General features: G+C 44.3%; 2 protein-coding genes across 23 annotated transcripts; both read right to left on the bottom strand.

Moving 5' to 3' along the window:
- Positions 1-28,006: 28,006 nt before the first annotated feature.
- SCRIB (scribble planar cell polarity protein) lies at positions 28,007-97,450 on the bottom strand. 17 transcript variants are annotated; one of them, XM_020994771.2, is made up of 42 exons: positions 95,495-97,449; positions 93,324-93,441; positions 92,217-92,295; positions 91,928-92,017; positions 91,741-91,797; positions 91,465-91,528; positions 91,266-91,340; positions 90,661-90,805; positions 90,169-90,287; positions 89,447-89,646; positions 89,140-89,306; positions 88,713-88,843; positions 88,276-88,401; positions 81,458-81,670; positions 78,414-78,770; positions 77,084-77,146; positions 72,194-72,283; positions 70,915-70,992; positions 63,944-64,264; positions 63,454-63,534; positions 62,907-63,140; positions 61,315-61,425; positions 60,722-60,898; positions 60,440-60,556; positions 59,915-60,103; positions 58,070-58,180; positions 56,228-56,314; positions 51,220-51,279; positions 42,310-42,360; positions 41,860-41,901; positions 41,518-41,637; positions 40,842-40,955; positions 40,630-40,677; positions 40,360-40,519; positions 40,101-40,233; positions 39,468-39,554; positions 39,095-39,283; positions 36,361-36,524; positions 36,038-36,075; positions 35,410-35,484; positions 29,191-29,242; positions 28,007-29,039 (listed from the first exon to the last, which is right to left on the bottom strand). In XM_020994771.2, the coding sequence occupies exons 1-42, from the start codon at positions 95,651-95,653 to the stop codon at positions 28,894-28,896; spliced, it is 5,238 nt and encodes a 1,745-aa protein (XP_020850430.1). In that variant the 5' UTR covers positions 95,654-97,449; the 3' UTR covers positions 28,007-28,893. The 17 variants fall into 17 exon arrangements, with proteins under 17 accessions (XP_020850430.1, XP_020850431.1, XP_020850438.1 ...); XM_020994772.2 differs by having other exon boundaries at positions 36,382-36,524; XM_020994779.2 differs by lacking the exon at positions 39,095-39,283 and having other exon boundaries at positions 95,495-97,450.
- Positions 97,451-97,830: 380 nt separating this feature from the next.
- Positions 97,831-136,823, bottom strand: PUF60 (poly(U) binding splicing factor 60). 6 transcript variants are annotated; one of them, XM_020994964.2, is made up of 13 exons: positions 136,715-136,823; positions 116,973-117,041; positions 110,183-110,278; positions 109,275-109,364; positions 107,944-107,994; positions 104,053-104,214; positions 103,804-103,896; positions 102,916-103,129; positions 102,600-102,790; positions 102,297-102,432; positions 101,805-102,040; positions 101,247-101,376; positions 97,831-98,108 (listed from the first exon to the last, which is right to left on the bottom strand). In XM_020994964.2, exons 1-13 carry the CDS (start codon positions 136,736-136,738, stop codon positions 98,017-98,019), a joined length of 1,584 nt encoding a protein of 527 aa, XP_020850623.1. In that variant the 5' UTR covers positions 136,739-136,823; the 3' UTR covers positions 97,831-98,016. The 6 variants fall into 6 exon arrangements, with proteins under 6 accessions (XP_020850623.1, XP_020850624.1, XP_020850618.1 ...); XM_020994965.2 differs by lacking the exon at positions 97,831-98,108 and adding an exon at positions 98,120-99,505; XM_020994959.2 differs by lacking the exon at positions 97,831-98,108 and having other exon boundaries at positions 100,920-101,376; positions 136,715-136,822.
- Positions 136,824-141,533: the final 4,710 nt, after the last annotated feature.

The following is a 141,533-nucleotide window of genomic DNA, read 5'->3' as shown; positions in this document are numbered from 1 at the left end:
GTGATGTCAACGGTGCCTTTTCTTGGGTTGTGTCAGGCCGTATTCATCCAACCAACCCAACATGAAATCAATGACAGAGTAGAATCAATTTTACTTTCCCGTAACAAACAGTAAGCATTTATTGCAAAAAAAGTTCTGCTATAATTAGAAACACTTTTACCTGCGGGGGGGGGGGGGGGAACAGTTGAATGGATTGGGTGTGCCAGGAGACAATCTGACTGAGTGCAGTGACCTGAGGGGTGGCAGCGCAGGACTGAACTATGGAGATGGGGAAAGCAAGCTACCTGGAGGAGCCCTGGACCCTAACCTTTGGATGTAAGTACCTTGGGGCAAAGCCCCAGGTGCCCTAATTCTGACTCTGACTCTGCTGAGATGATGCACTGGAGATACAGAGACAAGAACAAAATAGTCTCTGCCTTTGAGGAGTTCACATTCCACAGACAAGTACAAATGAGATAATTTGAGGAAGAAGAAAATACTTGTAGGACTCAGGAAAAGGTTTTGCAGTTTAAAAAGGTGGGGGCACCTTCGCTGAGCTTTGAAGGGAGCCAAGGATTCTGAGAGGTGATATGAAGGATGGATTGGAGAGGGAAACAACTGGAAACGAGCCCCAATTAGGAGACTATAGCAATAGTCCCAGTGAGAGAAGAAAAGGGACTGAGGCAGGATGGTGGCAGGAAGAAAGGAGGGGATATGTGAAGAACGTTGAGGGAGAATACACAAAGTCTTATCAATTAAGCGAATATGGGGGTGGGAAGGTAGACCCCTACTATGCAAAGGAAAGTGAAGACCAGGTAACTAGAAGAATGGCAGTTCATTACCAGCAAGCCATGAGCATTGTACAATGGCTGTGCAATGATGAGCAGGAAGGAGGTGATCAGCTTTTTCCAGTCTTGGACATGGATTCAGAAATTTAATTTCACAAATGAGGCATGGCAAGACAACGGCCCATATGAAAAGGCTTTGATGAACATGTTCCCCTACTGCCCTTCCCCAACCCCCCTCAAAAGACCCCCCCCCCAAATCTAACACTTTCTGAGGCTCCCTTAATAGAAGCATAGTTTTCTTAAGGGAAATAATAGTCCTGCCACAAGTACTCTGCCTTGGTCAGACCACTTCTGGAGTATTAACTTCACTTCTGGCAACTGTTGGAATCGGAATTTTAGAGCTGGAAAGGTCCATAGAGTTCATCAAGTCTCACTCCTTCATTTTACAAATGAATTAAATCCCAGAGGAATTAATTGACTTGCCCAAAGTCACACAGATAGTAAGTGATGGAGGTAGGATTTGAACCCAAGATTTATGACTTCAAAACCAATGATTGTTCCACTGTACATGTCACCTCATTTTCAAGAACATTGACAAGCTCGAGAGAGTGCAACCAGGATGGTGAGAGGTTTAGAGACCTGCCCCTACTAGGATTATTGAAGGAACTGGGCAATGTTTAGCCTGGAGGCTTAAAAGGCAACGTAATATTTGTCTTAAGTATTTGCAGGGTGGTCAGGTAGAGAGATTAGATTTGTACTGCTTAGGCCGCAGAGAGCAAAACTAGGAATAATGAAAGTTTCAGTCAAATTTAGGCTTTATATGAGGAACAACTTTTTTTTTATAACCCTATTTATTTATTTAGTGAGGCAATTGGGGTTAAGTGACTTGCCCTGAGTCACACAGCTAGTGAGTGTTATGTGTCTGAGGCCAGATTTGAACTCAGGTCCTCCTGATTTCAGGGCCAGTGCTCTATCCACTGCACCACCTAGCTGCCCTAAGGAACAACTTTCTAACAAAGCTATCTAAAGTAGAATGGGATGCCTGGGCTAGTCATGAGTTCTCTCCTAGTGGAGGTCTTCACCCAATGACTGGAAAAAGGTGAAACAGTTTATGGAGTCCAGAACTGATGATTTCCTAAGTTTAGGAATCTTAACCTCATTCACTAGGTCATAGAGGTCAACACTGCTTCCTTGGTTAAACCAGCCCTGTTCTTGGGGTCCTCATTTTTAAATCTCTTCCCCCAACATATCTTCCCCATACAGGGTTGCTAGTTGCCACATGACCTCCACCACTCCCACCACCCACATGTACTGCAGAGCTATATCTATATATCTACTGGCTCTGTTTCTCTGCTTTTTACAATTCACTGAGAGCAGCAGGTGATGTGATTAACCAGCTAGTGGGGTTGTAATAGATTATTTGGCCATCAAATAAGCTACTTCTTTCATTAATTTCTCTCAAGACCATGAGTTGCTGTACCTGGCCCCCAATGTTCAACAGCGATTCAGAGATATGACCTGGAATATGCCCCACCCCAATTACCAAAAATGGGGAATCCTTCATCTCTTTGAGCCCCATTCCAATTTTGGAATCATCCCTCATGAGAATTTGAAAATCCACACAGTGGACCATGTAGTTTATTAAAATAGTCAAGTAGCCTAAAAACTTGAAAGCAAGTTGCAGGATGGCCCTTAAGATCTATTCCTCTTTTCCTCTTTCTTTATCCCAGCTAGTAAAGCTGGCAATGGAAGGGGAAGAGGTTATGCAAAAGGGAAGGGATTTGGCAACTTTTAGAACTTGAAATTTCCTGAGCACTCTGATGGAACAGAGAGAGGAAGCACTGACTGGAGTCAATTCTTCAGCTCACTATGGTTGTATTTCATTGTAGGTATGCCCTCCTCATGTCAGTCAGTCTCAACTCCCACTCCATTGTGGTCCATATCAGCCCCTTCTTCCCATCTACCATAGGTTCATAGTTCCCAAGGTCTCTACATAAGTCTTCACTTCAAAGCACTCCAAGAAGGAACTCCGCTACTGCCACCACCCTAGCTGCTACTGGGCATTGGATGGATGTCCCTCCACTTCAGGGTTCGGAAGCAAAATCCAAAATGGAGTTTGAATGGATTTCTGCCCCCAAATCCACAAAACCCATTCCAGGGAGTCTCTTTCAGGACTGGAGAACTCTGGAAGATATATACTGCAACACATTTCCTTGTCTTCCCTACACTACCTTAGCCACTTCCTGGAGGGCTTAGAAATACCTAGTTACACGTGATTTTCTCCTACAGTAAGTAAAGGGAGGTTCCAAGGGAGGTTTTCATTCCACCTAGTCACAGGAGAATAGGTAAGAGGAAGGAAATGATATTCTCCCCAGGGTGAAATTAAACATCCTGTGCTGTGGGAGAAATGGAAGATATATGATACCGTCCCTGCTCTCATAAAGTTTGCAATCTGATGAGGTGGGGGGTGGGGAGTGGGAAGGGCCATACAAAATGTGCTTATGTGATAAGAGAGTTTGCCTCTGCCTTTATAGAAGCTTACCACAAAGCAGCTTTGGTTTGCTTATAGTTCCAACATTAACTCATTGAAGAATACTCTGAGACAACATTCCCAGGGTGCCTTATTCCTGGACATTGTGAGTTGCATCAAAGATAACTATGTGGAGAAAGTATCTGTCACTCTGGTGCAGATGTGGACACTACCCCCAAACTGAAAGCGCTTGCTAGCTGCTGGCCAAAATGGAGATGTCCCTCTCTAGCTGTGCTGGGAGGACAGCAGAATTAATTGGAGAAGATTTACTGTGTGATTCACTTGTTATTACCTTGATGTTTTTAAATGCTTTTGCTTTAAATGCAAGTATCATCTAGCTTGGTCTAGAAGGGATTCATGGGATATAAGATTCAGTGTTGTATATTTGAATAAATGGGGAACCCAAATAGGTTATTGGGAAGCTGTATAAATAAGAACGTAACCACCTTTCTTGAGCCCTGCTTCTCCCCCATACCCACCGTTCATATCCTAGGTAACTAGGTGGCTGGAAAATTCTGGCAAAATTGGTTGCCCACAGAAGTTCATCACGTCAGTTTCATAATGGCGTGCTTGCCCAGGTTCTGGACAACGGATGATTCGCTCATGCTTTCTCAGTCACCAGTGGAGTGAAATAAAGCTGTGTGCTTGCTCCCATGTTTTTTAGCAAGAGATCTTGCCAGACACCTTCAGTGAGGATGAATATGGCATCAAGGTCAGCTGCTGCACTCAGGCATTATATATAATAATATAATATAATGTAATATAATGTAATATAATGTAATATAATGTAATATAATATAATATAATATAATAATACAATATAATATAATATAATATAATATAATATAATATAATATAATATAATATAATATAATATAATATAATATAATATAATATAATATAATATAATATAATATAATATAATATAATATAATATAATATAATATAAATGCATTATTTAACTTGAAAGGGCAAACAAAGACTGAAGTGGAGAGAGTGCTGGTGTATGACTTTCTTCCTTCTTTTTTGAAATTTCTTTGGGCAATTGGGGTTAAGTGACTTGCCCAGGGTCACATAGCTAGTAAGTGTCAAGTGTTTGGTCTGAGGTCGGATTTGAACTCAGGTCCTCCTGACTTCAGGGTCAGTGTTTTATCCACTGTGCTGCCTAGCTGTCCCTATGATTTTCTCCTTAAAGTATGGATCGATTCTCTGCTGCTTGCACTAATTTTGGCCTAACAATTAACACCAAGAAGACACAGGTTCTCCACCAGCCAGTGCCACACTATCCGTGCCTGAAACCATCAGCAAATAGAGAAGTTTTGAATGCTGTGAATAAGTTCACTTACCTTGGTAGTGTATTTTCCAGGGATGTACACATTGATAATGAAGTTGACCACACATTGCCAGGGCTAGCTCAGTAGTTGGGAGGCTCTGAAAGAAAGTGTGGGAGAGAAGTATTAGACTGTCTACCAAATTCAAGGTCTACATAGCTGTTGTGCTGACCTCATTGTTAAATGCCTGTGAAACCTGGACCACACCATACCAGCGCCATGCCAGGAAACTGAATTGCTTCCATTTGAATTCTTAGAAGATTCTGAAGATCACCTGGCAGGATAAAGTACCAGTCACTGAGGTCCTTTGTGGAGCTAAGCTGCCAAGCATTCAAACTCCACTGCCGAGAGCACAACTCCAAAGGGCTGGCCCCCTTGTTGAATGTCAAACATACATTTGCGTAAAAGACAATTTTACAGAGAACTCACACAAGGAAAGTGCTCACATGGTGGTCTGAAGAAGCAACACAAAGACATTCTCAGGGTCTCTCTGAAGAATTTTGGAATCGATTGTGTGACATGGGAGACGCTGGACAGGATCATCCAGCGTGGCATGGCTTCATCAAAGAAGGCTCTGTGCTCTGTGAGCAAAGCAGAATTGCAGTAGCTTTAAAAAAAAAAAAAGAGAGAGATGCACAAATTTAAAGACATCTCCACCTCAAGTAGTCATATGGACTATTTATACTTGACCTGTGGTAGAACATTCCAAGCTCATATTGGTCTGATCAACCGCAGTCAGACACACTGTACCTTGACTCCTATGTAGTGATGTCATTTTGGTCCTCCTTGGAGAACAGGACAGCAACCAACCAACCAGCTAAGCAGCACAGTACAGAGAGCTCTGGGCCTGGAGTCAGGAAGACATCAGACACTTACTAGCTGTGTGACCCTGGGCAAGTCCTCTGATTAACTCCTGATTGCCTCAGTTTCCTCATCTGTAAAATGGGGATAATAATAGCACCTATCTCCCAGGGCTGTTGTAAGAATCAAATGAGATAATAATTGTAAAGCACTTAGCACGGTTCCTGGCACATAGTAAACTCTATATAAATATTAATGGTTATTATTATCCTCATTATTATTGTTAAAGGCACCAAAAGGAAGGGCAATCCAGAGTTGAATTTCCTGGGGCATTGTAACTTAAAGGGAGTTATCTAAATTCCTATTTGAATGGGCTATTTGAAAGAATCACTTACTTTACAAGAAATACACCAGACAACACAAGCAGTGATAGTGTCCCTGCCAATTGTCTAGAAGCCCCTTCCACCCTAGGGGCTGGGGACAATACTTGGTAGTGAAACGTCCTTATCTGCTGTCATTCTACTTCTTCCTCTCCCTGGCAACCCCAAAACCCTGTTCTTTGTCCTTACCATGACTTCCAATCCCTATGCCCTTCAATTCTTTTCCAAGCTATCATCCCATGCTGGCTATACTCCTCTCCTCTCATCTTGACCTTTTGTGAAGCAGTTCAACTCTACACCATTTTCTTCTCTTGCTCCCTAATGATGCTAGAGTAAATGATGAAACCATGCCAACTGCCTCCACTATAAGTTTGTTACATACTCAACTGGATCCTCACTGCAGCAAGGCAATCTTTTTACACTTCTTAATTGACCCACTTTCCCACTTACCACAGTAGTTCTACCAAACCTTTTCATCCTTCCTCAAGCGTCCCATAGCTCCCCTTCCCTTCACTCTCTCAGCTGAAAATTTTGCCTCATATTTCACTGAAAAAATTGAGGCTATTCACCAAAAGCTCCCTCTTCTCCCCTCTCCTCATCTCACACCATCCATCACACAGATGTCTTCTGTCACCATTTCCTTCTTCACTGCTGTCTCACATAATGAAGTGGGCCCTCTTCCCTGCCAAGGTTAACCCCTCTACTTTCCAGTGTGATTCCATTCCATCCTATCTTCTACAACAGATTGTCCCCTTTATCATTCCCACTCTTTTATTTAGCTTCAATCTCTCCTTGTCTAGAGGCTGCTTTCCTACTGCCTATAAAGATGCTATTGGTAAATATAGGTCAGTTTAGACGGGATGAAATGAGGCATCTAGTCAGTCTGTCACCAGGGTTGTGACAGACAATTCACCAATGAGCCATCTTTTCAAAATTTGATTACATTCTAAATATTCAGTCCTTGTAAGCTATACTGTTTCCAAGATATGCTCCAAATTACCCATAGCACCTCTCCTACCTCTGCCTCCCCATTCTGAAAACTCCTCCTCCTCCTCCTTTTTCCTCTTCTTCCTTGTCTTCCTCCTCCTCTTCTCCCTCTGTCTGCATGGGGAGTCACTACTGATTATTGGTATTCTGGATTATATTACCTTGATTATTTAGAGTTTGAAATTTATAGAATGAACTATAAAGTAGAAAATATATTGAACAATTGGGCTATCAAAATGAGAACTCAGTCTCCTCTTTCAACATGAGAATAGACCTGGAAGAAATAAATTTTCTTATGCCACAAACAAGTATAATTCCCAAAGTGAGACTAACAGACTATTCAGGAATATTTCTTTCTGAAAACAGAAATTATGTAAATTAAATTTCTGAAACATAAATTATGTAAATTGTGACTGTAATTTAAATTTTCTTGTTTTTAACAACCAGCCTAAATCTGATTTTATTTTTAAAGTATTTTTCCCAATTATGTGTCAAGACAATTTTTAGCTTCATTTTTATAAGATTTTGAGTTTCAAATTTTTCTCCCTCACTCCCTTCCCTCTTCCTAAAAAGGTAGATAGTTGGATATAGATTATACATGGGCTACCATATAAAACATTTTCACATTAGTCACAGTTGTGAAAGAAGAAATAGATCAAAAGTTAAAAAAAAACATGAAAAAGAATAAAGCAAGCAAAAAAAGGATGCTTCGATCTGCATTCAGAGTCAATCAGCTCTTTATCTGGATGTGAATACCATTTTCCATCATGAGTCCTTTGTATTTGTCTGGGTTCATTGTGTTGCTGAGAAGAGCTAAGTCATTCATATTTGATCTTCACACGATGTTGCTGATACTATGTACAATGTTTTCTTGGTTCTGCTCATTTCCCTTTGCAGCAATTTGTACAAGTTTTTCTGAAATCTGCCTGCTCATCATTTCTTATTGCACGATAGTATTTCATTACATTCATATAGTACGGCTTGTTCAGCCATTCCCCAATTGATAGGCATCCCCTCAACTTCTAATTCTTTGCCACGACAAAAAGAGCTGCTATAAATATTTTTGTGTATGTGGGTCCTTTTCCCATTTTTATGATCTTTTTGGGATACAGACCTAATAGTGGTATTTGATGGATCAAACAAAGGGTATGCACAGTTTTGGGCATAGTTCCAAATTTCTCTCCAGAATGGTTAGATCAGTTCACAATTCCACCAACAATGCATTGGTGTTCCAATTTTCCCATATCCTCTCCAACATTCATCACTTTCCTTTTTTGTCATATTAGCCAATCTGGTGGGTGTAAGGTGGTACCTCAGAGTTGTTTTAATTTACATTTCTCTAATCAAAAGTGATTTAGAGCTCTTCTTTGTATGCCTATAGATAGCTTTGATTTCTTCATCTGAAAACCCTCTGTTCATATCCTTTGACTATTTATCAACTGGGGAACGGCCTAAACCTAATTTTAGATAAAGATAAGTTCAAGTTATATTTAAAGTTGTTCCCTTGAAACAAAGATATGGGAAAATGCAAATGTTAAGATGTAATCCCTTTCATAAGTATCAATGCTTCCCTTCTATCTATAAGTCTTCAAAAGTTGCCCAGAGCACCGAGAGGTTAAATAAAGGGTTTGTAAATGGCTATTAAGTCAGAGGCAGGTCTTTGCTTTGAGGCAGGTTCTCTTTCTGTTATTCCATCATGCCCTTTAGTACTTTTTAGTAACACAGAAAGTGTGCACTCTCGTTTAAAATGTTGCTGCCTGGGGCAGCTAGGTGGCAGTGGATAGAGCACCCACCCTGAAGTCAGGAGGACCTGAGTTCAAATCCGGCCTCAGACACATAACACTTACTAGCTGTGTGACCCTGTGCAAGTCACTTGCCCCCATTGCCTAGCAAAAAAGAAAAAGGAAAAAAAAATTAAATTAAATATTGTTGCTGCTGTTGTTGTACATCCTCTGTTCTCAAAGAGGATCAGTGGCATCGCTGGGTGATGGCTTGACTTAACGGTAAATTGGGTTTAAGTGGGGCAGAGCTGTGCAGCCCATCAGTCTCACTCTCTCCTCCAGAGTCATCGAAGTCCATGGCAAGACAAAAGTCAAGACGACTGGTGATGGCTCAGGATACAGTGGGAGACTTGGCCTTTCAAAATTAAAGTCTTTCTGCAGCCTAACATTTACATAGTGTTTACTATGTGCTGTGTTAAGCACTTATTTGATTAGATCTTGGTTTAGTTCTATTTTAAGATAATTTAGTTCTAATTAGGAGGTGTTGAAATTGGATTTTTGGGAAAACATAACTGACTCTGTTTTGTCCTATATTTGCTATTTTTCTTTTTCCTTCTGTGTGATGCCTTGTTGATGGTATTGAATGTCTCCTTCCTACTTCTCTTCTTCCTAATTGATTTATAATCACCAAAAAAAAAAAAGACTAATAAGACCACAATAGTTCCAGGAACTCATCTATTTCTCTTTATTCTACCTAATAGAACATGTAGTATGGACTTAACAAATTTGATTAACTAACTGACTGGTAAAGAAAAAGGTACTGTTTCCTGTGGTCTAGAGTAAATGGTTATGCTAACAAGGGCAGCATTTCCTTTGTAACAATTTAAACATCTTTTTTTTTGTTTTAATAAGTACCTTCTGCTTACAAGGACCACTTGATCCTAATAAAACTGCTTTGTAAGAAGCTGTAACTCTGGCCTGAGTAGCCCAAGAAGAGAGAATATGTCTGTGTATGTGTGGGTATAGGTGTAGATGTAGATGTAGACATAGGTGTATATATGTGTGTGTATATACCGATACTTACAGTATACATGTAGATATAGATATGTATTGTGAGACCTGCTTGAGCCCTCCATCACCCAAAGGAAGCAACCACAAGATCAAATGAGGCTGTCCTGAGCAGGAGCATTCTCCTGTTTATGACTGTTAAAGAGAAGATGCCTTGAACTGGACGCTGTCTTCATTAATGACATTTCTCTTGTTATCTCGTTTTATAGACATGATCCTGTTATGACATTCCCTTGTTTATGGCCGACAGAAATCAGACACCTTGGAGACACTCTCTTGTTCTATGGGAACTGCAATTTTGGTTAACAAAGGACACAGGTGTCCTGAGCCAGGGGAAGGGGAGGAGGGATGGGTGTGTAATCTGTGCAGCCTAACCCCAAAGTGAGCTCATTTCCAAATGAACTCCCCTGCATGGACACATGCACGTCTGCCACTTTGAGAGAAATAAACATGTGCATACAACCTAATTTTTTTTTGTCTTTCTTAGAATGAACTCTTTAAGGTTAACAGTATATATACATGCATATATGTATATGTGTGTATATGTCTTCCGAGGAATTAAAACACATTCACATCCATCACCTACTGATAGCGTTTATTTTACTCTTGAGTAAATAAATTGTTGTTTACCTGTCTATCCTGTGCTGGCTTCTTTGGGCTAGCAAGGACTCTGAAAATTCTTGAAATAGGGAGACATTTAGTTTCACTTCTATATGTGAAATCATTATATTCCTATATTCTTTAAAGTTTTTAAATTAGTGTTGCTGTTCATCTTTCATTCTTGAAAAGGACCAATGACTTCATGAGGATGATGTCTTGACTCGAATGAGAATTTGATATAAGTGAGCCAGAGCTACATTCCTCTAGAATTTCTTAAGTCCAGGGGCAAGACAAAGGTCAAGATGACTAGAAATGGCCCTGGATGCAGTAGGTGACTTTGGTGTTTCTAAATTAAGGTCTTTCCCAGGTCTCAGTTTGTCTGAGGTCATGCCTGTTCGATGAGTAAAGGCTAGGTAAGAGTTGAGACAAAAGATGGCTGGACTCAATTTGGAACTATTCCCAATGGGCTATAAAACTGTGCATACCCTTTGACCCAGCAATACCACTACTAGGTCTGTATCTCAAAGAGATCATAAAAATGTGGAAAGGACCCACATGTACAAAAATATGTATAGCAGAGCTTTTTGCAGTGGCAAAATATTGGAAATTGAGGAGATGCCCATCAATTGGGGAATGGCTGAACAAGTTGTGGTATATGAATGCAATGGAATACTATTGTGCTGTAAGAAATGATGAGCAGGAGGACTTCAGAAAAAACTAGAAAGACTTATATGAACTGATGCTGAGTGAAATGAGCAGAACCAGGAAAACATTGTACACAGTAACAACCATATTGTGCAATGACTGACTTTGATAGACTTAGCTCTTCTCAGCAGTGCAAGGATCTAAGACAATTCCAAAAGACTCATGATGGAAAATGCTATGCACCTTCAGAGAAAGAACAATGGTGTCTGAATGCAAATTGAAGCATACTATTTTCTCTTTTTTGTTGTTGTTTTTGTTTTTTTCTTTCTCACAGTTTTTCCCTTTTGTTCTGATTCTTCTTTCACAACACTACTAATATGGAAATAAGTTTAATATGATTGTACATGTATAGCCTATATCAGATTGTATGCTGTCAAGGAGAAGAGGGAGAGAAGGGAGGGGTAAAATTTAGAATTCAAAATCTTATAAAAGTGAATGTCAAAAACTAAAAACTAATTAATTTTTTAAAAAAAGATTGCTCAATTTTCCATCACAAAACTATCAGTCTGGGAGGGGAAGACGCTCAGAGTTTCTGGCCAGAACAGAAAACAATTGTTATTTACACTCATTCTAAGCCATCAATATCTAAACACTGAGCCACAGAGGCTTGGGGTGGGGCTATTATTGGCCATTCAATGAAAACCAGAGTGGTTTGGGTTTAAAGGAGTAGTCAGCTCCATTTAAAACACAATTTAAAAAACAGGCTTTTAAAAGGCCTGTCTTTTCAAAGCTATGTTGTACAGGTTTACTTGGTTTATACTCTGAAACAAATCAAGACATCTGTCCACAAAAGAGCAAAGGAGTACATCACTACTACACCATTGTTGCACTCTAGGTGTGCTGAGAACCCCGAAATTCAAGGGCAAAAGGCATGGGTCTGCCTTGAAAGAATTCGAGTACTCGAGCCTTCTTTCAGTCAGAGAAAAGGTTTATTGTATCACCAATGGAAGCAGGTGGGATTTTAAGAACCTGAGAGTTTGGTAGGGACAAGGCTGACTGTTTTATAGGGGAAAAGATTGTGGGAAGATCTAGATGTGATCAAGAGGTGACCAGGAGGTAAAAGAGAAGGGGTACAAATGGTATTAAGGGTGGGAAATAGCCTGGGGTGGGCCAAAGGTAATAGACAATGAAGGACTGGGCTGGGTCTAAGGTAACAGAGAATGAAGGGTTAGGGGGGAGGCCCACAACGAAAGGACAGTTGAAAGAATTATTGACTGGGAAGGGCTGGGCACCTCAGGCAAATCCAGGGACTGGGCCACATAGGAAAATCCAGGGGCTTTTCCTGTTTGGGGTTCAGATCCTAAAGACACAGTCTTTTCTTTTTAGGTAATAACTCAAGGCATTTGGGATTGTTTTGCATTGTAACACAATATATAGTAATACAATGAAAACATCTTTTGTGTCTACTGAGCTTTTAATAGGGTGTTTTAAGTACTTTCAGTTTCTTCTTCTTTTGGTATTACTTGCACTATTCCCCATTCATATTTTAAATACAGTGTCATTCTTAACACCTTGTAAAGCAAACATCAATGGAAATAATTAACAATCACAAAATGAAACAATAACTCCATGAGATTTTTACAGAGAAGTGATAGAGGCTCTTTCAAAACCAGAAATGCATTTCTTATGACTAGCAAAAATAGTTTAATACCTTTAAGATTGCATGGTTTTCATTCTTGAGAAGGAGATAGTTATTGACACAGTCACCCTCCCCTTCTGTTTAATTTTAACCTCTAGAGAGAAACTGGGCTGTAGTCAATCCTCATAGCTACACAGGTAGATTGGGCTTAGCTGGCCACAAACTCCAGCACAGACTCCAGGAGATCCTGGACCTTCTGGTAGCTCACCATTCCAACCTTCTCAAGCTTACAAAGTCATAGCTTCTTATATTTTCACAACAGAACAAACACAGAGGCAAAGAACAGTAACCCAAGTTCACAGGCCTTGTCTTGGCCCTGGGTGGGAAGGATGCAAGGCCCTTCCCTCTACCCAGAGGCTTATAGAATGTTTCTTTCCTCTTACTGAGCCAAACAGGGAAGGAGAATGCACCAGGACAAATTAGTGCCTCTCTAACACATTTCAATTCTTACATTGGTAGCCAATTGGAAGGCTTCTCTCTTCTTCACAAGGTAAGTCAACTAGAAACAATATGTTCTAATACCTTGAAGTAGAGAGTCCCAGCTCTTTCATTCAAGGTCATCAGGTACTTTGGTAAGTAGGCTTACCAAATGAGCATGATCCCAGACCCTCATTGCTAATATAGTGGGGTACTATTGCACTCTAAGAATAAACAAAAGGGGGTAGTCTCAGAGAAACTAAACTGATGCAGAGTGATGTAAGCAGGAGAGAAAAATAACTTATACAATAGCAACAATATTATAATTTTAAAAAAACCTAACACCTTTGAATGACTTAAGAACACTTACTCAAATGCAATGACCAACCATAATTCCAGAGGACTGATGGTGAAACATGCTATCCACTTCCTGACACAGAGGTGATGCATCAAGATGCAGAATAAAAAAATGCATTTTCAGATATGGCCAATGTAGGGATTTGTTTTGCTTGACCTGGTTTTTCTTTTTTTTCTAATGTGGGGAAGCAGCCAACAGTGGGTGGGGAAAGAGGGTCAATGAAGCATCTTTTTAAAAACTGCCCAGACAAGAACAAAAGGAAACCCAGAAAGAGTCACAGACAAGTAGGACAGTTTTGATAATTATATGACAACTTAAAATGTATTGTAAAAGCAAAGCAAGCTGTGCATAATAGTTTCATGTACAATCCTCTTTGTTCTGCTATGCATATGGAAATTCCCATTTTATTTGGTGTTTGTTGAGATCAGAATCTTAAAAACAAACATATAGAATGCTCTTATTTTCCTAATGCCAAAATGTCATTCTTTAGAACATGTACATTCAATTGTCTCTTTGTATTCAGGATAGATTAAGGATCTCCTTTGTAAGAGAATATATATTGTTATGCTTACAAGAATTTTAAAGGAATTTATTCCCAGAGTTGATATTCTCCTGTCCACACAGAAGTCACACAGTTACACATTTTACAGAACAAATTATGAGAGAAATTTGTAAGGCTTTTCAGATGCGACAGCATTCTCATTCTCACATCAGCCGCATCACTGCCACTGCAGGGGTGTTAGAATAGCAAACAGAAATCCTTAAGAATAAGATAGCTAAGATTTGTGCTGAAATCATATCTAAGTGACTTAGGAAAAGTGGTAAGTTTCCTATTTCACTCCTGTACACTGGGGACTCTGTGACCAGAAAGTATGGCCTACTGCCATGTGAGATTCTCATGGCACGTTCTTTGCCACCAGTTGGGTCTCCATTCGCCCCATACCAATCATATCTCCAAATATCAGATGAAAGCACATGGCACTTTGGTCAGGCATTAATAAAATGTGTTGTCTGTTCGCCAACAGGTATAATAATTTCTGCCTGCCCACGTGATACCCTCTGCCACAATCCCCAGGAGTTTGATTCTGCATAAAAGGCTATCAACAAAAAATGTCCTCCTCTCCTCTTGACACAAAACTCATTATAAACATTTATAGTCAAGCAAAACAAATTTCCTTGTTGCCATGTCAAAAAGAAAAAAAAAGCATTAATCTGCACTCTGAATCCATCACCTTTATATCTAGAGGTCAATAGCACATTTCATTGTGAGTCTTCTGCAAATTGTGGTTGGTCCTTGTGTTGATCAAAGTTCCCAAGTCTTTCAAAGTTATTTGCCTTTACGGTATTGTTGTATTAGATAAATTGTTCTCCTGGCTCTGCTCATTTCACTTTGCATCAATTCAAACAAGTCATCCTAGGCTTCTCTGAAACCAACCCTTTCATCACTTTTTTTTTAAAAAAATTTTTGGCAATTGGGGTTAAGTGACTTGCCCAGGGTCACACAGCTAGTAAGTATCAAGTGGTGGTCTGAGGCCAGATTTGAACTCAGGTCCTCCTGACTTCAGGGCTGGTGCTCTACCCACTGTGCCACCTAGCTGCCCCTCCCTTCATCATTTCTTAAAGTGATATACTGAATGCTTCTAGAATTGTTTCAATTCCAACATGAACTTTTTTTGTATGTAGGTGTTCCAGTCTACACTGCATGTATAAAGTCAGATCGATCCTCTCTTCCTGACCTCTTCTTAGATCATGGCTTTCTTCACAAAGTAGTAGGCAGTTAGGTATCACCAGGACCTAAAACTGGACCTCTTGGACCTACAGTCAGGAAGATCTGGATTAAAATCTGGCCTCAGACCCTGAATACCTTTGTGACCCTGGGCAAGTCACTCAACCATTGTCTGCCTCAGTTTCCTCGTCTGTAAGGGCAACACTAGTTTAGAGGGCAGGTCATTTATGTGCAAAACATTATGGAGGAGAATGGAAGATTACAAGCAATTTTACTTCATAAAACAATAAAAAGAAACTGAGAAAAAATAAACATGCAGAGAGATCAGTAGATGTAGTCTTAAGGATGTTTATAGATGAAAATGGGAAGAAGACAACTTAATAGGAATAGGACAAATTTGTCAGCATTTTAATGACAATCTTTTCATAGCAATGATGATTATATTATCATCACATTTTGTTTCAATATCATAGTTCTGGTGCATAATAATAATAACAATGATAGCATTTATATAGTGCTTTAATGTTTGCAAAGCACTTTAAAAATATTAACTCATGGGACAGCTAGGTGGCACAGTAGATAGAGCACCAGCCCTGAAGTCAGGAGGACCTGAGTCCAAATCTGACCTCAGACCAAACAGTTGACACTTACTAGCTGTGTGACCCTGGGCAAGTTACTTAATCCCAATTACCAGATAGAGATAGATAGATAGATAGATAGATAGATAGATAGATAGATAGATATAGATATATAGATATACTCACTTTCTTTTCCCCCAAATCCTGGGAGGTAAATGCTATTATTAAAACCTAGGACCAAGCATGGAAAAATTAAGAAAAAGAACTCCAGCTTCATCACGAAGAAGGCACCTCACTGTTGAAACAATGCCCGAAATTAGAGCTAAGTGATGGAAGACTACCAGATTAGATGATTCTACACATGGAAGGAAGAACTTAGTGCTACCTTAGCTTTTCTGGCACCCTTCAATTCTCAACTAAAGTTCCACCTTTCAAGCAGCCCTTCCTAATTATTCTTAATCTTAGTGCCTTTCTTCTGAGTCTACTCCTAATTTATCCTATCTATAACTTGTTTTTGCATAATTTTGTTTGCTGCTTTCCGGATAAACTGTAAGCTCCTTGAGGGCAGGGACTGTCTTTTGCCTTTCTTTTTATCCTTGTGGCTTAGCCCAATGCTTGGTAGCTACTGTGCTTAATAAATTCTAGTTAACTGACTGACTACTCACTGCATACCACTCAAAGGCCAGGAAAGCATTACATGATAACTATGGACAAATGGGTTAAGAGAAAAATTTCTCATAAGAAACAGGCTTTATTGGCCCAAAATGGTAGGAGATATCACTAAAAAGCGTGAGACTTTTGCCCGATAGAATCAAAGGAGAGTACTACCAACTCTTGCTGCTTATGTGAAGAATGTAAGTACTAACAAACCTTTGGAACTTATCTGAATTGGAAGGAGATAGTAAGACTATGAACTATAACTTAGTGGTAACTGAGCATTTCATCAGGCATGCTCGGGTATACCCAGCTAGGATCTAGAAAACTTCCATGGCTGCTAAAGTATTGTAGGGGTATTTTTCCAGATATGGATTTCCCTGCCATGATCCAATCAGATCAAAGTAGAGACCTTGGGAGTAAGTTACTCAAGGAAATGTTAGACTTGGCAGACACCAAAAAGTCTAGAGCTATCCTTTACTAAATTCCCCAAGAAGACTCACTATCTGAGCTTTTCAATCATACATTTATAAACATATTAGGAACACTGAGGCCAGAACAAAAAAACACAGTGGAGTCAACCTGCAGCATTTCTAATATATGTACAACTCCACCAGGAATGCCGTCACTGGCTCTCCATTCTACTCAAAAATGTTTAGGTGAGAGGCACATATCCCCATTACCTTGTGCTACAATGTTTCAGAAAATAGAGAAGATGAAAATGCTTAAAAGCAGTACATTTCTTGGCTGAGAAGCTGAAAGTAGTCTATCCGTTAGGCACATTTTCAGCTCAGAGGATCTCTGACAAAACAAACGATGGTATGATGCCCAAGTCTAATGTGAAAAACGTTGGCAAGGAAGTTACTGTAAAGATATGGAATGTTTACAATGCCACTCAGCTCTCACTTGCATGTTTTAGGGAAGACTTAGCACCAGACTGAATAACAATCAGGTAATCTAAAGAGAAACTGTAATAAGTGTCTTCATACAGTCCAGGACTGGACAAAAAGAAAGTCAGAAGCTGGAAAGGGGTCCTGCCAGAAAGAGAATAGGGAAACAAGATATAGCAGTTAGAGACACCTTGAGCCTATGGCATTCTGTGTCTATAAACACAACTAGAAGGCTAAGATGAGAGAGCTCTAAGGTGGTCACAGTCAGAAACCTCAGGTTGTGGCCTCATTTGGAGGCCAGGAGCCTTGAAGCCAGCAACTGTGAGTTACGGCGCATTAGCATGGCCTCAAACATGAAACGGGAATCATAGCTGTGACTGTGGCATGTGGGTGAGAACTTGGATAGGGATCAGGAGCCAGCAACACCCAAACCAGAGATGCCCCCGGGGATCTGGAAGTCCACAGTACTCTGCCATGAGGTTGGGGAGGGGTAGAATGAAACTTACCAGCACTTTGAGGGCAGATATAAGGGGAAATAGTAGCCAGCAGCAGGAACCCCCATTAAGATCAGGAACAAACAATGCCTGATTAGCCCACACAAAAGAGCAGAAGCGGCAGACCTTGACCCTGGCACATAGTCCCAGTTCAGGAACTGAAGCTGGAGATATGAGTAAACAAAAGAAAACACCAAACACTATTAAGAAATATCATAAGTGCAGCCAATACACTGTTGGCGGCATTGTGAACTGATCAAACCATTATGGAGAGCAATTTGGAACTATGCCCAAAGGATTACAAAACTGTGCATTCTCTTTGATCCGATAATACCACTACTAGGTCTGCATCCCAAAAAGATTTTTTAAAAATAGGGAAAAGGACCTATTTGTACAAAAATATGAATAACAGCTTTTTGTAGTGGCAAAGAATTGCAGATTGGAGGGATGCCCATCAATTGCGGATGTCTGAATTGGTTGTGGCGTATGATTGTAAAGGAATACTATCGTGCCATAGAAAATGATGAGCAGGCTGATTTCATAAAAACCTGGGAAGACTTACATGAACTGATGCAAAGTGAAGTGAGCAGAACCAGGAAAACATTGTACACATTAACAGCAATGCTGTACAACATTCAACTGAATGACTTAGCTATTCTCAGCAGTACAATGATCCAAGACAATTCCAAAGGACTCATGATGAAAAATGCCATCTATCTCCAGAGAAAGAACTTAGTAAGTCTGAATGCAGGTGAAAGCATACTATTTTTCACTTTCTTTATTTTTTTCATAGTTTTTATTTCTTTGGGTCTGTGTTTTCTTTCACAACATGACTAATACGGTAATATGTTTTGCATGATTGAAAACATAACCTATATCAAATTGCTTACAGTCTCAGGGAGGGGGGAGTTAAGGGAAGAAAGGAGAAAATCTGGAATTTAAAATTTTTTAAAAATGAATGTTTAAAATTGTCTTTATATGTAATTGGGGGAAAACAGAATATTATTTTAAAAAAGAAAAGAAATAATATAGGTTCAAGTATAAGAGTCCAACCCCAAAGAAGAAAATAAAACTCCACAACAATAGCACACAGGGTTTCAGAGAAAAAATGGCTTTGCCAAAGGGACTAAAAGATTACCTGGAAGAAACAAAGCAAGAGATGTAAAATGTGATTATAAGTGAAATCAGAGCTATGAAAGAAAGAATAGGAAGAACAGTGAGCAGCTTATCATAAAAGTGGTAAACCTTACCCAAGAAATAGAGTGTCTGAAAACTACAATGAACCAAACTTAAGTCAATGGCTCCATGAGACAAGAGAAAATATTAGAAAATAATTAAAACATTATGGGAGAGGGGGGAACATAAAAAAATGTAAGATATCTACTTTCAAAGAAAACTGACCTAGAAGATAGGTTAAGGAGCAATAATCTAGGAGTCACTGGATTACTAAAAAACCATTACCAAAATAAATAAAGTCTGTATGCCATATTTCAATGCAGTTTTCATTGGTCTCCTGGGCTTGCTCCCCAATAGGCAGCTGCAGTCTTCTTCCACTGTGAGCCACTGGTTGGTTCTTTAGCTGGAGTGAGTGCCCTTTGTTTAGGACTGGCAGAAGCCTCTTGCCTTTCATTCCCTGAGCTCTGAAGTTGTTTGTCACTTCCAAGCAGGACATGAAAGCAGCCTTGCCTGTCCTAAATACAAATTCTTCCTGGCTCAGAAGTTCGTTCCCTCCAACCACTTAAAGTTGCCTTAGTGATTAGTTTCAGTTTAGTCATTTTCACCTCCCATACTCCTCCATGAATCTTATGTAGATGAGTGGCTGGGGACAAAAGTGTGAATTTAGTCTATGCCCCAAGGCAATTCATTGCTTGGCTGGCCTCTTCATATGCAATTAGGCATTCAAGCCTTCGCTGTTTTGCATCTGAAAGCTTTCTCCTTTACCTTTCAATGTCTTAGTCTTTTAGCTTCCAAAGACTTTCAGCTTTGGCTGAAGTAATGCTATTCTTACCACTATCTCTCCTCTACCTCCAATTTATCACATTTTGAGAGTTGTGTTTACATTAAATTCAAGGAAGAAACTGGATCAAGGAGGGGTTACGAAGGAAGGGAGTATAAGGGAGGGAATAGTCACAGGGGAAACAAAAAAATTCAGGGGGTGAACCATGAAGAAGGGAAGCTGGGGTGGGGAAAGGCTACTAGGTTTATACCCTAAAGAGTTTCGAAAGAGGGAAAAGGCTTGTATACATACTCACACACACAATTTTTTTTAACAGCATTTTTTTGTTGTAGCAAAGAACTGGAAACAACCATTCAAATGGAAAATATCTGAACAAATTGTGGCATATGCATGTAATGAAACATTATTGCATTGTAAGAAATGATGAAACAGAAGGATTCATAGGAACCTAGGAAGATTTATGTGAATTAATGTATAATGAAATCAGCAGAACCAGGAGAACAATTTATATGATAATAACAACACAATAAAGTCAAACAACTTTCAAAGACTTAAGAACTCTGTTCAATGCAAAGAAAAGCCAAGATTTCAGAGGAGATGGAAGACTCACAGAACAGAAACTTTTGGACATGGTCCCCTTGTGGATTTATTTTGCTTGACTATACTTGTTACAAGGGTCAGTTAATAGAAGGTGATTTAGGAGGAAGAAAAGAAATAGTGACGATGGTGATTAAAAAAAAATGAGGTTCATTGTAGCTTTTGAAAAAAATGAACAGAAGAAGCTTCAGAAGAAGATACAGACTAGTATGGCACCTTTGAAACTAACATGTTGAATTTCTTCAAAAAGAAAAGAAAGCTGGGGCAGTTAGGTGGTGCATAGGATAGAGCACCAGCCCTGGAGTCAGGAGTACCCGAATTCAAATTTGGCCTCATAATACTTACTAGTTGTGTGTCTCTGGGCAGGTCACTTAACCCCAATTGCCTCATCAAAAAAAGAAAAGAAAGCTACATGTAATAGAGATAGGGGGTTTCATATGTGATATTTTATTTCTCTCTTTTGTTTGCTCATACTGATGTAATTTAGGGGTTCAGGGGTCCTGAGACCCCAAAATCATAACACGCAGATCCTGCCCAAAAGAATTCAACCCAAGCCTTCTTTCAGCCAAAGACAAGGTTTATCAGAACATCTGTCATATTGGGCAGACTCTTAAGGAGTCTGAACATTAGTAAACTATTGGCTAGATTATAAGAATCTAAGCCTCTTGATAGAGATGAGATGGACCATATATACAGAAAGACTGGGAGGGATCTAGGAATGGCCAAGTAGTCTATGAGGTAATAGAATTCTAGGGAAATGGAGCCTAGATAGGACCAAGAGTGGGAAGTGGCCTGGGGCCATAGGGAGGTAAGACAATGGAGGGCCAGGCTAGATCAAGGATAATAGAATTGGGGGATTGGGTGTAGCCAAAATGAAAGGCTAATTCACAGAATCATGGCCTCAGGGGAATGCCAGAGATTTGGCCATGTGGGAAAGTCGAGGGTTTTTCGTTTCTGGGGGCCCAGATCTCAGCCCTATCAATACCAGTTATTGTTTGCCACATTCAGAATCAACATGGACAACTGCAGAGAATGGTGGTGTTGAGGTTTAGAGGTTGAGGGGTGCTGGGACCCCCAAAATCATGACACACAAGTGTGTGGGACAATGACCCTAACCCAAATTAAACTCAGACTTCTCAACAATCTGGCAAGATGGCTGTCTGCTCCTTTGATACACGGGAGAGACAGAGAGAGAGAGACCTCTTACAGGGCCCGCCTTATAAGAGCAAATCTCCGCCCACCACACAAAGTCTCCACCCACCACTATCCCTTACCCCCTTAACTGGGGGTGGACTTACATTCCAGGCCCAAAATTCAAAGACAAGGAAAGAGGTGGGAAGCCAAGGGCAAATGGCTCAGGTTGGGGGTGGGGCAGGGCTTATTCCTTCTGTTACATGCTTAAAAACAGGGTCTGAGCTGGGGAGGATTTTGAAAATAATAATCAAAAATTATTGACCTTTTGAGGAGGCTTCACCTCTGAGAGTTTATCTCTCACACAAGTCTTGCCTGAATGAATTTGAACCAAGCCTTCTTTCAAATGGCCAGACTCTTAAGAAATCTAAGCATTTGCATGGCTAATACAAATAGGCTAGATCTTAAGAATCTGGAGCGTGCCTTAATGGAGGCCAGATGGGCTTAATATACAGAAAGACTGTGGGAGGGATGTAGGAGTGGCCAAGTAGTCTGGGGTGACTGGAAGAGAGGTCTAAGGAGGATTTGGATGGAAGTGGCCAGTAAACTGGGGTGACCGTGAGGTAACAGAAGGCCAGAGACTTGTACCAGATGGCCAAGGGAGAATGGAGCCTACTGTCGACCTGAAAGTTTGGTTAAAGAAGGCAAACAAGTTAGGTGATATATGATTATATTGTTTATTCCCCTTAAGCTAACGAATCATGTATACATGGGAGCCAGAACATGATTCTGACTCAGAGATTAAGTAGAATGGGAAAGGTTTTTATACAATTTAGAGTGATCAGACTCAGGATATCTGTGTCACTCGAGATATAGTCTCCATATGTTCTTTAATAATAGTATTGAGGGGCAGCTAGGTGGCACAGTGGATAGAGCACTGGCCCTGGATTCAGGGGGACCTGAGTTCAAATCTGGCCTCAGACACATAACACTTACTAGCTGTGTGATTCTGGGCAAGTCACTTAACCCCATTGCCTAGCCAAAAAAAAAGAGAGAGAGAGAGAGAGAGAGAGAGAGAGAGAGAGAGATCTGTTCTAATAAATTGATAATAACTAAAAAAAAATAATAGTATGGAAAAGGAAGTTTCTCAGTTGAATAGGTTGTAAATACAATAAAATAGTAGTAGAATGTCAAAGTGTCCATTGAAATTATAGATTCAGAATATCTGTGTTTCCCGTACATATGTCCATAGGATACCAAGATAAGAAAAGTGTCACCATTCAAAAGAGTGTCTGGTCCCAGATATCCTGTCCTCAGTGATCACAAACAGGAGGAATGCTGTTCAGTTCCATCTTGTCCTGTAGTTGCTGACACAGGAAGGGGTATTTTTAGTTTACTCAGAGAGAAAAGATTAATTCAGGTTTTTGGCCCTTATTATCAATTGATCTTAAATGATTATCACTAGATAGGATTAAGGGTGAGAAGTGGCCAGGGGCCATAGGGAGGTAAGACAATAGAGGGCTAGGTTAGGTTAAGGGTAAGAGAGAATTGGGAGATTGGGGATAGTGATTAGGAAAGACCAGTTGATAGGATTGTAGCCTCAGGCAACCACCAGACATTTGGCCATGTGGGAAAGTCCAGGGCTTTTCCTTTTTGGGGTCCAGATCCCAAAGACATGGTCTTTTCCTTTTAGGGGTTCAGATCCCATCCCTATCAGTGAGGTCCCTCTCAAGACAATTGCTCTTAAGAGTTAGTCAGGATTCCTGATGAGGAGGAAAAAAAAGGATAGGTAATTAGATAAGTAGACTATAAGGAAAAGCAACTACTCATCCTTACAGAAAGGCTGAGCCAGATAAAAGAGGAAAAGAATTGACATATATTATATATCTAGTTCCTGTTAGGTGCCAGGCAATGTGCTAAAGGCTTTACAAATAACAACCACCCTGGGACTTAGGTGCTGTTATTATCCCCATTTAACAATTGAGGAAACTGAGGCAGACAGAGATTAAGTGACTTGCCCAGGGTTACACAGCTAGTAAGTGTCTGAGGTTGGGTTGAATTCAGGTCTTCCTGACTCCAGACCAAGCCTTCTGTCCATTGTGCTGCCTAGCTAATAGCTTTATAGCCTAGTTTAATAGCTAAGAAAGTGATGTTTAAGAGGATGTGTAATTGTAGCAACAACCTTACCTTAGACTGAGGGGACTTCAGTTTAGACAGGGGATGGAGAAGGGCTGAACCCAGAGACAACTTTCCTGACATTAGCTATAGAAGCCCTTAGAACACAAGAACTATTCCTAAAGTTTGGAAGTGCTGATGGCCAGCTTTGGCCCTCAACAAGCTCAGGTTGGGGAATGCAGGCCTACTAATCTGAGGATAATAACAGTCCACACATTCATAGGTTCCCAAACGATACTGTCCCCTGGGGAATGCTGGAACGATTGGAAGGGGTAGTAGTTTCAGGTGCAATTGGGGGTATTGAATAAAAATAAGGAGGCAATGGAAGCACAAGGAAAGAAGATAAGAAAAATTTGAAAAACCATTTGTACATGTTTTATCTGTTGTGTAACATAGTTAAAGTCATAGTGATCACATTATTTTCCAAATAAACACATAAAATGCAAGTTATAACCCATCAGTGGTCATGTCTGCTGACAGGTCTTAACAAGTAAGTGTTGGCAGGCGACCTTGTCAGGCATTGCAGGAAAGCCCAGCATGCATCGGCAGGAATATGTGCATGTAATGACTTCTTTACAATATCATACTATACAGTTACTTGATACAATATTGCATCATCAAAATTTCAATGGAGGAACCCCCCCCACATTTACAATCAATTACTAAATTTAAGATTTTTAAAAAATATTATTTTTTTGAAATGACACAAATTAAAAAAAAAGCATTAAAGGCTTAAAGAAAGTAGATTTCCGGGGGTGGGGTGCTGACTAATTTTTTTTAAGGGGGAAAGTAGGCCAAATAAGTTTGGGAACCTCTGACCCATATCATTAGGCAGCTCAGATATAGATGCTGAAAGGAGAGTGGTTGATTAAGAAGACTGAACCAATTGATCTGCAACCAGTTTAAGTTAGGATGTTGTAGGAGAAACATGCAATTGCATGTTGATATATGTGTTAATTATAACATTTCTGAGTTATGTTTTATTTTCCTGTTTATTTCCTTGTGTTAGTGTCATGCACGTACTATAGCTACACGTATCTGTATATATCTATAGCTATCTATCATATACAGATATATAGATTTATATTGTTTAGCTATTTACATATACACTAAGCTTATGTATGTATTGCTCCTATATAGGCCTATTGATATTGCCATCCTGAGCTGTAAATTTTTCACTGGTTATAATTAATTAATTAAATTAAATTATGGTTAATTATAATTAGTAGAAAAGTACAAAGCTCAAATGTAATAATTAGCACGTTATTAATAACACGATAGCACAATAACAGCAATTGCATGTAAGATATACATTATATGGGTAAGCTAAGTTAATAAGTTAATAAAATCATTTGGTTATATGTGTACTACTTCAGGATGGCTCTTAGACTGGCTAGAAATGAGAGAAAGAGAAAAGAGACTTGATTCTGGATGCAACCTAATATGTTGTTTTAGTAGCTATCCTAATTTCTATGCTATTCTACACTATTTGACATTACCAATAAATTACACGGCCCGTCATACAACTCTAGTTTCATCCAATTAGTTTGGAGATGTGGGATTAAGAGGGGGAAGGCAACCCATGGATGAAAATGGGGCATAAGTCAACAATACAGAGTTTTCATTTTTTGGTAATTTGTATGTATATTCCAGGGCATGCCCACTATACTTGGCCTTGAGCACAGACAGAAAGTCTACAATGCAACAAGTACTATATGCAATGATTGAGTTGTCAGGATCAATTATTATATATTAATATAGTGGAATTTTATGGTAATCACAAAAATTATTTTTAAAACAAATAAAGGTAATATGGAGAAACATATATGAAGTCATCCAAAGTGGGCTTAGCAGAACCAGAACTGGATATACATTTAATACAACAACGTAGGATAAAAAAGCCAAAGAGGATTTCAGGTTGACTTGGGAAGGGAAGACGGAACAAAAACACTTTTTGCTTGTTTGTCAATTCAGTCAATTCCTTTGGTTAAATGCTAAGCATTTTCTATTCTTTTATTGCTTATTTTGCATATTTATTTGTTTTGTTAATGGTTATTACTTTTAGTAAAAGTGTTTTTGGTTTTTAATAAAGAGGCTAGATCTGAACACAGGTGTCCTGAAGAAATCTGTGCTGGAAGTGATCCAATTTTACCAAGGATTAATTTTAAAGATGTCTCAAAAAGGAGATTTTTAAAGACTAGCAAAGTTCACATGTGGTTACTATTACAAAAAAAAAAAAAGGTGACTGACAAGACATCAACCCTGTCAACCCATATACTTTTTTTCTTTCTACAGACTTTAAGAAAATAGTTTATACATGCCTTGAGGTTACACGCTTGATAAAAACATGAGGGAAAAGGCAGGTTCCACAAATGATTTTTATAGCTGATCATATCTTCACAGTTATGTAAACAAGAGGTATACAAATCCTGTTTTTTGTTGTTGACTTTTTAAAAAGCATTTAAGTAGAAAAAAGGGTTTTAAGATTCTCTTCAAACAAGGTATTTCCCATGAATGTTAAAATCATACACAAGATTCTAAACAAATTTAAGATAAACAACAGAAGACAGGCTCACCAAAGATGGTTGCCAGTGTTGAGGATGTCCTGCACAAAATCCACACAGAATTACCTATTTATGTGAGATTCTTCAAATACTATTTGCAGATGACATGGTGGTAATTGCATTAACCCCAAGAACACTGCAGAACCCCCTCAGTGAAATCCATTAATTATTCAAGAGAGATTAATTTAGCCACCCACACTAAAAAGACAAGACGGATGAGAAGTATACATTGTCCAAATGATAATATGCTGTTGACGGACAGACATTCCATGAGTTAGTCCATCAGCAGATAGTTCTTGGCACACAAACACTACGGATAATGTGCTAGGTCATAGCTGAAAGGCACCTTTGAGGAAAGCCAAAATATTACCTAAAAGCCAAATGAATACTGTAGTTATTTGCTAGCCTTATGCATGTCACACATTTATACCACATACCAGGGGATAAGATCATACAATATTAAAACTCTCCAGTGGCTGAGCCCAGTTACTCCTACAGAGATGTGGTTCTATTTCTCTCATCGAATTATCTGACCTGTGGCCATGCCCCCTAAATACTTTTATTATGAAATGTTTTAATAATTGTTATCAATGCCTCAAGGGGAATTGGAAGGAATCATCTCACCAATACCTGTCCCTGCAGACAGGTCACTGAAGTTTCCAAGGTTAAAAGCCATTTCAGTCTTTTCCCAAGGTCTGTTGCTTTATACCCTACTGGACTCCTATTCCTTCCACCTACCAGTAGGACACTAAAGAATCTCACTGCAGTTTCCAGTATCACCTAATGTTGTTCACAGGCTCAAGGTCCAAGAGCAATCGGATCAAGCAAATACCTGACAAGGTGGAACTGCAAATTCATGTTCCATGTGGTATTTCTAGGATGTTTTTCTGAAAGCAGGCAATTCTATTTTAAAACATTCCACATACGACTTTAGGCGACTTCTTTTATAATAAAATGCCCTACACTGCCCAACTTTTTTTGGTACCCCTCAGGATTGGAACTGCAGAGCTAAAAGGAAAAATTTGGCCAAGCAGACTGACATTTTTACTCACCTGTGTACATGATGTTTCTATAAGTAGAATGTGAGCTCCTTGAAGACAAGAATTGCTTTCATTTAGTCTGAATCCTCAGCACTGAGAACAGTGGCTGGCACAGGGTGCTTAGTAAAGGAGGCAGGGAGACCAAGGGCTACCTCGGTACTCTTTACATTTTTGATGCCTTTTGTCTTTACACCTGTCATTTCAAACATTCCCTCTCCCAACAAGCTCCTTCCCCAGTGATGAAAGAAAACAAGCAATACATCCTATACTGACATTATCTGACAATGCATAATCAACCCTCTTTCAGCTGTCCCTCACCACACCATGTATTTTGTTTTCTGTACTCCTGGACCTCCACTGGGTGGAGATTAAAAGTACCAGAAAAAGGCCTTCAGTACGTTGTGTGGATTCTTTGTGAAGTATTTATGAAAGTATATGGTCAAGAAAAACACAAGGAAGACAGGTGCTTTTATTGGCACCTTTGGAAAGAGTAACTATGCTGATGAGAACAAAGATCCAATTATTTTTATCCTATGGTGGTATCATTTTAATAAAATATATGTATCTTGGGGCCACTGATGATGTTGATGCCTACAAAGAGCCAATGGCCACCAGGCCTGGAGGAACCAGTGGGTCAGTTAAACATTACTCATGTACCTGTAGTCCCAAGAGCTGAGGAAAAGTGAGGCTTGGTACTGAAGGCTCAAGATAGCTACCACTTCTTTTACTCTTTGCTCACTCCAGCACCTCCTGGCAAGACTCATCTCTTCCCACTGCTCCAGGTGATTCTCCAGGGAGATTTCTTGACTTACACTAACCCTAACCTAGTTCTGATTGGGAAGACCTGGAGCTCTTCAACACTATATAGTAGCAGGGGACAGAGAAGACAGATGCAATAAAATGTAAAGTAAACTTTATTATCCTTAAACCACAAAATAGATTTCTTTGGTTGTACAAATGTCACTAGTTACAGTCTTGATGCTAGCTTCCCTGGCGTGTGACACGCCCAGTACCAGGTTTTTTTTGGGGGGAGAGGGGAAGTGAGGGGGGGGTGGTAAGGGAAGACACAAGTTAGTTACTGAAGCTGAGCCAGGGGGCTCCCAACAGTTTGAGTTAAAATGCTAAAACCGAGTTAGAAAAAACTCCCAGGGATGCGGGGAATGGGGAGGGGGAGCAATGAACAATGATTTGTGATAAATGCCTGCCCCACCACCACCCCCAATCAAAGGGAAACCAAAATCCTATTAAAATGATCCAGTTTCGTGGGGATAGGAGGTCACCATTGATTCAGCTCAAAGGAATAGCCACAGCTGGGGGGAAAGGTCTGAGGCCGAGGGCTGAACCTGCTCATCCCTACCCCAGGGGGTCAAACATGGAGCCCAGACAAAGCAGCATCCACTGTGACCCTACCATTGGCTGGTTCCCTTACACACCAGATCAGACACTGAGGAAGGGGCCAGCACAGTGTGGCTGGTGTTAGGGTACAGACTTTTGCTCTCTCATTCCCTAGACACAATTTACAAACTTCCCAACATCCATAAGCTCCTTCGGTGGGGATGGGGGAAGAAAATGTGCCCTGGGAGTCTAGGAGAGCATGGGATCTAGACCCTTTTCTTCCCCCCTACTCCAGTTGAGTTTATGGGGCCAAGAGGTCCCCGCCACTCCCCTCAAACCTCTTGGGGTTTTAGGAGGGCGTGGCTTCAGGTTCCTCTCCCCTTTTTGGAGAGCCTAAGAGGACACAGGGTCCAAGGCCCTCCCCCATTCCTTCTCCCCTTTAGGGGGCCTAGGAGGGCACAGGGTCCAGGCCACGTCGTTCATGCCGAAGTTTTCGACGGGTACTGCAGAGAGTTACTTCCTCCAGGGCTGTAGGATTGGGTCCAGGGGGCCCCAGCAACACTTGCTCTACCTCTCCATCCTCTTCCTGGAGGCCTGAGAAGGAAGTGTGGGTCAAGGCAGGTCTGGGCAATCCCATGGCCTTTTGGGATTGGGGTGGTGGTGGCAGGAAGAAGAATCCAATAGCATGAAGGATAAGAGAATCAATTTTTCCCCTTTCCTTCTAACCCCTAATCCCAGGACTCACCAGGACTGAGGCTGTCTTCCAGGTATTTCAGGTCCTCTGGCAAATCTGGAGACTGAAATAAACAGTGATAAGGAAAGGCTGGAGGAGGAGCTAATAACAAGTTATGACTGAATACTTTTCTATCTAGAAAAACTATTGCAGGTAGGCCCTCTTCATAATCAATCCCACACTAAGGTCTTCAGCCCAGCATACCAGACAATTATTTTAATTTCCAGCATCCTCAAAATGCCCCACCTGAACCACTGGTCCTGTTCCATATCCTAATCCTTAAAAGCGGGTAAGGATAGAGAAGAGTAAGGACATGCTAGCTACCATTAGAACCTGTGTTAACTCTTGTCAGCTCTCATTGTAACGCAAAAGGAGGAAGGTGAGAATCAGAGGGGGGATAAGATAAAGTGAGAATCTTCTTGCCATCTGGGAGTGGACTCTGAACCCTAGTCTCAAGGATGAGACTTTGAGGGTAGCACAGGGCTCAGAGAAGAGTTCACATGAACCAATAAACCACCCTCAAAAAAGTGGTGGTCAAAGGTATCCAATGAATAACAGTCTTTGATAAGAGGAAAAGATGAAAGAGGTAATCACAAGGCTGTTCCAAAGTTGAAGGTGATGGGCTTCTTCTCAGAGCTCTTCAAGCAGATGCTGACTATTTCTAGCACTTGGGCTTCGATCAGCTGACAGCTATGATCCCTCAAATTCTATGACTCTGACCTTTGAAGAGATGTAACAAGTTCCTTCCATAGAATGGGCTGCACTTTTTACAGAGCACATTTATAACTTCACAGAAGTTGAAGAGGGATTCACAGATGACATCAAGATCAAAGCCATTTGCTACTGGACTCAGGAAGAAGTGTCATGGTGGTAGATGGCTGTCTGCTGAGAGGTACAGAGGCAGCATGTGAAAATATGGGTAGATTGTTGCTGATGTCTAATGGGTAGCCTTAAAAAAAAAAAGCCCTGATCTTGTAACTTCCCTTCCAATATTCCTTTCTTCAGCACACCTTGAACATTAAGTCTCTTATTACCTTTCCCCCCCAGGTTTAAATTCTCTTCCTCCAACTCCTCTCTCCTGTCCCCCCGCCCTGCCTCCCTTTTCTGCCCCTGCATTAAGAAAGCAAGAAAAAGATACCTACATTGGCTAGGTTAAAACAAAAAAGCTTCAATCTTCATGGAATCCATCCTCTGTGGGCTGTTCTAGTAACTGTGGTTACTGACTGTACTGATGAGAGATCCTAAGTCTTTCAAACTCGTTTGTCTTTACAACACTGTTGTTGCATAAATTGTTTTCCTGGTTCTGCTTACTTCACCTTGCATCAGTTTATATGAGTCTTCCTGGTTTTTTCTTCTGAAAGCATCCCTTTCATCATTTCTTACAGCACAACACCATTTTCATTATTCTGAATGCTTTTAAAAAATTGTATCACTTCCAGTACAAATGTTTTTTGTTTTAGGTATGTGGTCAGGTCCACTGTATGTATGAAGTTAGGTTCTCCCTTGCCAACTTCATCGTATATCCCTGCTACTTCCTCACAAACCAGCAGTGTAGTGGATAGAACTGGACCTCCTGGACTTGGGGTCAGAAAAACCTGAGTTCAAATCCATTCTTAGACACTTATTAGCTTTGTGACTCAAGCAAGTCACTTAAGCTCTCCACCCCATTTATCTGTAATAACAGCACCTAACATTCCAGAATTTTTGTGAAGATAAAAATGAGTCAATATTTGTAAAGCACTTTAAAAACCTTAAAGGGTTACATGCTGGTTATGATTATTATTGTTGTTACAGTACATAAAGCACTATAATGAAACAACATGTGGTTACATGGTCATCATTGCTAAGAACAGATCATAATTAAAATGGGGATAGATGTGCTCCTTTCCTAGTCTGTTGTCCTCTTCCCAGGTTCATCTACAATGCTTTTAGGAGGACCTAGCTTCACTGGCTCTCATGCTGAGCTCTCTGAAAGCTTGTTTTTCCCTTAGGTTCTTTACTCGGTCTTGTCCAGTACTATTACTCGTCACTTTCTATTCTCTGCCATAATGTTTTGCCGACGAGCTGTCCTCTAAACCACCGAGGCCTAAGACTGCCACGTCGGTCAGCCTGGTGTTTGCCGAAATGCTGGGGCTCTTTTTTAGCCTCCTTGTTGCTTTTGCCTGAGTCACACTTCTCTAATAAACTGTGGCATTCAGAGTTCAAATTTACTTTTGTCACTTGGCCCAGTTTTTGGAGTTGACACTTGTTTAAACAAGTAAGGCTGGAGCAATAGTGACCTGAAGACACACACACAGCTGGTTCAGAAATGACTTCCATGTGGTTAATGTTATTTCCTGTCCTTTAAGAGAATCTTGTGTGTGAGACGTAATTTTTGCTGCTTGTTTCCTCCAGTAATTTTTAACTCTTCTTAAAGAAAAGATTCATGATGTACAAGTGAAAACCTTTTGATCAGTTAAATTTTGATCACCTTCATTTCTTTTTTTTCTTTTTTTTTGGTGAGGCAATCAGGGTTAAGTGACCTGCCCACTGTCACACAGCTAGTAAGTGTCAAGTGGTGGTCTGAGACCGGATTTGAATCCTCCTGGTTCCAGGGCCGCAGCTCTATCTGCTGTGCCACCTAGCTGCCCCTCACCTTCATTTCTTGATTTTGAACGGTATTTTCCAGAATTTTTTGCCATCCTCCCCATCCTTTTTTTGGGGGGCTAAGTGACTTGCCCAGGGTCACACAGCTAGTAAGTGTCAAGTGTCTGAGGCCAGATTTGAACTCAGGTCCTCCTGACGCCAGGGCTGGTGCTCTATCCACTGCGCCACCTCGCTGCCCTCCCCTGCCCAAATTTTTGCTAAATGTACCACATCATCAATGTATTGACTACACTGAATACTAAACACATTAATTTGTTTGAAGGCTCTCATCAGGTTCCTCAGAGAACTTCTCTACTTTACCATCAAAACAGCTGTCACAAGCTGGTAACTTGGCTTGTCAGGCTTCTCATGAACAAGCTAGTTGAACAAGTGTTCCACGTTTACTGCTGCCTATCGGTTCACAATGAAAGCAGCTCTGCCAATTCACAGAAGCATCATAGTGGAAAAAGCGCCGGATCTGGAGTCACAGGAGCTAGGTTCAAACTCTAACTGTCACCTCCTGAATGACTGTGGACAAGCCAGTTAACTTCCCTGGGACTCAGGCTCCTCATGCGAGGCTTGCGCTTGATGGACATTAAGGCCCTTCTAGCTCTAAATCTATGACCCCATGAATCCTTTTATTTCTCTTTCTGAGGAGAACCTTTGAGCCACCCTTCCATTCAGCTGCGACTTCTTTGCCTTCTGATTTCAGTTACAGCAAGAATCTGTATACGGGTGTGGTTTAGGTCTTTCACTAATGTAATCTAAACATCTCACACAGAGTCCCAACAGCAGATGTCCCGAGAACTCCGATTCTTGCCAACTTCTTTCCCTACCCTACCATTGGCACACGGTATGAACAGAGATGAGCCAGACTCAGGTTTTCTCTGTATTTACTGGTTTCCTTGGTCATCAAATAGCCACCCTGCTGCAGCTGAGCAGCTCCATACCAGGCTGGTCCATAGACAACAAACTTAAGTCTGTCACCAGAACCATGTTCAAAATCGTCTGGCTCTGGGGCAGCTAAGTGGTGCAGTGGACAGAGCACTGCCCCGAAGTCAGGAGGACCTGAGTTCAAATCCAGCCTCAGACCAAACACTTGATACTTACTAGCCGTGTGACCCTGGGCAAGCCACTTAATCCCAACTGCCTTAAAAAAAATCCTCTGGCTCCTCAGAGGAGCCCATGATATATATATGTATATATATGAATTTTAAAAGATACACAGCAAATAGAACTGAGCATGAATACATGCAGCGAGGTGGCACGGTAGATAGAGTGCCAGGCTTGGAGTCAGGAAGACTCATCTTCCTCAATTTGAATCTGGCCTCAGACACTTACTAGCTGTGTGACCTGGGCAAGTCACTTATTCCTGTTTGCCTCAGTTTCCTCATGAGTTAAAATGAGCTGGAGAAGGAAATGGCAAACCACTAGTATCTTTGAATATAATGTAGACCAGAGAGAAGGCAGGTGCCCAATTCTTTTTTTTTTCCAATTCTTATTTTTGCTGCTTCTTCTCTACTAGGAGAATGAAATTAGTTTCAATGTAAGTGAGGAGACAAGAAAAGCTCACCTGGACACTCTCAAGTTTAAAGTACTAGGTTCTAGTGAATAACTATACCCATTGGTAATGAAAGAACTTACAGGCAGAACTACTGAGTTGCTTTAAATAATTGTTGAAAACTTTTTTAAGAAGAGCGATAAATAGCTATTAAATAGATATTCAAAAAGGGGGAAGCAGATTGATTTTTCAAACTATAAGTGGATGAAACTGACTTCAATTCCTGTCTCACAAGGCAAATGCAATATTATGCAGCCTTAAGAGAAGCAGAATAGAGCAGGGGAATGATAGAAGGGAGGGGGTAATCAGAAGCAAACACTTCTGAGGAGCGACAAGGTCAAAAGAGAGAACAGAACAAACGGGGTGGGATAGGATGAAGGGAAATATAGTTAGTTTTTCACAACATGACTACTATGGAAGTGTGTTGCATGACTACACATGTATAACCAGTATCGAGTTGCCTGCCTTCTCAATGAGGGTGGGTGGGGAGGGAGGAAGGGAGAAAATCTGGAACCCAAAATTTTAAAAACAAATGTTAAAAAATGTTTTCACACGCAACTGGGAAATAAGATATACAGGCAATGGGATGTAGAAATCTATCCTGCCCTATGGGAAAATAGAAGGGGAAGGGAATAAGAGAAGGGGGATGTGTGTGACAAAATGGAGGGCAGATTAGGGAAAGAAGTATTCAGAATGCATGCTGTCTTGGGGTGGGGGGGAGGGGCAAGACGGGGAGAAAATCTGGAACTCAAAATCTTGTGGAAGTGAATGTCGAAAACTAAAATTAAATAAATCAATAATAAGCGAAGCAGAATAACTAGAATGAGGCAGGTGGCAATACCACTGTACCTGTCTATGTCCTAGTTGGATCACATCTGAAGCTACTGTAGGGGCCATGTTTTAGGAAGGATATTGACAAACTGAAACATGGTCAATGGGCAACCATGATGGATACAGGAACTCAAAACTATGTCAAATGATGCTGAAGAAACTGAGTATGTCTTATCTTGAGAAGCCTCGTTTGGGTTGGGGAAAGAAGGAGAAAAGGGAGAAAGACAGCTGTTTTTAGGGATCTACAGAGCTTTTATGTGTCAGAGAGATTAGACTTTTGGGGAGAACCAAGATCATTAGGTAAAAATTATAGGAAGGCAGATATTAGCTCAATATGAGGAAGCAATTCCCCTAACAACTAGACCTATCCCACAGTGAAATGGGTGGCAAGTTCCCTATTGAGAGACTCAAACAAAAACTGGATGACCACTTGTCTGGGGTGTTATAGAGAAGATTCTTGCTCAAGTAAAGGGTGGACCTAGAAGAGGTAACTAGGCACTGGGAATAAAAACATAATGAATTGAAACAATCCCACAAAGGGCTTGTGATGGGTAAGAGTACCTTGGAGAGACAGTGAGAAGACAGATAGGGCTGCCTTTCTTCTAAGAAGTGTGCCCTGAATTCCAGGCTCAAATGGCAGTATAGTGGGCTCAGAGCACAAAAGTCAAGATGTAGAATGTAGTTATTAAAGAACTAGAGGCCTAAAAATCACATTCAGATCCTGACATTCATTCTATGAAGCAATTTTTCTGTGAAAATTTTTGTACCTTTATTACATTTGTTGCCTACCCCCAACCGGGGGGGGGGGGGGAGAGGAGACTTGTTTCCCTATGTTTAAAAATAGTAACCACTCTCAGTTCTCCCCCTTCCCTATCAGGGCTGTGTGCAACCTCAGGGACAGGAAGGAAAGAGACACATAGAATATATTCAGTTCTGCAGTGGCCTAGAAGGAAGCCTGGGTGGTAGACTAGGTAGTGGAAGCTGGGATGGAACAGGTCGGGTAGCCTAGGGCCTATAAGTCTCTCTGACAGCTAATGTGGCAACAGTCCCATGCTTAAGTTATGGGAAGCAGGAACAGAGACACTAGGGCAGAGCAAAGGGATGGGACAACTAAGAGTGTCCTTGGGGAGGAAAAACAAACAGCAGTGCGTGGAAATAGGAGGGACAGACAAAAGCATAGTCAAAGAAGGGATGACAGACAAATCTGCTGGTACCTGGATATCATATACAGGCCTGGAAGAAGGAAGAGCAGCAAATTCCCGGTAGTCAAACTTCTTTTCAGACAAGGACTGGAGGGGACAGCAACAGCGTGAAAGAGAGGGGGGAGGGGGAGAGTTTGGAAGGGGAAAGGAAAGAGAGACAGGTATGAGAAAAAGGCTGCTCAAGGCCAAAATAGTTAGGGCTAGGAAGGTCACTGCTCTTACTACTGAAGGAACTCTGATGACATGGTGAGGGACAGAGTAGGTCAGTGGGTGTACGTGTGGGGGAGGAGGGGTGGATGCAGCTAATGTTTTGGCCCCATTGGAAGTTTTTCCTTGGATATTACCATCCCTCTTGACCACCTCCCTCCACCCCTGGATCCCAATTCAGATTATGTTTCTCAGATCAGGACTTCTGGGGGTGATGTCATGACTTTGGAAACACGGACCTATACAGAAACAGAAAAAGTCATGGGAAAGAGCCAGGGAGGGGGGAAACAGTAGATATAGAAAAAATAAACACAAGAGTGAAAAACATTAGAGGCAGCAATAGAAAGGCAAAAGATAAGGGGAGTGAGGAAGACAGAAAATGATATAAAGGGGGAGGGAAATGTTGAGATACAAGGACAAGACTCATCCTTACCAGCCTGCCAGGGGAGGTGACAATCCTGGGGCTAAGATCTGGGGGAAGATAAGAAGAAAGATTAGTTAGTGCCCCTCAAATGGCTCTCCATTCTCTTTTTTTTTTTAATTTAAAAAAAAATTTTTTTCCCCTCCATTCTCTAGGTGACAGTGATTCATCCTCTCCCTCTTTTCCTCTCCCTGTGCCAAATTATGCCTCCCTCTACACCTAGAAAGACTTATCTTTGACTCCTTACTTGGATTGCCAGTCAGTCCTGTTTTTTTAATGCTGTTGTCAATTCTCTGATCATTCCCAACCCCCAGGCCCAGATAATCCAAACTAACCACCTTCCCCACCCCTACCACCTTCAAGTGGTGTTGGTGAGGGAGTGGGTGCAGGTGAGGGGGCCTCTGTCAGCTGGCCAAGGGGACTCCGTTTTCCCCTTCCTTCTTGAGATTTGGCGATGACCATCTGGGCTCGTAGGGCATCCTGTTCCAGGGACTTCATCCTGGAAAGAAAGAGTCAAGGTGGAGAGGGTAGACAAGAGTTAGGACTGGGCTCTTCCTTAACCCCAGCCCACTCAGGGCCACGGACAAGAAAAGATCCAGAGGTGCTAGGGAGCCATGGCTTCTCCCCGTCCCATAGCCCCCATGGAGTACCCAAACCCTGGCCCAGAACCTAAGGCATGCAGCTGGGAGGCAGAGCCATGCACACCTTGGGGCAGGACTTCCTGGCCCAGCTCGGGGGGTAGGTCTGAGTGGAAGACCCTGCTGGCGGGCCCGGTAGAGTCTACGGGCCAGGTCCTGCTCGTAGTCCCTAAGGCTGTCGTCCAAAGTTGAGGGTCTGGGGGTCATGGGGATAGAGGGACAGAGACAGAAAGCAAGTGAGAGACAGAGAATAGAAAACAATGCAACCAGGCCAGGGCCCTTTGGGTCAGTTAAGGACACAGTAAGGCCAGAGAACTGGAAGGAAGACCAAAATAAAGCAAGGAGAAAACAGAACAGGATGCAGAGGAACCCAATTTCCACGCCCTGCTAATAGTCACAGCCAATCACAGTCACTCATGTTGTCTTATACTGGCTCTGACTCTAGAATCTAGCCCCACATTTAGGAGTCAAAGAAGGTTTCAGCTTTAATAAAAATAAATTTAAAAGGCAGTATGTGACCAAGGACAGGTTCTTAAACCTAAACTGGCAACCAAATAGGGACACAAAATTCTGGAAAGACTTAAAGAGCTATGGACACCTGGGCATGGCACTTTTTGAGGCACACAGAGTGACCAGAAGCCCTTCCCCTCCCAGTGTTACCTCTCTTTCATGTATACTCTCAAGTCACCAACCCTGCCCCCAGGTAAGGAATGTTCTTCCCTGAAGGAACACTGTGTATCTTTTGTCCTGGTAACAGCTCAGAGAAGAGCTAGAGTTTTCCACAAGGGATACATTGGGATATCACAAATGTTCAGAATTATTAATGAGGCTATTAACATAAGGAGGCCCACAGTGTCACAGCTAGACAGTGAACCTCAGGTCAGGAAGGGAAGAAACAAGAGGTAGTGAGGGGGTATCCCAAGTCCCAGAAATGAGAAAGGAAACAGAACTAAACCAAGTTCCTAAACCAAGAGGAATAGCCAAGGATAGAACTATACTTGGACCCAAAACATTGCGGATTTAGAGGACAGAAGATACTGGATTGGCCTTGAATAGCTCAGACCCAACGAGAGACAGAATTGTCACGACACATTAAGTGAAAGTTTACATAGAGGCTGGGAAAGAAGAGAGAGCAAGGGGACAGGGATTCTTTGGGCCAGAGGTGAAATGAACCAGCAAAAAATGGGGATACTGAAAGAAAGGAATGTAGTATCAGAGTGATTTGGTCCTGAAGCTGGGAAGAGTGGCAACTGGGAACCAACAAAAACAGTCAGAAACACTGCTGAGGGCAATGAGGATATAAGATGAACGTTTGGGTAATTGTGCTTTATTGCTGTAACGAGCCATCCTGTCCACATTCTGTACTCTGAAATACCTCAACCATTAGCATAATAGCTGGTGTGCTGAAGACACTGGGCCAGAAGGCACAAGGCTGTAGCTACGGTCCTATACTGAGAAGTGGTCAGAAGCTACATTTCTGAGGTCTGACTCCTAGGGCAGAGGCAGAATTAGATTTAGAGAACCAGAGCCCCAGAAACCCAATAGTGTACTTGGTACCCTACAATAATCTCTCTTAGTCAATCTCATCTTCCAATCTAAGGCTAACTCCTACAATATTACACCACTGACAATCACCCCCAGGCTTCAGTATACTCTTCCAATAGCCATATTCTTCAAGAGTCATGCACATCTCAATCACACTCCAACTCAAATACTTCTAAAAGTCATCACTCGATAACTGCATCCTTCTGCACTCATTTTCTCTACTACACTCTACTCCAGACATCACGAGTCACACATGTATAAGGCATGCCTCCCACCGTTCATTCAAGTATTAAGTGCACTTATGCCTACAGAACCACACTATCATAGCCATCATACCTCTCCTACAGCCCCACACCCAATAATATTCCCCTGAAGTCACTTCATCTCAACCTTTCTTTTGGTCCCTATTTGTGACTGCATTGATATAGGAAAATCCTGATGAGGAAACTGTCTTAACAAAGCAGAATGACAACTATTCTGTAATAAACAGCCATGGGGAAATTACAGTGACTTGCCCAGGGTCACAGAGCCTGTCAGAAGTAGGACTTGAACCCAGGTCTTCCTTATTCTAAAGCCAGCTTTTTATGCACATTACCATGCTCTCAGCTCAAATATTATATATCCAAGTAGTTGAGTGCTGAAACAAGCCATCTCTTACATTCAAAGCACCTATCATTCCTCCTAATCCTAAGCTAAGCCTAAACTAATGTGGTGCTAACCAAAGGAATTCCTTCTGACCTGCTGGCATTCTAACCAGCAGAGTAAGGCTAACCGTGCAGCAAGTCCAGCAGAGACCAGCTTTCTTTTTCCCCTTGGGGTCAAGTTGCCTTGAGGTACCATGGGGGAGGGGTGGGGCTATACAGGAATCTGGAAGGGGGTCAGGCACCTGGCTGCCCGCCAGAGTGCCCTCTTCTCTGCCTCCAGAGCTCGTCGTTCAGCTGGGGACAGCTCCCGTTCAGGCCCACTCAGGAGTTCTGGACTCTGCATGCGCAATCGCTCCTGCTGCCGTCGCTCAGCCTTAGCTGTCCGGACTGGGGCGCCCAATTCCCCGCCCCCCAATGACATGGGGCTCAGCCTGTAGGTGACACAAGGATCTACCTGAAGAATACTCAATGCCAAAAAGGCAGCAAGAAAGTTGATACCATTCCCCAACTCCTAGGCTCTCAGTATGAAACAGATGCCCCAAACCTGGGCCCCAGATCCTTCCTGAGCCCATCTCCTTTCTTCCCTACTCTAGAACCTTTTATAGCCTTGCTTACCTCGCTGGGCAGTTGGGCCGTGGCTCTTGTTGGGAACCTTCTTCCAGTGAGTTCCTCTGGGAATTGGGGGGCTCAGTTTGAGGGAGGCTGGAAGGGTAAAGAGCACAATCTGTTACTACAGCTCAAGTCATCTCTGAGTTCTTTTCTTGTTGCTTGGGATAATGGTGAAGCCTCAAAGCACTAAACCTCTAGCAGAAGTCAATGAGCCACTTCTCGCCCTGGGCTGATCGGCCAGTGGTTGTGATAATCTACGAAGAACCTTTCAACTCCCAAAAGCACATCCCCTAGACATCCTCTCTGGTATACACAGACAAGAGTTAGTCCAACCTGAATTGTGGCCCCTTGTCTTGAACAAGGCATATATAATTCCCTCAAACAAGGACTGCAGAATATAGGTCCCTCACCACACTTCCTCCCAGCCACAAAAAGAGGGCTTTGCCAAATATGTAGAGTCCCGACCAAAGAAGCCTCAGATCAAAATCGTTACCGGTTTGCGAGACAAGTAGCAGGCAATGGTGACATGGGCGGCCTACTCTGGATTTTATGGGTTTAAGTCATCCTGCCAAACCCTAACTACCACGTCAATGTCTACTGGACTGATGTATTCCACAGGTGAAAGCCCTGGGCTCTCACCATCTCTTCTGTTCTCCCAGGGACTCCAGACCCTCCACTTGGGCAGGGGCAGGGGCAGTTGCTACAACTTCCTCTGCCTCCTCTTCTTCCTCTTCCTGAAGAAGTAGGGCCCGTTTCTGCTGTAGCTTCCGTGCTAGGGTGGAGGCAAGGAAGAGAACAACAAAAAGCTTCGGTGGACACTTCTAGACTACCTCCCACTCCAACCAATCTCCAAAATTAGACTTTATCCCAACTCCCTCCCCTCAATTCCTTCTCCTACCTTCCTCTTCCTTCATTTTCTTCAGGTCATCCTCACCAACCAGGGATACCCTCTTTGGTGGACCATCAGCCTGGGGAGGCCTCACCTCCAGCTCAAAGTATTTCTGTCTCTCACGGAAAGACAACTGTTCTGGGCTGGCAGCACTACCAGGAGATACCACCTGGGGAGAGGGGAAGAAGACATCCGATTCCAGCCACTACAGCACCCATTTAAATCTTCATCTCTCACCCACACCTTACATGCTCACCACCTCTCCATCTGCCCCCTCACCTCTGGGGAAACTTGGAGCCACTCTGGGCCTGGCCACTTGTGCAGCTCCTATTGGGAAAACCAGGTGGAGGGGAGGTGGGGAGTCAGTGGGAGGGGGTGCCCAATGAAAACTGGAAATAATTGGCTACTTCGGTGGGATTAGGAAGCTTTAAAGAGAGGGCAGAGGTAAAACTAGACTTAGTTCTGGAAGTTCCCCAAGGGTCAGGCCATACCTGAGCCTCTGTCAGAGGGTGGGGGAGGGGCACAGCTGCGAAAGTCCTGTAGGCCTGCTTAACATTGACAGGGAATTCACTGGGGGAGGGTGGGGATGGAGGACAGGTACGAGGCTGTGGAGGACAGGAGGACAGAGGAATAGGCAGAGTTGAACAGGGGTAAGGAAAAAGAAGAAAGAGGAAGAAGGTAATAAAAAGGAATACAGGAGTAGGAGAAGAAAGAGAAGGCAGAGGAAGAAAAAGACAGGATGAATAATAGGGCCATGAAAAACTGTTTCCTGAGCCCAAATCCATAGTCTGATTGAAGATTTTCTACAATGCCTCTCTCCATGCCCCCTGTAAGTCCTTCCCACAACACCTTACCCTCTCCAGCAAAGCTCATCTCCAGCTGCTTTGTCCTTAGAAAAATGACTCCTCTGATCTGGCCCTGTCTCTACCCCCAGTTTCCTCCACTTTCCAAACATTCCTAGTTAAAGCTCTAATCCTGTCTTCAAATCATGTTCTCCTCCTCTCTCTCCCCACCAACCTTCAACCCAGAACCAAATTCCCAAAGCAAATGTCTAGTTCTTCATGCATCTGTGCTAAGTAGGGGTAGAGAATGCAGAGGAAAACCTTCCTCCCTTAGCATGATGTCTCCCTTCCCCGACTGGCAGAGTGAGCTAGGGTGAAAACTTACGGAGCTGGGGCGGTAGGCCCGGGGCAAGGGTGAAGACTGGAAGGGGTTGGGGCTGTCTCTACCACCAGATGCAGTAGATCCCACTGGCCATGGCCGAGGTTGGATTACCCCAGGTTTAGTCTGTATGGGTGGTAGTGAGGAAGAAAAGAAAGGAGGGAGAAAAGAAAGGAGGGAGAAAGAGAAGTTGGAGTGAAAAGGAAAGGCTAGGAAGGGCAGCAGAGTATATGGTGGTGGGACACGGTTTGAGCAACAGAAGAATGTAATATAGGAAGAAAGTGGGGAGAAAGGGAAAAGGCATCCCCAAAGCCTAGGGGCAGGGCAGACGTCGGAAAGGACACTCACGGATTTGTGCTCCTCCTGGGAGGGCAGGAAGCTGATGGAGGCCTGAAACAAAGGAAGAATTGGTAGGCTTCTCCTCCTTCAACACGCCCCACCCCCCTCAAGCTAGCAGCCAAAAGTGCAGCCAGCTTGCTCCTCTCAGCTGTACCCTGTGCCCACCGGGCAAAGCTGGGGTGGGGAATCCCAAGTCACCTCTTCCTTGCCCTCCCCACAGCTCCACTAATAAAAGGGCTGGAAAGGGATCATATGAGGCTCAGAAGGGGGGCCCTGGCCTACCCCAAGACCTCAGGGGCCAAGCCCCAAAGCACATGCCTTGCTAGGAGCTCTTCCCAATCAAGTGCCAGAAGGAGAGAGAGGAAGACACACACACAGAGGCAGGGACAGAGAGGCACTGGAGACCATGTGGCAGAGGGAAGGCCAAGCAGAAGGAGCTGCAGCACATAGGACACTTACAAAGCGGGTCTCCCTGCCCACCAGGTGGAAGGGTCGGGGGGAGGCAGGTGGCTGAGGGCACCAGAAACAGGTACAGAGGGATCCATGGGAGAGAGAGGAAGAGATCAGAGGGGCCCCTCCCTATGAACCACAATGTCCCAACTAAGAGAGGCCAGAAAGTACAAAGTTATTTGGGAATTGTCTAACTGATCCTTGCTACTACCTGTTCAAGGTAGATCTTCAAGACTAATCTCAACTCAGCCTTTCTTAGGCTCTGCCTCCTAATGGCTTGCTTCACCCCCACCCTCCAGACCATCAGAACAACTCCCTCAAGCCAACCCCCCTGGTCCATCTCTCACACGGACACTTGGCGACTAGCTGGAGAGGCCACAATTGGCTTCCCTGTTACCTTAGATTAGGGGCACTCCCAAACATCCTTATTTCCCTTCAGAACCTGCTAGGGAGCTATAAAAATTTTGTTGCCCTCTCAAGAGAGCAACCTGAACATGGCCATCAAGGACTCACACTGAGGAAGACGGGAAATGTAAAACGGTTAGGAGAAAAAGGAATACTTATGAAACCAGAGCCCAGGAAAAGGCTCAAACGTTCAGGGTCTGGCTTAACTGCCAATAGGGGTCCTAAGGCTTGGGTTTTGGTAAGCAAGTGTATATTTCCCTTAGAACTACTCTCTGAAGGGACCAGAGGTTACTTAATCCAACTTCCTATCCATGGCAGAACACATTCCTGGCAGGTATAGAGCTAGTCTTCACTTGAAAAACTCCAGTGACAGGGAGTTCGTGACCCTACAAAGCAATCCATTCCATTTCTGCTGTAAATTTAAGAAGTTGCTCCTTATGTCAAACCAACCTCTACTCCTCAGGCACCTTCTGCTCCTGTTCTTAGCTCTCCAGGAAACAGCCTCTTTATGGTTGTATTACTGTTAATTACATCCCCTCCTCTCAGTTTGGGTCCCCCTCCCTGAATGAGGAAGCCTAATCTTTTTAGTTCATTTTCATATGATAAAACCCCCAACACAAAGCCAGTTCAACCAAGAGGATTCGTGCTTTGGATAAGGTTTGGGCTAGAGAACATCTGAGGTCTCTGACTTTATCACTGGGGTCATGTTAGCTGCCCCTTTCCCACTGTTCTGTCTCTAGTTAGGTGTGGTTGCCAGACTAGCAACCCACACTCCAGGAACAAATTTGTAAGTCTGGTCTCAATCCCTTCCTGAGAGGGCCTAGCTCTTTGCTGGCCATTTGGACCCATATGCCATAACTAAAAGTTTAATAACTCATCCCCAAATGTATCACTTTACACTAGCTATCTTGCCTCTCTCCGACCTCCTTATGACAGTTCTCACTACCATCCATTCCACTATCCATGAGTTCACAACCATCTCTACCCATGGAGGCCTTGATGTGTACTACTTCTCCCAAATAATTTATAAAAATGCTAAGAGGGACCAATCCTCACAGTAATCCTGAGGGATCCATCCCACTACTCACAACTATCCATCCAAAGATGTGCCCATTTACCCCTAGACTTTGCTTCTTTAGGGAAGGCTCTGTGACAGACAGCACATCTCCTACCCCTGGTGCCGTGACGTTCACCTTTGGTGTAGAATCTCATCAAAGGCTCTTGGAAAGTCTGCATGGATTATAGCCACTAGTTCCTGTCTTGTTCACATAACTGTTTAGCTTCAAGACAGGGTTAAGAGATCAGTCAGGAAAAGACATCTGAGTACCTCTGGCAAGGCCATCTGCAAGGACGGGTTCTGTATTTTGGTTGGTGGTTCCATAGTTTCATCCCTGAGTTGTTCCCCCCCCCCCAAACTTCTGACACTGATGTCACACAGTTGAGGGGATTTATTTTAGCTAAGTTAGATCTGGAATGAACCAGGCCCTTAGAACTGGTTGACATGAAACACAACCTAGCCGTTCACAAGGCATGTGGGGTGCAGGAAACTCCCTTACATCACCTTCACTAAAGTTAAACACAAAAATTTCAGTCAGGCCACCCCTTTTTAATTCCTAAGCCCACCTTGGGCAAAGGGTCAATACTAAGGGGTCTATTCCATAGATTTTCTAATTGGCTTCCTCCTTTTTCCAGCTAGTGCTATATAAAGTCTCCTTTTACTGGCTTTGGAGTTGCTTGTAAGGTCCTTTTCACACTTGCTGGCTTGATCTGTCCTGTCCTACTTAATTTAAGTTATCCTTTTCCTAATCCATCCTCTGAGACTCCTTCTCAACTTATTCTCTTCACTCGGATAACACGACATTCTATAAAGTGAACTTTTCTTCTTCAGGTGGCCTCTAATTTTGCCAATAGGTGTGTTCTTCCCCCGCCTAGTCTCTACATAGAACTCTGTCCTCAAGCTACCAGAGTAAGGTCTTTATAAATGGCCTTCTCCCATCTACCCAAGGTAGGGCCTCATAGACCTATTTATATACTTTGCTCTGCCCCTGCCTCCCCTATGGCTGCTATTGGTCTGACCCCTTTCAGCCACAAGTGTGGGTTTGATGTTAACTGCTTTACCTAAGGCAGTGTCAATGAATGGATTTCTTTTAGCCTGAGGCCTGACCTCAAGAACCACTTTAGCTTCTGACATTCCTCTCTACAGACAAGGTCACAGCATGTCCTCTCTACAGTCAATCATCTTTAAGGACAAAAAGCTGGTCCTTTATTGAACACTTGGTCCTTGTGCCTTTCCCGAATTATCCTTCCCATTACTTTCTACAGTCAAAGACTATTAGTTTCTGATCCCTAATGGGCTATACAAAGATTATTTTTTAATATGATGATAATTATTAAAGGCACAACTCAAGATATGTTTTTTCTATTAAGCCTTGCCTGATTAATCCCCAAGTAGATTTCCCACTTACTCTGAATGGTTCATTGTGGTATAGGGGAAAGAGGCCTGAGAGTAGGTTTCAACTCTCCTACTTACTGATATGTGTAAAGCTTAGACTTCAAGGCTGTTCTCTAAGTGTCTTCCTCACCTGTAAGAGGGATAATACTTGTGCTACCTACTTCTGCTGGTAAATGTTTAACAAATGACTCTGGGGAAAAAACTGTAGGCAGGGCTCACTTTTAGATTTAATCTGCATTATTAACATTTTCTCCATCATTTTATGTCTAGATGATCAACAAAACAATAAATCAAGTCCCAGTCTGTAACATTTGCCTACTTCCCAGATATAAGTACTCGAATTGAAAGTTTAACTATTGGCTCTTATGACTCAGGAGAAGTTGGCTCTAGCACACCCCTGACTACCTAACTATCAGAGACACAATGAGGACTGAGTGACTTAATGGCTATCAAGCGCTTAGTAAATTAAGCAATATAGAATATAAACCTCAACTACTTGTTCTTTTCATTCACTGACTTGTGGCCTTCAAACATCCCCTGGTGGTTCTCTACTTCACTGGCTCACAAAATTACACCATGTTCACAATCTTTGATTCTCTCTTTCTCTCTTTTTTTTTTTTGCGAGGCAACTGGAGTTAAGTGACTTCCCAGGGTCACACAACTAGTAAGTGTCAAGTGTTTGGTCCGAGACCAGATCTGAACTCAGGTCCTCCTCACTCCAGGGCCAGTGCTCTATCCACTGCACCTAGCTGCCCCACAATCTACAAATCTCAAATTCCATTCTTTCTTGTTATTTTGCCTGTCTTATTCATACATATTTTCTCTTTGTCCTTATGACCTTTGGTTCCCTTGACCTATTCTCCCAGTCCAACACCTCTTCCTTCTGGAGAATCTCTCCTCAAGTTAAAAAAGTACTTTTCTGTTTTTCCTCTTGCCTCTAGCTGTTCTCACCTTCTCTTATCCTCTGCCAAATCTCTTACAAGGCAGGTCTGCACTTGGCCCTCCTTTTTTTTTGGCCCTCTTCTTTTCTGAGGCAATCTCATTCACTCCCATAGATTCAATGACCATCTCTATGAAGGTAAACTCAAGGAACAACTCAAGATCTACCTCATTTATATTTGCCACTCTAACATTGATTCTGAGCTCTGAGTCTGTATTTATAACTGAAACACAGAAACTCAGCATTGGAAGAGGACTCAGAGATTATCCAGCCCAACCTATACATGAACAGGAATTTTCTCTACTACTTCTCCAACTGCTTGTTGGTGATCCAGCCTCTGTAGGCTGCTGCAGTAGATAAAAAGGTCTGACTTGGAGTCAGGAACACTCGAATTCAAATCCTGCCTCAGACACTTCTTAGCTGTAGGACTCTAGAAAAGTTATTTCTCTTTCAACCTCAATTTCCTCATCAGTAAAATGGGGATAATAATAGCACCTACCTACCTCACAAGGTTGTTATATGGCTCAAACAATATAGTGCCATATAAATGCTAGGTAATATTATTATTATCATTATTATCATTTAAAGATCTCAAGTGAAGAAACTGCCTATATAAGACATCTCCACCTATACCTAACCCAACATATTCCTTTTTACCCCCTAAAATTGTTCCTCCTTCCAACTTTACAATTTTTGTAACCATTCATGTTGAAAATCTTGGGGTACCTCTCTGACCCTCAGTTTATAAACTGAGGGGACAAACTCTATGTTATGTACATGTATCGTTCCTTTCAAAATTATGATCTTTGACTCCTCTCTTCCCCTTAACTCTCAATTCCAATCAATTACCCAAATCTGCCAATTCTATCTTTTTAACCCCTCTTGAATCCATTTTGATTTTCCCTATTTCCACTGCCACCATCCTGGGTAAAGGTCCTCATTACTATCTATGTAGTATTGCCTCCCAGTAGCTCTTCCTGCCTCTACTCTATGTCCCTCCTTTCCCCTCCCCAATCCATCCTTCATTATTGCTACCAGCCTTATCTTTTTTGTGCATAGATATAATTAGAACATTTCCTCCTTAATCCAATTGAACATTTATTATTTAAACACATAATATGTTCAAGATAGTACTAAGTACTTGATACAAAGAGAAAAAAAAACAAACAAATCTCATCCATCTCAAGGAATTCTACAGCACATTAAAATCTTCAATGGCTTCCAACTGCCTATTAAGTAACAGTCAAACTCATTTGTCATAGAAGGTGGCGGGTGCCAGGCAACTCAAATCACCACCACTTTGACCACCAACTCCCCTTAGACCATACTGGACCCTGAAACCCAACAGCCTTGGGAAGATGAGTATCATTCAAACCACCAGATCCGCTTCCAACCCATTCCTGGATTCGATCACTGACAGAAGAAATCATTACTGAGAAGGGGTCCAGCTTCCTTATCACTCCCAGGAACCAGCCTGGCCATCAGAGCCATCATCTAGCAAAATAACTCTTGTGGAGAAGGGGATAGCCATCTGCACCAACTACCAACCAACTCACGTGGCAAGCAAGCCAAAACATTACCACTCCCTTGGCCACCATCTTGCCCTCTACTGCATATTCCCAGTTATTCTGTATAGAGGGCATCCTAAAAGCCTTAGTGCAGTTAAAGGACTTTTGGGACACACTGTATATCTTATCTCTAACAGAGTTGTTTGCATAGTGTTTCCCCCATTAGACTGGGAACTTCTTGAGAGCACAGACTGGTTTTTTTGCCTTTTTTGTTATCTCCAGCACTTAACACAGTTCCTGAAACACTACACTGTACTTACTAAACGACTGTTGATTGACTGAACCCAAGAACCTTGGGAATTGCAAAGCTTCTATCCCTATGTCTGCTGTCATCATCCTGGGAAACAACCCCTCTGGAGACGCAGATGGGCAGCTGCTCCTGCAGATGCTACAGCCACAGCTACTGAAGACCCTGAAAGGAAAGCTCCTGCCACGAAAGCCCTGGTGCTGTCAAATGGTTTAGCATTAGAACCTGACAGGATTTAAGGCATGACCATTTGTCGTACCTCACGGACCAGGGGACCTCTCCATCTGATCTGCAGCTGAAACCTTCCATGTGTGCTGTCTCCCCATTAGAATCAGCTCCCTGAGAGCAGAGACTGTCTTACTTTTCTATTTGTATCCTCAGTGATTAGCATAGTGCTGTGCACACAATAAATGCCTCACTCATTCATTCATTCAAGACCCTTTGAAATCTTATGCCAAGCTATTCTTTCAACAGTCTCTCCTATTACTTTTCTGTACATTATATGCTGATGTCACCTCTTTGCAGATGACTTCCAGATCTCAATTTCCAGCCCTTGTCTCTCTCCTGAACTCCAATCTCTCATCATTAGTTGCCTCCTACATATTTTGAACTGGGTATCCTCTAGGGAGTCAGGTTTAAATGTGGCGTCTGTCACTTGGGCCCTCTCTGGGTCTTTCCTTGTCTATTCAATCTAGGGCTAGCCTACAGGAACTCTGAGGACCCTTCGAAGCTCAGCTCAAGTACCCCCTCCTCTCGATTCCCTCAGCTGTTAATCTCCCCACTCATCTCCCTAATACTGTGTATTCTGCATATAGCCAGCATTTGATTATTGCAAACATGTTCTATTCTACCAGTACCATGTAGGGCGGGGATTGCCTCACTTTTCTAGCTGTACCTCCTGCACTGGCATATAGCAAGCACTGGTTGATTAATCCTATAATCCCAGTAAGCTGGACTACTTTCTTATTCACCAAACATGCCCTGTATTTTCCCACCTCGAGGTTTATGCCTACACTGTTCCCTATGCCTATGCAGCCAGTTCTCACTTAATATAAGTGGATCATTCTGCAGACCTTCCCCTCCCCTAATGGGACTGTGTGTGCCTTCCCCTCTCCCCACTGAAGCAGTTTCTGCAGGCCTGCAAAGGTGCTGCTGTCACAGCTGCCATTGTTGTCCCTGCCACTACCTGCCAGGAGCAGGAGCTGGAGGCTAGGCCTGGGGTAGGACTCTGCCACTAGCCTGCTAGGGAGGCAAATTTGCATAAAGAATTCTGAAAGAAATCTGCATTCCAAAAAAAAACACTATGTTACTTTACTGTACAGTACTGTGTACTCTCTCTCTCTCTCTCTCTCTCCCCACTCTTGGCCCTTGGCTTGGTGCTCCACAGCTTCTCCCCCTTCCCCCTCACCAATAAAAAAAACACCTCTCCACATGAAAGCAGAACCACCACCACCACTGCAGGGGTCCAGCACAGAGACAGTAGACCTTTCCTGACATCTGCTTACCCACCCTCATGTCTGCCTTCTGTCAGTCAGCCTTCTGGTACCACATGTCTGTCCTCAACCCCTACATGTCCCTTGAACTGTGTTATAGCCTCCTTTCTGCCTTCCTCCCTCCTACCCTTCCCCACCTCCATGGGCAAATTCACTTTATGTAAAAAGGGCTCTAAGTAAAACAAAGACTATCGATGATGTCCCATATCCTTTGCCTACTGAATCCCTGACCCATTGAAATGCCACCTCTTCCAGAAGAACTTCCTTGATCTCCCCATTGGCAACAATGTTCTTCAAACTGCATACAGCATTTTGTACTTTTCTAATAAACTTTTCACGAAGTACCTATCTAACCAATTCCCATCAGTCTCCTTTACCATCCTCCACCCCAAAAGTTCTTTCCTGGACCCTCCTCTGTTTATATATTCTCTCTACCTCAGTGGTCTCATCAATTTCCATGAATTCAATTGCCATCTTGATACAGAGGATTCCTAGATCTATATGTCTAGCTCTTATCTCTCTCCTGGACTGCACCCCTAAGTCACCAATTACTTGTTGAATATCTCCTAATTGGAGATTAAATTAAATTGCACCATGGGCATTTTAAGCTTAACGTATTTAAAATGAAACTCATCAACTTCCTCCGCTAACCCAGCCTTTACAAACTTCTCCATTCCTAGGAGCAGCACCATTCTTCCAGTTACACAAGTGTGCAATGAAGTGAGCCTTAACTCTCCCCTCCTCCCCCTATACCTAACCAGCTGCCACACCTTGTTAATTCTGTCTCCATAACACTTCTCATATTTATTGTTCTCTAGCCCCACATATGGCCACCACCCTTGTTGAGACCCTTATAATAGCCTCGTTGGTCTCCCTGCTTCCAGTACTCCCCTTTGACCTACTCTCCACAGAACTGCCAAAACAGTCTCACTGAAACACAAGTCAGCATATCGTCCTCCTCTGCTCAAAAGTCTCCGGTGGCTCCCTACTGCTTCTGGAATAAAACAGAATCCTCAACCTGCCACATAAAGACCATCTCCATCAGGTGCCTCTAGCCTACCTTTCAAGCCACTGCATACTGTTCCCCTTCACATACTCCATGCTCCAGACAAACTGGCCAAGTCAATATTCACTGAACTTGGCCATCCATCTCCCGACTCCGCGCCTTTGCAGACTGTCCCCAGTGCTTGGAATGGACTCTCTCTTCCCCTTCACCATTCAGAACCCCTAAGGCCCAGCTCAGGGGCTGCCCCTGGTATGCCCAGGTTGTTAGTGCTCCCAACTCCTCAAATTACCTTGCAGTGACTTCTCTTTGGTCTCTCTATGTAGGGTGGCTTGTGCATACAGCCTTGACATTGTCAATGCTTCACAGGTGTTTGTGGAAATGACATGAAGACTGTGCCTTTTCAGGACCTGTGCTTGTCTCAGCCTTCCGAACTGTGAGTGACTGCATGAGAGCAGGGCCCCTGCCTTACCTAACCTCTTTATCTCCCCAATACCACAGCCCAGTGTTCTGCACACAGTAGGCCCTCAGTACAGGCATGCTGAAGGGAGTTTCACAAGTGTGGGCAACTAGAAGTTACTTAACGCCTGTTCTGTCATTTCAATCACATCAGGATTTCCTGAAGCGAAAGGGAGTAGGTCTCTGCCATCACACCCAGGGCTCCTGAAGAGCGAGGGGTCTTGATTAAAGATGTGTTCAACTGACAGACCCTAGTGAGGAAAAAAGATTCTCCTGCCAGGCCCTCCCTCCCATTACTGTAGACTCTTCACTCCAATATTGTCTCCTGGTCTCATCCCCCAGTGAAACTCACCTGTTGGCTACTAGGAGAGCGGGGGACATCAAGAGGGTTTCCTATGGCCCCTGGAGAAACCTAGAAGAGAAAAGGAGACCAGGTGGTGAGGTGATGGAGGGGGAAAAGAGAGACAGCAGGATGGACACACAGATAGTGATTATAATTTTGTCAGGTCCGTAGGGGATATGTCTATGCGTATATATAAATGTATACGCATATATCAATATATGTCTTTATGCATATGGAGTTAAAAGGCTAGGACACAGAAAAGTATAGGAAGCTGGAGGGGGTGAAGGGTCAAGAGTAGGCTGTGATTTCGGGATGGAACAGAAAAGGCTTTAAGTACCCTCCCTAGATGTCCTCATAGGTAATACAGAAACAAATGAACAGGAGGAAAACGATACTGTGAGACCTACAGATGAGGGAAGGTGTTGGGAGGTCATAGCTAGAGTCCCCCAGTTTTTCTCCTTCCTCCAGCCCCTTTTCTAGGGCTGGAAATTAGGGATCACAATTAGTGCCTCTTACACTCACCCTAGTCCCCAGCCCAAGTTCCCAGGTTAGTCTCCATGACACAGTTATTGGGGTAAGGGTGAAGGTCCCGCTTGCCTTGGGGATGCAGAGGCTGGTCTTCAGCACCCCTCCCTGGCCATATCCCAGGGGAGGGCCCCCTAGGCATGATGTTCCCCGGTTGGCCAGCACAAAAGGGTTCTCCCCAAACGGAATTGACTTGGAATCCACCAGGCTCTCCCCCTCCCCCAAGGGCTCTTCAGGACTTCTTGGGGAGGCACCCATGACTGGGGTAAACCCAGTGGGGCCCTTGTTAGGTTGGGTCAAGGCTGAGACCTCTGAGCTGCCCTCAGCTCTGTGCAGGCCTGCTGGGGCTTTGTCCATCGCGCTGGGCTTGGGCTCCCAGAGACTGTCACGCAGGAGAGAGGAAAACTGGAGCTTCACATGAGAGAGAGAGATGGAAGACAGACCGACAGAGATGGGACACACAGAAAAGGAGAACAAGTGAGGAAGAGAGATGGAAGAAGAGATGAGGAAAGATGATGGACACAGCGCAAATAAGGCCCAAAACAATGCTCCCTTCCCCTGGTATCAGTCCCCTGATTCAGCCAGCCTAGCAGCCTACCTCTGTCCAGGTTATCAAGAGACGGTTTGGAAAGACCATGGTTAACCTTCAACATATTGTTTTTGAAGGTTAGAGACATCTAAAGTCTTCTCCACTGGACCCTGGAACTCAATGATTTGTCAAAATTCTATTTTAATCTATATTTCTGGCTTGGTTCAACTTCTGGGGCTACTACCTGTTATAAGACTTTTTTGTTTTATGTCCTACCTAAGTCCCTCTCCCAGGCTCCCATAATCTACTGTCTGCATTCTGATCCATTAGTTCATGTTTACTCTATTTATTTTAGGAATTTAATGACTTGTAACTTGTTCTTTCTTAGCCTTCAACTTCCCAAAATAAAAAGGCTTGGGCTTTTCACCTTGTCTTCAACAATCTTCCCTCATTCCTATTCTCTTGTCCTTTTCTGAACCTTCTTTGGCCTTGTTATGTCTTGAATGATGTCTACCAATCAGACCTGCACTTTGGGCTATATGAGGATGAGGAGGTGAACATTAGCACTCCTATTCCCAGCCCTTGCTGACACTGGCAACCTAACCACTACATTCTTAGCACATGTCCTCAGGGGAAAGCTGCAAAACTGGAAGGATCTGTAAAGGCCATCCAAGACCTGAACAAGAATCTGTTAGAGAACAGATTTCAGTCTACGATGATTTTTAGGTCCTTCTCCTGTGAGAGCTCAAAGTCCAGAAGCCTGGAGTTTGAATGCCTTCTTCCCAAACATCACTCTACATTTGCTCACACTAACACTCCCCTGTCCCCATCTTCAGCTTCAAGAGTTCTCAGTGCAGTTATTAGAGCAACATTTCACTCTCTACCAGAGCTATGAATCATTTGAAATCCTGGCTATTTCAGTGTACAGTTTCTCTTCTGGATAATTTTTTAAAATGTTAGCTAGGATCTATTCTTGAACACCCATCTCTGGAAGACCTTCCCCACTAACCACAGTTCTCCATCTATGGACATACAAGTTTTAAAAACAACACCTCTTTTACGTTACTGCCTTTGGAGGCTTTGAGCCTTCACTATAACAGCTGACTTAAATTATCGCATAAATAACAATGGGCCATGAAAAAAATTTTTCTATGACTAAAAATGTACATTCATTAAAAAAAAAAAAGACCAAGTATGTCTGGTTCTGTCCTCCCCTTGTTGGGCCCTGGACAGCTGCCTGTCTTGTCTCTCTGGCATCCTGGCTCCAAGCATCATCTCCAGCAGGAGGCGTGCTGGCTATGTGCCAGGCCTCCTGAACAGTGCATGTTTTGTCAGGACACATTACACATTTTCAACAAGCCTTCCCCAATTTCACCCTTGAATTCCTTTGAAACTTTCCAATGCCTGTCCAGGAGAATTTCCTGATATCTAATGTGTTAATCAGGTCTAGAATATGGTGCACAGTTACCACTGCCTGATCTATTGCTGCTGACTCAGCTGCTCTTCTAAAAGGCAGTTTAGAAGGAAGACTCTCCCTGATACCTTCCCTCAGTAAAGACCAAGACACAGATGTGATTGAGCCTGCTGTAGGAAATCTCCTTTCCCACTCATGAGCCCACCTTGGACAGTACTCCCCAAATGGCCTGTTTCAAATCTCTTGATGGCTTCTTCCTTTTGATCAGCTTATTTATGGACCCTCTTTCTGATGGCTTTGGGGTCCTGTGCAAGGTCCTCCTCAAAATCTTTGTGTTATTACCACCAGGAAACATGGAAAAAGGGATAAGTAGGATAAAGGACAGGGAAGAGAAAGGAATGGGAGAAAATGATCAAAGGAAAGAAGGAATGAGTTTAAGAAGGGAGATAAGGGAATAGCACAGAAAGATTGGGAAAAAGAAAAGAGGAATATTGAGGGAGAATGGGAAATATATAGGATCAGGAAGAGTGATGGGAGGCGGTTAGTACCAAAATTAAATCCCTACCTTCTTTGCTCTAGAAGGCATCAGAACCTTGCTTATGTCCCCTGTACACTTCCCACTTTTCCCTCTTCCTTTCATGCATCTTCTTTTACAACCCACCTGCACCCTACTGCACAGGTACCCACAAAATCCTTCCCCAAACTAAGTCTCAGCAGAGCCCCCCAACAGAGCTGTAGTCTCCTCACCTCCTCTGGAGAACACTGGTCTCCAGGACTAGAACTGCCCTGGGCTACACCCCTTTCACCAGCCCTTCAACATTCCTGAGGGTCCTGGGCTTCCCAGCTGTTGGCCTGCCCTTGGTCACACCCACCCAGCTGGCTATTTTTATCTGCTGGGGGGAGGGGAGAGGAAAAAAATGAGGAGGGAACTGAGCTGTAGGAGAAACCCTATATGGAAGGAGAGGCATTGAGAACTGAGGAAAAGATTAATGGACAAGGCCACATTTGGGAAAATGGGGGTAAAAACCCATAACATTTAATACCACCAACTCTTCTTGAAACCTTTTCTCTTCAATCTCTATAATATACTGTCCTAGCTTTCTCTGACCCCCTCTGTCTCCTCTTTTCCTGATACATCTTTCTTCTTTCAACATCTAGGTCAGATTAGGACATATGGTCACATCCTAAAAGTCTCTAACCCTCTGCTCTTCTCTCAACTTTTACCCTTAGCAAGTAATTCACCATTATATATCACTAGCCATGACCACTCTTCTCAATGCCAAGGCCACTGCATAGCTTAGTTGCTCCAGCAAATCTAGTTATCAAATTTCTTCCTAACTTGCCATTTCTGTTTTCAGTGTATGCTAAACTGAAAACATCAGGGTCCCATGGGCTAACGCTGTCAGGAGTTCTTTCTGACTTCTCCTTAGGATCACAGGTTTAGAACTGAATGGGAGGTCAAGGGACCTGCTTGCCTATGGCCACAGTTAGTGAGGAAGAGAGCTAGGGACTGAGCCAAGCCAAGAAGGTGGCCTTCTACACCACTACACCAGTCACCAAGGTCTCCACAGTATTTGTAACATTCATCTCTTCACCATTTATCTCTCTACCAAGTTTAAGGGACCTCCAGGAAAATGACTCAATCTTATCTCACCTGGCACATCCCTACTGTTGGTTCCAGTGCTCCACATACTATATACAGGTGTTCTACATACAGGTATTTATTATAAGTTTATTGCTGCTGTACCCTCAGGGAACCCCTATCAGTGCCTCTAACCCAGGCCACGGTATTAGCCTTCTAACCAGCCCCCTAACTCCAGTTTTCCTCCTTCCCAATCCATTTAAAAATAAATATTTTTACCAGACCACATCTGGTTAGAGCATCTATAATCAATCAACTAATATGTTACATATGCCCAGTGTGTGACTGGGCTCCCTATTGCCTATCACAGATCAAATCCATATCCTTTCTCATCCTGGCATTTAAAGCCACTGGCAACCTGGGCCCAACCTACCCTTCTGGATATCTCTCCTCCCTGCCTCATACTCAACTTCAGCTGGACAGTTTCCTCCTTGTGTCTTGAACTTGCCCTGTGGACTCCTGACCTTACCTTTGCTCATATTACTCCTCCAGCTTGGACAATCCTTCCTACTTCTAGCCATCTTATATCCTACCTATCCTTTAAAGCCCGACTCAAGCTTATTTCCACTCAGAAGCCTTTCCTAACTGGTTCTCCCAAACTCTTTGCAGCCCCTTAGCACTCACGAACATCATCCATCCCCTACTCTATCACACTTCCTATTCACCCACATACAGCTCACTGTAGAATTTAGGGAAAGGAAAAGATGAAGAAAGGGGGGGAGAGGAAGGAAGATAAAGACAGGGAGAGGGAAAAAGGAAGGAGACATGGGGAGAGAGAGGAAGAAGGAAAGAGGGAGGAGAGATACAGAGGGGAAGAGAGGGAGGGGGAGAGAGAAGACAGAGAGACAGAGAGAGAGAGAGAGCGCATGAGCACAAGTGAAAAGAAGAAGGAACAGTAACCACTCACCCTAGAATTGATTCTCTGGATACTGCTGCTCCCAGGCAAAGCAGCCAGGGTTCGGTAATCCAGCCTCAGAGGTTCTGGACTAAGAGTCTGCAAGAAAATCCAAAAAAAATATACCTGTGAAAAGGAGCATGTGTCTATATGAGAAGGAACATGTAACACTGACCAGAATGATAAGAAGCTTAGAAACCTTGCAGTCGGAAGATTAAGGCAAAGGGGATGCTTGTGCACATGGGTTTCCCCAAAAGGGAAGTTCCTTGAAAGCAGAGGCTATTTCAGTCTTGTCTTAATATGCCCAGACCTAGTATAATAGTTTTCTTGGAGCGAGTGCTTAGCAAATGTTTATTGAATTTAACTGAGAAGACTTGGTGGAGGTGAGGGTGTGTATGCATGACTGTTGTCTTCAAGTATTTGGTGAACTACCACACTAAAGAGAGGTTAGAATTGCTCTGTTTGGCCTCTGAAGAATTAGGAGAAATAAGGAGAAGTTAAAGAGTTTAATTCAATAAAGGAAAGAACTTCCTAACAATTAGAGCCATTCAAAAATGGAATCAAGGCTACCTTATAGGCTAGTTAGTTCCTCCACTCCTGGAGGTCACCAAATAGAAGCTGGATGACCACTTGTCAGTAATGCAGTCAAAGGAATTCCTTTCGGGTAAGAGTTGGATGCTATATCTTCCAGAGTCCATTTCAACTATGAAATTCTATGGTTCCAGAGATCTTTTTATAACATATGTAGGTATGTAAACAATGTTCATGAGTGTATGTATGTGTGAAGGTTGGGGGCCCAGGAACAGATCAGAATTTCTAGGAAGTTTTAGAGAGAACTGGCATTAATCTTTGGCCAAGGGCTAGCTGGTGTCTCCAGGACACAGGATACATGTGAATGAATCTACTGAAAAAAAAAAAAACAGAAAGCAAGATCTCAGATGGAGAGACAGTTAGCGGACAAATAAGCAGGAAGAATTATGGGACAGACCCACAGATGCGACACAAAAGACTGAGGAATCTCTCATTCTTAGCACATGCTCTCTCTCACTCCTCTCTCCCCTCCACCACACACACAGACACACACACACACACACATATATATATATATATGCATGTTTCCTCTTCCTCAAAAGTCTACAAGGCCACTTCTTTTGCCTATTTCCTACCTACAGGTTCCTGTACCAATCCATGGCCACAGGATTTAGGCAGGAAGGGCATGAGAACAGGGGGGAAGACAAAAAGACTGGAAGCCATGAGAAAGGGCAGAGCCTACAACAGCTATTCCTTGTCACCTGTAGCCCTTTGTGTGTGTTTGTGTGTGTATGTGTGTGTGAAAGAGAGAGAGAGAGAGAGAGAGAGAGAGAGAAGGTGGAGGAGGGAAGGGGAGAGGAGGAAGGGGGGAAGAAGAGGAAGGGAGAAGGGGAGAGAGAGAGGAGAGAGAAGAGGGAAGAAGGGGGAGAGAGAGAGAGAGTCAGACAGACACAAACTAGAGGTCAAGGGAGAGGAACTAAGCTTGTGATTAGGTGGCTCAACATGCCCCAAACCAGCACTGACCATTTAAGCCAATACATTAGAAGGCTGAGGGAAAGGGTAATAAGAAGGGTAGGGAGGAGGGTGAAGAAGTTTCCTTCCCAAATAGCCTTGAGGATTTCACCTGTATCCACTGTGCTCATCACTGATTCCAAGTTTTCTTTTTTGAGTATCTGTCTTCTAAGAGCAGCCGTATGGATAACAACTAAACTCTGGCCCAATACTCACCAACTCTTCAGGAAACCTCCTCACTCATGTCAGTCAGTGGGAGGAAGTGGGCCACCCAAAGAACCCTGGGGAGGGTTGACTGTAGGGCACACTGACCTTGTCCAGGTCTTCAGGGCTCACATCTCGGTCAATGGATGAGATGCTCTCCAGGCTGTTTTTGCGCCCAACACCAGCAGCAAAGGGGTTGGCAATGACACCTGGGGACAACTAGGAGAGGAGAAAGTAAAAAGTAAAGAAAGGGCATGTGAGGACCCAGCTCCGGGAAGGGAGTCTGGTTTGTGACTGACCTCAAGTCAAAGCAGTTACTACACATGGATGTATTACTACAAGTGTGTCAACTCTGAGGAGGGCTGCCTTGTATACCAGGTTAATTTTGATACCTTAAAATGTCCAGTCCTAATTAAGAAAAAAACGAAGACAAAAACAAAACCTCACTGCTATAGCACTATTACATTAAGAAAGCACTCATGACTACTCTCTGAGGTAGGTAATTCAAGCATCACCCCCATTTTGCAGATCACAGGTTTAGTGTCTTGCCTAGGATCTCATGAAGTCGATAAGCAGCCCCCAGAATTCAAACTTAGGTCTCTCCTGACACCATGCCCATTCTGGACAGGGGCTCATAGGCCTCCCCAAACTGGACAGGGGGCCCTGACACAACCAAGGTTAGGAAGCTCAACTCTTCGATTTTACAGAGGAAGAAACTGAGACCCACCTAGCTCCAGGTTACAAAGCACACTGTGTCAGAGCTGAGCCTGAGTCCTAGGGCCAGGTGCCTCTCTGAAGCCTTTCACCCCACTTACATGCAGCCTGTGGGTGTGTTAGTGTACTTCTTCTACATGTGCACACAAGGAAAGAAGCTTTCTGAGGGAAGGGCTCTGGAGCCTAGACCGTCTGGCACAGTGTCTTGTACATAGCAGACGCTTAGTAGTGTTCAATTCGAATTTGGTGATAGGAATGACTTCAACAGCAGGAGAACCTCCCAGAGCTACCGAAATACCTTCTGAGGCTGAGGACAGCCCAAGGGTGCTTAGCTCAGCCAACACCAAACAAGAATCAAGCCCAAACTCCTCCTTTTCTGTCACCCCATATATCCATGCAGTTACTATGTCTTTCCAATACTACTCCATAACACTTTCCACTTCCGTCTCCTTCTCTCCACTGGGTCCAGGCCTTCATCACCCCTCACCTCAATTCCTGCAACACCATCTGAACTGGGCTCTTGGTTTCCACTCTTTCCTCTTTTTAAATTCAGTCTCCCACAGTAAACTTCCTGACTGCGACAGCCCTGGCCTCACCCATCAGGGGCTTTCTCTCCTTTAAGATAAAATACAAATTCTTCACCTTGGTATTTACAAGTCCTTCACAATCTGGCTCCAGTCTACCTTTCTAGAAATTACCCTTTATTTCAAAATGGTCTAGTCTAATATTAGGGATCACTGGAAGCCTAACACTTGTGCAAGTAAATTGGAATCTGAATCAGTGAATGGGCAGGCACCTGGGCTATCAATTAACAGTATGGAACACTATATATGTTGAGGGAGGGACACTGGACCTGTGCCTATCTCATAAGCAAGTTGGGGGCTGCTGATTGTGAGGATTTCGAGGACTGTTTGGAGGCTCACTAAGTAAGTAGCTGCCAGACGTATTCTTTCCCCTGTTTTACAGATGAAAGATGGAGGCTCCTCAGAGAGGTTAAATGACCTGGCCATGCCACTTGGTCAGGTCCCCCCTAAGACCAAGGAGCCTCCTCTTTATCCTGGCACCTTTTGCCACTTTACTCTCCTAACCAACCTTCTCAGGCCCTCCAGGGGTTTTCTCCCCCATTCAAACAAACTCCCTGCAGGTAGGGACTTTTGCATCTATACTCAGTACTTAACACAGCTTAGTACACAGATTAATAAAAATCCTCCCTCCCAAGTCACCGGCTGGGTGACTGACCTCAAGGGCTGCAGCAGCGACAGGGTCAAAGCCATCACAGACGAGCACTGTGAGGGTGTCTCCAACACCACGAAGTAGCTGCACTGCTTCAGTGTGTGTCAGGCCCAACAGGCTCTGCTGATTCACCTCGAGAAGCCGCATCCCCACACGAAGACGGCCATCTCGCCCAGCTGCACCTGCTGGGCTCACCTAAGAGACAAAAGTTAATTGAAAGGGTAAGAATAGAGGTTAGGGATATCAGGAAGATGAAGGGAAAACCCAGCAGACTGCCAAGTGTGAGGGTCAATGCAAAAATGTTACAGCACATGACATCGGGGGAAAGTGTCCGGCTCTGACATTAGGGAGCACAGGGCAGGAAACATCAATGTAAGAAGCAGATCTTGGGGGTGAAAGGGGACTCAGAGTAGATATAATTGAAGGTGGAAGGGGAACCTTCCTCTAGGGTTGGGTGGGAAAGGGCAGGGTAAGAAATCTTGGAGACATTTGTTTTGGCGGAAGATCTCTCTAGGGTCCAGCAGTTCTCACCTTGGAGATGAAGACACCTTCATCAGTGGGATCAAAGGGGTTCCCAGCATGACCTTTGGCCCCACCTCGTATGCTGATCCCCAGCTTCTCCCCAGGGGCCTTTTCAATGCAGATCTCCTAAAGGCAGTAGGGGTGAAAAAACAGAAGCCAAAGAAGCCATCTGTCACCATCTGAAGGTAGCTCCTATACTACCACATCTCTCCAATCCCAAAAAATCTTCCTTTTACCCTCAAACTCAGCCCTCTGCCCTTGGTCCATTATAGCCTGGTTGAAGATACATACCTTCATGCCTGGTGGGGGAGGATCCCTCCGCACCAGCAGACACAACTCAGGGCTAGGGCTGAGTAAGGCATTCACAGCTTCCTGGTGTGTAGCCCCTCGAACATCTTGCCCATTCACTGCCAGAATTCGATCACCCACACGCAGCCCACTTCTAGCAGCCAATCCCCGAGGAAGCACCTGGCAGAAACAATACTAGAGGTACAGGGCAGTACAGGAAGTCCAAAGGGATAGGACAGCCAGAGAGAATCGGATGACAGAAACTAAGAAGAGGAAAGACACTTGCACAGGTCTGGCTGAATAATGGAGTATCAAATGGCATGTGCTGGCTTTTTTGGACCTTCTTTACTCTAGGCCTTAGTTTCTAGACATTCTATTTCTTCAGTGATCCCACATTCAAACATCCCTCAACCCAGGCAATGTACAACCCTACTCACAGCACATATATCTACCATTTGCAAGCACTGTCCTCACTGACAAGCCTGTATGGGGTAGTGGGGTGTTTCTGACAGGGAAGGGAGCTGAGATTCATCCCCATTTCCCACAGACACAACTTGCTCCCTTCCCCCCATCCCCCCAGCCCCCAGTCCCACTACCTTAGAGATGAACACACCAGGCTCCTGGATCCCAAATGGGTGGCTGGAATGGTCAGAGCCTCCAACAATACTCAGCCCCAGAGGCCCACCAGCCTTCACCAGGCAAATTTCCTGGAGATATTGAAGGGGCAATGAAGAAGTGTGATAGGATAGTTATGGAAGACTGTGGCTACTGGGTCATAGATGGGGACTTGTCTTGGAGAAAATAACACAAAAGACGGGTAGGGTTCACATACTCAATAAAAACTCACATCTTTGTAGCACTTTTATAGAAACAAAGTGCTTAATGCAGATTACTAAGTGTAAGCTTTTTTCTGGATAGGGAAAAATAAGCAAGATTATTTATAAATAATCTGGCAGAGAGACTGCACAATACAACCTCCAAGGCTGTAGATGACAATAACCTGTTCTAAGTGAAATGTTAACCCAGTAGAGATAAACATCAACTTTTGAAGTTAGGCAAAAGAGTGTAAGAGAGGCAAAGAAACCTCAATTTGGTCCAGTGTAGGGTAAAGTATCTGGGGATATCATCCAACCTACTTATAAGATGAAAAGACTCTACTCTTTGTGAAAAGAGGGACCTCAGGAGCCACTGGAAACTTCTGGCTATAGTGAACTGGAAAGGCTCATAGAGACCATCCAGTTCATTCTTCTCAATGAAGAGAGAAGGAGCCTGAAATGAGCAACTTGCTCAAGGCTTCTGAGCTAGTTAGTAGTAGTTTCAAGATTATGCCTTCCAATCCTCCGTCTGGGACTGTTTTCCCAAGACTCAGCCCACTGGACTGGTAGATCAAAAATGCTGGGCACTACGAGGAAGTGACAGAGAACAGATGTATCCTCTGCCCTTCATACACCAGGGATTCTGTGGGCAGGTCTAGCTTCTCACCCTCAAGGAAAACACAAGAGGGCCACCTGAGACAGTCCCAAGGACAGCTAAAGTGATTTAGGCATCACAGAGGGAAAGGGTGGGTAGAACAGAAGGATGCTGGGTATGACAAGAAAGTATGGAGACAGATTGAAGATCTTGACCCTTTCAATCTCAAAAGACCAAAGCTAAGAGTGCATCCAGGTCTATAAAAATCTGAAGGCCAGGGAGAAACAGTTCATTCATCAAATTCCAGACATTAGGACCATGCCTTTTGGTGTGTGATGGGAGGCAGATTTTGGGTCAAACAACAGGAAGACCTATATCACACACCAGAGAGTAAACTTGTGGAACTAATATACTGAGTATTGCTACCAGTTGAAAATAGAGATTCGAAAACTTTAAATAAATCCCTAGATCACTGTGAATTATTAAACAGAGCAAGAGATATGTGGCAACATCTTTGACATAGGTGGGGATGTGAGAACAAGCCTCCCCAGGCTTTAAGAGACAAAATCCTGGTCTAAGGGATGATCCTAGGAGGTTTAAAAAATTTTTTCATAGGATAGAGAGGAAGGTATAATGGACCTCCTTAGTGGGACAGGTGAAGGGGAAACATCAGGCAAGGGGAAGTGGGAGGAAAACAGAAAATAAGCTGTGTGTGGGGGGAAATGAAGGCAGGTGGGGACTGGGGGACAAAGAAGGGGGAGGGTTGGGGGCTTCTCACCTCCACAGGATATGGTCCTTCTAGAGTGGTGGCCATGAGGCTAGGAGGGGGCCCAGGCTCCCCAATTGCCATGGGTGTGACAGGGCTGGGGGGTAGAGGGGAGCTGAGTGGTGGGGCAGGGGTGAGAGGCCCATCAGCCTCTCGTTCCAGCAGCAGCGTGATGGTGGGGGAGGCAGCAGTAAGCAGTGCGACTGCCTGGTCATGCCTGGCCTCTGTCATGTCTACCCCATTGATCTGGAAGAATTGCCCCCCAGGAACAGAGATCAGGGACCAGAGAAGCAAGACAGCTATCCCTGACCCCCTGTCCCTGTACAAGGGCCAGAACAGACAGAAGCAGCGCTGAAGAGACAGTCCCAGCTCTTACCACCCTGGTCAGCCACAGAGGTTCCAACAGACCTCCCCCCCAAACTGGGCTGGTTCAGCCCTTCAATGCAGCCACACCCCTACCCCATAATCTTGCAATCCCAAAGCAGAGAGAGATAAAGAGATTATATAAGAGCCCATCTGCAACTTTTGAGGGAAAAAGCCCTGGGAGTTGGCCACTCACTGAGATTACTCGGTCCCCAACCTGCAATGTGCCTGCCCGGTGGGCAGCCCCACCTTCAGCAATCCTTGAGATGAAGATTCCCTGGGCAGAAGATAGAACAGTTAGCTCCTGCTCTATACCCCTCACACCCTCCTTTCACACAACTGCATAAAGCATAAGGAACCTCAGGCGCCATCTTTCTCCTTACCTTTACTTACTCAGATTCATTCCAGCCCCACCTTTCCCTCCCTGCTTCCCAGCAGACTAACCCAAGTAAGAGCATTGAGAAAATCTTATCTCTGAATCACCATCCCAAAATACCCTTGGGGGTTGGGGGTGGGGAGAATCCAACGTCACTAAGGCTATTCCCAGCTCCTGACTCAGGACTCAGGCTCCAAGGGAATATAAGAAAAGTGACTGTCCCATTCTCAGCTTCTTCCTCTTTTCTAATCACCTACCACACCCTTAAATATAACCTTCACTCTTATCCCAGCCTTCCATCTCCTCTCACCCCATCTCCTGCTCGGTAGGGTGTGGAGCCTTTGCCACCAGCAATGCTGAAGCCCAGGCCTCTTTCACTTCTGACCAGGAAGGTAGTATGCCTTTGTCGAGGAGGGCCAGGGGTGCTGGAAGGTTCAGGCAGACGAAGGGCACTTCCCCGCCTCTCCCGGGGACTATAGTCATCCTCAGGACGCAAAGGAGTGACTGTGATTGCATTCTCTGGCTCCACCATCCGTTCCCGCCAGACTCTCATCAGTACTGCCCCACCTGCACCCCGAAGTGCCTCCACAGCCTCATGGTGCTCAGCCCCTTGGAGGGTTACACCATTCACCTGTAGGAGGAAGGACAAAAGGGAAGTCAAAGAATAGACACAGAAAGAATGACATATATACATCACCCTCATCACTCTACTGAAAATTTTCAGTCTTCCACTCCAAACATCCTATTGAAATCACACTTTCAAAGTAGCCCAAAGACCTCTTTTTTTCCCTTCCCCTGACACACAATAAACTGCCGCCAAGGCCAGTGGTGTAATGGTTGAACAGCTGTGAACCTAGCATCATGTATACTATATACTTTCAAGAAAATCTCCTGTATTCAGAAGCCCACTGGCCCCACAAAGACAGATATATTTCTCTATGTGTCAACCCATGCCTTTCTGTCCCTAGGCTTTTGTAACAATGTATAGAATAAACTTTTTACTGACTTGTATTCTCAAACATAACTGAGGGGATTTTCCTGCCACAACACAAGAGAAGAAAAGATTTCCCCCCACTAGCAGTTAGGGAGATGAAGAAAAGCCTAATAAGGAGGTTGAGCTGGGCCTTGAAGGAAATTAGGGATATTTAGAGACGAAAGGAAGCAGTACTGTATTATTCTGTGGGACAGACCTGACCTGGAACATTCCAGAGGAAGCAAGGGAATATGGCAAGACCATTTTTATATGGCAATTAAAGAGCAACAAGGATTAGCACCATTAACTTCACAGAAGAAATCCCTTTAATAAAAAGATCTGTTCTATAAAACTTGGACTTAGTCAAAGGGCTGCACTTGAGGACCCAGAGGGCCACATGCAGCCTTGAGGCTGCAGGTTCCCTACCCCTGGATTAGCCAGTTTAGGACACTGTGTTCAGGATGTCATAGGACACAATTCAATTTTTCTATAATCCATAAATAATAACAAAAGAAGAAAAAACTGCTAAAACAACATGCTGCAGCTATCTATTACCAACTTCAATTTTATTCCTGGTCATTATCCTGTCTGCCAATACCAGGAACCTTGATATTTTTCATATTTCTCAACATCTTCATTTTCTTAAGTATAATATAATAAACCAGTTTCATCCAAACTGCAACTTTTTAAGAAGTTAATGATCCACTAGAACAACTGAAACTAGTAAAAGCAAAGATAAAAAAAGATTAAGTGATTGAAAACTCGAGTCAATGACCTCTTAATGACCAAATTCAATGACTTCTTTCAGTCTTCATCTTTGATCTTTGCTTGACCTTGGCCTCCACAACAGTTTTGCCTTGGTTCTTCTATCTAATTAATATTCTCTGCTTTGATAATTGCTTTTCTTCCTCCTTATTCTCCACCTTGCTCAAATACATACAGAGCTTCAGAAATGCCCTCAGTGTTCTGCTTTTTTCTCTAGAGACTATCTTTGGCCTTTGTCACCTGCATAAACATGACCTCCAAATGTTTATCTCCAGCCCTGACTTCTTTTCTGAGCTCCAGACCTGCCTATAGGCATTTCTCACTGTTTATCAGACATCTCCACTCTAATGCTCCACCAAGAGCTCAAATTCAGTAACCAAAACTGAGCTCATGATTGTTCACACAGCCCCCAATAGCAATTATCAACTTGAACAAACGTTTATTAATCACCCAAAGACTCCAAAAAGGTAATGTGCCAGGGAGATAAGAAAATAAAAAAAAGACAGTCACTGTGCCCTTTTGATGTTCATGGTCCATAAGTCCTGTGCACAAATAACTAATATAAAATGACATGTGCAGAAATGGGGATGGGGGTGGAGTAGGAGGGGAAGGGAAGAAGAAAGAAAGAGAAGAGATTCCTGAGATATTTCAAGGATAGAATCAATAAGATTCAAGAAATATCTGCACAAGGGGAGTAAAGTCAATCTCTCTCAATCTTCCTCTCTCTCATGTTGGTCTCTTCCTGGAGTTCCTGGTCAAATCAAGACAACAAGCATTTATTAAGTTCCTACTATATGCCAGGCACTATACTAAATTCTGAACATCTGAGATTACCTATATGTCCCACCAGAACCTCAAAATTCAACAGGTCCAAACGGAAATCATCATCTTTTCCCAAAATCTGCCATTCCTTCCAACTCCTTTATTTCTGTTAATGGTACCATCATTCTTACAGTTATCAAGTTTCAAAACCTGTTATCTTTCACTCTTTCTTCTTTGCCTCTCCAAAACTCAGTTTAAAACTCCTATAATTTTACTGCCTCAATTTCTTGTATCCATCATTGCCTCTGAAGGCCACCACTTCAGGCATATCACTTCTCTGCCTGATCAAAAAACCTTTAGTGCCTCTTGATCTCATTTAGGATAAATGACTAGTCAAGCACTCATCTCTTACAACCACCTCTCCAACATCAGTCTCCCTCACATGGTGTCATTTCCTGACAAACTGGACATTTTAACCTCATCCCAGCTTTCCTTCTCCCATCTCTGCATAGAGCATCCTGTGTGCTTTAAAAAAATCTCCACTTTAACTCTGCTACTTGAACTCTCTCCTTCCTTCAAGGACCACTTCTGGTGCCACTACAACAAAATTCAACAGCCATTTGTTATATGCCTACTAGGTGGCACAATGGATAGACTGCAGGGGTGGGGAACCTGCAGCCTTGAGGCCACATGTGGCCTTTTAGGTCCTTGCGTGTGGCTTTCTGACTATGTCCAAGTTTTACAGAACAAATCCTTTTATTAAGGGGATTTGTTCTGTGAAGTTTGGATTCAAGTCAATGGGCTCTACGTGAGGACTTACAGGCCTTGAGGCCAAAGGTTCCCCACTCCTGGATAGAATGTGGGTCTGGAATCAGGAAGACTTGAGTTCAAATCCAGCCTTAAACATTTACCAGCTATGTTACCTGGACAAGTCACTTAACCTGTCTGCCTTGGTTTCTTCAACTGTAAAATGAGCATAAGAGTAATAATAATTATAACCTTGTGTTGTTTTGAGCATCAAATGAGATATCTGTATTCTATGCCTACAATATAGTAGGCATTGAATAAATGCTTATTTCCTTCCTTTCTACTATGAATGAATGAATGAAGCATTTATTAAGCACTTACTCTGTGTACAGCACTGGAGATACAAATAGAAAAGAGTGCCTGCTCTCAAAGAGCTCACAGTAACACACACTGCAGATTTTAGCTACAAGTCAGATGGAAAGGTCCCATAGTACTTCGGGTGAAGCCTGTTATATAATGTCACTTCCACTGATAAATTCCTATCAGTTTCTGATGCTGAACCATTGGACAGCACCAAGGCTTTGGTGGCAAGAACTTTCCTTTCAGGGTCTTCAATAGCTGCAGTTGTAGCTCCTGCAGGAGCAGTTACCCATCTGCATCTCTAGAGGGGTTGTTTCCCAGCATGATGACAGCAGACACAGGGCTGGAAGCATTGCTGTTCCTCAGGCCCAGGGGTTCACGGTTCAGGGCTGTTTCCATTAGGGTATGAGGGGTGAGGGTAGTCAAAGTGGTAATGGTGGTTTGACTTGTCTTGAGCCTCACCCTCCCTCAGGGGCCCTTCAGCTGGCCAGCTTGCACTTTTGCATTAAATCTTCCTTAATCCCACCCTAATAAATGATCTTTCATTCCTCATGTTTTCTTGGTCTGGACCTCTTCTTCCCTTATCACATATTATCCTGTTTCATATTCATTTATGTACAAGTCAGATGTCCCCATTAGGATATAGCTGACTAGGAGTGGGGGGGGGGTGCACAAGGGGCAGGAGTGACTGTTTCAGGGTCTATTTTTATCTTTAGCACTGGGCAGTGCCCAGCACATAGTAGATTCTTAGAATATTGTTGTTGTTGTTGTTAAATGGAAAGTTATGAGAAATGAAAGACAGGAAGAAAATAACAAACTTGATTTTGGATTTGAGATCATAATGGGATCTCCAGATGGTGGTGATAACATTGCTTCCTTTCAAACATTCTATGGTCCAATGAAACTGGCCTTCATTTTTTTCCTTTGAGCATTTTCAAAGACTATCCCCAATGCCTGCAATGCATTTTCTCCTTGTCATTTTTTTTCTATTAAAAAAATTTTTAATAGTATTTTTTCCAATTACATGCAAATATAAATTTTAATATTTAAAAAAAAATTTGAGTTCCAAATTTTCTTCCTTGCTCCCTCACCTCCACCCTCTCAGACATTTTCATAAGCAATCTGATATAGGTTATATGTATGCAATCATGTAAAACGTATTTCCATATTAGTCATGTTGCTTCATGTCACTCTCTTAGCATTCCAAGTTTCCCTCAAAACTTGAGTTCAAACACCACTTGGTATATGAGATTGTTCCTGATCCCCTCAGCCCTCCAAAATTACCTTTGACCTTTTATATACTCCAATGTGCACATACTGTCTCTCCGTGGAATATAAGCTCCTTCTAGACAAGGACTGTTGGGTTTTTGTCTTTTTATTTGCAGCGTCTTACACACAGTAAAGGCACAAAAATTTGCCGACTGATTCGATGACTCCCTAAGAATTTGGAGACTTGAGTCGGAAGCTTGGGTGAAAGATCAGGGCTGAAGACATATCTGGGAAAAATCTGCGTAGCTTGTGACAGATGGAGCCATGAGAACAGACAAGGCTGCTGAGGGGAAGAGCGTAGAGAAAGGTGAGGAGAGGACTGGGAGCAGGGTCTTGAGCTCTGGAGTGTAGAACTAGCAACAAGAGATGCAAGTTGAATGGGCAGATTTCAACTGGGCTAGAAAAGTTTTCTGATGATTTGAGCTATTGAGAAGCATAATGGGCTGCCCTGGGAATTACCAGGTTTCCCCCCACTAAAGCTTTACAAGCATGGATGACCACTTGTCAAGTATGTTGCAGAAGGGATTTGTGGATTAGGGGGTTACCTACATTAAAAAGTTGGGAAGAGGATAAAGAAGCAGCAAAGGAGAGAGAAAAGCAATCAGAGAGATGGAAATGGGAAACTGCTCCATTTCTTTCAGGAGCACTACCATTCTTCCTGAAACCCTGAAGTAATCTTCGGCTTTATCTCCTACATGCAACTTCTCTTCTAATCCTATCATTTTTCCCCCATCAGAAAGCCTCTTGCATCAATCACTTCCAGAACCTAGACCAGTGCCATACCACCACATTCCTCAATAACTACAACAGTTTTCAACTAGTCTCTACTTTTCCAATTCACCTTACAGACCACAAAAATATTAATCTTATTTAAAGTCCAATTTTATTATAATACTACCCTGCTCCAGAATCAGATTCCTTTTGCCTATAAAAACAGAATCACAGAATCTCAAACTGGAAGGGATCTGAGAAGTCACCTGGTTTGTCCAACCTGTACCTAAACAAAAACTACAACATACATGACATGCCCAACAAGTGGTCATTCAATTTTGCTTGTAAAGCAAAGGTGAGGGGAAACCTGTTAATTCCCATATCAGCCCATTACTCTTTTTAATAGCTCAAACTGTTGGAAATTTTTTCCAAAATAACTGAATCTGCCCCTGCAACTTTTACTTCTCGTTTCTTGTTCTCCACTCTAGGACCAGGCAGAACAAGTCCTACATGACAGTCCTTCAGATATCTAAACGCAGCTATAATGTCCCTAAGTCTTCTCTTCTCCATACTAGACATCTTCCATTCTTCCCACCACTATTAATATGGCATAATTGCATGGCTTTTCACCATCCTGGTCAGCCTTCCTGCTTAGTACTAGAGCAATTTCTCAACAGTCTAAAACTACACTCATTTTTTTGGCTTCCATATCACACTTGTGATACTTAGTGAGTTGATAATCTACTAAGCCTAGCATATCTTTTTAATGAATAGAATGCTCTCCTCCTTACAGTCCCTGGATTATCTGTGTGAGCCTAAGCAAATCACTTAACAATAATTACACTTCTACTGCCCTTCAAGGTTTGCAAAATGCATAGCTCATTAGATAACAACAACAAAAATGACATCTGACATGTAAAAAGTGCTTTAAAGTTGGCAAAGCACTTCACTTATGCTCTCATTCGAGGCTTTCAACAACCTTGTGATACAGGCAGTAAAGGTTTTATCTCCATTCTATTGATGAAGAAACTGAAGCTCAGAGAAATTAATTACTTGCCCATAGATACAGCTAAGAGAACAAGGACTGGAACTCACATTCTCCTGACTGACTCTGTCACTGCATCCACTATGCGACATGACTTCTGAGCCCAAGTTCCTCATTCATAAACTGGGAATAAAAATAGCACCTATCTCACAGGGGATCAAATGATGTATTATATACATAAAGCACTTTTTTATACATAAATGTCAGCTATCATTTTCCATAGGATAGTCAGATTTTAAAGGACTAGTTCATACCTCTTCTATGAATTCTTCCCTCACTTCCCTAACCCAAGAGACCTGCTCCCTTCTCAGACTCTTAGAACATTTGCAGTTAGTACCCAGATCAACAATGGGTTCTCAAACTGTTGTAATGCCTTAGTCTTAACTCTCCAACCAAATCCAGAGCTCCCCAAGAGAAGGGACTGTGTATTAGACGTTTTTGTTTTCTGCAAAACCAAAGCATAACAAAGATGCTCAGGCAAGATTTGATGGATGTATTAAGACACAAAGAGAGACATACCCACAGATATATGATGAGAGACATAGAACATATGCATATGAACATGCAGGCATGCACCCAGTAATATGCCTTTGGAAAGACACGTATACTCACTCATATTCTCACCCTTCACATATATATCATCCCTCACCTCTAGCAGTTTGTCCCCGACTCGAACCCCAGCCCGGGCTGCAGGACCTTCCTCTGACACTCGAGAGATGAATATGCCCTGAAGAGAAGAGAAAAGTGGTTTGGGGAATGTGAAAGACAGAAGCTCACACTTCAGTTTACACGTAAGTAGGAGAGGGAAAGGTTTCAGTTAGCCCATGCCACTGCCACATACCACTCCATCTGATCTGTTTAGGCCCTTCTGCTGGCTTTATTTGAGCAGCCAAAGAGGTAGAAAGATGGGCGGCACTGGAAATGTCACGAAACCAATTTAAGCTCTTGCCTCCTTGAAAACATTGTAAAAATTCTGATTTGTGTACGGAACTCTTAAATTTCTTAAAATTTTTCTGCAAAGTAATGTGTGAATAGCTGTGAACTAAAACTACTGCTAGAAGCAAACTCTGCAAAAGGACAGAAAGCCATCACTTGGAGGTAAATTATTAATTAAACAGGAACTGAAAAACCAAGCAACTGAAAATCCTTTCAGAATAAGGGACCTAATCACTGAACTTTGTTGCTATTGGCAGAGACACTACCACAGCTTTGCTTACTTGTTTTCTTTCACCAGAAGAGAGGGTCCTGGGAATCATAAAGGCAGTTGCTCAAAACATTTTAGTAGATCCTGAATATCAGATGGCAAAACTAAGGCTTCCCCTTTTCCCTGACTGAGAGTGGTCAGGACTAGAGGGGAAGATAAAGGAAATAAGGCCAACCTCCAGGATGGGCCAAGTCAAGATTCAAGGTGAGTTCAAAAAGTAAAAGTTAAAGGTACCACATTATACATACCATAGGCATTTCTTTAGAAGTTGTTCTGAAATACAGTATCCACTCAATATGTTTTTAGGTGCTTTAATAAAATGTAACATTTCAGAGAAAGAGGGGACTTTGTGGCTCTTAAGTAGTATGAAGATTTTGTGGTTACAAGTGGGATCTCAGCAGAGCATGTACCTACCGTGCAATGAATACCACAACTAAGGTATCTACTTCCAAATGATGGCAGCTTAACTCAACCACAAGAAAAGTAAACACCCTAGCCTCAAATTCTAGAGATGAAAATCTAAGTTATCAAGTGATAGCAAAATGCTATAGGGAAAGGGTGAGGGTAAAGGTGAAAAAAGAGAATAAAAGGCTTAGTAGGAGGAAGTAGGGGGCAGAGAACAGAAGGATGAGAGAGGCAAGGGGGTAGTCAAGGGAGGAGGCCTTTGAGGCCCTGCTTGCCAGCCCAAGGTGGGTCACAGATAGAAGGCCCAGGCCTCCCTTACCTCGTCGTCTCCCTTGTATGGGGTGGAGCCCTTCCCCCCTGCGATGCTGATCCCCAGGCCACCTGTCTGCCGCAGGATTGTTAGTGTCAGCTGGAAGCAGAATTACAGGCAGAGGTTACACACAGCAGGGAAACAGTACTGGAAGGGAAGCAAGGTACATATATGTGCATGTGTAGATGTGAGCCTTGGATGGGAGATGGGGCATGTTCAGTGCATTAGCAGGATGGGTGTGAGCAGGAATTTGCATCCTGATAACATGTAATCTATACCTGTAAGTTTAGTAACCACATTCTCCCCAAGTCATGCAGTTCCCTCTCCAGACACCTGTGAATCATCGTGTACTTAATGTTGTCATCTACTATGCCATCAATGGACACAGACCTTCCTCTCCACACCCATGTAACTCTCCCTCTACCCTCCCCTCCCCCAAACCTCTCACCTCGGCCACCCTCTAGCAAGGGGAGTTCTGCAGATACAACAGAACTGAAGGAGAGGAAGTCCTAGGCCTGGGCCTCTCCACTCAGCTCCTCTGGACAATGAACTAAGACCTCCAGGTATCAGTGGGGTGAGCCAAGGGCTGCCAGCACAGAGGCCAGGAGCCCCACAGGGCAAGTGAGGCAAGGGGAGGATGTGGGCAGCAACAGGGAAAGTGGTTGAAGGAAAAGACGAAACAGTGATTTAGGAGTTAAGAATCTTCAAGCAAGGAAGGTCTTCTAGGGAAGAACTCAAAAGTGGTAAAGATAAAGAGACATGAATGGAGAGACTAGAGAGAACAGTTGGAGAGTGACTATGTTTTGGGAGAGGGATACGTACAAGGAGGTTCCCTGAGGTTAAAACAAGTAAACCTGTTGCAGAGCTGGTGATTCATACCTCAATCAAATGCTCACAGTAGTGCGTGCACACACACACGCACGCACGCGCACGCACACACACACACACACACACACACACAGAGTCTCCATTCTCTTATAAATGCTTACAAAACTATAACTCTACTTGCTGAAGTCATGTGGGATTGTGGACAAAAGGCACTTCTGATATGGAATGCCCCCAATACTCATGCACTGCTAAAGTCAACTTTTGTCCCAGCAAGTTCTTAGCTGCAAGATCCCTCATTTTCCCATCTCAGAGACTATACTGGAGAAAACAGAGAGAAGTATACTTATTGGGGAGCTAAGGCTTATAGACCTGTGCTTATTCTCTTATACCCTAGTCTCGCTTTCCCAGATGTGCTTTGGTGATCAGTCAGATGTTTTCCCAGTTCCCTGGACTCCATCTATACTTGCTGGACCAAGACATTTCCCCTCTAATGTCTCCAAAACTCATTTTCATTTACCTTCTGAAATATCTCATCTCTCTCCAGAGTCAAGTACAATGCACAGACCACACTCAGAAAAGGAGACAAATGGGAGCCTAAAGAGTCAAATTCTCCTCAGGACCATCTCCAAATAAGGGGTGGGGGAGTATTAAAGCTAAGAATCAAACAGGGAAGACCAAAATGGGCCTGGAGTCTAGGAACAGATCTAATCCCACAGAAGGAAAAGTTAGTTAACAGAAAGCTCAAGGAAAAGACTAAGGAAGAAGTCAAATAAGCCTTTCCCCTTTAACCTGTTGTGGTATGGGAAGCCAAATACACACAACTGGAGGTTGGGGGGAAGGGAACCTGGGCTGAGAGGCCAACTCTAGTTGTAACTTTCCGAGTTATTTTGCTGGTCAGTCTTGGTAGTCACGGATGCAATAGGTTCTACATGCCAAGCCAATTTTCTACTGACAGTTCTCAAGGACCTGGACACAAACTGATCTTGGGAAGGAAAGCAGGAAACGAGTCTAGGATGGACCAAAGAGATACACATCCAATATGATCAGGAAAAGGGGACAAGAGGATGGGACAAAAGCTTGTTGTCATCATCAAACGCAGAAAATAGCATATGTTGTACTGGATAGGACAGTGCAAGAAGCTTAGCTGGAGAACAGGAAGAAAGCCAAAATCATTCTCTTCTTTCCCACAAGAACAAATACCAAAGGCTTTGATAAACTTGTTCAGCACCAACTCTAGAAGGGAACACCCCATAGGCAAAAAGGTAGTTTCTGGAAAAGTGGCAAGGAAGGCATAATAATTCAGGGAACAGTAACGAGAAGACAAAGAGCAGTAATTATACTAGGAATAGAAAGAGATTTGGATGGGGTGGAGAAAAAAGAAGGTAACTTCAGTGATAGGACAGAAGGACAGTGACCCTATTTAGCATTTTAGTCTTGAGGGATCTATGCTTTCAATTATATAGTTTTGAATATAGAAATGTCTGTATCCCCAATTTACTGTTTATTCTGCTTGTTAGTCTTCTGCTTCTGAGTAGACAAAAATAATTATCAAATGTAAAAGGTGATCTCAGGCATGCTAATATCAGAGGCAATAGGCTGAGAAGAAGACTAAGAGACAGAAAAGTTACAGAGACAAAGAACTTTCTCTTCCCCTCAATCCTTAACCCTTCCTATTCACTGGTCTTCCAGTATGTTTTTTAAACTAAACAAAATAGGAAGGAGGTACGGATGTACAATAAAGATGGGCAATACTCACAGAAGGAAGTATAGGAATATTCTTAAGAATTAGACCCAAATGTGGGCTGGGACTCTAAGGGAAAGAGACTAGAACAAACAGTCTGGGTGAAGGGCCCGAGAAAAGACCAGATAAATGAGAGAAATGAGATCAGCAAGACTCTAACGAAGAAGAAAGAGATCAGGAACAGTACATTAAGAGGGTGACCAAGGAAGCACTACTTCTTCCATACTTTTGCTTATAACATTCCCTATGCTTAAAATGCCCTCCTGACAACTAGCCCTAGAATTAGGAAGACCTGGAAGCAAGCCCTGCCTCTCACACAAATGACTGAGTGACCTTAAATAAATTACCTCATCTTATAAACCCAGGCAATTTTCAAAAACTATCAACGACATGGCAGGTACAGAGCTGCATTGGTCAGGAGTTAGCTATAGTGTTAAAAGCACAGATCTGGTTTTCCTTCTCACCCCCCCCCCCAAAACGGTATTTCACTTACACTTACACACACATACACACACACACACACACACACACACAGAGCCCAGTTCAAATTCTACCCCCTCAATTAAGTTTAGCAGTATGTCCTGCACACAGTGACAATGAATGAAGGAGGCAGTGATACTCTGTAAAAAGCCTGAACAGGTCATTAAGGCCAATCAAGCAGAATTCAAGACTAAAACTTGTAATTTCCTAGCATGTACACAGTTTGAAACTCAAGATTTTCTTATGCTGCATTAAACCATATTTGCCTCTTAACTAGCTGATTAAGCATATGTGACATGAATTTAATTCAGGAAACATTTATTAATTGGCTAGTATATGCAAAGCACTGTGCTAGGTACTGGGGAAGGTACTAGGGTTGGATTCGTTATTTTCCTGCTCTCAGGGAGCTCAGAGACCAGTCTTGGACAATACACAAATACAGATAACTAATTTACAATATTATGTGTTACATGCCTCAGAGAGGAGGCAAAACAAAATGCTATATGAAGATACAGAAGTGCTATAATTGTGGGATCTGTTAGAGTTAGGGACTTGGTAAGGTAACTGATTGGATAGGAAAGGTGATGAAGACAGAGGAGTGAAACACAATGCCAAAGTTTCAAACATGGGACACTGGGTGAATGATGGTACCACTGACAGAAACTGTGAAGTTAGAAGGAGCATTTCTGGGGGGAAAGATGATGTCCTTTGATTTAGACATGTTGAGTATGGTAGTGACAGTGGAGACATTGTAAGTAGTTGGAAATGAAAGTATGAAGTTCAGGTGAGAGGTAAGGGCTGACAACAATTTAGAAGTCATCCACAAAGAGTTGGTCATTGAAACCAGGGGAATCAACAAGATTACCAAAGTAGAGAGCACAGCGAAAGAAGAAGCCCAAGAAGAGACCCTTTAAGAACACTAGCCTTACAGGTTCAAGAAGATGAGGAGCCAGTAAAGGAAACATAGAAGGAATGGCTGAACAGGTTATCTATGAAGACAAGGGAAGAGAAAGTAGCCAGGAAAAGAAAGTAGCTTATAGTATAAAATGTTATTGAGGAAGGATATGGGGTACCAGAGAGAAGTGAAGGCTTTCATGAGGTCCCACTGTCTCCCTAGAGTGAAATACTGCCATTCCTTGGATTATGACAGCAGAATGATGCCAAACAGGTTTGAAAAAGGAATGAATGAGTGGCCTTGCGGACTAATTTTCCAATTAATAAAGGTCTTCAAGCAAAGTCTGAATGACCACTTATTGAGAATTTTGTGGTGAGGTTTCCTGCTCAGACACAAGCTGGACTACCTAAACTTAGGTCCTAAGTTCTGAGATCCCCCTGAAGCTTGCAATTATATAATACTTTTTCCTGGTGAAGGGAGGAAGTATGTGGGAACAATGTTTTGCTTTTCTCACAAATGGTCAGAAGTGTGGCTATTGGGTTCAGACTAAGCCAGAGTGTTAAAATGAAAAGGAGACTCCTGCTTCAAGAGGAAAACTTGACCCCAACACCTAGGAAAAAAAGGGATTGAAGTGAATCACTCTCACAACAGTTTGGAGGGCAAATTATGGCCTGAAAAACAGGTGAAGGAATGCTGACTCTCTCTCCCCAAAGTAGCTCTTCAACACATACATAACAACCCAACTCTGCAACAGCTGCTGCTGGATCTAGATTTTCAGGGAGAGAAAGAATCATTTGTAAAGGAGGGGGGAAAAGTACAAGGAAAGACAGATCACTGTGCATGGTAGGCTCAGAAATAGGACCAGCCTGCCAGAACCCCAGGTAGCAAGTTAAGCAGTGTGAGGAGCTCAGGGGAGAGTGAGTGAGTGAATGAGCCCAACAGGAGCAGTACAGACCTCTTCCTCCTCAATGCGAGCAGGCTCTATCAGCAGGTTATTGGCCTGGTCAAACGACACCCCCTGTTAGGACAGGACCAGCAAAGAGGCATGCGGATTAGTGGGGCCCAAACCAGCACCATCACTGCCACCACCACCGCCACCACCACCACCACCACCACCACCACCAAACGCCCACAGTCATTCCTGGAGACGTTGCTTGGGGCCTTGTCTGTTCCAGCACCAGCTCCAGCCACGAGGCAGAAAGGAGAGGAGAGAGGGAAAACCACCAAGCTCACCCATGCCAGAGTGTGAAGTGTAGCCACCAGTATCCTAGGGCCCAAATCCCCATCTCTACCAGAGGACTGGCTTCCCAGACTCTTTCCTATCAATCCCCATTAGTGGAGATCCAAACACAAACCCATTTCCTAGCAAAAAGGCCCACTGAAGGAAAAGTTAGAGTTCCCTCATCCCTATGATTGTTTTGATAACATGGGGATTGTTGCTGCCGATATAGGGAGGGAAAAGCGTTAAGTCTAAGGATAGAGGGGCTAAGCGCAACAAACACTGATATAAAGATATATCTCAGGCCAATCTGAGTGACCGGAGCAAGGTTATACCTATAGCCAATGCTGAGTAAAAACCCAACATAGGGATGTGTCTCTGAATAAATAACCCAACACAAGAATCTCTCTGACTAGTCCTGAGTGGCTCCCACAGGTAAATGTCTCTGCCTTTCTCTAAATACATGACAGACATGAAGACATGTCTCTGATCATCTGTAAGTGACCAACTGGACAACATGTGTCTAGTAACCCTTCCTGTTCCCATACAACTGACAGCTAAAACGTTAGGCATATGGTAGGTACTCTAAGTGTTCACTGACTGGCAAAGAGAATCAACAATCTTGCAACTCCTCCAATCCCACACTCCTAGTCTAAAAAACAGAAGGCTTGGAGAGAAAAAAGTAATTAGCTGCCAGCACCATCTTAGAGAGCTAATCTCCAAGAGTGGGGAGGGCAAAGGGAAAAAGCATATTAGAGCTGGCAACAAATGGATGAGGAGTAAGGATCATTAATACAAATGATAGCGTCATCCAGCAGTACAACTGGCCAGAGGACAACAGAGGCATCCCACTGCTGCCATACCCCACCCAGGGTTGTCCCTTTCTACCACTTAAGGCTATGGAAAGGCCTCCCAAGAAGAGCCTAGTGTGTCTAGGGGAGTGAAATTCCTAATAGAGAATAGTAGTATTTTCAGCCTTTAGGCTTTCTGCAGCATGACAGCTATTCTCCAGGGCCTTCCCTACCTTAGAAGCCCCCTGAGGGTACCCAGACCCTTGGGGCCCTACCTTGACAGAAGGTGGGGCAGCCACTGCCCCATTCTTCTCTTCATCAGGTTCATTGTCCTCTTCCTTGTTCATTTCAGCATGCTGGCCCCAAGGGAGAGGCCGCTGCTCATGCGGATCATGGGGGCCATTGCTACAGCCTGCTGGGGCTATCTCCCCATCTCCATCCCCTGACAGCCCCTGAAGCAAGGCCACCACAGCCTCAGGCCTGGGCAGCTTGGTGATTTTAAAGTGCTTCTTGTAATGGGGAGTATCTTTCCGGATCAGCCTTTGCCTTTCCCCAGGTGGGGGCCGCAGTTCTTCAGCTTCATCCTCATCTTCACTCCGTACCAGTGTGTCCTCTGCAAAGTGCACGGTGGGCTGTAAGAAGACCAGAAATGTGAAACCTGACTCTGCAACCATGAAAACTATCCTCTCTTCCTTCTTGACCACAGGAGCCTCCCCTAACTGAAATCACTCCCACTGAAGACATGGGGATTGGCTGAGTTGTGAAGTAATCCTCAGATGTTTCTCTCTGCTCCATATCTTCAAAACCCCACAATCTCTGCCTTTCCCTCATAAAATGTTCAGGTCTATAATTTATAATACTATACAATAAACCAAAATTTATTACTTATTTCATTATGAATCCTGGATCCCAGTTTCTTTTACCCCCAATTCAATGCAACAAACATTTATCAAGTACCCGGAGTGTGCAAAATGCTGTGACCAGCTAAGTACCTAGAGTGTGCAAAATGTGTGTAAAATGCTGTGACCAGCACAGGGAACTCCTTTAAAGATGAATAAAGACACAACCTTTGAGCCCAAGGAGTTTACATATGGAGGAGAAGGAGAGAAGAAGAGAAGATATAAAATACACACAGGTGAGTATAATACAAGTAGGAAATAAAGGTTGCAAAGGAGACTCAATGCACTCTAGGAAAACGTGAGAGACAGAACACAGGCACTGTTCTTCCACTTTGCTCTCACTGGAATACCAGCCCCTCAGACTTACCTGGTCCATCCTGTCTATTACTCCCTGTTCAGCTCTCACTTTCTCACCTACATACAACAAATCAGATACATGAACTCAGCACTGCTTAGCTTCCTCAGCTTGGGGGCAAGTGGCTCTTACTCCAAGGCACTTCTAACAGGAAAGCACACTGTTTAGCACATGGTAAGCACTTAAAAGTTTTTTATTCATTCATTTCTAGAGCACAGTGTGGGTTCACACAAGAAATATTCAAAACCTTAAATCCAAGGCAATCATGCATCAAAAAAATGAAAAAAAAAATCATTGGCCTAGTAGTCAAAAGACCTGGGTTTTGTCCTGGTTCTCTCACTGACTAGCTGTGCAACAAAGATAAGTCAATTGCCCTCTCAGAGCCTCTATTTCCTCATCTGTAAAAAGTCAATTTTGTCCCAAATGGAACTCATCTTTTCCTCAAATTTGCACTTTGTCCAAACTTCCTTAATTCTGTTGAGGGTATTGCCATCTTCTTGGTTCCCCAAATTCATCGCCTTGGAGTTATCCTTGAATATTCTCTCTCCCATAAATCCATGACAACTCCTGACTTCTCTCCACTCACACAACCACCTAATTCAGGCTCTCATCACCTCTCATCCATTTGTCCAGTCTTTCTCCTCTCTAATCTATATGCCACACAACTATGAAAATAATCTTAAGTGCTTGGTATATAGTATGCACTTAATAAATGCTTGTTGATCAAAGCCCAGGTCTGACAAGACCTGTTTAAAAACTTGCTGTGTCTCGTCACTGACTAGCATAAAACACAAATTCTTTAACCAGCCTTTTAAGCCCCTGTATAACCTAATTCCCACCCACCTTATTTCATATTACTCCTCTTCATAAACTATCCATCTTAGCAAAACTGGATTGACCAGTCAGGCCTTGAACTCCAAGTACCATGACACTGTCCCCCCAGCCACCCTGAATTCCTTTGGTTACTTCCAATTTCCAAAAGTGAGAACTCCTCTTTAACAAGTGGCACCCAGTGTCCTGGGTGTTGCAGGGAGGGGAGAGGAGGAGAATCTCTAGGTTACAGAGCCCATTTATAGAGAAAGGCACAGAACCCTGAATGCCATGCCAGTCAAGCCCATCTGTAGCAAGATGCTGCTTATGCCAGAACGATATGTGACAATGTAATTTGCTCCAGCCTTGCCCATTCTTCTGCTCTGCTATTTTTGCCTTCTTTTCCCTTGGTTGTTTAGTGCAAGTTCCTTAGGAAGAAGACTAGCCACACCTTGGGCTGAACTGAAAGGGGCTCTGCTCATCCCTAGCCCACTTAGCAAAGGCAGGGTATGGATGAAGGTGGCAATAGCTGTCTCAATTTCCTGGACCAGGGCAGAGGAAGAGCTAAAAATTCAGGAGAGGGAAAGAGAGGAACCAGGAATACAAATACTTTCCTACCTGGGACTTCTCTCATATTAACTGGGGGAAGATGATAAGGAACAAACCCCAAGAAAGGATACAAGTCCCTTAAGCACAGTGCCTGGCAAACAGTAGGTACTTAATATTTATTGAATGGAATGAACAAAGACAACACTTAAGGTTTAAAAAAAAATTCTAAGCGTCTATCATCTGGCCTTATTGGGACAGGTCCCTCTCCCCTTCCCAAAGTGTTCCTACCACCTGAAAAGAAAACAGTCTTTATGTAGAGGTAGACCAACGTGCAAGTGCTTTCTCCTGTCAGGACTTCATTCCAGGAAGCCTAACTCTCAGCACAGCCTTTCACATTAAGGAATCAAAAACCTCACATAGCCACAGAACAAAAGCTACAAGCTGGGACCAGGTGCAAGGAAGATGGGGATACCCATGGCTATAGTAAGGGGCAGAGGAGTTTGACAGACTATAAGCCTGATCTCAAAGAAATTCCCAACATCAATTTGCCTCTCACTTGGGAAAAGTATTAGACAGGTAACACAATGGGAGAAATAAGTCCCTTCCACTCTAATAGGCTAGGGGGCACAGCAATGTTGCTCCCCACTCCCCGTACCTTTTCCAATCCCTTTCCCCACTTCCCTCCCCCATCCCTAGCTCTTCATACCTCATCATATTCCTCCTCTACTTCCTCCTCATGGCCAGCTGCCATAATTTCCACCTCCTCCTCATTGGCTCTGTGACTTGTCTCCCTTTCTGATGTTTGCCCCTGCTTCTGCTCCGCCTCTTCTTCTTCCTCTTCCAGAATGCCTGCTGAGGCTGTGCTGGTGGACACATGTGAGTCCATGCTCTGGTGGGACTGAGAGCTCAGCCTCTTTTCCTGCAATATAGAGAATCTAGAGATTATACCTTCAATTATGCCTTCTCATTCACCTGCTCCCTAAATATGGGTAGTCTCCGCTCTTGGCCCTCTGTTATTCTTGAAGTAGAATCTCTGTGTCAAAAAGCTCGTCAACAATCATGTTTTCACTACTACCAGGCTGTGGATGGCTCATAATTCTTAATCTCTAGTCCCAGTCTGTCTCTTGAGCTCCAATTCCACTCAAAGTGATTCCAGAAGCCACCTACTCTAACAGATGGCTTAACTTAAATCCTCTCCCAAACATGTCCAGCGTGTAGCCACTCAGACTGCACTTGGGGGGGGGGGAAGGGAAAAGAGGACTAGAGTTCAGTGCACTTTTAGAGAGCTCTAATTCTTAGAGTTTTTCCTACCTCTCTGAAACTTCCACCAACTGCTCCTCAATCTGCCCTCTGGGGCCAAATCAAACAAGCAAGAGCCCTCCCACATATGAAAGCTCTTCAAATATCTGAAGACAATTATGTCTCCCCAGAGTCTTCTCCATGGGAAACATGCCCAGTTCCTTCCACCAATCCTCGTTCTTCTGACAGCTCCTCCTCTGCCTCTTTCAATGGCTCGTCTAAAGCCTCCAGTTCTCTAAAGGTAAGTTTTCTCCTAGGCTCTGTCCTCACTCCTCTTTTTGCTAAACATCTTTTTTTTACACTCTCTTCCTTAGCAATTCCCAAGATTTCAACTACCACCTCCATAAAGAAAGGGTTGGGTCTGGTTTATAATCTAGCAAAGGAGACCTAAAAGGAGTAGCTAGACTGGAAAGAGAATGGAAATAGCAGTTTATGAAATCCAGAGAGGGAGTATCCAGAAAAGGAATGTCAACATTATCAAATGATGCAACGATGTCAAGAAGGATGAAGTCTGAAAAAAGGCCACTGAATTTGACAATTCGGAGGTCAATGGTAACTTTGTAAAGTGTAGCTTCAGGTGAGTGATGAGGTCAGAAGACTACAGGGGGTAGAAAAGCAAGTAAGAGGAAAGGAAATGGAGACAATGAATGTGCTTGTTCAAGGAGGTTGGCTGTGAAAAGAGATATACAAAATAACAGCCTGAAAGGATGGGAGGGTCAAGAGAGGGATCTTTTTCTTAAGGATGGTAAAATCATGGATATGTTTGTAGGCAGCAGGGAAAGAGACAACAGATGGGGAGAGACGAGGAAAGGCTGCTCAGCGCTGGCAGCAGAGGGAGGGTAATCTGCAAAGTCTTCAAATACAGGGGATTTATCTCCCTAACAGGGTAGACCACCAGCACAAAGCCTCAAACGCAGAAAGTATTCAGTAACAACTAGTTAAATGACAAGGGGAGCAACACAAATCCTAACCATGCATAGTGGGAGTGCAAGTAGACACTATGCTGGTAGGTACTCAATTTAACACCCAAATGTGGAAGCTCTGGACTAGAAGAAACACAGTCCCACTCAAGAAACACTTTCTAAAGAGGGAGTCATGGTCCATTGGTCTCTCATAGTAACAAGGTGAAGACATGGTCCTTGACCTAGAAAAGCCTCCCACCTCTAAGAATCCCCTAAAGGGTCTGAAGGGGTAGTCATAGTCTCTGCCTTCAAGTTGCTCCATCCTAGGCAGAAGGGAAAAGTAAAAAGAAATCCTTGTCTTTGGTGAGGGCAACTTGGACAGGAATTTTGGAGGAGCTTAAAGTTCAAGGGATGAGGGGTTAGTTAAAGCACAGGCTATCACAGGATACAAATATGGAAGGAAGCTTAGAAATTATCTAGCTCAGGAGGTGAACCTGCAGCCTTGAGGCCACATGTGGCCCCCTAGGTCCTCAAATGTGGCCTTTTAAGTGAATCCAAACTTCACAGAACAAATCCCCTTAATAAAAGGATTTGTTCTATAAAACTTGGACTCAATCAAAAGGTCAAACTCAAGGACCTAGAAGGCTACTTGTGGCCTCAAGGCCACAGGTTCCCACCCCGAATCTAGCCTAACTCCCTTATTTTATGGCTAAGGAAATTTAAAGTCCAGAAGCACTGATGTGAGCAAAGAGATGAATGTTGCCAGGAAGGGTTTTTAACAAGGAAAACATCACTGGACATCAATGTGTCTCTGATGATTGCTCTGGCACCTACAGATTCAAAGGGCTTGGTAAGTGGTGAACTCAATGAAACACACCAAATAGTCCAGTGCATGTGAAGGCAGAACAGAGCTACCCTTAAAGGAGCACACAAAGACTACAGCCAGGAAACCCAGGGTGCAGCAGCCAAACAGGCAATGAGAGGAGGAAATGAAGTGTCTAAGAATAGTTCAAGACAGGAAAAGATCCACATAGAATACCGGCAACAAAATAACTACAGAGAGGAAGACACCCCCCTACTCCCACCCCAGGGTGCCTTGTCACCAGATTTCCCCTGACGCTTCTAACCACGCCCTCCTTCCTTCATCTATATCCCCTGACTCCCATGCCTCATCCTTTTACTGCCCTCATACCTTGTGAGGGAATAACTGTTTTATAAAATCTAAGAAGGGCAAATAAGGTAGGACTCCTGGCTCTTTACAAAATTGACTAATGTATAAAAGTAGATAACCTGTTGGATAACAATAAGAATTTTAAAGTATCTTGGCAGACTAGAACAATGAGCCAAACTATGTTTGTTAAGGATATGCTAAGGAGAAATGTAGTCTTGCACTTAAAAAAAAATCAACTGCCTAAGGATGAGATGGGGAAAATATGGCTGTGCAGCAATTCTGGAAAAAGTCCTGGGGATTTTAGTGGCCTGCAAGCTTAATCTGAGGCAGCTAGATGGCACAGTATAGTGCCAGACATGAAGTCAGGAAGATCTAAAGTCAGATCTGGCCTCAGACACTTCCTAGCTGTGTGACCCTGGGCAAGTCACTCAAGCCTGTCTGCCTCAGTTTCCTCATCTGCAGAAGGAAATGGCCAACCACTCCAGTATCTCTGCCAAGAAAACCCCAAATGAGGTCACAAAGAGTCAGACACAACTGCAATGACTGACAACAACAAAAGCTTAATCTGAGCCAACAGTGACGTGGCAACCAAAAACAAGAACGAGATCCTGGAGTTGCACTAAAGACAACATACTGTTCCGGAAGAGGGAGAGGAGAGTCTTAGCTGTCTTCTGCAATCTGGGCAGATGACCCCTGGATTACTGGGGTCAGTTCTAGTTAGCACATTTTTGGAAGGATACTGAGGAACTGCCGTGTGTTCAGTGGATGACGACCAAAATTGTTAAGGATTCAGAACCATGCCATACGAGGAAGGAAATGGAGATATTTAGCCTGGCAGAACAGAGGACTCAGGTGAGCGTGTAACTGCTTCAAATAAAGAGCTCTCATGAGGGAGAAGAGTACTTTTTCACCTGTGCCTAGAAGGCAGAACAAGGAATAACTGGAAGCTGCAGAGAAGCGTATTTCAGTTCAACATAAGGAAGAACTTCCTTAAAAAATAAAGCTGTTGTAAAATAAAATAAGTTGCCTAGGGAGGGAGGCATTGGAAAGGCTACAGAGGATGCATGATCACTTGCAGGGGATATTGTAGAAGAATTCTGTCTGAGGTCTAAGTTGGAATAGACAATCCAGGTTCCTTGTAGATCTGAAGTTTGGATTCTACAACTTGGTCCTTAAGGCCCCTGAAATTCTCCAGGGCTGGGGCTCAAGCAAAAAGTAAACATCCAGAGCAGCAACAATAAGGTCCTCCAATGCCTTTCTCACCTAAGACCCCTTTTTAGGAGAATCAATATGATTTAGTTGGAAAAGTGCTGTGCTTAAGTATCATTACACCTGGGCTTGGTTACTGGTTCTTGCACTTACTTGTTGTATGACCCTGGGCAAGTCACTTAACCTCTCCAAAGCCTCAGTTTCTCCAGCTATGAAATGAGGATAATAGTTCTACTTACTTCTGCCTCATGTTCACTTTAAGAAAAGTCCTTTTAAACCATAAAGTGCTTTGGAAATGAAATCTATTATTTCTCTCACTGCTGTTGCTCTGAGTGACCCAGGAGAAGACAGAGGGATGGGTAGTATGAACCAGGAAGCAGAGGTAACACATACTAACACTTGTGAAGCAATGACCCCAGACTTCTTTTTTTTTGGTGAGGCAACTGGGTTAAGTGACTTGCCCAGAGTCACATGGCTAGTGAGTGTTATGTGCCTGAGGCCACATTTGAACTCAGGTCCTCCTGCCTCCAGGGCCAGTACTCTATCCACTGTGCCACCTGGCTGTCTCGACCCCAGACTCTTGGTAAAAGTAAAGGGTGAGTCCTGAGGAACGGAAGTCAAGATCCACTATTTTATGAGACCCCTGCTGGGGAAGGTACTGACAGACATACATGAAGGACATATAAATGAAAACAAAACGTGATAATATTTTTAAGTTCCTTGCAAAACAAAGTGCTATGTAAATGCTAGCTATTATTTTATTTTTAAAATTTTATGATATAATAGTTTCTCCAACATGGGTCTACAATCCCATAAAATGAAGAACCAGAGCACCAGTCTGAGGACTTTTCTTAGGAAAGACAAAGTGAGAGGAATGGAAAATGCCCAAGGTTTAAGTAAGGTGCTTTTGGATGGAGATCCCCAGAAAGGGGATCTCAGTGTCTCAGGAAATGTCTCCTGCACACCCCAGCTGATCCATGGTTAGACTTTAGTCATGGGATATCCATATGGCTTTATTCTGTAAATTCCCAGAATCTATAAAGTTGGGAAGGGGTCACCCAGGTAAACTAGCTGATAAAGGAACACCTACTATAATATTTGCAACAAGTCTTAACACAGTCTCTGTCTGAATATCTCCAGTGACATGGAAAAGTTCTCTCTCACATACACCAGGGATCTGCCTCCCTACAACTTGCAGTCATTGGTCCAAGTTAGGATCACACATTGTTATACCTGGAAAGGGTACATATGTTGCCTTCGTGTCATCCCTTTAACGATATGAAAATGATGATTTCCTGCTCTCCTCCCCACCCCCCACCCTTGCCAATAAAAAAAAAATCTCCAGTTCCTTTAACCAATCTTCATATAACACGGTTTCCAGTTCCTTCACCATTCAAATCACTCTCCTTGGCACTCGCTACAGCTTATCAATATCCTTTCCTGAAATATGGGGCCCAGAAATGAACAAAATACCCTGAGATGAGGTCTGATTAGGGCAGGGAACAGCAGTATTATTACCTGCTTCACTTTGGACACTATAATAGCTAGTAATGTTACACAGCACTTTAAGGTTTGCAAAGCACTTCACAAATATCATCCCATCTTATTTGATCTTCATAACAACCCTAGGAGGTAGGTGCTATTTTTACAAATGAGGAAACTGAGGCAGACAGCAGTTAAATGACTTGCCAAGGATCACATAGCTACCAAGTGTGTGACTGGATTTGAGCTCGGATCTTTCTGACACCAGGCCCAGAGCTCTAGCCATGGCACTACCTCGTTATCTCTTTCCTTCCGAAAACATAGCTAAAAATCACTCTAATTCCATGTCTACGTTTCTGTTACCTTCTGGTTTCCTCTGGTTTTATGGTAAAATTTCCTTTTGAAAAAACTCTAGCCCTGTCTTAATAATACTGGAATAAAAGAAAGATCTGTGATTTCATTAGCATGAGAAATTCCCTCCATCAAGACAGAGCACACAACTTATCTAAGATGGTATGTTGGAACAGGTATGTCGGTAAATAAATACTTACTAGCTAGCTCTTCAAAAAGGCACAACATACTTTCAAGTTTAATCTACATGATTTGAACTTTATCACTTTCTTAGGTCTAGGCAATCAGCAAGACAATAAATCAAGCCCTGATCTGTAGCTTTTGTCAATTTCCAAGGTGTAAATGCTCATGCTGAAAACTTCACAACCAGCTCCGCAAGACAGCATGAGTTAGTTCTCAGCACACCTCTGGCCCTAGGGAGTTATATGAGGCACAGACAGGTTACCTGAGTTGCCCAGGATTACCCAGCTAGTGTCAAAGAGATCTGAACTCAGGTCTTCCTGACGATAAGCCCAGTACTCAACTATTCCACAATGCCACATTTCTATTGCAGTTCATATTGCAATAGAAATGTTAATTTTCAAATTTGTGGAGCCTCATTCTAACCTTATGAGGCAATTATTAAGTCTTATTAACTTCATAGTACAAAAGCAAAAACCAAGGCCCAGGAAAGTTAAGTTGACTTGCTCAAGGTCAGATAGCTAAGTTAGTGAAAGAAATGGAATTGAATCCAGGATGTCTGACTTCAGATACAGCCTTCTTTTCACATCACAATCCTGAGTGAAACCCAAAAGGAAAGGACTTCTATATTTCATTCAAGACAGAAAGCTACCCTAGTGGCTAGACATGCTGGTAGCAGCCATAAGACTAGATGCAGAACCAGGAGACTCAGGTCAGGTTGGGACAGAGAAGGAAAAAGAAGGAGCTAGCAGGGGATGCTGGAGGACCTTCTTGGATGAGTAAACCAAGATACATCTCCCAACCATCCTACTCCATGTCCTCTTACTCTTCTTTCCTGTCTTTCCTAATCCCACACTTTTCCAAAATTTTCTGTCCCCAAACATATGTCTCTCTTCCCTCCCCCCACAACCAACGACTCCTTTTCCATACCTCTTCAGTGGGCAATATCTGCTCTGAATCAGGCTTTGCCGTGTAGGCCTCATTACGTCGATCCTCAATCACTTTCTTCATAACCTTCAACTCGCTGGGGTGAGGAGTAGCTCTTCGCTGCAGACCCTAAAATAAGAGTAACCATAATTGGAAAACGGACCCTGCCCTGGGCAGCTGGATAAAGCCAATAAGAGAAGAATGAGATGGGAGGGAAGGGAAGGAGGACAGTGATTCCAGCAAAAAGAGTGACCAGGAATTGGTGGTATTAATGTTGAGGGAATGATAAACACAAAGCAGTGACTGCAAATGAGGGGTGGGGGGAGAGGGATTTAGTAACTGGTGTAACTCTGGGGGTCAGCTGCTTAACAGGTAAGGGGAATGGGAATCTGTTTTCCAAAGCATTAGGGCTCCTCAAACACTCCAGCCCCTCAACTCACCCTCTTCTCTGCCCCAGGCTCCTCATCCTCCATACCCATGGGCTCTTCCAAGAACTGGATCACGCTGACCCGGTTCACATGACTGTGGCTGCCACTCCAGCTCTCATCCAGGCTGCTTTGCAGCAGAGTGTCTGGAGGAGCAGAGAGGAAGCAGGGACTGGGCCAGGGGAAGACACGAAGGGAGAGGAACCAGGGCAGATAAGAACTGGACTAGTGGGGTAAAACATGGGGATGGGGTGAGGCAGAGACCTGGTGGGGTAGGGGTGGCGGTGGGGTGAGGCAAGAAATTGGGGCAGGGGAAGAAAAAGGAGTGGAGTTAGGGTGGATCTGGGGAAGGCAAGGCAGGGATGCAAGGAGTGGTGGGAAGGTGTGGACCCAGAGATGGGGGTTGGGATGAGAAGGAGAGCTGAATACTATCAAGTCCTACCAAGGCTAGGTGAGGGCTGCTGGGGCAACAAGTAGCAGGTGAGCACCTTCTCCCCAGTCTTCTGATCATCCTCTGTTTGGAACTTGAGCATGGGCTGAGCCTGGTTCTCTGCCAGCCACAGGGCCTTCAAGTTGAGGTGGGTGAGGGCGAAGGGCAAACTCTGCAGCCTGGGGGGATGGGGTCTACTGAGAGGGGCCTCGCTCCCCTGAGCCAAGGGCCCTCCTTTAACACCTCTCCTGTTCTCCATTAAGCAAGGGGAAGAGGAAGAGGTGGAAGCTGGGAACGGGAAGGGGGGGAGTCTGCTTACCGGTTCCCTGCCACATCCAGCACATGTAGCTCAGTGGTGCCAGCCAGTTCAGGGGGCAGAGAGGCCAAGCGGTTGTCACGAAGGGAAAGCACATTCAGACTGGTACAGCCACCAACCTCGGCAGGGAGTGTTCCTAACCGGTTTCGGTCCACATTCAGATTAGTCAGTTTAGTTAGCTTCCCCAAGGACCGGGGAAGTGCCTGGCAGGGAACAATATAGGCCATGAACCCAGGGCTTCCAAGTTACTATAAAGAGGTCAGTGACACATCTGTCCAACCCGTCAGTAGCATGACAGGGTCAGCCCTCTTCCATTGGAACTAGAATGAGACCCTGTCCCATGGGTGATTTCTAGTGATCCAAGTGAGTGTTCAGGGCAGGAGGGGTGCAAAGGACTTCCTCTAAGACAAAAGAAGAAAGGAGAAGAAGAGCATGGAGAACATTATGGGGATCAGAGTTGGGACTGCAAGGACAAACGTGGGCACTACTGGGGCCTATGGAGTCAGGGGTAACAGTTGAAGCATCATGACAAGAATAGAAATTAAGGGTTCCAAGGCAGGGATCACGGGGTCTGATGGCAAGAACCATTACTGGGCCAGGACAGAATCTGTGAGACCAAAGGCAGGGAATGCAGGGATGACAGACAGAGCAGGATCACGGCAGGGATTTAAAGCCTGTGGAATCAGGTGAGTGTGTGTGAGGGGTCCAGACTCCGTGGTCCATACCGTCAGCATGTTCTCAGTGAGGATGAGCTCTGATAAGTTCTCACACTCTCCAATGGCCTCGGTAACCTCACAAAGCCGATTTTGATCCACTTTCAGAATGGAGAGCTGTTTCAATTGACCTGGGGACAGAAAGGCACAAAATAAAGGAAAGAGATTTTCCCAACAGGAGCTGCTGGCGGCAAAATGAACAGAATGCTGGGCCTGGAGTTTAGAAAGACCTGAATGCAAACTCAGCTTCAGACACTTCCTAGCTATGGAACTCTAGGCAAGTCATTTAATGTCTGCCTCAGTTCCTTCATTTGTAAAATGGGGCTAATAATAGCACCTTCCTCGCAGGGTTGTTGTGAGGACCAAATGAGATAATGTCTGTAAAATGCCTTGTATCCTGGCAGAGAGAAGGTGCTATATAAATGCTTATTCCCTCCCACTCTTCTCCTCCCTAAGTCTTTCCTTACCATCAAAAATGTAATGTTCTTGGACCACCCCACATACCGATGCCATCCGGGAGCCGCTCAAGCAGGTTCTGGGACAGTAAGAGGTCCGTGAGCAGGGTGAGCCCGCTGACCTCAGCCGGCAGCTGCTCCAGTTTGTTTTCAGACACATCTAGGCACACCAAGCGCCGAAGGTTCCCCAACTCCTAGAAAAAGTGCAGAAATGGTAAGAGAGAGATGGACTAAAAGCGTAAAGATATCTGGAAGGACAGTGGGCAAAGGAAAGCCACAGACTGAGGAACGCTGGAAGGAAGAACTCAACAGACAGCTCAAAGTAAGGCTAGGAAGCATGGGGCCAGAGGAAAAGCTGAGAGAAGACGAATAGAGGGAGGCTAGAGGAAGGTGAGAGGAAATGAAGGAAAGCTAAGAAGGGAGAGGAATGGAGGAGACAGGAAGGACTAGAACCAGTAGAAAATGAGGAAAGGTTGGAAAAGATGGAGAAGACTGAGAAGGAAGGGGCAAGAAAAGTGAAAGAAGACTAGTAAAGGATGAGGAAAAGTGGAGCCTCAAAGGAAGGTGGGGCTGAGTGAAGGAAAGCAGGGAGTAGGCAGAACAACAGGGGGAGTCAGGGAGAAAGCTCCTGATTTCAGTCTCCCTTTTGCTCACCGGAGGCAGTGTAGATAGCTGATTTCGGTCCAGCCACAGCTCTCGCAAATTAGGAAGGGCTCCCAGAGTGTCTGGCTATAACAGAATAGGACAAGTAAAGATGCATCCGTAAAGACTAGGAATTCTCTTGCTTCTGCCCAGATATCTCCACCCTCACCACCACCTCCAGTCCCCAGGACCCCTAGGCCCTGCCCCTTACCAGCACTTCCAAGTCATTGCCACCTAGATCCAACTGTTCCAGTTTGACAAGGAAGGACAGAGACCTGCAGGTAGGAGAGCAAGAGTTAGAGAACAGCTTAAAAGTTTGGTGGAGGGCAACTGAAGGGACAGGGGACTAGAGAGAGAAGGAAAGAGCTCAAACTGCAACCCAAAAAACTAAGCTTGTAAATAACTAAAGCCTTACAACCTAAGAAGGCAGGGAACTTCTGAAAGCAGAAAAGACTTGGATACGATAAGGGCTTCTGCTGAAACTCACGTGGGAAGGGACTTTAACAGGTTCTCCCGTAGCTCTAAGGTCACCAAGTTAGCCAAACTGGAAGAGAAAAAGGAGTAAGTGTAAAAGATGGAAGGTGGTTCCTACTTCAGCCACATTGCCATTCCCCTCCCCGAGAGAACCCATCATCTAATTCCCCTATTCTGCCCAGATCCCCATATTCACTCACTTGCCCACATCTCCTGGCAGCACCTGCAGGGACACATCATTCAGGGCAAGATGAGCTAAGCTGCGCAACTGGGTGAAGCCATCAGGGAGCCTACAGAGATTGGGAGAGTCAAAGGGAAGACCTCCAGACAACCCTCTTTAGAGGGAAAGACTGATCCTTAAATACATCACCACCAGATTAGAGAATACTTAGCTTCCCATCTCACTCCTGCCCCGTAGGAACAGGACCTTGGAAACCACAAAAAAACCACAGCAGATCTTAAGCCTCACTTCTTCCCTAGTCCTTTTACCTGGACAGGGGATTCCCACTGAAGTCTGCAATCTCCAGGGCCTTGCAAAACTTGATGCTCTCAGGTATCTCAGGGATGTCTGCATGACAGAATACAAATAGCTAACAACAACTACTAACATTTATATAGCACCTACTATCTGCTAGGTATTGTGCTAAGCACTTTACAATTATTATCTCATTTGACCCTCACAACAACCTGGAAAGTAAGTGCTATTATTATCCCCATTTTACAGATGAGGAAACTGAGGCAAAGAGAGGTTAAGTGACTTGCCCAGGGTCACACAGCTAGTAAGTGTCTGAGGTGAGATTTGAACCTGTCATCCCAGTAGCCCCCTGTTATTCCTATCAGAGGAATGCCCAGACAGGAAGGGGATCCAGGGACCACAAGTGACCCAGACTCTAACCCTCCTGTTCCCAACTCTATTAGATCTGACACCAGCAGTTACAATCCAAAAAGTAAAATGACCCTCCTTCCCTATAGTGATCCAGATGTGGGAAGAATTTTAAAAAAATAAAAACAAAACAGAACAAAACAAAAAACCCACCTAATTCCATTTCCTCAGTTTCAACAGAGACAAAGTTAAAATTTGCCAAAGAAATTTTTACTGAGAAATTGAGAAAAATGAAAATCACAAAACACACAGAAACAGATAAGCATACAGAACACTACCATATTAAATAGTCCAAAAGGGAAAAAAAGTTTGTAGCTACAGATGGTCTGTTGGTACAGCTGAGGTACCCAAGGTGGCCATCTATAATATTTCAGCCCATAGTACCAGGCTCAGCTGTAGACTTGGAAGTTTCCTAGCCTTAGTGCTCTTAATAAGCCCTGACCCTTTTTTAACGTTGGTTGAAGTAACACTTCCTTTGGGAAGTCCTTTTGGATTGATGTTGGGTGTTATTTTGTGCACAGTACACTTAGTAACCTGGGGCCCAGATCAAAATTTTATTAATTTTACTATCAACAACAACACAATGCAGGAACCTCCTTTCATCTATACCTACCACTCTCAGTCATCTTCCCCAACCCTACCCCCACCCCCAGGGTAATCTCTACCACGTAAATCTCTCCCCACACCTGAGCCCCTGCCCCAAGGCTTCTCACCATTTCGGGAGACATCAAGCTCCACCAGCTGCATGAAGTTAGCCACCTCAGGTGGCAGCCTCTGAATCTCATTGTCACTCAGGCCCAATTTTCTAAGATTCAGCAAGCGGAAGAAAGGCTAGGAAGTGAAGGAAAAGAGTATTTCAAGGGTGCTTCATTAAGATTGTGAGGCTAAAAGGAAAAGTCAAGGGAACAAGTCCATTTCAAAGGCAGCCTCTCAAGCCCTCCCACTTCACAACCAACCCTACAAACATCCTACACGTACACCTCCCATCAGTTCCCCTAGAACCAATGCCCTGAAGAACCCTAAAGCCCATCCTACCTTAGAGACAAATAAACCAATAAGCTTGCTCAATCTCCTGCTCTCCCTCTCAGTCTGTTACTACTCCTCTAACAGACACAGTCTCACTCCCACAGTACTGAGGCCACAGGCCCCAAGAACACAGATGGAGAAGGTAGGAAGTTTGTGGATTGCCAGCTCAAGGCCAGGGAGTCGGCTGTTTGTCCATTGTGATGTACAACACGCGGATTTCCGGCCATTTAACACTAAGACTTAGGAATCTCAAAGCTTTTTGGAATCTGCTTCTCCAACAGTACCCCCTCCCTCCCAAGACACTAGCACAACAGCTCCCACCCACTTCTCTGGTACACAACGGCCTGACAAAGGTATTAACTGGGCAGAGAACAACTGGACCTCTAGCAATGGGAGCCAGGGTAGGCCTCGAGAATAGGGGTGCCAGGAAGGGACTGTATATATGAACAATGTAAATGACAGGGAATGTCTGGGCACCGTAAGTAGACCTGCAAGAGTTTGGAACAAGAAAAACATGTGAGCCAAGGCAAGGAATCCAGGACCCTAAGCAATGATGCCAATAGGAGAGGGGAAGAAACAAAAGGAAAAAAAGCAGTGAGAACAGGATACAACAGTTACAGGAATATTGGGGGAAAGGCTGGTACTACATTGGGGGGAGGGGAAGGAAGGAAGGAAAGAGAGCCAGGCCAAAATCCCAAGGGCCCAACCCCTATCCTGCCTGGACAGGCTGAGGCTTCCCTGCCCCAGGGACGGAAACCCAGGCAGCCCAAGAAGGAGGGGTGGGACTGGGAGTAGACTTAGGGCCTCCCTAGATGTAAGCAAATTAAAAGCTTCTTTTAATCAGCCTGAACAGGAGATTTGCTTAGGACAATCACAGTCTTTGCCTGCCTGCCTCCTGCTCGAGTTTCACATCTCATCTCCCTCTCTCCCCTCCCCTCCCACAGAGATGGGCAGTGGCTGCCTGGTGACAGGTGCCACCTGGTGCCTTCTCAGCAGCAGGTAGCCCAAGGAAGAGGGGGGGAGGGGAGAGGGAAAGAACTCAGGTGGAGCAGGAACCAGTTGGACTCGGCAGAGCTGGTTCAGTAGTGTCTCCTCCCACACCTAGGACAAGATGACCCTCCTGCCACTGTCTTCTACAGACTCCTCAGAGATCAAAGGACAGGATCACATACTTTCTTCCAGACTCAAGTTCAATGAATGACTCAACCTAAGCACCCCCAGTTGAGTACAAGTGAGGATGGTAGAAGGTGCCCACTGATTTCCTGGGGCTTCTCCCCAGATGAAATGTGAATGACTGACAAGTGATATTGGTGGCAGATAAGATACCCAGACAACCAGATGTGGGAGTCTCTCAGGAGAAGTTCCTAGTACAGCCCCTCCTCAGAATGTCCAATTAATACCAACCCTTAGTTCCCCAGGGAGGCCCTACTGAGAATAGGAAGCTCCCTACTGAAAGAGAAGGCAATTTACCCAAACCATCAATTGCCAAGGTTCTTAGAATCCAACACTAGCCCAGTCCTGATGACAGCAGAACACAGAACCAGTGGAACCCCTCCAGCCAAGATTTTGGCTCTCATGGGATCCAGAAAACTGTCTGTAGCCACACAACTCTTGCCATCACATATAGGTTATCCTTTGTCCCAGGTACTCAGAGAAAATGATGCCTATTTCTAGGCTTCCTAGCCTGGGTTCCAGTGACACTTTTCTCAGTGGTCCACAGGGTATGCCCAGCATACCATGAAGGAGCAGACAACTAGCTATTCCTCCCACAGGCAGGCTGCTGGTAGGGGTATCAGGAACAGAGCCTAATGGGTACATGATGCCGTGACTCCTGGGATAACTATTCAACCCCCCTCACCTTAGGTAGCTCCCTCAGCTGGTTGGCATCAAGCAGCAGCTCCTCCAGGCTGCGGCTGTAGCGATAGATCTCTTCTGGAACAGCCTGCAGTGAGCAGTGCCGCTTGTCCACTGACTCCACATGCCGGTTACACCGCCACAAGGGGATGCACTTCAGCATGGTGCCTCAGGAAGGTTCCTCTCCCCCAGGATGGAGAAGAGGGAAGAGAAAAGGGGGATTCCGGCAGACAAGGGAAAGTCAAAGAGGCTTAGGCCAAGGGGCCCCTAGACAAGGATTACAGGAGCCAAAACCAAGCAGGTCTGGGCAGGAGGCATCAGGAAAGAGACACAGGATAGGAGCTGGGGGCAACAAGCAGGAGCCCCTGGCCTCTCTTATCGGGGAGCAGGAAGGTGAGGCCAGGCCAGGATCAGCAAGGTCTGGCAATGGCACTGCCTTGGGCACAGGTGCCCTGGGCAGCCTCTGAGGAGGGACTGGGAGGCAGGGGGCTTCGAGAGAGCTCGGGGCTGCATGCGGGAGGGCTGGTGGGGGCCAGGCCTGAGCTGGCTGGGAACTGGACCCTATGAGGTGAACACTGGGGCCAGAAGAAGGGACTAGGATCAAGAAACCCCTGAAAGAAGTTCAAAGGTTCCCCTGAAAGCACCTGATAGGTGGTGGGGAGGGAAGAATTGTGAGGGGATGATCCCTAAAGAGGACCCCCACAAAAAAAATCTTAAATCCCAGGAGGGCAGACCTAGAGAAGTCCCTGGGAAAGGCTGGGTTTTCTACAGGAGGTGGAGTGAGAAGGGTTCTCTATATGATAGATGCAACTCAGATCTCTTAGAAAATTCCTCAATTAAAGGAATGAAAAAAGGTGTTGATTTGGAGAGTAAAACCCTAGGAGGAAAGGGTCCCTCTTAAAACTGATTTAAAAGAGGGTACCTTAAGAATCCCCACTGAGGAAGGGACTATGAGAGGAGGCTGCCCTTGTTAGAAAAAGAGAAATTCCCCAAGCTGAAGTGTTGTTTTGTTTTCGGGAAGGGAGTGGAAATCTGCTAAAAAAAAAAGTCAACAGAGGAAGGAGAGATTCCTATGAGGAAATGGGAATCTTTGAAGAGATGGAGGTATAGGGGGAGCCTGTGAAAAGTGAAGAGGCAGGTTTCTGGGATTTGGGATAGGTTTCTGATGACAGCTTGGGGAAGGAGAGGGCAAGTCCCTGAGGACAGTTAAAAGGGATTTCCCAATTCTTTTGGGAAAGGAGGAGTGGGGTGTATCTGACGAGCCTAGGGAGTGGAGTATGGACAAGTGGGGAGGGGGTGGAGAGTTAGTGTGAGAGAGAGAGAGAGAGAGAGAGAGAGTGTGTGTGTGTGTGTGTGTGTGTGTGTGTGTGTGTGTGTGTGTAAAAGGGGTGAGACCTCAGTCTAGGACAAAGGGGCAGGTCTTTGAGGAGACAAGAGGGAAAGGCGAGTCTCTGCAGGGAGACTGGAGGAGCACCGGGATTCCCTATCAGGGGGGACTTCGGGGGAGGGCTGGGAGGTTTGCGGGGAGAGCTACGGACTTGGGACCAGAACCGAGGCTCTGGACAGCTTGGGGAAGGGGCTCCCGGGAGGGGAGGGGAGGGGCGGGGCGACGTCTCCGAAGGGGGCTCCCCGGGAAGGCGGGGCGGGGGCGTCTCCTCACCGGCCCGCTCGGCTCAGAGCAGCGAGGCCCGGGAAATGGGTGGAGAGAGGCCTGGGGCAGGGGGGCGGGGGGCGCGGCCCCGGCTGGGCGCTCAGGAGCTGAAGCTCCGCTCCCACATCCCGCCTGCTCTCGGCTCCGCGTTACTCTCGGACCCCCGGCGAAGCCTCAGTCTCGGTCTCCGTCGCGTCTCGGCTCCGACTCCAGGCGTCCGTCCGGGCGTCCCTCCGTCCGTCCTCGCCGCCGCCGCCGCCGCCGGAACCGCCACCGGCCGCCCAACCGCCTGCTCGCCGCGCCGCCTGCCGGGAAGGCGAGTCCCTCCCCCGCCGCCCCAGTCCCAAACTCAGTGGAGGACTGCAGTTCCCAGAAGACCCCGCGGCCTCGCCTACATTGTTGGTCCCTCCAGGGACCCATACTCCACCCCCCGCCCATTCTCGGTCTGTCAAGTGCTCTAAAGCCTTTCTCACTCCCTTTCCCGATCTTGCATGCAGGGAAATGTAGTCTAAGCTTTCCAGCCAATCCAAGGGGAACGACAGCTAGAACGCCGAGCATTATGGGAACTATAGTTTCTCATGGACAGGCGGCGTACTAGGGGTAGGTGGCAGCGGAGCTCTGGTCGCTACCAGTATCTTCATCCTTATCTTTCTAAAGTAGAGCAGGAGATACACCAAAGACAACAAAAAGAATTTTTAAAATGCAGCTGTATTGGGAAAAAGATGAAGCTCAAATTAGGAATGGGGCAAAAATAATGGACAGGCAACTACTCGTATTTTGCTTGTTTCATCTTGGGGGAAAAATTGGGCTGGAAAGGACAGGAAATGGCTAATGCGGAGTTTTGATAAGGTCAAGTTGTCAGATCCAGATCTCCGTCATAGAACACGAGAAAATGTGGAGGCTGAAGTTTTTAAGATCGTGGAGAATTGGAGGGATGTCAGGCTGGAAGACAAATCTTGTCCCCTGTCTTTAAAAAAAAAAAAAAAAAAAGATGGTGGCATCTTCAAACTATAGTTCCCTGAAGAAGTCTCAAGTTGTATTAGAGATGATTTTTCATGGGTTTGTCAGCAAATGATTTCAGATTATTCTGATGTTCCTTCTAGCAACAGGGATCTGCTGTAGCTACAGTTTTACCTATACTTTCACAAACCATTTAGCCTACTCTCGTTACTTCTGTGGACACAGTGGAATAATGGCTTTACCAGAGGTCTAACTGTGGAAGTTAGGTGGCTTCCTAACTAGTTGAACATCCTAAGAGAAATGGATGGGCTCTCAGAGGTCATCTAGTCCAACTCCCTCAAGGTTAGGAAGTAACTTGCCCAAAGTCACAATGGCAGCATGTGGCAGATCCAGATTTTGAACCTAAGTCCAAATCCAGGACTCTTTCCCCTGTGCTATCTTTTGCAAATTAAACAAAGTTAAAAGGGATAGAAAATGCATTGGTTGATAATAAGAATCCAAAATATATCTTGATAGGCTAGTATGTTGGGCTTAATTAAGAGGCAGTTCATCTGAAAAAGGTCCAGGGGTTTTGGGGGACTGTAAGCGCAAAGTGAATGACGTATGCTCTGGAACTAAAAGAATCCCTAATAATCTTAGGCTGCATATAGAAAGGATCTCTAAAGTGGTGGGGATAAACTATCCTGTACTATGTGCCTTGGTCAGACCACATCTGGAATAGTTTTCAGTTCCAGGTGCATTTTAAAAAGCTATTGATAAGCTGGAGAACATCTAGAGGACAGGAAAAATGGTGAAGGGTCTGGAGGATTGAACACTTGGCCAGGAGAAGACTTTGGGGAGGAAGGAAGAGAATGGGTTCCCTCACAAGGAGTCTTTCCAGGGGGGCCCACGAACCTGTGGCCTTGAGGCCACCCCACCCCTGCAAGCAAAGGCTGAATTACTTCTTGGGATACACTATAGAAGGGAGTCTTTGCAAAAGGGACATTCTTTGTAGAGTTGGAAAGAAACCTCACAAGGTCATCTAGTCCAACTTATGCCTTTTCCCTTGCTATGTGGTCATCTAACTCATTCAAAGACTTCTGATCATTATTTAGCACATTTTTCTTTCTTTGGCTACATTCCTGCTTAACTTCAATTTTAGACTGACTGTCATTTCATTATCATGACTATTCTTTTCAATAAAGCAGATCTCACTCCATACACGCACTCTTATAAATTCACCACAGGTGATCCATCCAATATGCTGAATGCCTCTCTCAAGTTCTCCTCATATTTGCAGGAGATGAAATAAACATGCAAGCTGTCCCTTAGTCTTGTCCTTCATTCTTGTTATATGACCAGCTCATCTTTTTCTTTACTGGGCATACATTTTTCTGATGGCATCTGCTTTTATATCTGGAAAAACTGAGGTAGAAAGGGTAACAAGTTTGGTGAGAGAAGAGAAATGGTTTCCAAAGGAAACACAAAGTTAAATAATGTAATGCAACATCACAAGATGTCACATAAAAATTTTTCAAGTATGTACATATTATTTCAATTAAACTATAGATTCCTTGAAGGGCAGGCCCCTGGGCACTTAAACTGACTAGGTAAAATGATGTCACGGGGGCAATTAGGTCCATAGGAAATCTAAGTGAGTAACTGGTAGAACTATGTGACAACAAAGCTTCTGTAAAGCCAAATGACATTTGCTCCAAACATAATGCTATTGTGAAATGATGGTCAAGGCAACATTTTTCTGCATATGCCTACACTTTTAATCCTTGAACCCCTAGGAGTATACCCTTTTCATAGTAGATACTCATGGATTACTTGAAGACTGATTCAAAAGTTCAGGTCAGCCCATAGTAGAACCATATTTTGAAGCTCACTGAGGATCTAAACCAATGTTCCTGCCCTCAAGCCAGTCAGTCAGTAAGGAAGTGAAGAAAAAGCCACACACATCGGATAAGCCTATCCCATGGCAGGACTGAGGTCCCTCATGAAGGGTCTGACAGCTAGAAAATAAAAGAAGGCGAGGAAATAGAGCAGGTAAAAGAGCCAACGCTAGAAAAGGTGGAAAGGAAGGGTGAAGTCAGAGATAAGCAGCTTGGGGGGGGGAGGGAATGTGTCCACTTCTTAACTGCTACGGTCAGGCGAGGCCGAGCCTTTCTCATTCCACCTATCTATGAATCTTCCTCTATTCTTCCTTTTCACTGACCCAGATAAGGCAAGGTGGTCCTTGCTGTAGGTAATAATAGCCAAAGAGTTGCTCCCCTAGAAGCCAATTTCTCTATGGATTTGTGCTCCTCCTTTTCCATACCTGTCCTGTTTCTACCCTGAGAACGCTACTTCCAACCCCCAGTAACCAAATCCCACCCTGACTTCATGTAACCTGAATCCTCTTCCTCTGTAAAGCCTGCCTTGAAATGCACTGACCTGAACTGCTGCCCCCTTAAGATTTTGAAGTATGCCCTTCATGTTTTTATTTAAACCAGACAGGACTGGTAGGGCTAGGTCCAGTCCTTTAACTTTCTGCAGAAAACAGAGGATGGAGATACTATTTTGCATCATTCTATTTCATTGTGTGTGCATTATTTAACCCAGCTATGGGGTCCTTGAGGAGAAGACCATATCTTCTCCTATCTTCCCCCAGCACAGAATAAACATTTGCTGAACTAAAAAAAACTGACACGAAGGGTGAGGCTAGATGGCCCGTCAAAGCACCAAAAGGGCCAGAAAGCTCTTGCCAAAGCCTAGGAAGAAAGAGGCCCTGGAAAGATAAAGTCCATGTAGAGTTGGGGACAGCCGGCAAGCATATGATCTCACACACAGTGTGTACAAGGGGCCAGCAGCATCCGTACTTTTATCCAAACTACACAAAAAGGCCAGGCAGGGGCTGAATTCAGCCCAATATATCTTTCTACACAAACTGGAGGGGAGAGACAAGAGGAAAATTCAAGTCTGTGAGAGGCTGGGGAGGAGCAGGGCCGAGGTCACGCAGACAGATCACTATTGTCAAAGCGCTCTTGGTCATAGACCTCAGCCACCACCTTTCGGCCAGCAAACCAACGCCCATTGAGGGCCTGAATAGCCTTGTGTGTCTCTGAGGCCATGGAGAACTCCACAAAGATCTTGACTATAATTTCAGCGTCCTCCTCCTCACCCTGCTTTTCTTGGTAGATGATGACACGGTTGACAGCCCCAAACTTGCCACACTCCTCTGTCACTTCCCCCTCCAGGTCATCATCAATGTCTTTGGGGTCCACCATGTTGCGTAGAACCATCACTGTGGACTGGAAGAAGAAACGGATGTGAGTACTGGGACTAGGTGCACTCCATCTCAGAGGTGTGGGTGGGGAGGGTTTTCTCTCATGCTTTTATGCACTATCCCACCTGATACTGGGAGTTAATACAGACCTTCATGCTGCCCCTCCACTGTGACTGTAACTCTTTTGCCACACACTCCACCCCTTCTCCCTTCTCCCACACTGCTATGGTTAGTTCAAAGGAACAGCAAATGGAACCCAAAGATCTCTAGCCTGGTTCCTAGGGGCTGATATGATGCCTGGAGTCATTAAAAATCAGGACAAGAAATTATGGAGGTGAAGATTGGCCCCTGCGGTGGGAGGATATGGATCTGGGAGGGACACAGACCCAGAGTGATGGGAATGGGATGGCATAAAGAAGTAGGGAAAAGTTGAGCTCTGGGAGTCTTGTTTACCTCCTGCTTCCGAAGCAGCTTTTGCATGACCATGTGGCGGGCACTACTGCCTGAAATGCTCATGTGCTCCTGCTCACTTAGCATCTCTGGCCGCTCAGACTCAGGGAACAATTCCTCCTCTTCCTTCTCCTTCTTGGGCTCCAAGAGGCCTAGTGTCGGAGGGCTAGCCAGGATGGGGTTCACCACCCCCACAGAAGGAATGGTGACAGGGATGGGGGGCCTTGCAGGGGTCACACCTATCACACAAAGACATAACTATGGGTTATCTATCAGTTGAAATTATCTTCTCCCCAACCTCCCAGTCACGAATCTGATCACCCTCACCCCCACATCTTCTCCCATATGACACTGGATAGGAATAATGATGGACTCAAGAGGGGATGTCTATTAAAAGCAACAAAGCTGCAGAGAGAAAAAAGTAGTTCTCACCCAGAGAGAACATGGAGGAGGGGGACCCTGCAACAGACTGGAATGAGTGGCTGGGATGCTTACCTGTGATAACTCCAGGGGCCTGGGCTGCCATGACAGCTTGTGGTAAAGCCCCTAGTGGCTGGGCCAGAGTCAGTGCTGGTGACACCAGCCCAGGTGTGGCCAGAGTACCCAGCACAGCTGCACCAGCCACTGCTTCCTACAATAGGATAGCAAGAGCTCAGGCCAAGACTTTCCACAACTCATGACCAAACACTCCATATTTCCTCCTTAGCCCCAAACCAGCACTATACCTCACCCCCCCAAAAAGACTCATACATACAAACCGCATCCCCCCAGTTTTAGTTCTGCTAACATGGCTCTTACCTGAGCAGTGATCTTGGCTGTGGCAGCAGCAGCTGCTACAGCAGCTGCGGGTGGAAGGCCCCCAGGGGTGGCAGGTGTAAGCAGGGGCATAGGTGGTGTAACTGCCTTGCCTACCCGAAGGTACTGGCCCCCCAAGTCAAAGAGATTCATGGATGACACAGCGTCCTGAGATGACTGGGCCTTTTCATATTCTGCAAGCATAGACAAAGCAATAAGACCTGTAGCAATTTATCCATGGACCCCTCCTCCACCCTTCCCTTGAGTCAGGGCCTTCCTAATGGCCCTTCTCCCTCCCCTTACTCTCCCCTGGGCTCACCGATGAAGCCATAGCCCTTGTGTTTGCCTGTGGTCGGGTCCCGGGCCAAAGTACATGACTTGATCTTGCCGAAGGCCTCAAACACACTCTTGATGTCATCATCTGAGAGGTCCTGGTGCACTGAGGCCACGTAGATGCGGTTAAAGGCTCTGGCTTCTTCAGCCAGCTGGTCAATGATGGGCTGGGCCTGTCCGATGTTACTGGGCCTACCCACCTGAGAGTGGGTGGCACGAATGGGCAGGTTAGGCAGACCACTCAAAGTACTAATAGGCCAAGCAGGCCCCAACCCCTGATGCACTTCCTGACCACCAACTAGCATGGAACTTGGACTCGGGAAGGGCAAGTCTTTGTAGTCAGACACCCCACGGTTCAGTCTTCTATAGGGGCAGGCCAAGGCAGTAAGGAATCCCAGAACTATCAATGTGGCAGCCATGTCAAGCTTGGGTCCAAGGCACTCTAACCCTGCCATTCTTCAGGTCTCTCCTATTCTACTATCCCTCTGAACTAACGAACACTAACTCTACGTGTCTGCATTTAACTGCCTTTCAAAATGCTCCCAAGATATTTCATATAAAGCTGTGGTTGTGAAAGTCTGCAAGCCCTCATGAGATTTAATGTCAGTATGAAAGAACAAGGATCTTGCCCACATAAGTCCAAGTTTGGAAACCCAAGTTTCAGCAAAGAAGGGCCCTCTACCAGTAGGCCCTTTCCAGTGAATCATTCACTCTGTCTATTCCCTTCAACCCTCCACTCCCAATAAATACTAAGCGAGGAGCGTTTGGTCTTATGCAGGTCTTTCTTGCTCCTGAAAGCTTCCCTTCTTCACCTACCTCCTGGACCTGGTCACCTCATACTAAGGGGGAGGCTTACTCCCCTGAAGTTCCTCACCTTAATATTCCTTCCTCCTAGCATCACAGAGTTCATCTGCTCCAAGGCCAGCTGGGCTGCTTCTGGCACCTCATATTCCACAAAGGCAAAACCCTAATGCAGGGGGAAAGCCAGGTTATGGAGGGATGGGGAGCCCTGGACTTGGAGCTAAGTCCCAGCATAGCACCCCCTGGAGACAAAGCCTCCTTCTTAACCCACCCAGGGCAAGGAGTGGAGCATGTAAAGAAACAGGAGTAGGCCCAGGCCCACCTTGTGTTTCATGGTGACTGAGTCCCAGGACATGTCTATGCTCTTGATAGGCCCGAAAGGGGCAAAGGCCTGGCGGATGGTATCTTCTCCCAACTCATAGTAGATGGAGCCCACATATACCCGACACATGATTGCCAGTGCCCTCTGCCTCTGAGCTGCCATCTAAAGGGGAGAGAAAGAGAGAGAACCACTGACCCATGAGCATGGGGGAAGAGTGAGGGAGCCAGGAAAATTTCTCCCCAATCCCCAATTCCACCCCAACACCCTTTTTCAGAGCTGTGGGAGACAGCTCACCCTGCACACACACACAGCAGCAGGGGCAGGCTCTGGCCAGGCTGTGCAGGGCAAGGTGGCAGCAGGCTGGCAGGCGGGCAGGCAGGCCCCCAATCCACCCTCCTCCCTGCTGGCCCCCACAAGGGCCAGCTCCCAGTCACACATTGATGCTGACCAATCACCTCTGCAATGGCTGCTTCAGGTGGCCAGGCCTGCGAATCTCCATACCTTTCCCCCATTCCCTACTTCCTTCCCACATTTATGGGGAATTCTGTTCAACAGTACTGCTCTGGCTCAAGAAAACAAGGCCAGGCCTAAAGGAAACCAGACTGTTTGGGGCAGGGAGAATTCAACAAAAGCACCAACCACTACCACCCCTCCCCACACCCTTTTCTCCCCAGGTCAGGTCCTGATAGCCCAGAACATAGGCAAAAGACAGGCAATGCTGGGGCCCTAGCCAGAAGGAGTTGGATGATTTGGAGGTGTAGGGCAGTCCCAGGAGCCTTATCCTTCAGTCCTGCTGGACAGAGCCCTACTACACTTAGGCTGGGAGATCCCCTCTATCCAACAGCACTCCCACCTTGGGAGGCTACCTCTGAAAGCCGCACAATTACAGCCTAGGGTTTAAAAGGGAGAATCCAGAGCCCCAAGGGCCCTCTCCAGAAGTTGGGGTGCTATAGGCTGAGCTCTAATTTCAGCAAACTATAGCCCAATTCCTTTACTTTCTCCTCCTCACCCAGGCTCAGTATACCCAGCTTAAAACAGACAGAATCCAGGAAAAGGGGGGCTGGGAAGGTGGGAAGGGGAGCTCAAATCAGAAACCTTGAGTTTGTCTTGGCCCTGGCTCTGGCCAACACCTCCTAGTAGTAGGTCCTCTTGAGAAGTAAGGCCCACAGAGAGGATGGAGGGAACATGGCAGGAAAGCTCAAGTGGCTTCCCCTCAGCGATGTCCTGTCCAAGGATTCCATAGCTACAGAATCCAGGAGGATTAGGGGGGAGATGGGGAGGAGGGATGGCCAAAGGGTGTGGACTCTTCACTTCCACAGCGTAAACCACACATATGCCAAAGCCCATCCCTGCACAGGCCCCATTAAGCAGAATTAGTCTTTGCTAGGGGGTAGTGGGGAGGGCAAATGCAATCCCAACAGGCTGGCTCCCCACCTTACCCTTTAATGACCCAAAATGACTATGTAGCAACTGCCTGCATCAATAGCAGTAAGAGGTTTGGGGAATTCTTTTGGTGAGGTGGAGGGAGGAGTTGGCATCCTACCCCCTAGGTTGGCAGGGCTGTCTCTATGGGTCAAAGCCTCACAATGTGAGCAGTGGGCTTCCGTCCGGCAGCTGTGGGGCTAAGGAGATCGACAGACAGACAAGATAGTGGCCATAGCAAGAGGAGAGGAAAGGCCTGGTTGCTAGGATATGACTGGGGCTGTCATTAACACTGGGGGCTGAACTCCCTTGATTGGGAGACATCATCATAGACTCACCCACACCATGCTTTGAGATATTACAATGTCTCTTCTACTTCCACCCTCAACCCCCAAATAACCAGCCTAAGCCAGGCACAGTGCTTCTCTTGGGAAAGGGCTGGGGAGAACCAGCTGTACTTATTCCTCTCAGTGGGCCCAGTATACATCAGAAAAGTGGGGGAGGAGGCAGGGAATCACACTGTCTTCCTTAAAGAATAGCTCCAAGGACATAAAAGGGACATCCTGCCCTCTCCCCTTTGGGTCCAGTACTGTAGCTAGCCCTTTCCTGACTGAGGAGGGCCACCTCGGGAAGAACAGGAGAGCTGGAAGCCACAGATAATTCAGACAAGTCAATCCTTAAGTGCACTCCTCACCTTCAGTTCTGTTTATGTGCTCTTGGCACTTGACCCACCTACCCCAAAGGAACAGGGCTTGAGACAAAACCATAGTGGTTCTTGGAGAAGCAGGAAAGAATGACAAACAGGAAAGGGACAACACTCAGGCCCTGGAGATCATTATGAAAAAGTGACCAACAAAACTGTTTAGATACTACAGGTAAATTCTCCAAACCAAAGGCCCTGTCTTTCTCCAGACAGACAAATATGCCTTCTTCCTTAAAATTAAAGCCCTAAAGATGGGTTTTCTTTCCCCCTCAAACTGAAGGTTCCCCAAGGAGGGCAACTCTTCATTCTGACTGATGGCTTACTGAGAACAGGGCCCTATCTCACTCTCTCAGGGTGGAGGGCAGCTGCCCACAGCAGAGAGCTTATTTCTCATCAAACTGGGATGCCCCCTCTCCCTCCAGACCAAGGGCACTATCAGAGGGCAGGGACCACAACCTTCCCTTCAGGCCAAGTCTACTTCCTCAGAGGAAAGACTCCCAGAAGGCTGGGGCTATGCCTTTTTCTCCCTGAGGGCAAGGACCAAGTCTCTCATCAAATTGAGAAGGCTTCTTTCCCAGCTCAAAGCAGGGCCTCCCTGAAGGCAGGAGCCACATCTTCCCCAGACCAGGGGCTGCCTGAAGGCAGGGGCAAGTTCTCTAATCAAACTGGGGTGGAGCATTCTCTTGACACCATTAAACCAAGAGCAGTCTCTTCTGAGTCCAGGAGCTCCCCAAGGGAGCAACGTTGCCAATCAACCAGGGGGCTGTCCTTTCCCTATCAGAGCAGGGATAATTTTCTCTCAGACCAGGTGCGTTCCCTAAAGTTAAGGGCCACATCTCTCAAACCAGGGGCTCTCCCCCACTGCATTTGACCAGGGGCTGTTTCCCTCTTAGAATAGGGGCACCCTGATAGTGAGGACTCTTATCTTTTCCCGTCTCCATCTCTGAAGCTCCCCCAGCCCAGGGCCTTGCCCATATTTCATACTGAGGCTGAGGAGGGGTGGGCAGAGGGGAGATGGGGTAAATGAAGGGAGGATAAAGGGGGATGGGAATGGCTGGTGGAAAAGCTGCCTTGCTTCTTACAAATTCCTAATCCCTAAGGGCCAGGTAAGGCTTTCCACTTACTGGGCAGACCCCAAAGAGGGGCTGCTCCTGGCCCAGTGGTGGCCTCCTCTGGTGGCTAGGCAACTCTCTGTTCATGACAACCCATTAATGGAAGCCCACAAAGCCCAAGGTCAATCCTCCAGTAACTTTATCGCTCCCTTACCCTCCACCCACCTCCCCCAGCCCCTGGGTTGGTTATGTAGCTCCCTCCCATCCTCCCTCCCACCCAGGACTTAATATGATGCCATAGGGTCCCCCCTCTCTCACCAGAAGCCCAACCATGGCCCAAGAGACAGGCCAGCCGGGAGGGAGCGTAGTTGTGCAGGGAGCCTGCCCTCTGTGGCCCCAAGTGCGTGCGTGGCTGGCTGCTGCCCTCCCAGGCGGCTGCTGCCCCTCCGGAGTTACCTGGCCGGTTACTTTTAAGGCGGGCCCTCAGAACGGAGGCATCCCTAGGGAAACGGCTGTCCCCCAATGTCCCGGGGGGGTGTGCTCCCAAACAGCTGGCCAGCTGCTGCCCGGGCCCGGCCCCGCCCGGCTCTCTGCTCGGCTCGTCCAGAGCTGGCGGGCTGGGGGAGCATGGTCCCCACCACGCGGGCCTCACTGCCCCCCTCTAGGCCCTGACTAAGGAAATGTGCCCCAGAAGAAGTGAGTATTTCTATTGACCGATTGCAAAGGTGAGAGAGGATCTCCAAAGCCCATTGTCACTGCTGCCATCTGAAAGACAGTAAAGACAGAGTTCAGTCTGTTGGAGCTGAGCATTCTCCCGCTATTGTCAACAACTCACGCAGACAGCGGCACGGAGACCCTGCCTGCTGGAAGGGCCTGCCTTCCTTCCCCTCACCGCCGACCGACCGACCGCCTGCACCGCCTGCCCCCTCAGGGCCTCCAGAGCCCCGGGCTGGCCGGGCCCAATGTGCCAATTCTCCAAGCCTGCCCAGCCAGGGCAGGAGGGAGGTAGCTGCAGTGGAGGGAGCAGTAGCCTCTCCCAGCAGGGGAGGGAGGGAGAGAGGGAGGAAGGGATGGATGGAGAAAGGGAGGGAGAGAGGAAGGAGGCAGGGTCTCAAGGCACTATAGACCTTGGTCATCACAGCCTTTGCCTCACTCCTGCTATTATAAGGAGCCCCTCATACAGACATCACAACCACCACACCAGCCACCTGAGAGCAGAGCAGAGCAGAGCAGAGCTGCCTCTCCTAGGCATGTGCCTTGGCCCCAGAATCCAAACTGGAACTTCCCATCCCAGGGAGGAGAACTTTTGGGGATAGGCCAAGCCCAGACAGCCCTACCTCCTGCTAAGGGAGGGGGGGCAGGCAGGCAGGCTGAGGGACACAGCTATGTTACACAGAACTCAGCCCTATGGCCCAAGGCTTGTAGGCAAGGACAGCCATTATACACACCATATGTGCCTGCGGGCCATGCAGGCAGCCCAGGAAAGGGAAAAGGGAGGGAAGGGAAGAGCAGTGAGCACTGAAGATGGGATGGCAGCAGGTGGGGATAGAAAAAGTGGGAGAGTGGGACCCCAGAGTGATGGAAAAGTGGGCTCAAACAACACAGGGAAGAGCCAATGTGAAAAAGAAAAGTAGGGAGGAGGACAAGGAGAAAGGAGGGTAAAAAGGAGAAAACATCAGGGAAAAGAAAGTCCATTGGACTGGGGGAAGTGGAGATGAATTAAGGAGTTGAATCAATCTCTGGAAAGGCCCAGGGATCCCTAGAGTGAGCCCCAGGAATAGGGGCTAAGAGAGTTTATAAAACTTCTCAGGATTCAGCAGGAAGGGGGAAGGGGGAAGGGGGAGGAGGAAGAGGAGGAGGCAGCAGCAGCTTCCCTTCCCCAATCTGGGTGGTTGGGGCACTTTTCACAGCACACTTGGATTTTACTGTGGAAACAGCAATGAGAGGCCTGGGGCCTGGGGGCCAGCCAGTTGTCATGGCTCCCTGGGACCTGGGCTCCTCAGGACAGGGAAGGGAGGTGAAACATGAGAAGGAGGGTATCTCACCTGGAGGTTGGTGAGCTGCTGCTGCTGGTGGGCGATGGTTTGCTTCACCAACACACTCTTGATGCTCTGCTCCATGGCATACTTCTTGGCCTATCAGAGAAGCAAAAGAGATAGCAGAGTCATAACAAATCAGGGCCCAGGATGTGTCCCCCTGCAGTTCCAGGCACCAAAATTCAGGGACCCAATAGCTAATAACTCAGGAGTGAAAGTCATACTTGTAGAAAAACCCATCTTGTCCAAAGGGCCTGCAATGGGAGGCCCCATACCAGCTGGATCTCATCCTGGTCTGCCTATATCTTTATGCAGCAGTTCTTAACATGAAGTCCATAACTTGTTTTTTTAAAAACATTTCAACCTATATTTCAGTATACCTGGTTTCCTTCGTAATCCTATGTATTTTATGCATTTAAAAAGATTTTTCTGAGAAGGATTTTCTGCCAAAGGGGTCTACAATATAAAAAAGGTTAAAAACCCCTTTCCTAAAGGCTTTACCTACCCAATCTACACCCAAGAAAAACTGTAAGGGAGCCAGATGTAGATGTAGACACAAGGACATCTAGAACAACAAAGCTGAGATAGCTTCTAGAAGGCATCTAGTTCAAATCCCTTAACTGATAAATTGTGGCCATCCCTTCCAATTCTATGGCCCAAGGCCAACTCCTTCACAATTGCCTGGGTGAGAGATCTACCATCTAAGCTCTTGTCAACAGTCTTCACCAACTCAAAGCCCCCTGATGTCCTTTCCTTAGTGGATGTAGATGCTTGAGCCACCATTTCATCAAGGAAATCAAGAGTAAAGGAAAGATATCAAAGTTCAAGGTTGGCCTATACAGGAGTCTGCAGGGCTTTGATAAGTTACACAAGGGACCATTTCTGGACTAGGGGAATGGAAGGAAAGGATCGCTCACCTTCTGGAGGGCCTCCTGCTGCTCAGGTGTGAGGGGTGGCAGCCCCAGCTTTGCTGCTGTGCTCTGCCCATTTTCCATTTTGATGGAATCTGTGCCCTGGGAGACACAAGAGCCATGATCAGCTGCCCCACATGTCACACAGAAATACAAACTCTAGGGGTAGCATTGCTACTGTCCTTACTCCCTCTCTCCCATCCCCCAGTCCCCCAGACAACAGACTACACACATTCTCACTCTTAACAAACCCCATCACTCCCCATTTTTACTCCTTCAGTACAAATGATATAGAAACCTTCTCTATAGATGTGGATAGATGATACCACAATATATCTGCCTGGGTGAATGCCTTCTATAATCCTAAAACCAGAAGCCTTAGGATCAGGACATGCCTCTCCTGGACACTTCTTTCCCACTGCTACCATGTTCAGGATGCCTCGCAGTCTTCCCTCTCACCCTCACAATTTCAGCTTTCAGGACAGTAGGACTTGGTATTCTAGACATCTCTACCTCAGCCAGGGCTGAGCCCACCTAGACCTAAGAACCATTCTTGCGTCCTCCTGCCTAGACGGTTTTTATACAATCCCAGCCCATGCCACTCTTCCTCCACCCCCACCCCAGCAGAATCATTCCATAGGCCTGAAGCCCATGCAAGTAGGCAACACACACAGACTTTCTTTCTCTCTGTTGCTCTCCTTGTCCTCATCCACAGGTCCCTTGGAAAATAATGAAGCCAGTGTGACAACTGTCTGAGGACACAGACCAGCCAATGGCCAAGCCAATCAATCGTAAACATTAAGTGCCCACTGTGTACCAGGCACTGGGAATCCAGCCTGACCACAAAGTGGCTAAGCACCATTTCTTTTCTCTCCTCCAAGCACTTGGACAGGTAGAATTACACAAGGAAAGGTAGGCCACTCAGATGTTGACCCTTTACTCAGCTCCCAAATCCTAGGCAACTGAAGGCTATTTCAGGCCACATGAATTCAGAGTAACCCAGAAGGGACTAGGAGGAAAAAACCCATACATCTGTCCCCCTTTGCCCCTGCTTTGGGGTCCCAATAATGTTATGACCAAAGTGGGGCAAAACCCAGTCCTGGGGAAGATAAGGCCAGAAGCCCTCCCCACCCCCTACCATTCTCTAAGCAGAAGTTAAAAACAAGGAAAAAAATAATAACAACAACATGAACTCTCTACACAAACCTGACCAAAACAGGACGAGCAATGAGAGGGCTGATACATACCCACTAAAGCAACTGAACAACCCCATACCTAAAAGATGCCACTCCAATGGGAGGTTCCAGACTCTGCCTAAAACCTCAAACCCTCCCCATCTAGATATCTTCTTTTCTCTAGGAGAAGTCCCCACACTTGGCCTAAAGCCAGGGTGACTTGGACCAAAGCTGAGAGGCCCTGTTTTCCTGCCTCTCTGGCCCAAACACCAAGCTCCTGCTCTCTTTCCATCTGTCCTTGCCCCAGAGAATGCACACAAAGGCAAAGTGGGTGAAGGGAAAACAAGGGTAAGCGGTATAGCACTGAAACAAAGAACTCAACAGCTATGAAATAAAAGAACTACACAGGATGAAGATTTTTGTGTTCTACGGCAACCGGTTTAGTCCATGTCTCTCCTCATCACTCCACCTCTGAGGCCTGAAAAAGGAGGAGGTGGCTAGTTTGAAAGAAGAATGGATTAGCTTACTTTTGAGGGATCAAAGAACAGGCATAGAAGGGAAGCATCCATCTCCCTCCCCAATCTCCAAGAAGCCAAGGAAAGAAACATATTTCCTTTGGGAAACAGAGGAAAAAAACCTTATTTCTAGCTAGTATCTTCTCCCTTTCACGAACGTCTACAATCCAGCCAAATTCGATTATTAGCTATTCCCTGAACCCAAAACTCCACCTCTGATTACCTTTGTGCATCTACCCAAGATTCCCCTCTTGCCTGGAACAAACAACTTCTGCATCTCTTTTGTCTTACTTCAAAGTTCAGCTTAAATGCCACCTTCTTCAGAAGGCCTTCTCTAATTCAATGCCCAAGTATCCGTGGTCTGTCTCTATTCAAATTATCTTGTATATGCTCTCTCACTTTCCTGTCAGCATAGTAGTTAAATTGAAGGCTTAGAACCACCCCATCTACCCTAAAATTCAGCCACCTTTCCCTATTCTGACTAGCTCAGAAGGTCAATGCTAAAGCAGGCTCAAGGGAAGTGTTAGAGCAAGACAGCCAAATGGCTAATAGGAAGCCCTAAAAGAACAGAGATCTGGAAACAGTTCCCTGCCCAAAGGACATCAGGGGCCTCATGCCTGTTCATCTAATTCCCTAGATACCACCATTTCCAGCCCACCTAGAAGGCCTTGCCCCATGCCTGCTCTGGGAGCTAGGGACAGATGCTGAGGGAAGTGGTCTCAAGCTTAATGGAATCTAGAGCTTGAAGGGATCTCAGAAACAAAATTCAAAAGTATCTAGTCTGAGCAGTTTGCAATATTAAATGGTGACCTAGCTTGGTCTATCCATTCCACTGTGGAACAGTTCAGATTATGAGGAAGTTTTCCCATATATATATATATACACATATGTAGAATCTGATGAGTTTTAGCTTCTATCCATTTTCCCTAGTTTGAACCTCTGGATTCAGTCTGGAACAACTTGGGTCCTTCACCTATCTGACACACCTTTGTATATCTGCAGGCCCCAATCTTTTCATACCCTTATCAATCAATCAACAAACATTTATTAAGCACCTAATATTTGAGAGACATTGTGCTAGGGGAATACAAATACAAAAGGGAGATAAACTCTGTTGTAACAGAGGGCAAATACAAAACAACTATGATTGGTGGGACATTAACAACTGGGGGAAACAGAAATGCTCTCTTCAGGTGAGCCTTGAAGAGAGGAGGAGGGAAAGAGCATCCCAGGTATGGGAGACAGCTTATACAAAGGCATGAACAGTAAGTTGGCCAATTTGCCTGGAGCACAGAGTGTATGAGAGGGAGTAATAAGTAATCAGCCTGGAAAGATAGAGGGGAGTCAAGCTGTGAAGGGCATTAAATGCCAAACAGAATTTGAATTTTATTCTAAGGGCAATGAGGAGCCACTGAAACTTCTTGAGTAGGGGGGCTTTAGTAATAACAAATAAGGTCACTGTAAAACAGAATATCCTTGCAGCCCCACCTTAATGGGGCTTCCCTAAGATTGACATTACATGAACAGTGCCCAGAACTCCATTCCCCCAAAGCCAATTGTCCCACTTTCCCTCATTTAGACATTTCTGTTCCCTCTACTAGTCAGTCCCCATCCCAAACTACCTTTATTTTTCTCAGGAATGTGTATACCTATCAGTCCAGAGCCCTGAGTAGGGTGTGTACCATCACTATGTTTGCTGATTGAAAATAGGTCTTCACTGAACACCTCTGGGCCTTCACCACACTGAAGAGGGAAGGGAGGGGGAAATTAAGTTTGAGCCCTCAAGGAGTTCACAGTCTAATTAGAAAACAGGCCTCACCAGAGAAATAATTAAAGAATAACACAAGACAGTATATGATCAAGGGCTAGATGATAAGAAGCAGCCAAGAAATGCTCTAAGCCTTCAAAGGAGAGATTTTTGTGGGCTGGGGCGGTTATAGAGGAAGTCAGCCCTGGATCCTGACGTATAGGAAGAAATCAATATTGGAAGTCATTTAAAGTTATTTTACTTAAAATACAGTTTAAAAAAAATTTCTTAAATAAAATATAGTTTACACAGAAAAGACAATGCCAAGCCTCTTTGAACTTGGAGCCTTATAGCGGTGAGAGCTTTCATAGTCATTCACAGAATGCAGTGCTCCCTGAGCTCTCAGCTTTCCAAAAGAGGCAAGGAGGAACAATGGTCCAAAAAGTAACTAAAGCACACTTGGATCTCAACAGGGAGGAACAGGCCAGTGGTCAGTACTGTGTGCGTTTGCCAGGCTTTTCTTAGGGCTTCTTCGTAAGCAGGAAAGAAAGAAAGTAGAAGGAGAGATAGGAAGAAAGCCAGGAAGGTGGGCCAGCCAACAGGCCACCTGGCTCTAATCAGACACACAGCAGAACAAAAACTCATCTGCTAGGACTTTGCTAAGCCCACTCAGACCAGAAAGGGGAGGGGGAGGAACATCGAGCCAAAGCAGCAGAGTGCATGACCCTGGAGAGCACTAAGGACAGCCCTGAAAGGCTCCAAGTGCTGGGTGAGACAGAGCTTCCTTCTCAGGAAGGGATCCCCTCCCTCTCCTACCTCCCTGACAAGTCATCCATCCACTCCTGTGCTTGAATAACTCCACCGATAGAGACTTCATCCACAAACTCCTCTGGGCATGCTGCTCTAATGTTAAAGTCCTTCTTGCCACTGACCCCAAATCAGCCTCCTCGACCTCTCCCACCCTGTACTCTCAAAATGAGTCCTTGCCCTGCACTCTGGGGCTAAAAAGAACAAGCCTAATCCTTCTTCCCCATGCCAGTCCTTCATATATTTGAATACAGTGATTGTGTCCTCAAGTCTTCACATCATCATTTCTAACCCTAAAAAGTAAATATGAAATTTAACTGATATTTTTAAAGTAAGAAAGTCCCAATCTGTGCCTAGATGTTACTTTTATCCCACTCCAAATGGCATTTTCTTTCAATGTTAGTACACAAATTCAGGCTACCAATGCTTAAATAATATCAACACTGTTAGGGGTTTTTTAATTGAAAAAAGGAATTTGTCGAATGACATTCTCTTTTGCATCTCAGGATGCACAAACTACCCTCCCCAATATACTTAAGGATAGCCAGATTGCAGGCAGAGTGCCCAGAAGGCACATGTTGCAGATCTGAACTTATTTCAGTAACAGTCAAGTTACTGGTAAGTAGAAAAGGAACAGGGCATCCTATACAGATGAATGAAAGCACAAGAGCAAGAAAAGGCAGGGCATGGGCTACTGAGGATTAGTGATCTGGGGCCCAGGTTCTTCCTAACAATTATCAACTACCCTTGCCAAAAGTGAAAATGTAGATAGTAATATGGGCCCCCATTGTTCTTCTCAGTGCTAATCCTGGGTCCTGAAAGGAAAATGGAAAGAAGGTCCTAGGCTACACAAATTCAAATCCCAAATCTTCAGGCAGGAACAAGAGCTGCCTGAAAAGAAACTGTGCTGAGTAGACCACAATACTATAGTGGGAGCATCCAGGCTCTGTAGAGCATACCCAGCCCAGCCACTGTCTATGGACATACTGCCCTCCCTGCCTCTTGGCCTACAGGGTATACATTTCACAGGCAGAAAATGTTTTGCTACACTTTAAACAAACAAACAAACACAAATACAACCTGTACATTCCTTTTTCCATGTGGTAAAATTGTGGTTGTGGCCCTGTACCCTTGGGACCAACTTAGGCCCCTGCCAGATTCCACTGTCATCCAGTCCAGTCCCTTACCAGTCTCCAAAGTCAGTTCTGCCTCCCTTTCCTTCTCTATTCCCCTCTCTGACCTTCACTGTTCCCCACCACCAGCCTAAGCCCCAGCTCTAAGGCAAAAAAGATCCTCACAGCTAGGTGGGGGCTACAGGATAGGGGCTATTCACCATGGTAACCAGTAGCCAAACCCCATAGGGCTGGGGGACTGAAATCCTTCAATTCATCCTTTGTCTTGGGGAACAAAAGGCCCTTCTCCATTCAGCCAATAGACAGAGTGCTTCAGAGGAGGTCAGAGGAGTGATGAGGCAGACCGACACTCCCTGCTGCTGTCCCCTCCCCCATTAAGAAGAAAACTAGAGTCTCTCCATTACAAAGTTTAGGCCTATGGTAACACTTCCTCTTTGCCCCCTTTCTCCTTTCCCCTCTCCTACGGACAAAGAGCCCAGTCTCATGTACTGGCTTTCTTTCCAACCCACCTCCCAATTGTCCCTACAAAAAACCACTTTGCCTAAAATTCCTCCTGAGGCCCAGACCTCAGACACACCTCCAGTCAAGCCTTTCCCTTTCTCCCCTTCCTTTGAGCTGTCCAGGGGCTTCCTGAAAGAACTCCAAGGTGGCACCAAGGCTAATGGTGTGTGGCAGAAAGAGAGGCACTGGCACTTGCATGCTAATGGGGATGGGTGAACAGACCTTGGGCCCCAGGAAATCAATAACAGTTACAAGAAATTTCCCTAATATATAAAAATGAGCCCAAAAGGGCAAAGTTCCAATCTCCTTAACTCCCCAAAAGGAGCCACATAGAAGGGGTTTAGGATGCAGCTCTTTGGAGTGCAGAATATGTATATAACAGCTTTCATATATGAGGAATAAGCTGAGCCATCAGAACTGGGCTTTAGGAGGATTAATCCTATGCAGGAATGACTAGGGAGAAAGAGTGTAGGTGGGCAGGTTAATTTAGGAGGCTGCACTAGCCTAAGTTAAGAGTAGAAAAGATAGAGTCTAGAGCCCTTGAGTTCAGAAGAGGAGGCTGAAGAAGACAGAACAGAAGATAGCCCAGAACTGCAGGAAAGACAGAGGTTGGAGGCCAGAGAACGTAATTCTTTGTATTAGTCAATGGCCTTAATGTAACCAGGTTCTAGGAAAGAGGCTTCCCAAAAAAGCTTCAGGTCTTAAGGACCATACAGCTGGTATGAATTTTTGAAGGCATTTCATTTGTCCCTCTGAACTCTTGACTTGAGAGTCTAACTTAATAAAGACCCAGTGGTCCATGGCTGCAATGGCTGGTAAGAAACAGCCATTGTTCTGCACTACCTAAGAAGGCCTCCAAGCATGCCCCACTGATAAGTCTGTGCTCCAAATTGAGAGAGAATATGGTAAAGGCAATACCTGTGGAGCTTTCCACTTGTCTCCCGCTGCCGATGGCTCGGGCCCCCCTCCTTGCTGGCCATTCACCTGCTGCAGGCAGGAATGAGATGTTGTGATAGGTAGGTACTCAATCACTGTTCACAGAGTCCAGGCACCCAGAGCTGCTGCCACCACCACCACCACCACCACCGCCGCCGCCGCCACCACCACCACCACCACCACCCCTCGCCCCAACCCCCCAGGGAAAGGAAGCCCTTAGCCCAACCCAGCCCCACACTCAAGGACTCATGTGACCCCCCCCCACCCCTCATATCAGCCACTGCAAAAACAAGCACAGCCCAAGCACAGGCAGATGAAGGGGTTTAATAGGTACCAAGTCATGAAAAGCTTCAGTCTATCCAATCAAAATCACATTCCTCATTGCCCTGCACTGACCACTAAGACCACAGATCTCATTGATACCAGTGTCAGGGGTGGGGGGGGGGGCTGGACTTTTCATTCTGATAGACACTATTTATCCCTCCCCTCCCTTACTCTGGTCCCCTGTCCCTCATTTTGATAGCTATTACTCTCCCCCAGTGGTCCCCTCATCCTGAGAGGGTTCAAGAGGGAGTTGGTTCCCTTTACCCCCTTAAGGCTAACAGGCAACACAACTCTATAGACATCCCCAACACCTAAGAACTAATACACCATCACCCCTGAGTGGTTCCCCCACTGTTTACGCTGATAGATACCATCCCAGATAGCATCTGGCTCCTGGTCCCAGCTATCTTATTCTTGGAGCTAAGGAACCTAGGAATATTCCTCTGTCCAGAAACAAACATAGAAGAGGCCAGGGAAGGAGTGGAGCAAGTTAAAATAGCTAAGAACAAGATGGTCCAGGAAGCAAAGAGGTACACCTAGTTAAGTGTCCTTACACTGGGGAGAGGTTACACTGATTCCTTTACCAGCTCCTTATCCTCCTCTAGCCCTTTAAATGTAAATTATTCTCATCACACCAAACCCTGTCGTGGAAAATTCCATTTATCATCATGACTCCAATTATCGAATGACTTCCAAATTAATATCTCCAAATCTGGTCCTTTGCTGAAGCACCAATTCAAAATTTCCAGCTACTTACAAGGCACATTCAGCTTAGATATCTAATCAGCAACTCAAACCCAACAATCTAGGGCTAAACTACTCATTTTCCCCTCAAAAACCACCTCCCTCAATTCACTTTGACCAATTTTACCTGCTTTAAACCTCAGAGTAACCTTGGGCCCTCTGCCCAGTTACCAAGTCTGTTGATTCACCCTCTGCCTTAAACACCCTACCTAAGTCCAGGCCTCTCACTGACCTCACAGGGTGTTAATAAGGAAAGCATTTTGTAAATGTTATAAAGGTATAAAAATGTGAACTGTTTCCCTGACTCATGACTCTCCCACTCCAAGCCACCCTATATACTAAAATACAAAACTGATTTTTATAACTTTCTTACTCAAGAAACTCCAATGGCTTCCTATTTCTCTTTTGATTTTTAAAGTCCTTCAAACTTGGCACCTGCCTCTCTTTCCAGCCTCAATGGATGTTATCTCTGCCCACAATCAGCAACACCCCCCTCCCACCCCCACAACACACATATACTTTATGATGCAGCCAAACTGGCTTTTCTCTGGGTACCTTACATGAGCCACTTTCTCGCCTGTCTCTGTGTCTTTGAAATGGTCATCTCAAGAAGGCTGGAATGCACTCCCTTCTTACCTCAGGTTCTAGTGCCCTGACAGTGCTCTCCCTCTCAAACTATCTTAGATTTGGCTGGATGTGTTTATATATAAACTTCCTATTTGTGCCATATATATTTTTAACTGGATTTGCCTCTCTCTTTAGTATGTTAGCTCACTTCAGGTAGGAATGATTGCATTTTTGTACCTGGATTCCCAGTGTTTAACTAGCACTGTGCCAGGCACATAATAGCTGTTGATTAATAACAGCTTCCTGACTAGTCTTCTTTCCTGCCTCTAGTCTCTTCTCTCCAATTTATCCTTCTAACAACTACCCAAATAATCTTTCCACTGCAATACCCAGATCACCAAATTACAGAATCTGAAAAGTCCACCACATACCTGAACAGTACCAACAACTCCAACAAGTGGTCTTCCAGCCTCCAACAAAGGGGAACTTTGCCACTATACCACCCTGGATGACCTATGCTACTTTTGGAAAGCTCTAATTGTTAACTTTTCCTAATGTCAATTCTAAATCTTCTTCTCTGCAACTCCCACCCACTTGTCCTAGTTCTTACCTCTGGGGCCAAGCAGGACAAGTTTTGCCCTTCTTCCCCATCATGAGAAACTTTTAGATAAATGCTTATTGTTGTCAAAGTATACCTCCTCCATCTTACTCTTACCTGTACAGCTTGACTCTGAATCCAGCTCTGTGATTTTACATTCGTCCCTATTAAATGCCATGATAGATTTGACACATTATGTCACTTCAAGAAATTTCAATCATCTCCTACTGTCTACCAAATAAAGCACAAACTTCATATGTGGACATTGAAAAGTCTCAATAGTCTATGTGCAGCCTACCTTTCCAGTCTTACCTTTTCCCTTTTCCCTTCCAAACTGGACTACTTTCTATTCCCCATTCTAATCCTTCCCTCTTGTACTCTGTGCCTTTGCTAACACTGCTTTTCATGCCTAGTCTAGAAGGGACCCCCCTCCCCTCCAATTTCTGCTGCTGAAATCTTTTCCTTTCTTTAAGGTTCAATTGCCTCAAATGCCACCTAGGCCATGAAACCCCCCACCGCATCCTCCCTTTCCTTCACAGGTAGAAGGGCTCACTGCCTCCTCAAATTTCTCATAGCATTTTGTATCAATCTTGTCTTTGCCCTTATCACATTCCTCCTTGTTTCAGAGTTATTTGTATATATGTATTTTCTCCTCTTTAGGTTAAAAGCTTCTTGAGGTCACACAGTCCATGTGATATTAGAAGACCAGGATTCAAACCCCACCCAAACACTTGGGTCACTTAACTTCTCTCTGAGGTCCTTCCAATACTAAATTGACAATACTATGGTCTAGCCATGCACCCTGCTTAGAGAAGTTTAAGAAATGTTTGCTGAATTTGCTCCTCTACTCCTCCTCTGCTTACCCCCCATGTTGATGAAACAAGGGCCAGTCTTGCCTCACTGCTGTCCTCCTCCAGTCTACCTGTCCTTCAACTCCAAGGCGGCTCATGCCTTACTTGTCCACAGCTCTGAATAGGCTCAGGATCACCTCAGAAGGGTCAGGAGGAATCAAGAGGCCAAAGCAAGAAAGGAAAATGGTATATGTGGAGAGTAGGGGGTGGAAGAAGGATGGGGAGATCATGTAACTTACAGGTCCAATCCCACAGATCCCTATCCTCTCTCCCTTCCTCTGGAAGACAGCCACAAAAATCAATCCATAGCCCTCCACAACTACCAACACCAGGCAAGGAGGGGTAATACACTTTGCCAAACCCTGACCAACCTTCAGCTCCAGGCTCACCCTCCTCCTGGCTGACTTTCCTGACTGTCTTAGTGTATATTGTTCCCTTCCATCTCTAAACTATTACTGTAACTTGATATTTTCCAAAAAAAATACAGGTCAGTTTGCTCTTTTACTTTTTCTCTGTCTTATCTTCCCCACTAGAGTACAAGATCACTAATGGCAAGGAGGCAGCAAGGTGGCTCAGTGGATAGAGCACTGGGACAGGAATCAGGAAGACCTGAGTTCAAATTTGGCCTCAAACACTTACTGTGTGACCCTGGGCAAGTCACTTAACTTCTGTTTGTCTTAATCCACTAGAAAAGGAAATAGCAAATCACTCCAGCATCTTTGCCAAGAAAACCCCATGGACAGTATGGTCCACAGGGTCCTGAAGAGGTGGACAGGACTGAACAAATGGCAAGGGACACGATTTCATTCTCCTCTGTTTTTCTCACTGTAGAGGTGATTGAAGGACGAGGCAGAAAGGGCAGGATCTGTGATTGCTACGGTAGATGTCCTTTCTAGACTAATGACCCCAGAAGGATAGCAGTCCCAAGGTGAGAAGTCTCTCCCAACCTACTCTATTGCCACTTGCCTCCTAATCAAGGTAAGATAGGGGAATAAGGACAAGGCTGATCCTGGGTGCTCCACCAGCAAGCAGCACTTTCCAGAGCAAGGCTGTTTTAGGAACAGAATCCAAATCCAGAACAAATAGGCAGGCCTGTCAAGGAAACTGGTACAGACACTTCTGACATGTTTGGGTCCTGTCTCACTCCTTAGGATGATACTTGAGACTACAGCAGAGGAAGCAACAGTAGTAAGGAATTCAGTGTCCAACCTCCTAACTGATGAGCCACTCTCTGCTACAAAGATAAATGCATAGTTTTTTAAAGTCATGTAAAACATAGAAGACCAGAAAACTGAGAATGAACACAAAAGAACAGAGCAGTAATATAATGTCAAAAGCACTTAACAAAGTTCAAAATGAGCAACAGCTGATAAAGTACACTAAGGACAACCAAAGAGGCTTTTAAAGATGTGCCAGGGGCAAAAAAAGAAGGCTCAAAGAAGAGATACTATCTTGCTGCTGATCAGGGTGTATGGGAAGCTAAAAGACAGTGAAGAGAAAGCAAAACTGCTTTCTTCTTTGCTCTACCAAGGAGAATGACTTCCAGACTGGGAAATACCATTCAGATGACCTTGCCTGGTCAAAGGATATCCCAAGGCACAGAACAACCATACAGAGGTAATTACAGAGCCACTGTCAATAATCTTCCTTAAATCAGGGAGACAGGAGAAAGGTAAATGCTAGACCAATTTTCAAAAAAGGGAAGAGGGTGGATTTTCCAAACTGTAGCCCAGCGACCTTGCTTCTGACTCTAAGAAAATTCCAGCATGTATTATTTTTTAAATGGCTTTTGAAGAGCTGAAAAGAGAAATGGTGATCATCAGAGCCAGCATGAGTTCATAAAGAACAAGCTGTACCAGACTAACTTTATTTACCTATTTGACAGAGTTCTTTGGTAGATCTGGGGAATTCCAGAAACAGACCTTGTAGACAGATGATGAGATATGAGCTGATCATGGTTTCCCAATTTTACAAGTTGAGGAATCCTTTTAAAATGTATAAAAAGTTTAAAGAAGCCTCCATATAACTATAGCTGTTGACTGATAAAAGACAACAAAAACATAAATGAAATTAATAACATTTAAAAGCTAATTTGGATGTTTTTCATTCCTACAGCACTCATGCACCAAGAACGTGTGATTTTGTTGGTCCAGGAACTCCATCAATGTAGAACAAAACTGTCTACACTTTAAGTAATTTACTAGATAAATCTCAGAGAGCTGAGGCTAAGAAATTAAATGACCTGACTGTGGTCATTGGCTAATGTCAGAGGTTAGATTTGAATAGCATCTGTATGTGAAATATTTATTTCATCTAAAGAAGTTGTGTTTGCTTAGCTATGAATTCATAGATGGATACCTGACCTCTTGCAGTACAGGTTGGGTATTACTGGAACACATAATAGCTAGGTAGATCTATACCTGGCTGGACTCAAAGAGCATTGATCAATGTCATTTTAGAGGAAGGTTTCCAGTGTTCTAGTGATCTGTCCTTAGCACTGCTCTGTTCAACATCATCTTAAGTGACTTGCCCAGGGTAACACAGCTATAGTGTCAAGTGTCTGAGACCGGATTTGAATCTGTTCAACATTATCAGTGGCTTCTTTGATGACATACATGAAGCTAGGCAGGTTGTCTAACATGTTGGATGAAAAGATCTGGATCCAGTAAGATCTTGGCAGGCTGAAAGGTTAAGTCAAATCTAATAAGATAATATTTCAAAGGGATTATATAAAATCCTATAGCTGGATTCAAAAAGCTAACAGTGCAAGTACAGGATAGGAGGAGATGAGTCAAGACAACAGCTCACGTGAAAAAGACCTTCCTTCCTTCCCCTCCCTCAAAGGAGTTTTAATATGGTTTGATGTATGACAAGCCAACAATTTTAGGCTAGATTAAAAGAACTTACTGGTCCAGAACAAGGGAGTGGATAGCTCCACTGTACTCTGCTCTAGCAAAACCATATAGGAACTATTATGTTTGGTTCTGAGTATCATGTTTTAGGACAAAGGGTGCACAGATGGAGCATATTCAAAAGAAAACAACTAGGATGGCATGAGATTCCAAACAAAGTCATACAAGATTCAGTAGAAGGCAGAAGGGATGACTGGCCTAGCAAACGGAAGACTTAAGGGGAAGATAATCACTGTTTTCAAACACCTGAAGGGCTACCAAATGTAAAACAGATTAGATGTCTTACTTGGTCCCAGAAGGCAGAATCAGGAAGAATGGTTGAAATTAGTTAAAAGATAAAATTTTGGCCGGATACAGGAAAAGCTTCCTAACAAAATAACTACCTGTTTGATAAAAAGTGCTAGGAAAACTGGAAAACAATCCGGCAGAAATTAGTTTATCCCCACACCTTATATCATATTCTACAATACATTATAAATGGATGCATAACTTTAATATTCAAGATCATATTATAAAAAAATTAGAAGAGAAGCAGATCATATCCCTTTCATAGCAATGGATAGGAGACATATATATTCTGAAACAAATAAGGAATAAAGCAATTACAAAAGATAAATCACTTTGAAAATATGAAACTGAAAAGCTTCTGCACAAATAAAATTAATGCACCTAGGATAATGGAAAAAAACCCTTTCTTTCAAAATTTATGTAGAAATATATTTGCACATATATCTATATCCATCTATCTATCTATCTATCCATCCACACACACACATAAAAGACCAAAAGCCATTCTCCAATGGATAAGTGGTCAAAGATTATGAACAAACAGTTCTCAAAAGAGTTGCAAATTATTAACCACATGAAAGAATATGTTCCATATCACTAACAATAAAAGAAAAGCAAATCAAAACAACCCGAGGTTTCAACTCACACTCTGGCAAAGATGACAAAGTATGGCAATAGTCATTGTTGGAGTAGTTGAGAATAGGCACACTGATGAACTATTGATGGGAGCTGTGAATTAGTACCTATTTTCAAACTTTTTCAACATATTGATCAGTTACACTGATTCTTTCCTCTCTCTTTTTCTGTCTTAAGAAAACTTTTTTGTTATGGATGGGACTCTGGGAGGGAGGGGCATATATATGGGGGAAACTATGGTAATGTAAAAAGAAAAAAAAACCTAAAAAACCCAAAGACATTGATAAAAATTAATTAAAAAAACTTCCTAACAATTAGACCTGTTCAAAACCCAATTCAACAGTTGTCAAGTACCTATAGTGTATTGTGGAACAAATGAGATCATATTTTTAAAGAACTTAGCACAATGCCTGCAACATAGCAGGCAATAAAAGCTTGTTTTCTCTCATCCTCCCAGTGTTAGAACTTGGGGACACAAAGCAAAAAACAAAGCTTACATTCTAAAGGGTGAAGGAACATAACATATAAATAAATAAGTATATACATGATAATTTGAGGAGGGAATAAGCACGAACAATCAAGGAGATCAATAAAGACTTTGGGCTGAAGGAAGCTAGAGACTCAGAGAAGTGAAAAGACTGCATAGCATTCTAGTGAAAAGGTGTGAAGGTGTTAGATAAAATGGACTGAATAGGGGGTTTTCAAGAGAGGACAGAGTGATCACCAGCCAGAGATACAGAGGGGATTTCTGCTCAGATAAGAGACTGAACTATATGACATTGGAGGTGCCTTCTAGGTCTGAGATTCTATGATTCTGTGACTAGCTCTGGGTCTAGCTCCTTAGGTAAAGTGAAGCCATGAAGGTGCAAATCAGCCCTTATGTCCTTTGCCCCTGGGGAAATTCTTCATCACACCTCATAGAACATCCCCGACAGGCGAAGGACAGAGGGAATAAGGTATGCCTTTGATACCTTTGTTGGGAAAGTCACTTAGCTCAAAGTGCAGTTCAACGGCCATTCCAACCATTCATTCCTGTAGCCCTGCCAGTCTAATCACTAAAGGCTGAAAGTAGCTTTGTTTCCTCAAAAGGCCAGCTCCCACGTAGAGGCCCACAGAACTCCTCTGAATGCTCTCCAGCAACAGCAAGCTGTCTTCAAATAAATCTCCAGAGAACAATACCAATAGCTGTGGAAACGACCTGGGCATAAGCCACCAGAAGCCTTCCCAAACACTGGCCAGAAGCTAACAGCCTGGTTCAAAATACCCTGGTTTCACATATATACATCAGGATGGATCAATGCCCTCAGAAAGAAAGGAAAGAAGCATTTATTAAGTGTTTAGTATGTGCTCAGCACAGAGCTAAGCAATAGGTAAACAACTGCAAGCAAAAAGATAGTCCTTGCCCTAAGGGGAGTTTACAATCTAATGAGGGAAGAAAACAAATACAAGGGAGGAAAAAGGTGAGGCATGACTGGAGGAGAATGAAGGCAGGCCAACCTTGGCCCCTCCATAAAACAAGAGGCTCCAGGAGGAACTCACTAATGGCAGAAGGGGGACAGGCCTTGCAGAGGGATATTCCACAGTGAGTAGGCTGAGGGGATGGTATGCTGTTTCAGGCTGCGAAAGCCTAAGGTACTGGTAAGTTCCAGGATGAGACCCATAGTGTCACTGCCATTTTCTATAATGCTAATACTACTCACTACCACCCCCCCACACACACACCCTCCAGACCAGCTGCAAGCCCTCAGCATTTCTAGCTTCTTCAGAACTACCTTACTAGACTATGTTGGGTTGGGTCCAGAGCTTTGTATACCCATGAAACAAGGAAAGTACAGGTTCCTATTCAACAAATACGTGCTTGAGAATCTATATGGCTTTTGACTTCTCATAACACCCCAGTCTAGTTCTCCATCTTCCTCTTAGCAGGTAGATCTAGGTGATCCCCATTCAGGCAAAGAAAATTCCAGAGTGATCTGACACATGACAGAAAAAACAGTGGCAGAATTGAAATGGAAGTATTTCCTTCTGGGACAAGAAGATAGGACCACTATCTTCTTGGGGCCTACAATCTAAAACCTACCTTGTAGGGGTGAGATGAAAAGACAGACAGAAAGACAGAAAGAGAGAGAGGAAGGTAGAGAGAAAGAGAGAGAGAGAGAGAGAGAGAGAGAGAGAGAGAGAGAGAGAGAGAGAGACAGAAAATGGAGAAAAAGGAGGGAAGGGGGGGAGGGGGCGAGAGGGGGGGAGAGAGAGAGAGAGAGAGAGAGAGAGAGAGAGAGAGAGAGAGAGAGAGAGGGAGAGAGAGAGAATATACCATGGGAAATCCAAAAACAAAACTCAGATTCAATATTAACATCCCCACTGCAAAACACTTCCCACTCTTAGAGTCATGTGGGTCATTTGTCAAATGAGAATCTAGCAAGACAAGAAAAAATTCTCTGTAGTCTAACCTTTTGGATAACACCAGCATGCATGCATATATATACATATACACACACACACACACACACACACACACAACACACACACACACACACACACACACACACACACACCACTAACTCATCTATCAAAGGTCGAATGTTCCCACCCAACTGCATACCCAAGCTTAAATTTCCCTGGCTATTTTGCCATAGGACTAGTATTTGGTGCTCCAGACTTGCAAAGTTAAGCAAACACATGAGAGCAGAAGATCAAGAAAACAAGATAGGGGCAGCTAGGTGGCGCAGTGGATAGAGCACCGGCATTCGAGTCAAGAGGACCCGAGTTCAAATCCAACCTCAGATACATAACACTTACTAGCTGTGTGACCTTGAGCAAGTCACTTAATCCCAACTGCCTAGCAAACAAACAAAAAAAGAAAAAAAGAAAGAAAACAAGATGGAGAAAGCCAGGGCACAATTAAATGATTGGTGACATTTTGTTTTAGCGTCTAGCAAAACAATACCTAACCTATCCAGAGATGCACAAAAAAAAAAAAACCAGAAAGCATTATCTCAGAGGATATTATGAGTGACAACAAGGAACCCTCACCCTTTAAGCTCACTATCCCTCTCCAACCCACTGAGTACAGCTTGCCAGCCAGAAGGAAAAATGTTTTCATTAGCCAGAGCAGAAAGGCCAAATCACTCTGGCACAAAAACAAAACAAAACAAAATTTAGTTGAGAGACAAAGAAAGGGGACAGATGAGAGAAAAGAAGAAAACAGAAGCAATAATGGCAAGAATGGTAAATATTAGAAGCTGGTAGCAGGGCAGAAAGTTGGTGAGAAAATCAAGAAAAAAGAACTCCATAGCAGAGAGACTAGTGGTTATTCAGATTTCAGTCAGTCAATAAAAACTTATTAAGTACCTACTAAGTGCCAAGCACTGTGTTAAGTGCTGGGAATACAAAAGGTGAAAGAGTCCTTGCCCTCAAGGAGGTTACAATCTAAGGAGAGAGACAACCTGCTAACAAACATAAACAAGCTATATACAGGAAAAACAGGAAACAATCAAAGGAGGGAGGGCTACTAGAATTAATAGGTGTTGAGGAAGGCTTCCAGTAAAAGATGGGATTTTAGTTGGCACTGGAAGTCAGAAGGCAAAGACGAGGAAGGCAGTGAGAATGGGGAGCCAAGTGATGGAGTGTCTTGTTTGGTAGAACAGGAAAGGGCCCAGAGTCACTGGATCAAAGAGTACATGCTAGGGCACTAACAGCACATCTTGATTTATCATTTCCAAAGGCCAAGATCACCAAGCCATAAGGGGTCAGAGAGGGTGAGGTCTTTAGGGAAAAGGCAAGCTAAGTTTTACTCACTTCACCAGTCTCACACAGTATGGATTCGGGCTGTGTGGCACTTTTGGCATATCTACTAGGTCAGATTAGAATCTCAAACTGTGGGTTGTGACCCCACACGGGTTTAAGAAGAACTGAAGGAGTTGTGAGCGGAAAGAGTTTAAGAAGCCCTGAAATAGATGAAGTTGGATCAGCTATAAAACAGTAGAGTACTGTAGACCAGATAGGAGTATACACACAGGCAGGCAGCAGAACAAGTCCCTACTGTATCCTTGGCTACATATTTTACTCATCCTCTAGTGAAAAGGTCAGAGGGTATTCTGACCATCTCTGACTCACTGCTCACTGTAAAGACAAAAGCTTTCTCAGAGGAAATGTGGCTCTCTGAGTTATGCAATCCACAGGGTAGCTTTGCATAGTGAGACCAAGCACTAGAAGGTTGGATCTAGCTGGTGAAAAAGAGAAAAAACAAAACAAAACAAAACCACCCAAAACCAAATACACACAACAAGAGATAAAGCAGGAAGCTGTTGGAGCTGCTGTTCAAAGAGCTCATACCTGAGCCTAGCCTCACATCACTGACTACACACAGGTCTGTGCTGACAAAACCAGACTGCACAATTCTGCCTTGGCTAGTCTTGGAAGATCAAGCACTCCAGGGCAGGTCTAACTCAAAATCCTTGGCTGCTCTCTTTATGCATGTGCTAATACTATAGGTTCCCATGTAATAAAACCTTTAGAAATTAAAAAACTTAAAATGCCTGAAGAGTTTCCAAAAATGCCCCACATTTATCAGTGGTTTATAGAAAGCAAACTAGTGTTACGAAGGGTTTCCAGAAACACTTTTTTGTCTGTCTGTTTGTTTCACCACAGTGAAAGATTATTTCTAAGCCAGTCTTACCTGGAGATGGCAGGGCTATTCCACTGCTAAACTTACCCAGAAGATTGGTGGCTGGAAATATACTCTTTTCTACCCAAATCCAATATGACCTCACAGAATCAACCTATAAAACAGGTGCTAATTCCAATGTTCCTGCAGCAGGGATTTCATGAGAAAGCAAATAAAACCCATCTGGTAGCACCAGAGAGGCCTTTGGATTTCTTGGTAACATTTATCTATTTTAATAGTTTCCTAATTGGTCTGCCTGCCTCAAGTCTTTCCCCTCTTCAATCCATCCTCCATACAGCTGCTGATCTGATAACATACATCACAGATCTGATAAGCATGTCACTTCTCTGCTATACAGAACTCTAGTACTCCCTATTACTTTCTTTTCTTTTTTGTGAGGGTAGTTGGGGTTAAGTGACTTGTGCAGGGTCACACAGCTAGTAAGTGTCAAGTGTCTGAGGCCGGATTTGAACTCAGGTCCTCCTGACTCCAGGACCGGCGCTCTATCCACTGCACCACCTAGTTGCCTCTCCCTACCATTTCTTAAATCTCCTTGAATGCTAGTGCCTTCCCTCAACTGAATATATTCAATTTATTCTGTATCTATCTTGTTCGTACATAGTTGTTTTCATGTTGTCTCTTCCATTAGACTGTGAACTCGAGAATTAGGACTCTCTTTACCTTTTCTGAGTATGCCCAGTACCTGGAAAATAAAAGGTGGTTAAGTGCTTGCTGACTGACTGATTCAGCATCTACGGTAGTGCCTGGCAAACGGTAATTTCTTAATGAATGACTATTGATTAATTGAGCCCAAAATGCTGTACAAAATCAAACTTGAAGAAAAGGCACTCCCTGTTATCCCTGCAAAGGAATTCTAGTAACAGAGAATTTACAAGTGCCCACATATACCCAATTTGTGACAGAGGAGATGAAAACTGGGTAAAGTCTAAAAGGCACCCTGAGTTTTGGAAGAGATTTCAAAGGATTCAGAGGATAGCTGAAATCCCAAGGACTAAAATTCAATGATATATGAAGATGAGGGGGCATGGAAATATTACTAAGAAGAGTGAAGAAACAGTAGAGAACAATATAATACAGGACAGTGGGTAGTCCAAGCTGTCTGGAACATGGAATATAATGAAGGGGAATATTATGAGAAGGCTGGAAAGGTTGGCTGGACCCAGGCTGGGGTAGTGGGGAGGTAAATGACAGAAATTGGAGCTTAAGTTTTATGAACAAATATAGGTTTAATTTAAAGAAAAACTTCCTCCAAATAAAGCTAACTGAAATGCAATGGTCTATCTCAAGCAGAAGCTAGATGACCACCAGCTTTGTTGAAAAGGGACTCAGCTCTGTTTTAGACCTGACTTGGACCTGATAGCTCCTGATGGCCCTTGCAATCTGACTTGCAGCCCTCCCTTCCAGACTTAAGGGGTTCTCTTCTAAGGTACCTACAACCTTTTAACTGTTCAATCCAATGGCCTTTTCTCAGTCCTCATTTTCTTTGACCTCACTGCAGTTTTTGATACCGTTAACCATCTGTTCTTTCAGGACACTCTCTTCTCCCTCTTATCAAGAGCTGCTGCTTTTACTTTCTGCCTGCCTAACTGATCTTTCTCAGGTTTTCTTTGTTGAACTATCACCCATCTTCTGTGGTTTTCCCCACAACTCTTTCCCTGTCCCCCTTTTCTTCTCCTCCTCTAATGTCATCAACTCTCATGTGTTCAAATATCATCTCTTTGTGATGACTCCCAAATCTATACATTGAACTCTAATTTCTTTCCTAAATTCCAGTCACGATGTCAACTGTCTGTTGAATACTGTCTCCTGGATATACCACTGGCATCTCAAACCTAGAATGTCCAAAATGGAACTATTCTTCTTTCCCAATCTGCCCATCTCCCTTCAATAAACTTCTCTATTTCTGCTGAGGACACCACCATAGTCCCAATTAACAAGGTTTGTAACCTCAGGATCATCTTTGACTCTTCTCTCTCCTTGCTCCCTCATTTGAGCCCCCCCCCCAAATCCAACAACTGCCAAGCCTTACAGATGCTAACTCTGCAACATCCCTTGCAACTATTTCCCTTATCCAGGCTCACATGGTCACCATGCCAGTTCAAGCCCTCATCAAGTACCATGTTAAGTACTCTAATAGCCTACTCCTAATTGACCTTCCTGTTTCATCTTTGCCCTCTTCAATCTACCCTCCACATAACTGCCAAAACAATTTTTCTAACAAAATTTTCACCATGTCATTCTCTTGCTAAAAACTGTAAATGCATCCCCACTCCCCACATAGGATAAAATACAGATCTATGGCCTGCCACTTAGGATTCTCCACAATCTGGCTCTCACTTACCTTTTTAGCCTTATATCATACTAATCCTACTCATGAACTCTTAAACTGCAGCCAAATTAGACTACTACTTTTCCCCCAAAGGTCCCTTCCTGTCTCTATGTATACTCTAAAGTATATCTGACTAACTTCAGAAGTTACTTCCTCACAGAAGCCTTCTGTGAACCCCACCCTGCTCTGGAATTAGGTCTCCTCAATTTTCCTTGTAATATACTTGAGTATCTCTATTCTGCTCCCCAGTAATAAATAAGCTCATGGAGGGCAAAAATTATTTAATTTACATCTTTGTAAGTACCTAGCACAGTGGCTTGACCAGCAGGAATTTAATAAATGCTTGCTGAATTGACTCCCAGCTTTGAGACCCTGGAATTCGTTCTTTCCTCTTTAACACAAAGAGAAGCAATTTCTACAGGAGAACTAGGGAACCGGTATCAATTTTGTTCCACATGGGATAAAGATGACTGTGGCTGGACAGCAAGTTCAGAAATACCCAACAACTAAATTGGCTGCTCTATTCAGAGTCTTTTAGACCAGAAGGAGCTGACCAGAGTCTGGAGGTGATTTACTTGGGCTGCTACTGCATCCCCTCCACTACCCCCCCCCCAGACATCTTGATTCCCCATCACCTCTCTTCTGGAAGGGAAAGGTTTTCTTAGCATGAGTTATGACCCATCCAGAGCCCATCTTGGTCCATCTGTACATGCTGAGATCCTTCTCTTCCATTAAGGCCTCTATCAAAACTCTTCCCAAGGCCACATTGTGGTGTGGAGGTGACTACTATAATGTGGAGATGAGTTTTTGGAGGCTTTGATACTGGAACACAAACTCTAGCAGGCTCCATCAAGTTGGAAAGGCTTTGAATACAGTTTTCTGCCCAAGGACTAGTGGAGCTAAGTACAAAGAGGGGCAGCACAAGATTCACCACTAAATAATGAACTTTTTTGGTGGGGATGCCATGGCCAAAGAAAAATGTAATGCAGTCCCTTAGCCCTGTGAAGATAGTGTTAACTATGACATTTACACTCTTCTGCTTCAACAGCAGCAGAATGATACAAAAGGAGGTAAAGGGTGCTAAGAATAACAGTTTTTAGTCCAACTATAAATATTAATTTTATTTTTAATGCTCTAAACATGACACCTTTGGCCAGTAAGATGATACAGTGATGAAGGAAATACACTATCTGTATTTTCATTCTCATTATAAATGAAATCAGAAGACACAAAGAACATACACCAAATGGAAGAACAATTTAAATGTTCTACTGCAAACAGTGTTGTGTAGTAGAAAGACTATTTTACTAATAATCACTTGTGTGCCCTTACAACAAGTGGCTTCTTACTTTAAGGACCTCAGTTTTCTCATCTCTAAGATGACAGAGTTGGAGTAGGTAATATCTCATTTCCCTCCAAGCTCTAAAACCTAGATCTGAAGTTGGCTGAGTTCATTTCAGTACATATACAAAGGCAGTAAGAAACATCTTCTTAGGGGACATTTAGTCATCTTGCATTTCAGTTTCCAAGACATAAACACATAGATGACAGATTTTAACAACATTTATTGTGAAGGATGATGAAGTAATAAAATCTATTTAGATGGGATCCTCCAAATGAATTTAACGTGTACTTTTGGACTCAATGACTTTCATCTACAATGAAGAAATGGAACAAAAATTAAAAAGTTGGGCTATAGCTCAAGATCAAGAAATGAAAGAGCCTGAAAAATTACTGAGAAGCTCTATGCCTACCCTTTTTAAGGAGAACTGGAAATCAATGGCAGTGGCAAGTACCAAACAGTATTTAAAAGAAAAAAAAAGGTCTTGATAGGAACCAACTGTTTATAAGCACTGGATTAATTTCACATTCAAGTGTCTTCACAGTTAGATAATACACTCGTTATAGTAAAAGTCAAAACAAATTACAAGAGAAGGAAGAGGTGAGTAGATCAATACATCATACTTCTCCTATGCAACTCTTATCCATTTCCTACCATAAATCCTTCACAAGTGGGCCACCCAAGATGCTGAGGGCCATCGAGATGCATGAAAGCTTCATCTCTTACCCCTCTATCTGATGAGCCCATATCCTTTTCTGTTTGTACCCACCTCTCTGAAGTCCTCTATTCACTTATATATTTTGTGTTCATCCCTCTGATTCTCTATATTCTGCATTCAACTTCCTGAAGATATTCATTTTTCCTGTGAAATCCTTCATTATTAATGACCAAAACAAAAGAGGGCAAAAAAGTCCAGTCTCAGTCAGCAAACATTTGATGTCCTCCACAGATTCCCTCCCTTCAACAGTGCAGAGGAATGATGGCTTATAGTACAAGTTCAATTGCAAAATATCATGCAAGAGGATGACAAGTTAATAGTACTGCTGCCTTTCAAAATAGCAACAAGGAATTTGAGGGGGTGTAAAAAGCCAAAAGAAAGAAGGTTAAGGGACATATCATCCATCCCAAGAGCACTTGTAGAAACTGAAAGAAGACAACAGATCTGAAATGAAATACACACGATAATGTTTCTATGTCAATATATTTCACCATCAATAACAGCGTAATTATCACATTTGGACTCATTCTACTGTACCTGATGTGCTTGCTATAAGAAAATGAAAACTACAATTTAGTGAAATGGGGAAATGGTTGGACATAACAAAATACACAGGGAAGAAATCTATGCTTGAAGTAACAAATTTAATGGCATTTGGGGATTGATTTTCAAGTTAATTCATAAAAAATGTTCCTAAAGAATAAAAAAGACCATGGACCATATCACCCACCACCCAAAAAACAACTATCAAACCAGATGATGATCTTTTATCTACAAAACTTTTATGAGAATGGTTTATACAGATACTGAGGATATGTCAGATGAAAGTAAGAGAAGGGAAAAACCTGACTTTTGAGGGCTATTTTCTTTTTTTGAAGCAGGCCACATCTTCACCATCACAAAGTTAAGATATAGGAAACAAATCTTTTGATTACAAAAAAGCAAAGTGACTTAGTAGAACAAAAGCCTCAATCACAACATGGTGCCTCCCCTGTGCATCTGAAATTATTCAAGGTCCCTTAATAACTTCAACTAAAAAGATATCTTTGTTTTAAAATCCTCTGTGTACAGAATAGTATCAAACAAGGTATAAAACAAAGAGAAACACATGCTCACCACCAGTATGCATCTCTCTCATGGGCATAATCCAAACAGAAGACCTCTCTACATAGAAGGCGAAATTTTTAAAGATCTGCTTATCTGCTAAAGAGGGCCTCTCAATACGATTCATGAACACTCAAAAAGGCTGGTCTAGAAATCCACACGGAAAAAACAAAGTGGATGAATAAAAATTGTATGATTTTTAGGACCATTTATCCCCTTTTCCATCACTGTCAATCAAGATAAAATTTATTGACTCTCTAAATATACCTAGCAAGTGAGGAATAAAACAGGGTGACATAAACATAACATCATAGTGGATGTCCTATTCAAAGCAAATGTATTCCCTAAGTGATAATGTTCTCCAGATGCTCCTGTTTGTAAATGATACGCTAATTGTATCCAGTAATCCAGAATACTAAAGGTCTTTTTCAATGCAGTCCATAATGACGTAAAGGGTACTAGCAACTTACACCAGGAAAAAAAAAGTTGATGAAAAATGAATACTGTCCAGATTAAAACATGTAGTTTAATGAAGTCTACTCATGTATTTTATTAGTACACACCTAGAACTGAATAAGAAATCGACCTGAGATTGCTTTCAGGAAAATGCTCAATGCTTTTAGTGATCTTAGTTGCTTCCTAATACAAAGGCTATGTTTGCGTTCTTCAATAGTCCATTAACAAATATTTATTAAACACTTACTGTGTGCCCAGGCACTAACTATACTAGGTACTAGAAATACAAATATAAGCAAAAATACATTCTAGAGGGAAGACAACACATAACAGGAAGCTGAAGTGGGAACAGAGGCATAATGGAGAAGTCTAGGTTGTAGCCTATTAAGAAATGAAGAGATAGCTGTTAGAGGTTTTGGAAGGAGTCATCCAGAGAAAGAAGCCCAGGAGCTGAAGGTATTTCCCAAGATGTGACTTTCAGAGCTGAAGTGATCTTTCCAGATGAAGAGTTTTAGGAGGCATGATCTATCACACCTTAGAAACCTCTTCACCCAGGAAGCTCACTCTACTTGGAATATTTTTCACATCGGAAGTGCTCTCTGCCCCTGAGGACCCACCAACTTTTGATCAACTGGTTCCTCCCAAATAGTCCAGGACATCATGACCTTCATTCCTCTCCGGGCAGCACTGCGCATTGTCTCCACAATAATTTCTCTACCAAACATCTCACCAGGTACCATTGTTCACCACCACCAACCCCCTTTCATGTGTTGTCATCATCATTAGAATGTAAGCTCCAGGAGCTTGACTTTCTTTCTGCTTGTATTTTGGAGTCCCAGCATTTGGCACCGTGTCTGGCATATAGTAAGACCTTAATAAACCCTTGTTTACTGCCTGATTTTCAACAGTAATAATAGCTAGCATTTCCAAGTGATGCTGTTAAGACTGACTAGAAGAATCAAAATTCTAGCCAGGCAGATTTTGGCTTATGGAAGTAACATCATCAAGACATCAAAAACGCATGACTTTTTCTAGCCATGAGATGAGCCAAACACTTGTGGAAAGCAAAGTATTAAATAAAAACATATGCTAAATTGTAACTATCAAGCAAATATCAAAAGACCTTGAAGAAGGCCTCTAATCCTCTGGGTAGATGGCTACTTCGTGGAAGATATATGAAAGGACAGGCAAAAATCAATGGATGAATTTTTATCCGAAATAAATGTCTGAGTTAAGATATCACCTCTTTCATCCACTGTTCCTGGATTGTGAAGTGAACTCACCTTCCTCAATTTCCATAAAGCACTTCGAACGACCTGCCCCTTGCCCCTATCTCATTTTACTTTTCGTATCACATATGTGTGCATATGTCATAACACCTCATTTAGACCCTAAGCTTCATGAGACCAATTTCATTTGATTTTCCTGGGACTTGGACAAAGTACACACTTCACATATGTTGAACTGAACTGCTTACATTGATAAGACACGGCCAATTCACATCTTTTGCTGGGGATCCCTGGTTTCCCTAGGTGGGGGAAGGAAGCCAGTCTGCCTCCCTCTTGGGCTCATATGGTGGGAAAACAGCCAGAAGAAAGCCCCTCTTTCAAGCCTCTTTGCTCATGTGGCAGTGGCTTGCCTTCAACAAGATCATCCCCACTGCATCCTTCTAACATGCAATTGGGATCCCACAGACAAAGCTGTTAGGCACACACGGGACAGTAAGGGGGTGATGGGGTAAGGGGGACGGGAACATGCACCACTGGACCCCGCCCCTAGAGTCCGATGCCCGTCCCAGGATGCAATGGGGGGGGAAGAGCACGACTTGCTCCAGCATGCCCCGCGATGGCCAGCGAAAACTACACCCCTACCCCCACCCCCGGCATGCAAAGCGGATGACAGGGACTCGGTGCCCCGAGCGCTCCGGCGCAAAGAAGTCTGGGCGTAGTAGTTCCAGGCCGCCGCCGCCGCCGCCGGGAAGGCAGTAGCCCTGCCCCCCCCGTCGCCTTCCCGTCTCCAGGAGGCTAGAGATGAAGGAGATCCATGCAACGGACCCGCGGACACGGAGGCAGCGCCTGCCATGGACTTCCCGAGCCCTCAGCCGGCCCTCCCCCCACCTTCCCGCGCCCATCTCGCCGCTGACTGCGCTCCGGGAGGGGCTCACTTACGAGAGTAATGGTCGCCGTCGCCATCTTGCGTCCGCCGCGGCCGCCGCGCGCGCCTCACTATTCCCACTACTCTGCTCACTCTCGTGAGAACTCTTCCGAGCAGACGTAACGGAAGGTGAAACTGGTGGAAAACTCGCGAGAGGTCATTGGCTCCGCCTTGGAAAGGGAGAAGAGAGAATAACCGAGAACCCACTTCCGGCCTGAGACTAAAGGCTAACGCCTCTGAGCAGGCGGGACAAAGAAAGAGGGGCACGAGGGAGGCGGAGCGCTGGGAGAGAGGGTAGAGCGCCTTGAGAGAGAGGAGAGAGAGGCCGCGAGATGCAGCTTGGCACGAGCTCGTCATCTCGCCCCCCTCCGGGGAGACCGAGAAACCCAGGCCGTCGTTCACCTGGGCCTGGCCGGTCTCTTTCGTAGGGCCCCTTGCAGACCTCTGATGGCGGGGAGCTCACTATCTTAGGAGGCAGCCCATTCCATTTGGGGATGGCTCTAATTCAAAGGTGTTTAACCATTTTTGCATTATGGTCCCCTTCTCAAAATCATGTTTTTTAAATGCATAAATTATATATAAGGATTGCAAAGGACACCAATTACATTGAAATTCAGAGGCACAATTAGAGCGAGCTCCTGGTCTGAAATCAGTAAGACCCAAGTTCAAATCCAGCCTAAAAACCTTGGTGGCAGTATGACCCTGGGCAAGTCACTTAACTTCTGCCTGCTTAACTTTCCTCATCTGAAAAATGGAGATAATAATAGCACCTTACTCCAGGCTTGTGATGATAAAATGAGTTAATATTCATGAAGATCTTTGTAAATCTTAAATTGTGATAATGAAAGCTACATATATATTTAAAGGATGAATTAATGGCTCCAAGGTTAAGAATCCTGACAAAATCCAATGGTCAGGAAGCTTTTTCCTGACAACAGGCATAAGGCTACTCCAGTCAGTTCATGACAGTGCTTCCTAAAATTATATTTAAAAAACTCACATTTATACATGACTTAAGATTTCTTTTTTAAGAAGCTTTCCTTACAACTACCCCCTTAGTAGCTAAGTGGTACAGAGTTGGGCCTAGAATCAGGAAGACCCGAGTTCAGATTCTGTTTTAGATACCTAACTAGCTTTGTGGCACCAGGCAAGTCACTTGACTTTCTCAGTTTCCTCAGCTGTAAAATGGGGATAATAACAGCACCTACCTCTCAGGGTTTGTTGTGAAGTCTAAATGAGATAATATTTGTAAAGCTCTGGACATGTGGTAAGTGCTATATAAGTGTTAGTTATTATTATTATAATTATTAGGGCAGTCTCATTCTTTTCCCTCATCCGCCACCAGCTAAGTTGTTTTGGGGTTTCTTTGGAACTTTCCATTATGTCCTTCCTCCCCCCTGCTTTTCAGCTTCCTTTGGTGTGTGAATTGTAAGCTCCTATAGGGCAGGGACCGTGTTTTCATTTGTATTTGTATCCCCAGCTCTAAGCACAGGGCCTGGCACTCCTGGGTGCTTAGTAAATATTTATTGATTATTGAGTCAGTAGATATTTATTTAGCACCTGTTATGTGCCAGGCACTGTGCTAAGCACTGGGGATTCAAAAAGAGGCAAAAGACAGCCCACACAAAGCAAAAACAAGCTAAGTCTGGCATAAATAGGAATTAACCAAAGGAAGGCACTGGAATTAAGAGGGGTTGGTTAAGCTTCCTCTAGGAGGCTCGGACTTAAAGGAAGCCAGGGAGGTCAGTAGTCAGAGAGGAGGAGGTTGGGGGGAGAGAGTTCCAAGCATGAGCTACAGTCAGAGAAAATGCCCAGAGCTGAGAGATGAAGTGCAGTGTTTGTGGAACAGCCAGGACACCAATGTCACTGGACTGAAGAGAATGTGCCTGGGAGTAAGGTGTAAGAAGACTGGAAGGCTAGGAGAGGGCTAGGTTATGAAGGGCCTTGAATGCCGGAGAAAGGTTTTTATATGATCCTAGAGGTAATAGGAAGCCCTGAATTTATTATTGGGGGGGGTAAGCCTTGAGCTTTAGGCAAATCACTTTAGATTTAGAGGTTCTGGTTTTAAATCTCACCTTGGACACAAGGTGAGTTATTGGCAAGTTATTAAACCTCCGTGGGCCTCAGTTTCCTCATCTGTAAAAGGAGAGGCTTGGATTCAATGGCCTCTGAGGTTTCTCCCAGCTCTCCATCTATGATGCAATGATCCCTGTTAATTTTCCCTCCCAACTTCCTGTTATCTGCAAATCTGATAAGCAATGATCCCTCCAGCATTCATCCAAGTAACTGCTAATATAATGACAAGCCAAGTGAATAGTGTAGATGGTAGATTAGAACAGTACTCCTTGACCGGCTACCCTGAAAGGTGTGTTTCATATTCTTTCTGTGCAAACTGGGTGCTTCCACTGCTTTTCCTTGTACTCCGCAGTCTGGCTTCCAGCCTAATCATTCAAGTGAAACTGCCCTCTCCAAAGTTACCAGTGATCCCATAGATGACAAATCTAATGGCCTTTTCTCAATATTTCTCATTCTTGATGTCTCTGCAACCTCTGATAATGTCAATCACCCTCTTTTCTTTGATAGTTTCTTCTCTTTAGGTTTTCCAGGCACTACTCATCCCAGATTCTCTTCCCATCTGTCTGACTGCTCCTTCTCTGTCTCCTTTGCTGGATCTCCATCCGCGTCTGGCCCACTAACTGTAGGTGTCCCCCAAGGCTCTGTCCTGGGTCCTTTTCTCTTCTCCTATTATTACTTCACCTGGTGTTCTCATCAGCTCCCAAGGGCTTCAATGGTAATCTTAAAATGATTCTCAGATCTATTTATCCCATCCTAACCCCCCAACTCATTTTTCCAACTTACTGGACATCTCAGATTGGATGTCCCATAGATACCTTTAATTCAAAGTATCCAAAACAACTTATTTTTTCCTTTCCAAGCCCTCCCCTTTATTACTGTCAAGAGCCACCATCTTCCACCACTCAGGCTTATAATTTATCATCCTCAACTTTTTACTCTGACTCCCTACACACACACACACACATAACACAGTATGGTAAGTCTACTGTGTGCCAAGCACTGCGCTAAGTGCTGAAGATATAAATTAGAAAAAGACAGTCCCTGCCTTCAGGGAGCTCACAGTCAAATTAGGAAGACAGCCCACAAAAGGAAGCTAAAAAGGTAAGAGGGAAGTGCCGGATGGTACCTGGGCTAAGTCACGAAGAAGATGATGGAGCCAAAACCTAGCAGACCTAGGTGGCATATGGAGAGATGGCTGGTACTGTGACCTCTCTATAAATAGCTCAAAGGAAGCCCATAGGGAGGCTATGAGAGGAGTTTTTTGTTCTATCCTCCAACCCTTCAATCAGAGTCAAAAGGAACTGAGGGTGCTAATATGGTGGTATGAGTAGCAAAGCTGAAGACAATCTCCATGATTACAAATTTCCTGGCGAGTTTATCTTGGGAGGAGCATGATGGGGTTGAAACCAAGCAGAGTTGCTGGTAGTAAATCCAACCTGTTGCAAAGTTCTGTTGATCATACCTTAGTAGCATCTCCGTGTATGCTGCCTTCTCTCCTCTGATGCTCCAATGGCATTGTCCCTTATCACCTCATTACCTGGATGATTGCAATACCCTGCAGGTTAGCCTTCCAGTCTCATCTCTTCCCACTCCAATCCATCCTCCACTCAGCTACCAGAGTGATCTTTCTAAAGCATAGATTTGACTCCCAACCATTCAAGATAAACTCCAGTGGGTCCCTATTACCTTTAGGATCAACTATAAGTGTCTTTGGCTTTTAAAGTCCTGCATAGGGGCAGCCAGATGGTGCAGTGGATGGGGTACTGGCCCTGGAGTCAGGAGTACCTGAGTTCAAATCTGGCCTCAGACGCTTGATACTCACCCCGATACTCAACCCCGATTGCCTCACTAAAAAAAAAAAAGATATTAATTAAAGTCCTGCATAACCTGAACCCTTACTATTTTCCTTCTTATGCCTTATATCCCTCCACATCTTCAAGCCTTAGCTAAGTTCCTCCTTTCCAGAAACCTTCAAAATCTGCCTTAGTTCTAGTGTCTTCTCTCTGAGCTTATCTCCAATTTACTCTGTATAGATCACATCAGAATTGTTTGTGTGTTGCCTCCCTCATAGAAATTTGAGCTCCTTTGTGCAGAGATTTCTGCATTTCTCTGGATCTTCAGTATCTACCCTTAGTTCCTGGCACATTTCAAGTGCCTAACGTCTGTTGACTGGCTTGTTACTGACTGAGTTCACCCTCACAGCTGCCCCCTACCTCTCTTTTCCTCCCAGAACTCAGCTCTGACAATGTCACTACAAGGATGCTCGCCAGGAGTCCCTTGAGATGTGAGGAAATCGTATGGTGCAGCGTTCTGTAGATCACAAAGTATTAATCTATGAGGATGCTATTTACTAATATTGCCTAGGAAGATCCTTCGCCCAGGGTGGTCAGGATGTCTGTGAAGTCCCAGGGAAGGCAGGATCTGGGAGAGGTGCATGCTACAAGGACTGTATGTCAGTAGTCGTGTCAGGAAAGCAGGGTAGTCAAGAGGTGGAATTCAAAGAAACATTTGTGTGCTGTGTTCAATGTGATATGTTATCAGAAACTCGATGTGGCTGCCTAAGAATAATGACCTCGGGTAGTATTTAGCTAATAATAGCTAGCATTTATGTAGTGTTTGCTGTGTCATGCACTGTGCTAAGCACTTTACAAATACTTTATTTGATCCTCAGAACAACTCTGGGAGGTAAGTAGTCACCATTTTATAGTTGAGGAAAATGAAGCAGGCAGAGGTTAAGTGACTCACCCAAGGTCACAC

The sequence above is a fragment of the Phascolarctos cinereus genome, unplaced genomic scaffold (genome assembly GCF_003287225.1).
Source record: "Phascolarctos cinereus isolate Bilbo 61053 unplaced genomic scaffold, phaCin_HiC Scaffold_4;HRSCAF=312, whole genome shotgun sequence".
Taxonomy (NCBI): Eukaryota; Metazoa; Chordata; class Mammalia; order Diprotodontia; family Phascolarctidae; genus Phascolarctos; species Phascolarctos cinereus.
This window is presented reverse-complemented; position numbering and strand designations above follow the sequence as displayed.

Coding starts and splice junctions, on each gene's coding strand:
- PUF60 (XM_020994959.2), bottom strand. CDS start 136,738: ATGGCGACGGCGACCATTACTCTC. Junction 102,433..102,599: donor CAGCCAAGATCACTGCTCAG/GTAAGAGCCATG, acceptor ATCCTATTGTAG/GAAGCAGTGGCTGGTGCAGC. Junction 102,041..102,296: donor GGCCCCTGGAGTTATCACAG/GTAAGCATCCCA, acceptor TTTGTGTGATAG/GTGTGACCCCTGCAAGGCCC.
- SCRIB (XM_020994771.2), bottom strand. CDS start 95,653: ATGCTGAAGTGCATCCCCTTGTGGCGGTGTAACCGGCATGTGGAGTCA. Junction 88,402..88,712: donor AGCCTGGGGCAGAGAAGAGG/GTGAGTTGAGGG, acceptor CTCTTATTTTAG/GGTCTGCAGCGAAGAGCTAC. Junction 36,525..39,094: donor GCACTCTGGCGGGCAGCCAG/GTGCCTGACCCC, acceptor CTTTCTTTCCAG/GATGAAGTCCCTGGAACAGG.